Below are 144179 nucleotides of genomic sequence, written 5' to 3' on the forward strand. Positions count from 1 at the left end.
CTGCTAATCACCCTGTACTTCATTCAGACCTCACAGGATTACGGTGTGGATTTAATTGTGCACTTTAACCACTTCATAATTGCCAGTCTCATAGTGAGTATTAAAAAAAACTTTAGTTACTTGAAGAACATTTAGAAACAGCCTAGGTGGGGAGACATACATGTCAACAAATACATTACAGTATCATGTGAAAATAACAAATAGAGCAAGTGTAAGGTACAGCTATAGCAACGAATGAGAAATGCTTCCCTCTGTCTGAAGAAGCTAATAAAGACTTTTTGGAGGAAATGATGACTAAGTTAAAATTTGAAAGATGAATAAGTGGTTTTCAGGCTGATTAGGGGAGTGAAGGGCTCAAAATGTCATGGTGTACTTGGAGAATGCTGAGCAGTTTGCTATATTTTTGAACAATGACAGAAGCTATTGTAGTAGGAAGCAGTCAGTCAGAACAAGAAAGATCTTGAGTGTCAATTTAAGAATCTTGTTGCATTTCATCATTTGTGTGTTAGAGCTATTGGAGCCAGCAAGGACACAGACAAATTAAATTTGCATCTTAGAATGATTACTTTGATTGTCTTGGAGAAGATGAATTGAAGCTAGGACGAGTCTAGAGGATGGAAGACCTGCCAGAAGGCTTGTTAGATGAATTCAGGTAAAGGACAGTGACTTTCTGTACTTGGGCTATGGGAATTGGAAGGTGAGAATAAATTCAAGAAACTTTTAGGGGAATCCAATAATTAACTGTATGAAAAGGAGAATAAGTCTAGGATGCCTGTCAGACTTGGTGGTCTGTTTGGGTAGACCACCTGTTGGTACCCCTAGATAAATGGAAAAACATGTCTATACTGGGAAAATGATGAGTTTAGGTGGGTAGTGTTGATGACTGAAGTGCCTGTGGGTATCCAGGTGGAACTGTGTAGCAAGTAGGATATATGGGTCTAGAGTTCAGTATCGGAGTCTGATGAGGAGCTACATATGTGCAATAGTTGAAGTCACAAATATAAATAAGATCACCTAGAAAAGCATATAGTGTGAAAAGAGAACAAGGGACAGATCCCTGGGAAATTTCAACATTTAAGATTCTGTAAAAAAAACCACAATAGGGCATATATCGCTATAAAACCCCAGCTACTCAGGAGGCTGAGTCAGGAGGATTCCTTGAGGCCAGGAATTCAAGACAAGCCTGGGCAACATAGATAGACCCTGTTGTATAGAAAAGATCTTAAATGATGGTCATAAAAGAAAGTAGGAGGAAGATCAAGAGCAAGTAGTACCAAGGAAACCAAGAAAAGAGTTTCAAGAATGAGGTGTCATTGAGTATTATATACAGCAGCAATGTCAAGCAAGATGAGGGCTAAGAAGCATCCAATGGATATGGATAGTTTTAGTGCTGGGATGAAAACAGGTCACTATAGTCTGAAGAGTGAATAGGAAGTTTAAAATATGTAAGTATCTAATGCTGGCTACTTTTTTTGAAAAGTCATGACCAAGAAGAGAAAGAAAACAATAGGATAATGGTTAGAAGGAACAACAGCATCAAAGGGATTTTATTTGTTTTTGCTTTTTAGATGAGGCATGGGAGGGGCTTCAACATAATTATATACCAACAGGAAAAAACGTGGAAGACAGGGAGAGGCTGAAAATACAGGTGTATATTATTCAAGGTCCAATCATATAACACTTGATGACGCTTATATTCTTGAAACTCCCTCCTTAGTTTCCTTGATGCTACTTGGTCTTATTCCTTTTCCTACTTTCATGACCATTACTTAAGATCTTTTCTATACAGAAGTCACACCGGATATTTGACCATGGAAAACTGAATACAAATAATTGTTATAAAGCTGTTTATCAGGCAATTTAAATGGTGAGAAGAGAACATAAGATATATAAAAGTAGCAATTATAAGAAGCATCTATCATTCTTAGGACTGGGAGACCAACAGGGGCCGGTAGGAGACGGAATTTGCAAAGTCTAAGAGGAGAGGGAGAGACTTTTTGCTAAAGGCAATCAAAAAGTATTTTATGAAGATGGCATTTGAGCTGGGCTTAATTAAGTGGAAATGAAAGAATATTCCGGGTGTTGCACATGACCTGGGAAATAGAAGCTACTTTATAAATATTTGTTGAAAAATGAAGTGATGATCAGATAAGCAAAAAAATCTAGAGAAAAGTGTGGAAAATTTCGGGAACAGTAAGTTTGGCTGGAGCTTGGATGGTGGAGATCGGTTGAAAATGTGGTTGCACAGATGGAGTAGAGATGGAGCAGACGGTCTTAAATTCCAGGCCAATGTGTTGAAAATTTATCTTAGGAAGCCGCTGACATTTGAGTAGGGAAGTGACAAGACTGGAACGATGATTTCTGGATGGCCGATTTGCCTGTGATACGTAGAAAGAACTGTAAGCAGAGAGCAACTGAAGTTCTCAGCCAGAAGGCCAAAAAATGACGAGCTGGATTGAAGTGACAATAAGGATATGAGAAAGGGAACAAGCAGGAAACAAAATGTAAGCCGCCAAGAAGTGGCTGAAGTGATGACTGTGGTTGGGGGGCATGGGAGGAAGAAGGGAAACTGAAGCTCCTTCTGAGTCTAGGCAATTGGAAGAATGGCAGGAAGAGGAAAGAAAGAGGAAGAGAACGGGGCTTTGAAGGGCCATGAGAAGTTCTGTGGAAACGGATCGGACATCCTAGTGCAAAGAGATGTGGCAGTGCAGGTCTGCAGCTTAACGGAGCCTGGGCAGGAGGTGGCTGATGTGGGTTTCATCTGCATAGAGATTCCGGCTGACGCCTCTATTTGGAAGAATGCAATAGTATTTGCGTATTTGAACCTACAGCCAGTCCTTGGGCCGGAAGCTGAGGCTGAACTGCCTCTTGATTTACAGCTTCCACCCCCAGTTTCCATTCTCCCCTAAAGCACTGGATTCAGGTAATCGCGGACGCACCTGGCTCCTCCCGCACTGGCCGCTGCCCTTGGCGGGACAATGGGCGCCCTAGCAGCCCCGAGCGTTCCCAGGGCGCAGGCGCGGCGCGGCGTGGCGTCGCCTAGCAACGAGGCACAACAAGGGACTTGGGGTTCGTCTGCTGGGTTTGCGGAGCAGCTAGCTACTCGGCGGGATCTCCCGGCAGGTAAAGGTAACCCCGTGGGGTGGGGAGGCCCAAGGCAGAGGCCTGAGGAAAACCTGGGAAAGGAGAAGGTGCCACGTGGGCGCAGACTGCTTGGGTCAGTGAGGCAACACCTTGCTGGGCGTTGTTAGTTTCTGCCTCGCGCCCGCAGGGTTAGACGGGGCTTGGGGTGGGTTTCGTAAGCATCCCGCCACCTCCCATTCAACAAGTGACAAAACTGAGGCCCGAGAGGGGATCTGAGGTGAGATCAAGTCAGATTCCGTTACTTGACTGTGAGCAACTCAGAAGTGGCCTCGATTTCTTGAGCCCTCCTCCTCTTTAAATCTTCTCAAAGCAGAACTCATTAGAAAATATTTAAAATCATAGGCTGAACGTTCACGAAGAACAAATACAAAGGACCAATCAACTCGTGAAAAAAAAATGGCTCCTGTAGTCAAGAAGATGCATTTTTAGAACAGAGTTGTTTGCATATCCAATGCCCTGAAGTTTTCACCCAGTTAATTTACTGCTAGAGATTTATCCTAAAGAAATAGTTGGGGATATGGATGAAAATTTTATGTCCAAGGACGTTCTTTGCCCTGTCCATATTTCCAGAAAATTAGAAACAAATTTCAACAATCAGAGACTGGCTAGATAGCTAATGGATTTTAAAATATTTGAAATGGCATGTTATGCTAATCCACTGGAGATGATTAAAGCAATGAAGGGAAACTGAGACTTCATGAATTTATTTGTTAATATAAGAATTTAGTAGGAATATGAACCCAGGAAGGGAAGGTGAAAGTAGGGGATAGAAGTTGAGGCAGGATGTTAAAATCACTTTAGAAAAACACACAAAGCCAGGTGCGGTGGCTCACGCCTATAACCCCAGCACTTTGGGAGGCTGAGGCAGGTGGATCGCCTGAAGTCAGGAGTTCGAGACCAACCTGGTCAATGTGGGGAACCTGTCTCTACTGAAAATACAAAAATTAGCCGAGCGTGGTGGCAGGTACCTGTAATCCCAGCTACTCAGGAGGCTGAGGCAGGAGAATCTCTTAAACCTGGGAGGTGGAGGTTGCAATGAGCCAAGATCAGGCCACTCTCCAGCCTGGGCAACAGAGTGAGACTCTGTCGAAAAGAAAGGAAAGGGAAAGGGAAAAGGAAAAGAAAGAGAGGAGGGGAGGGGAGGGAAAAGAAATAGTATTGATCTCTCTGAGCTTATCTTTGGGTGATTTTTATTTTATTCATTGTGCCCTTGTTTTCCAAATTCTCCACAGTGAAATGTATTACCCTTGTAAGGATCATCTCCATAGCTCATTGCCACTGACCTATGTCAGCTGTTCAGTCTCTCCTCCATTAACTATCATACCCAATATGGTGATAAAACACATAGGCTTTTTTTTGGGGGGGGAGACAGAGTCTCGCTCTGTCACCCAGGCTGGAGTGCAATGGCGTGATCTCAGCTCATTGCAACCTCCCCCTCCCGGCCTCAAGCAATTCTCCTGCCTCAGCCTCCCCAGTAGCTGGGACTACAGGCGCATGCCACCGCCACTCCAGGCTAATTTTTGTATTTTTAGTAGAGACAGAGTTTTGCCATGTTTTCCAGGCTGGTCTTGAGCTCCTGACCTCAGGTGATCCACCCGCCTCAGCCTCCCAAAGTGCTGGGATTACAGGAGTGAGCCACCACGCCGGGCCATGATAAAACACATAGGCTTTAAACTTCATTCTTTAGCTTAGTAGGAGACACTCTATCATTGCAATACTGTCTGTGTAAGCTCTTCTAACCTCTGCACTATGCAATTGCTCAAAAACACTATCCTGAAGTAGGAAAAATTAGTTCGTAAGTGAAAATCAGATGATTTAAAACAACTTTATGCAGGTGTAATTAAATTGCTTCCTGAATATTATTCATAAGCAATTCTTTTATAAATCAAAGGCTGCTCTATCTTGGAATTGGTTATAGAGTGCTATAAACTCTCTTTTTTTTTTTTCTTTTCCTAGAGATTAATTGTAGGATAGATTCTCATTTGCCCAGAATAGTTTCTGCCTGTCTGCCTGAAATATTATAGGCACAAGGTCTAGGGCCTGTTCACTTTTCAAGCACCTAAGGAAGATGTTTGAGATTTGAAAAAAATGCTTATATTGGCTCTAAAATATGAAAAGAGAACTGAAAAATTAGTGTTAATTAAATGTTTTATTAATATAAATTTTTATTACATTTGAAAACAATTTTCTCATTTTACAAGAATTTCCAGGTGTATGTACTGATTGCTGAGTAATTTCAAATACAAATTTCAAAAGTTTTTATGATGCAAATGACATTTAATGGGCGATGCAGGCACATTTTAACATTTTAATATATTGGCTATTGTGTGAATAAGCTTGCCCAGGCCCTCAAAAGTCTTAAAAGTAGCGTAGTCTGAAGTTAGAGACCTAGAATAAATGCCTTTCAGAAGTATCTAGGAGTTTCTATGAAGACGCGGCTTTTTAATGTATGTGATAAATTCTGGTCAGTGTCTCTAATGCTAGGAGTTGCTTTTGATCCTTGACATGCAATTTGAGCTAACCCTGACACTGTAGATTCTCCCCAAGGATTTTCTACTTCCTAGGATTTCTACTGAGACTATGGTAATTTCCTTAAGGCTATGATATACCGTTTAAGATTGCTCCTACGATATACCGTTTAAGATGGCTCTGATGTCAAACATAATTCCACAAACTCTCATTGAAGAAAACTAGATAGATTTCCTGGGTTATTCTAATAGACATTAACATCTTGAAAAGTTTTTTTTTTTTTTTTGAGACAGTCTCACTCTGTTGCCCAGGCTGGAATGCAGTGGTGCGATCTTGGCTCACTGCAGCCTCCGCCTCCCGGGTTCAAGTGATTCTCGTGCCTCAGCCTCCTGAGTAGCTGGGACTACAAGGCACGTGCCACCACACCCGGCTAATTTTTGTATTTTTAGTAGAGACAGGATTTCACTGTGTTGGCCAGGATGGTCTTGAACTCCTGACCTCGTGATTCGCCCACCTCGGCCTCCCAAAGAGCTGGGATTATAGGCGTGAGCCACCTGCCCGGCCTGAAAAGTTCTTTGAACCCAGGCTGGTTACTCCTCTGTGGTATGTTAACTGTGTATAAATTCCATTCCTTTCACTTTTTCCACACAGACATGGACATATGAGGACAAGTGGAAAGGAAGTAACCTCAGTTTCCCCAGAATATATCTCTTCAGATTTTTTAATTGCTTTTTTACTGAGCTGTGGATTATGAAAGAAAACTTTTTGTTATCCGGGCAAAGGACACAAATGTTGATTCAAGACCTGGTAGATTTTGTATACCATTTATGAGATCATTACTCCTAGGAAAAATGGAGTTAATGAGGTTTATAAATATCAAATGCCAATTATGTACCAGACACTGTTGTAGGTGTTTAGGATAGATCAGTGCAAGAAAATAGACAAAAACCTCTGCCTTTGTGGCACAAACATTCTTGCAGGTCTCAAAAGTAACTTGGTGGGCTTAGTCTCTTAAGCCCATCATAAGCGAGCTATAAAAATGGTAAATGATTTCTTGTTATTTAAGTTATGCCACTAATATATTCACCTCCTTTCTAAACTGAAAGCCGGGACTAACACTCAATGATCTTATCAATAAGTTCCTTAAAATTGCAGAGTTTGAAATTGGGATGTAGGTGACATATTTGTACATATGTGATAATTTTTACATGTATTGCATTGTGTTTTAGGAGGTAAAAATTTAAAGGAGAAAATAAACCTCCTCTCAAGGGCACAGGTAATTGAGAAATGTATGTGCAAATGTCACTTTAACCATATGTTGCATCTTTTTCCAGGATGGGTAAAAAGATAAAGAAGGAAGTAGAGCCTCCTCCTAAGGATGTGGTAAGTTTCTGATTTGAATACTAGTAGCACTTTAACAACCAGTTATAAAAATAAATTGTTCACACAGTTTGGCATGTACCAGTATATACATGAATACGCGGTGGCAGAAGTCCAAAGTCTGACTAATGATAAGATTAGTCAGAGAAATCTAACATTATATAAACAAACATTTACAACATTGTCATTATATAATTAGCACAATTAGAGAGTAATTATTAGCTTTTCCAGTATGTAGATGGCATGTTTATAGCATAGTTAATGACTAAATAGTTTGGGTTGTTCTTTTAAATACTTACCATTTACATTTGCCAGCCTCTCATTTATGTTAATTAATCAAGTGAATTTTCAAAAATAACTGGAAGTTCTGCTATAGCTATTAGATATGTATATAAGGTTGTCTGGTGATGACCACTGCACGTGAGAAGTCCCTATCCTTTCCAGTTCTATCGAGAGACTAGTCTGGCATCATCATCTTTATTCCAAATGCTAAGTAATTCATTCCCCACTGAAAGTTCTTCTCTGTCTTTAATAACAGGATTTTATCTTCTCTCTTTAAACTTTATCAATTATTGAAAGGTTGTGTTAAAAGTGAAAAATGACCTTGGACAATTTTCAGTTTAGAAACTTATTTTGAAACAGACATTTGGTGTGATTTCCTTCAGATAAATCAGGAATAGAAAAGAAATAAGTGGAGTCCACAGACTCACAGCAATTTCAAATTTGAAGGAAACAGGGCTAATGGCAGAAATCTGCCCCCTTGGGAGCTTTGTGGTTAAGACGCTGGGGGCCTTGAGCCAGCTCTGCCTCTTACCAACTGTGTCATTGTGGCCAATTTGCCAAATTTGGCCAAGTTATTTCAGTTTTTCTTTAGCTCCTAAATGGGAATCATAATATCAGACTCATTCCCGTTGTTGTACGAATTAAAACAAAATAAGTTACATAAAGGTCTTAGTGCTTGGCACGTAGCACTTGGAAAATAAGATCTATTATCATGAGAATCCTCTGGACTCTGCTTCTGAGACACACACACACACACACTTGCACCCCTGTGCAATCCACTAGGTATGATACTTCAATACAGTTGGGAACAAAATCTACAGAAGTGCCTGTCTTCCCCGGTCCAGGAAGGCTTTGCAGGGGTAGACATTGTGATCTCATGATGTTTCATCATTCTGGCTGCTTCTCTTAGGACATATTCCTAAAATGTTGCAGATTCTCTTATTTTTTTTCATTGCATCCAAGGTTTGTATTACTCCCCTTTTTGCTACCAAATAGCATTAATGGCATCTGATTAGCAAAAACATATTCTGATAAAAATTAGAATTACGGGGCTAATAAACAATAGATGTATATGGCCAATACACTTTCTATAACTTCGTAATGTCTTGCTGATATTGTCCTCTGGACTCCAATCCTTGGGGACACAATGGAGAACTTGAGAAACACAGTCCTAGCATTAACAAAATAGAACTCCTGCTTCCTCAGCTCCCAACAGCCTTGGAGGTAGCCAGTGGCGGGTGTAACATTGACCAATGGTCCTTACTCTTCCCTGCCTTTCCCAGGGGACTTCTACTCTGACTATAAAACTGACAGAGTGTTGGGAGGCTGAGGCGGGCGGATCACGAGGTCAGGAGATTGAGACCATCCTGGCTAACACGGTGAAACCCCATCTCTACTAAAAATACAAAAAATTAGCCGGGGGTGGTGGCAGGCGCTGGTAGTCCCAGCTACTTGGGAGGCTGAAGCAGGAGAATGGTGTAAACCTGGGAGGCGGAGTTTGCAGTGAGCTGAGATCCCACCACTGCACTTCAGTCTGGGCAACAGAGCGAGACTGCATCTCAAAAAACAAACCAACAAACAAACAAAAACTGACAGAGTGGTATTAAAATAATATCTAAGCCCTTTTCTACAGTATTTGTTTTCATACTTCAAAGCACTATGCCACAATTTACAGTATCTTAACCTGGAACTTGTTCCAGAATATACCTCTAAAGTCAATAAAGGTTTGTTGTACACATTGTAAATGAAAACCACATTTAAAGAGAAATATAACTACTTAAGAAAATAAACTTTTCTCTGTCAGCTAATAGTAATTTGCTTCTTATATGTTTCCTAGAAATATTGTTTCCAAAGACCTTAATTTTTATCAGGCTTTCCTCTATAGTTTAAAATGAGTAATAAAGACAGTAAGAAAAGTGTTGGTATTAGGATTAGAACAAAAAGCTCCCTTTGCTTTTCTGAATATTCTCATTTGTCGTAACATTAATATATGCAGATATAGTACTGATTACATTTCCTTCTCATAAAAGAGACACTAGCTAAGAAGATGCCTACATATGGAAAAGACACGGCTTGATCTACCAATACAACTATATTCTTCCTTTCCAAATCATTTCCATATCTGGCCAAAAGGTTGTTTGTGATGCTTTAACAAAAGGAAAATTTACTGTGGAATATTGCATAAAAGAATTCCTAATAGAAATGACTCTACTAGGCATGATTTAGTATAAGGCAAGATATTCAGTGTCTAAGAGTACCGGCTCTGGGCTATCTTGCCTGAGTTTGGGTCCTTACTCCATTATCCACTTATGCCCATCTATGAACTTGGGTGAACTTTCTAACCTCTGTGCACCACAGTGAGGATGTGATACTGCTTAATTCATAGGAATACCCACTCACATCAGTGAAGGAAGGTTAGATCAATGTAAAATGCTTAGAACAGTGCCTGGCATTAGGTAAGAGCTTGGTAGATGTTATTATTATTAATGATATAGTTGAGGGTGCTGTTCATCATTCTACAGAACTGAACAAGTTTGTATGAACTGTCAAAGGAGACAGGGAAGTCAGGGATGAGGCATGGAAGACCAGCTGGCCACTGAAGTCCCCTGAGGCCTGGTGTGTGGCCATAATGATTTACGGTCAGATCTTTGAGTTTGCAAGCATGGAAATTGTAGTCTTTTAATATTTCAGAGGTGATTGAGCTTCAGTGGATAAAGCCACAAGCTCTAAATTCCCAAGAGACTATGACCTGGCCCTGGAATCGTAATGATTAAGTATCAAGTTAACTGAACATTTATGTTAATGGGTCAGGACTTTCTTTCCTTAGTTAAATGCACACAGGAAGCTAAGCAGGGTGAGTATAGAATCAGAGCAATGGAAAGTAGTGCAACATGCCCCCTCAGCTGCACACCCAAATCCAATTCCTGGGAAGAGGGTGAGGTCTCCTGAGTTTTCCTGGACCTCCTTCATCAATCTCAGAACTCAACCTTTCATTCTTTGTCATAGACTGACAACACTACTATGGACTTTAAAAAATAAATAAATAAATGGCCTGTGCTTGCCCTATTGGACAGCATAGAATCAGATCATTTTTATCATTGAAGATCTATTGGACAACACTATTCTAGACAGTATTATTCCTTAACAGAGACATAAAAATATTCTAGAAGCCTATGGCCACTCGAATTGACTGGGCTTAGAATTCAAAGCTTAGCCAAAATGCTTCCATTTACTTTCATTCTTTTTGTAAATAATTTTGTTTTATCATTTATTTTGCTATGTAAAGAAGTTATAAGGACTTCTTTTCCCATCTTTCTTCCTCCTGACAGTTAAACACTATGAATTAATAAAAAATATAAATTCATAAACAATATACATATATATAACAATATGGATAATTTTCAGCTTGCTCACCTTACTCCAAAAGTTTGCTACTTTGATCAGGTTATAAAGTAAACTAAAAGGTATTTTAGCTACTTTCATTTTAATCTTTAGACATTTTAGCAAATTTTTCCTGATGTCTAGATATTCTCTACTGAAAGTTCCTATTAGATGAATGCTGTCTACCTCCTCCTGTTTATCTATCTCTGTCTTTTCCTGTACAATTAGCACCTCATGATCTGGGACCACTAATGTAGTAAACATATTGAAATAGAAATTGTAAAAGCTTTTTATCTGTACTTATTGGCACCATAAAAAATCACTCAACTGTGATGATTTATTTTCGCTGAGGTCATCTTCATAATTTTGTATTTTTTTTAGACCTGTGCTAATACTCCAGCCACTAGGCACATGTGGTTATTAAAATTTGAATTTATAATGATTAAAATTATTAATTTTAAAGGCCAGGGGCAGTGGGTCACATCTGTAATCCCAGCAGTTTGGGAGGCTGAGGCGGGAGGATCTCTTGAAGCCAGGAGTTCAAGACCAGCCTGGGAAAAATAGCAAGACTTTGTCACTATTTTTTAAAAAAGAAGTTAAAAATTCAGATTCTCAGTCGCATCAGTTACATTTCAAGTGCTAAAGAACCGCTTGTGGCCTGTGACTACCATATTGGATAGCACAAAATCAGAACGTTTTCATTGCTGAAGTTCTGTTGGACAGCACTATTCTAGACAGTATTATTCCTTAACAGAGACATAAAAATATCTCTAGAAGCCTATGGCCACTCTAATTGACTGGGCTTAAAATTCAAAACTTAGCCAAAATGCTTCCATTTTCTTTCATTCTTTTTGTAAATAATTTTATCATTTATTTTGCACAGAGCATGAAATTATAATTTCTCAACGAGCTTGTTGTGGTGACTGACTTTCTCATGGGAAAGCAGATGGAATATGTAATGACAGCACAGTATTATTTATTTAGTCATGTGGCACTCTGTTATAGCTATCATTTATTCTCAGTGCCCTTTTTAATAAAAAATTACTATAATGGTGCAGGCTCTGTAGGAGAAACAAATGTTATGCCAAGTTTCTCTATTCTCTGCCAAACATTTGTATTTCTCCTGTGTCAGCCTATTGGATTGCAGCTCTTACAGTCTCAAGCTTCCCTTTAAGCTTCTCATACCCCATATTATCTTTTTTTCTTTTTTGAGATAGGGTCTTGCTCTGTCTCCCAGGCTGGAGTGCAGTGGCACAATCATGGCTCACTGCAGCCTCCACCTCCCAGCTCAACTGATCCTCCCTACTCAGCCTCTTGAGTAGCCGGGACTAAAGGCATACACCGCCATACCCGGCTAATTTTTGTATGTTTTGTGGAGACAGGGTCACATTATGTTGCCCAGGCCAGTCTGGAACTCCTGGGCTCAAGAGATCTTCCCACCTCGGCCTCCCAAAGTGCTGTGATTACAAGCATGACTCACTGCACCTGGTCTTTAAAATTAATTTTAATTATTATAGATTCACACTTAAATAACCACATGACTATTAAATGATATTTACTAAAGCTTATGTTTAAATGTATTTTCGTATACTCTACCTACTCCTCTGAGACTTGTTCTTCTGTGGTGATCATGACATACCCATCCTTAACCATAGTATCCTTATTCACACACTTATATAATCAGCTTTAAAAATATAGAAACATGTGAGGTCTCTGGGGTGAAAGTTCCAAGAGGGAAGGGAAATCTGTTTTGGATGTGGTTGGTGGAGAAGATGGCCAGCTGGGACATGAGGGGAAGTGCCCTAAGTGGTGAAGATGATCTAAGGCTGTGGTTCTTAGGAGTTTGCGGGGCAATCAAGGAACCTTATGAAGGTAGGTTGGGATCTGTGGAAACTCCTCCTTCTGAAATGTACTCCAAGTATTTTGCATATGATTTCACATAGAGAATGTACCTTCAAAGCCTACTGATAGCTCCATGGACCTCAGATTTAGAGCCCTCTCTCCTGACATCAGCAAACAGTACACAGTTAAGGCACTTTAAGACCACAAGCATAGAAAAAGTTTCCAGGGGCACTTTAATACATTCCTTTACAGACATTTTCCAAGTACTACCATCACCCCAGTATTGTTCATAGGTGATGGAGACAGAGAAACAGCATGGTCCTTTGCCTAAAGAAATGTATTTATTTGCTGGACAAATATAGAGTGCCTACCATATGCAAGCATTCTTCCACATCCTGGGCATAAAGATGGGGAGAAAGGAAAGTTCAGGCCCCAAGGCAGCTTATATTATAGTGGGAGAAACAGTCAATTAATAATAATATAATTCAGGTAGTGATACGATCAATGAAGAAAAATAAAGTATGATATGGTAAGGAGTGTGATGGGGCCCCTTTAAATAGAATCTTGGGCAGGCCTTCTTAGTGGGATCTCAACCAAAACACACTTAAATGAAATGAGGGGGTAATCTGTGCAAATATCTGGGAGGGGACCCCAGCCAGACCACAGTAACTAAAGCCTTATGCAGTGTGTTTGAGGAATGCCAGGAAGGTTGGTGTGACAGGAGATTAGTGAGCGAGGTGTAGGATGGGGTCACAAAGATGGTGAGATGGTGGTGACCACGTAGGACATTAGGCTATGTTAAGCAAGTTGGATTTTTCCCTAAGGTGCAAAAAGGAGAATTCGTTGGAAGGTGACAAAGAGAGTAGTAGTGACATCTGATTTATATTTAAAATAAAAAATAAGATCGTTCTAGCTACAATGTGGGAGAAACATGAAAATTGGAAGACCAGCTTGGAGGTTGTCACAGTAGTGCAGTTAAGATACAATGGCAGCTTGGACCCAGGAAGTCACCGTGAAGAAGATGAGATGTGGCCAGAGTGAGGATGAGCTCTGAAGGTCGAGCTGGCAGGATGTGCTGATGGGTAGGACGTGGAGTGTGAGAAGGGGACAAGTTGAGAGATCAAGCCTGAGCAATGGAGTGAATGGAAGTACAACATACTGAAATAGACATGTAAATCAAAGACATAATGCAGTGTGTTAAATTCAGAAAAATAACAGCTGTGGAAGAAGAGAAAGAAAAGCAAGCAAGCAAGCCTAGTAGCCCAAGGAATTTCAACCCCCAAACCACCATGAATAAAAACAATAAAAAGTGTATCCAGAGAGATGGAGGCCTGACAATTAAATACACCATAACTCTCTATAGTTTCAAGTATTATTGTATTATTTTCTTTAGAAATGAAATAAAACTCTCAAGAAGTCCTGGGTGACGTGACATGGCGCTCCCAGATGGTGGCTTTAGTGAGAACTATTTTGGTAAGTCACTGAGGGTGAAAGTCAGATTGGATATGTGCAGCAAGGAGCGAGAGTAAGAAAAGTAAGTATTTGTAAGGTTTTTGATTGTGAAAGACAAGGAAGGGTAATGTGTACAAAGGATGATTACTATCTAAGGACAGTTGGTTTTTATTTTAAAATAAAAGAGCTTCAAGAAATCAGAGTTCAAGGAGGATTAGGTGGCTGCAGTTTGCAGGGTAGAGTACCAAAAAGAAGAGACCAACATACAGCAATAGCTCCAGAAATCCAGTTAATGGTCCTCTGGATTCTCTGAAGTCTAATCTGTATGGGGTGGAACTCCACATGGCAAAGGACATGCATGAACAACTCTCAGGGTGCCGTTAAGTCAAACCCTCTCTAGAGCTCACACCGGTCTGGGAAGCATTGTAATTTGCTTGGAAGGCATGGAGGGTCTTATTGAATACCTGGGGCATTAATAAGAGTCCCCAGAAAAGTCATGCGTTAATAGTCGTGTGGCTAAACTATCCAGCCCTACAGAAAAGGTTTCTCTAGTCCTGCCCTACCTAATAAAGCTTAAAAACGGGCTTTAAATAGATTAACCTGATCCATAAGTAAGATAACTGCCTGCCAGAACAAAATTCAATATCCTTTAAGGAACACTCCTCCTCCCCCAGCCCCCAAAAGAATCCAGATGCTCAGCTACATAATTTTCACAATGCCCAGTATCCAATACAAAATTGTTAGATGTGCAAAAAAGGAAAATGTGACCTATAACCAGGAGAAAATCAGTTAATAAGCTAATAGAGGAGGTAAAATGGGATACTAAAAAAACCCAATCGACTGAAAAAAGGCAGGATAAAAGGAACAGGGAGCAAATGTGACAAAGTGAAAACAAATAGCAAGATGATCAATTAAAACCCAACCATATCAACAACCACATTGGATATAAATAACCTAATATTCCAACAAAAAGTGATTGTCCAACTGAGTAAAAAAGCAAGACTCAACTGTCACCTGTCTATAAGAATCCTCCTTTACATGTAAAGGTACACATAAAAGTAAAAACATGAAAAAAGATATATACCATGCAAACACTAATCATAAGAAATCTGCAGCACCTATGTTAATACCAAATGAAATACATTACAATTGCAGGACAAAGAATATTACCTGAGAAAAAGATGGACATTTTATAATGATACAAAGGTTTATTTTTTAATGGTCCTAAGTGTTATGCACCTAATAACACAAGTTTAAGATACATGATGGCAAAAAAGGCTATGCAATAGCATAAGAAACAATGAAATACTTAGACATTAGTTTAACAAAATAAAATCAATACCTATATGCTGAAAACTATAAAACATTTCTGAGACAAATTAACTAAGACCTAAATAACTGAAGAGATAAAAGCACTATGTTGGATGCAGATACATTGCTGGTAGGAATGCCAATGGTAGAACTACTCTGGAAAAATAAACTGTATTTTTTTCTTTTTTTGAGACAGGGTCTCACTCTTTTGCCCAGGCTGGAATGCAGTGGTATGACTGTAGCTCACTGCAGCCTTGAACTCCCTGGTCAAGCGATCCTCCCACCTCAGCTTCCCAAGTAGCTAGGACTACAGGTGCATGCCACCACACCTGGCTAATTTTTTCACTTGTTGTAGAGACAGGGTCTCACTATGTTGCCCAGGCTGGTCTTGAATTCTCGGCCTCAAGTGATTCTCCTGCCTCAGCCTCCCAAAGTGCTGGGATTACAGGCATGAGCTGCAGTGACCCAAAATTATATTTTCTTATAAAGTTAAACATGCACTTGTCAGACAAGCCAGAAATTTTATTTCTGGGCATTTGCTCAAGAGAAATGAAAACATTTGTCCATAACAAGACTTGTATAAAATGTGCATGGCAACTTTTATACATAATGGTTCCAACCTGAAACAACCCAGAGGTCTATCAACAGTTGAATGGATAAACAAATCGTGATATACAATGGGATACTACTCAGCAGTAAAAAGAAAGGTAAAAACAAATGAGATCCATGAAACATGGATCTCAAAAATATTCTGCCACATGAAAGAAGCCTACACAAAGGGTCCCTATGTAGTAATTTCATTACTACTAAATTATAGGACAGGCGAAACTGATCTGCAGTGGAAGAAAGGAGATCAGTGGTTGTCTGGGACCAGTCACAGGAGGGGAATCAACTGCAATGAGGCAGGAGAGAATGTTGTGGGGCATGGAAACTTTCACATATTGCTTGGAATGGTTGGTTATACAGATGTATATGTTTCTTAAAATTCTATACAGATGTATACAATCCTCAAAACTCATCAAACTTACACTGAAAATTACTGCATTGTATTACATCTAAATTGGCCCTCTGTAAGCTGGATTCAAAAGAAGTAAAGGAAGAATTTAGTTGACAGGGAGGAGTTGACTACTCATGAGACAAAAGAGATTATTAATAATATAAAGTAAGATGAGAATGTGTCCATTCTGTGAGAATAGGAGATTGAGTTATCTAATGTGCTAGTCTTAGCGTCTGGCACTTAATAGGGATTCAATAAATGTTTATTAAATAAATGAATTAATGAAGGTGAATGAGTTAAAAAGCCAAAGCACCTATTAGAGATTGGCCTTGGGTATTTTCTCTGATGTAATAGAACATGTGCAGATATAGGTAGATTTGAATCTGCAAGTTGGAAGTTGATGGAGTTTCCATCTGGTAACTTTATTTTTTCTGAAAATTTTGCTGGGTGAGGAGGAAAGAAAGGGGGAAGTAAGAGTGTTAAATGTTCAAGGATAGTAGAAATGTTTGAAATAATTTTGTTCTTTTGAGAAGGAAAAATCAAGTTTACAAAAGAAATGTAGAAACCTGGTTTGCAGTGAGGCCCTCTCAATTGCTGGTCATGAATTTATAATGATACTAATTTTCTTCTAGTTTAACATTCTTTGAGAATGGTTGGACACTTGGGTATAAATGCAAAGAAGAAAATACTAGTGTTCACTTGTGGTTTGGATTTGAGAAGATTCATCTGATGAAAAGACAGAGAGACAAGGAGGTTTACGCTTTAGCAGAAGTGTTATTCAGATAATAGAACATGCAATCTAAGCAACTTAAGAGGGGAATAAAGGAGAAAGCTGATAAAGGGAGAGAAAACAGAGGTAGTAAATGGACTGGGGATCCAAATGCAATTGAAGAATCTCTGAGTGGGAGTAGTTGAAAAAGTCAAGTTGTATCTTTCACCACTTGCTGTTTGGCTACCAAGAACCCCTCAGAGCCTGAACACTGTGGGTGCGGCAGGAAACCCATCTATGGGCAGATAGAGAAAAATTAATGGATTCTCAAGCATAATAGCAGAAGACAAAGCTGAATGATAGATGGATGCTACTGAGTCAGAATTAGTAAAAGAGACAGGGGAGAACTTTCAAAAGTAATGAGAACACTTCTCTTCTGTCTAGGATATAGTGGTAGCAGGCAGCAGCAGGCATTCCTCCAGCTACAATAACTATGAAAAGCAGATGGATTTAAAACTATGATTGAAGAGCTTTGGAAAGGCAAATTAAAAAGACTGATAATACCAAGTGTTGGTGAGGATGTAGAGCAAGTGGAACTCTCATTCATAACTGGTGGGAATGTAAATTGATAAAAACCACTTTGGAAAACTGTTCGATAGTACCTACAAAAGGGAAATATATGTCTACCCTATGACTCATCAATGCCATTCCTAGATAAATACCCAAGAGAAATGTATGTATCCACAAAAAGACATGTAAAAGAATATTCATTGTGACTTATGATTTCCTTAAACTGGAAAGAAAAGAACCCAAACTGGTATATTTATATACTGGAATACATTATATAGCCATAAGAAATATGACTTAGCTATATAAGCAAAAATGTGAAAGAACTGCAACAGGTATTGCACTGAGCTAAAGAAACCAAATATGAAAGAGTGAATGTTGTATGATTCCTTATATGAAGTTCAAAAATGGAAAATTAAGTGATTATTTTAAAAGTCAGAATAATGGTTATCTCTCATGGTGGCTTAGGAAAGGAGTGTGAGGAAACCTTCAAAGATACTGGAAATGTTCTATACCTTAGTTGGAGAGATCTGAATTAATATTCTGGAAGATCAAGTGGAAGAAATATCTAATAACACAAACAGAGTCAATTTTGCTTTTTAATCCAATCTAACAGCCTTAGTTGGATTTATTTACCCTAGTGATGTTTATTTTGATCATTGACTTATTTGATTTTATTCCTATCATTTTATTTGAAGTTGTGGTTTTTCTTTGCTATGTTTTCATCTTGTAATTTCTTTTGTATTTTCTGTCCCTTTTCTGAATTGAGCAATTTTCCTTTGTTTTCCTTTCTTTCTGGCAGTGTGGAACTTTGGTTACTTGTTGGTAGCCTATCTATTAAATACACATTTTAACCTGCATTTTTTTCTATTAATGTAAAAATAAATAATAGCTGGGCAACATTCCTCTTTTTTTAAAACCAAAAATTTTCTTTACCTGTTTTGTTGAAAAAAAAATCTGTTTTAATTCCAAGCCATTATTAGTTTTTTTTTCCTTATAAATCATCATCACTTCAGGAATCCTTTCTTAAGAATTGCATTGGCCGGGTGAGTTGGCTCATGCCTGTAATCCCAGCACTTTGGGAGGCTGAGGCAGGTGGATTCCCTGAGGTCAGGAGTTCAAGACCAGCCTGGACAAAATGGCAAAACCCCATCTCTACTAAAAATACAAAAATTAGCCAGGCATGGTGGTGGGCACCTGTAATCCCAGCTACTCAGGAGGCTGAGGCAGGGAGAATAGCTTGAACCCAGGAGGTGGAGGTTGCAGTGAGCCAAGATCGCGCCATTGCACTCCAGCCTGGGCGACAGTGAGACTCCATCTCAAAAAAAAAAAAATTGTATTATGATTCACATCATCTGCAGAATTTAATAAGCTAAACAGCAAAATACATTTTACTGTATTTTTTGATCCACCACAATTGTTTTTATATTTTGGTCCTACCAAGTTGTGGCTGGAGATTTTGCCTGAGCAATTTGTTTAAGAGTGTATGGTTGATATACTTTTTGAGTTTGTGAATGCCTGAACATCTGAATGATAACCTAGCCATACATAAAATTCCAGAGTCACAATCCTTTTCTCTTGGACCTTTGTTGATTATCTTCAATAAACAGTCAGGAGAAGGAAAGGTATAGGTCATTTGCTGAGGTCTTTCTTCTTATTATTCAATATTATTTCTGCTTCCTGTTGTATATTTTCTATTTGGTCAAGCTAATATTTTATCCACCATAAACAAATACTCCCATTTTAAACCATCTTGTGTTAATTTCCCCATTTGCATATCCTCCCTTCTTATTGCCATCCATCCCATTTTATCTATTCTTCAAATCATATCTGAAGTTCTACCACATCCATGGAGCTTTCTCTATTTACCCCAGTTTCAAATTAATTTCCCCACTCTCATCATAGTATTTATTGTTTCTGCCATATGTTTTGCACTTCATAAAATCCTAGAATTTTATATCTGGAAGAGATCATACTCCAGCTTCCTAACTTTTCAGATTAAAAAAAACCATGGTCAGTGAGCCACATGTGTCACTTGGGTGATGTGAGGTCCTCGGGCATTCTGGGGCTACCCTTTAATACCTAAAGAAGATGGTTCTCAAGCCCCAAACCCTAACTACATTCAGAAGTCCTCCCTTAAGATTTCTGTGGATTTCCAGGGCCTTCTGCTCTCATGATCAGTGTTGCAGCCAGCATCCCAGCCATTCCTCTTCGCTCAGCTAGAGGCCACCTTTTCTCATTGGATCATGTCTAGAATCACAAGTGCCACCAACCTGTTGTACACAACTGATTTTTTACTGAAGATTTGTCTTCTCTAAAAGGGTCTAAGAGCTTTAAGAACAAACAAGACTTTTGTAACTTTTATAGCTTCTAGTATAGTGGGAGCCATAGAAAAACAGCAGCTTTACTTTGGGTGCTAGACAATGCTGTTCTAAAATTCAGCAGCCATTTCTCCTCCAAAAGGGAAGTTTTATCCTGGCTGTGTCCTTTCAGGTCATTGTTTCTTGCTATCTTCTTTCTTCTTTACTCTTCCAAACTCACACAATCATGTTTCCTTGGAGTAATCAGAGTAATATATTTCTCCATTCTCTACCTAAAACGAAACAATCTTAAAAATATTCCATGACATAGTAAGATGTCTATATAGGAAAGCCAACACAAAGAACCAGCTAAAGCTTTGAAATACAGTTTTTTTCCTTTATCCTAAGCAGAACTCCATCCTTCATTAGTCTCTGGAAATGGAAGAAAAATAGTGTAATAATTTGTTTTCTCCTTGACCATAGAAATCCTCTATGTGCTATGAATAATAGTTCGTTTCAATTACGCATTTCGATTACACATGAATTCTCAGGAAACAGGTCTTCTTCGAGTCCTATACTTTTCTTTAGACTATATTATCATTTCCCCTGTTCCAGGTTTTATTCAATTTTACATTTTGTTATATGCTCTTTTCTACTGCTTTTTTTATTGTTTTACATATGTAATTCCTGCTTTTCTAGAGTCTAGTGGTTGGAAAGCAAGTATTGATTATTGAGATGGTCATGGAATAAAATATATACAGGTATTCAAGGATTTTGTATATTGAGTAAGCATTTATATCATTTGATAAACATCTGTCATGTGCCAGATGACGTGCTAAGTGCTTTACATACATGGCCTCTACTCCTTTCCTTGCTTCTTTGAGATAGGTACTATTATCCTCATCAAACAGAAAAAGAAATTGACATTCTAGGAGCATAATTCATTTGATTCCACATGGCTAAATTGAGAAACTAGACCTGTCAGATTCCAAAACATTTTGCTCTTCCCACCATACCCCAGGCATTCCAATGCTGACAATTGTTTCTCTAGCGGTTGATGTATTTTTAATGAAAAACTTTGCAGTGCACTTATTGGGCAGTGACCACATCCTTTTTGCAAGATTACATTTTCTCTAAGTTTTAAGACCCATTCATTTTTAATGTGATTTTTAAAGCTCATATGTGAAACTGATAGTTTTCTTTCTGCCTTTCAGTTTGACCCATTAATTATTGAAAGCAAAAAAGCAGCAACTGTGGTGTTAATGCTTAATTCTCCAGAAGAGGAAATTTTGGCTAAAGCATGTGAAGCCATTTATAAATTTGCTTTAAAAGGTTTGGATTTTTTTCAGTTTATCTTTCTGTTTCATTAATTTCTTAAAATATTTACTACCTCTTGGGCACTTTTCTTCCTAGTCTTTAACTTACTTGCTGTCGGATGAATTATTTCAGACAACCAGGATATTATTTAATGCATTAACTAAGAGCAATCTGTCTTCCTGAGTTCCTAGCTTAATCTTAAGGAGTAATTTAGTCACTGGGTAGAACAGTCATTCTGAAAGTTTCATTGTAGTTTTAGAAATTTTAAATGTCACAGAAGCTAAAAGAACTCCCAATAGTCAAGGCTGGAACAATTAGAACAACAAAGTAAAGCAGTATTGGCTTATCATCCAAGTGGAAAATAAGTATCCATGAGTCCATACTGATATAAATAAAATGGGTGAATAAATGGAAGAGACGAGACAAATCTCCTATGCAGAAGAATTCCTAATAGTTTATGTAGACACTCTTGGCTTCAAGGAGGTGAAATATAACTTCCGACTCTTTGAGTGGGAGAGGTACAGAGTGACTTATTTCCAAAGAGTACAATGTAGAAATGGGGAAAATAAGCTTACAATGGATAAACCTGACAAACACTACCGCAGCTAGGTGATCAAAATCAACACCACACGTCTGGGCGTGGTGGCTAATGCCTGTAATCTCAGCACTTCGGGAGGCCAAGGTGGGTGGATCACTTGAGCCCAGGAGTTTGAGACCAGCCTTGGCAATGTGGCAAAGCCCCATCTCTATATAAAAAATATATATATACAAAAACTAGCCATGTGTAGTGGTGCATGCTTTTAGTCCCAGCTACTCGGGAGGCTGAGGTGGGAGGATCACTTGAGCCCAGGAGTTCAAGACCAGCCTTGGCAACATGGCAAAACCCCACCCCTACAAAAAATAGAAACATTAGCCAGGTATGATGGCACATGTCTGCAGTCCCAGCTACTTGGGAGGCTGAGGTGGGAGGACTGCTTGACCCTGGGAGGCAGAGGTTGCAGTGAGCTGAGATTGTGCCACTGCACTCCAGCCTGGGCAGCAGAGAGAGACCCTGTCTCAAAAAACCAACCAACCAAAAAACAAACAAACAAAAAAACCCACCAACTGTGATAAGTCCTATCAATATTAGGTGTTCTTGATATGATGTGATGAAAATGACACTTTATTTCTGTGTCATTTTTCTTAAAAATCTATAACCCCAGTCTAATAATGATTTTTAAAATCAGACAAATCCCGCTTCAGGTACAAAATACCTAGCCAATGCTCCTCAAAACTGTCATGGCTATCTACAACAAGCAAGTTTGAGAAATTCACATAATGGAGGCATTATGAGTAATGACATAGGATCTTGGGACAGAAAGAAGATATTAGGTTAAAACTAAGGAAATCCGAATAACTAAGTACTTTCGTTAATAACAGTGTCTTCATATTAGTTCACTAACTGTAAAAAATGTACCATACTAATATCAAATGTTAATAATAGGGGAAACTGGGTCTGAGGTATGTGCAAAGTCTTTGTACTGTCTTTGTAACTTTTCTGTAAAACATTGTTGTAAAACATAAAACTTATTTAAAAATTATAAATATTACACATCAGGTTCTACTGAAAGGTTTATTCATAGAGGATTTAAAAACATACAAGATGCCTATATTTTAGTCTTCATATTATTACAAATGATAAGATTAGACTTTTATTATGTTGCACGACATTTTAATTGAGAATATTAATTTAATTGAGAGTTTAGTGTAACTAAACTGGTTTTTTTTAATAAACCATTTCAAACTAAGATCGGGACAATTTTGTTTTAAATAAATGATACTTGACATATTGTGTTGGAAACTGAATGAGAGAACAACAAATCATTCAATTAGCAAAGGGTACAATACTCACCTTGCTTTGTCACTCAGGTCATCATTGGGAATCCAGATGTAAACCAGAGTGTTTCTGGAAGTTACTATATCTTTTTGAGTGGATGGTGTAGAATCCTGGGTCAAATTTCAGGGAGATATTGGATTGTGCATCTATGGCAGCATGAATCCCATTCAGTCTTACAGAGTCATTATACATCATCTGGCTGTCACGTGTATCTAATTATGTGTTATCTCTTTTTGCATGACATGAAGAAATAGGCATGTATTTCATGTGAAATCAATACAGAAATAATTTTAAGTCTGATGTTTTATACTAGTAGTATTTTCTAAAATTAAAAAAAAAATGATAGGACTTTGGCTTCTGGCCATGACGGACCACTCTACTGCCTGTAACAAAGAATGAAACAGACCCAATATGTGAAAGTAGAGTAGACTTACTCTATTGGCGGAAACAATGAAGAAAATAAACCAGATATATGAAATAACAGTTGACAAGACCATCAACATCAGACAATAAAGGGCAGTGACCACTGAGAGATGGGAAACAAGGGAAGTAAACCCTATGATTGCCTCAGATTTTTGACTTTAGAGAGCTTTTTGGCCATAGCACTGGAAAAGGTAACCTGGTGGATTCTCTGAGTTAAGAAGACAAACCTGAAAGTCCAGAGAAATAAAGGTATTCAGAGTTTCCAGGACAGAGCAAAGGAGAGGAATGAGTTTCACAGAAGGAGAACTCAGGAGGTCTGTAAAGGGTCTCATTCTTGTATTTAGAAGAGTAGTGAACAGCATGTACATGTGAGGGTAATAGTTGGGACAAGAGGCACCCAAAGGATTGGGGTAACAGTGCCTGGTGCTCACATACGGCTAGGAGTAATGCCTGTTTCCATCAGCCAGGCAGAAACTTCAGAATTCATGGAGCATTGTGTAGAATACACAGAGGAGTCTTGCCTCAGTATGAGAAATAATTAGTCCTAGATTGTGCCCTGTTCTAGTACCACCTAGTAAATATTAAAAGCAAGATTTGAAAGGATCAAGTTGTTTCCAAGTAACTTAATTTGTCCCTGAAAAAAATCTTAAGAATACAGAAATATCCATTGCCCAAGAAGGTAAAATTCACAATATCTTGCATCCAATAAAAAAATTACCAGGCATGAAAAAAAGCAGAAAAAATGCATAATAAGATATATATCAATGAGTAAATCAAATTGACCTAGATGTTAGAATTAGCAGGAAAAGACATTAAAAGATTAATTACAACTGTATTCTATATGTTTAGAAAGTGAAAACATGGAAGCTATAAGACAGATCCAAATACAACTTCTAGAGATGAAAACTTCAATGTCTGAAATGAAAAACACATAGGCTTTGATTAATGCAGTTTGGACATTGCAGAAGAAAAGATTAATGAACTTAAATACATAGTAACACAACCTGTCCAAAATGAAGGACAGTGAAAAGAGATTTTAAAAAGATGAACAGAGATTCAATGAGGTATGAGAAAAATTCAAGTGTCCAATATATGTGTAATTGGAGTCTCTGAAAAAGGGAGACAGGGACAGAAAAAGCATTTGAAGAAATAATGGCCAAACTTTCCCTAAATCTGATGAAAACTCTAAGTCCATGGATCCAAAAAGTTTGTCAAAACTCAAGTGCAAAGAATATGAAATAAGCCATGCCATAGTACATTATAATCAAATTGCTTAAAATCAGTGATAAAGAGAAAATCTTAAAAGAAGCCAGAATCAGTAAAAACATGTTACATTCAAATAAAGATAAGGATGACAGTAGATAATAACAAATTATAAATAAGGATGATTTATCATCAGAAATTATGCAAGTGAGAAGTCTGTAGAGCAACAATCTTTAAAGAATAAAAGAAAAATAAAAACTTTCAACACAGAATTACATATCCAGAAAAAAGATCTTTCAAAAATGTAGGTGAAATAACGTTTTTTTCCCCAAATATAAAAAGCTAAAATAATTTATTTCCAGCAGATCTACACTACTACTTATAATAAAAAGAGGCCTTTTAGGCAGAAGGAAAATAACACTAGATGGAAATATGGATCTACAAAAAAGAATACAGAGTGCTAGAAATGGCAACATATATGTTTTGTTATTTGAATCACTTCAAAAGCAAATTTATTAAACAAAAATAATCATATATTGTGCAATTTGAAACATATGTATAAATAAAATATATGGCAACAACAGCCCCAACATAGAAAGGGAAAAAATGGAAGTATACTATTGTTAGGATCTCATATGTGAAGTGGCATAATACCACTTCAAAGTAGACTGTGTTAAGTTAAAGATGTATACTGCAACCCTAATGCAACCACTAAAATAACAAAATAAAGGATAATATTAAATAAGCCAATGAAAGAAATAAAATGGAATCAGTAATATTCACAGAATACATAGAAAAGAAGGCTGAATATGAAGAAAAAAGAAAACATGGAATAATGGGGCATATAAAAAACAACGAGATGGCGGATTTAAATCTAACCATATCAAAAATCAAATTAAATATAAATGTCCTAAATACCTTGATTATCAGGGAGAAATTGATATATTGGATAAAAAGCAAGAGTAAACCACATGCCACCTTCAAGAAGTGCATTTAGAATATAAAGACAAAAATAACGCAAAAGGATGACAACAGATATGTCATGCTAGCATGAATCAAAAGAAAGCCCAAGCATTAGTAACAGAAATATTAATATTATAAAAGTAAACAGAGAAAAGAGTAGTACCAGAGATAAAGAAGGTCATTTTATAATGATAAAGGGATCAGTTAATCAAAAGACTGTGAAAAAAAAATTTTTTTTTTTTTGAGACAGAGTCTTGCTCTGTCACCCAGGATGGAGTGCAGTGGCGCAATCTCGGCTCACTGCAAGCTCCGCCTTCCGGCTTCACGCCATTCTCCTGCCTCAGCCTCCCAAGTAGCTGGGACTACAGGCGCCCGCCACTACACCCAGCTAATTTTTTGTATTTTTAGTAGAGACAGGGTTTCACCGTGTTAGCCAGGATGGTCTCAATCTCCTGACCTCGTGATCCACCTGTCTCGGCCTCCCAAAGTGCTGGGATTACAGGCATGAGCCAGTGCGCCTGGCCGAAAAATCTTAAACAGTTGTGTACCAAATATGAGATCTTCAAAATACACGAAGCTAATAATGCAAGGAGAAATAGATATCCACAATTAAAGCTGGAGATTTAAATACTCCTCTCAATAAATAAAAGAACAAGTAGACAGAAAATATAAAAGGATATAAAGGATTTGACAATATCAATGAATTTAACCTAATTAATATTTATAGAACACTTTAAGAGCAGTAGAGTACACATTTTTTTTTCAAGTGGATACAGAACATTTATCCAAATAGATCATATTCTAGGCCATAAAATAAGCCTCAATAAATTTTAAGTGATTCCAGTAACACAAAATGTATTTTCATACCACCATGGAATTAAATTAGAAATCAATAATGCAGAAAACTCTGGGTAATTGTTAAGTAGTTAGAAAATAAATAACATACTTTTAAATGACTCATGAATCAAAGAAGAAATCAAAACAAAAATCAAAATTGAAAATTAAAACACAGCAAAAGTGCCACTCAAAGTATTTAGAGAGAAGTTTATTGCACTAAATGCCTATACTGGAAAACAAGGAAAGTCTCAAACCAGTAATCTCAGCTTCTATCTTAAGAAACTAGAAAAAGAAGAACAAGGCTGGGCACAGTGGCTCACACCTGTAATCTCAGAACTTTGAGAGGCTGAGGTGGGCAGATCATGAGGTCAGGAGATTGAGACCATACTAGCCAACATGGTGAAACCCTGTCTCTACCAAAATACAGAAAATTAGGTGTGGTGGCATGTGTCTGTAGTCCCAGCTGCTTGGGAAGCTGAGGCAGGGGAATCTCTTGAACCAGGGAGGTGGAGGTTGCAGTGAACTGAGATCATGCCACTGCACTCCAGCCTGGCAACAGAGTGAGACTCCGTCTCAAAACAAAAACAAAAAACAAACAAAAAACAAATTAAACCAAAAGTTAGTAATAATAAGGATATAATAGATATCTCAGTATAAATCAATGAAATAGAAAACAAAAAAAATTGATGAGCCATAAAAATGAAAAGCTGCTTTTTGAGATCAATAAAAATGATAAACCTCGAGATGGATTGATAGACAAAATAAGAGAGAAGACAAATTATCCATATCAGGAGTGGGAGAAGGGACATCACTAGAGATCCTACAGATATTAACAGGATAAGAGGAATATTATGAATAAATTAATACCAATAAATTCTACAACTTAGATTAAGTGGACAAGTTTATTTCAAGACATAAATTTCCAAGCTCACTAAAAAAAGACAGCTTGAATAGCTCTATATTACAAAAACTGAAATTTGTAGTTAAAAACTTTCTCACAAACAAAACTCCAGGTCCAGATGGTTTTACTGGTGAATTCTACCAAACCTTTAAGGAAGAAATAATACCAATTACACACAAATACTTTCAGAAAATTGAAAAGGATGGCATACTTCCCTATTCATTCTGTGAAGCCACCACTACTGTATAAAGGCCCAAACAGCAAAAGGCAAGAAAGAAAGAAATCTGCAAGTCAGTATGCCTTATTAACATAGATGTAAAAATTCTAAACAAAAGTTAGCAAATTAAATTCAACAATGTATAAAAAAAGCAAACATATCATGACTAAATGACTTATTCCCAGATTGCAAGGTTGGTTTAATAACTGAAAATTAATCAAGGTATTTTACCATGTGTGGTAGGTAGAAAAATAACCCCAAAATATCTACATCAGAATCCCTGGAAGCTATGAAAATAGTATGTTACATGACAAGGGATAAATAAGAATGCTGATAGAATTAAGGTTGCTAACCAACTGACTTTGAGATGAGGAGATTACCTTGGATTATCTAGGTTGGGCCAACACAATCACAAAGGCCCTTACTGGTGAAAAAAGAAGGCAAGAGAGTCAGAATTGGAGAAGACATGATGGTGGACACAGAGGTCAGAAGGGCGTGATTTCTGGCTTTGAAGATGAAAGGGGCTCACTAGCCAAGGAATGCTACCTGGAAAAGAAAAGGAAATGGATTCTGCCATTGGGTTTAGCTCCCAAGGAGCACAGATAGCCCTGCCAACATTTTGAATTTCACCTACTGAGATATATATCAGACTTCTGACTTCCAAACCATAAGATAATAAATTTGTGTTGTTAAACCACTAGATTTGTTATTACAGCAGCAATAAGAAAAAAAAATATTTTTTTAAAAGAAAAAAGAAAAACCATATGATCATCTTAATACATGCAAAACAACCTTTTTGGCAAAATCTGACATCCACTCCTGATAAAATATGTCTGCAAAGTAGGAATAGATATAAACTTTCTCTCCCTAATAAAAGATATCTACAAAAAAAACCTATGGCTTACAACACACTTAATGGTAAAAAACTGAATGCTTTTCCCCTAAGATCAGAAGCAAGAGAAGGATGTCTGCTATCATCACCTTTATTCAACATTGTATGGGAGATTCTAGCCAATGCAATCAGGCAAGAAAAAGAAATAGAAGGCATCCAGAAAATTTGTAGTTAAAAACTTTCTCACAGATTAGAAAAAGGGATAGAACTATCTCTATTTGATTTATAGAAGATGACATAATCTGGCTCTGTTCACTCACCCTAATTATTTTGAGATTAATTCATATTGTAGCATTTCTTTTTATTGCTACCATTATATGGATTTACCACAGTTTGCCTGGGTCATATGGTAGGTGTACATCAACATTTTAAGAAACTGCCAAACCATTTTCCAAAGTGATTTGTACTGTTTTATATTCTCACCAGCAATTTATGAGGGTTCCAGTTTCTCTCTACACTAGCTGGCACTTGATGCTGTCCATCTTTTTGATTACAGCAATCCTTGTGGGTGTGAAGTGGTATCTCATTGAGGTTTTAATTTGCATTTCCCTAATGACTAATGATGGGGAGAAAAATGTACTTTATTGTCATTGTATATCCTCTTTGGTGATGTATCTGTTCAAATCATTTGTTCCCATATATTTTAAAATTTGGTTGTTTTCTTATTCAGTTTTAGAAATTATATATTCTGGATATACATCCTTTACTTCTGTATCAGACATATATTTGCAGAATTTTTCTCACAATTTGTAGAATATCTTTTAAAAAAATTTTCTAGACTTTTTTTCTGTAAGCAATGTTATGTTTATAGAAAAATGAGGCCAGGCACAGTGTCTTGTGGAGCCTGTAATTCCAGCACTTTGGGAGGCTGAGGCAGGAGGATCACTTGAGCCCAGGAGTTTGAGACCAGCCTGGGAAACATAGTGAGACCCCATCTCTACAAAAAAATTCGAAAAAAAAAAAAAAATTAGCTAGGCATGTTGGTGGTTGCCTGTAGTCCCAGCTACTCAGAAGACTGAGGTGAGAGAATCGCTTGAGCCAAGGAGGTCGAGACTGCAGAGAGTCATGATCACACCACTGCACCCCAGCCTGAGTGACAGAGCAAGACCCTGTCTCAAGAAAAAAAAAAAGAAAAAAGAAAAGAAAAATGGGAAGTAGAGTTCCCATAAACACCCCTCCTCAATTTGTTTTCTCTATTATTACAGTTATCTTTTGCATTGTATTAGTCAGGATTCTCTAGAGAAAGAGAACCAATAGGACAAATGTAGATATATATGAAAAGATTTGTAATGGGAATTGACTCACATGATTGTGGAGGCTGAGAAGTCCCACGACAATACCATGTGCAAGCTGGAGAATAAGGAGAGCCAGGGGTGTAATTCAGTCTGCGTCCTAAGGCCAGAGAACCAAAGCTGCTGTAAAGTCCTAGAGTTCCAAGGCCTGAGAATAGGAGCTCTGATGTCCCAGGGCAAGAGAAGATGGATGTCCCAGCTCAAAAAGAGAGAGGATTTTTCCTTTTTACACCCTCTGTTACTCAAGCCCTCAACAGATTGGATATTGCCCACTCACATTGGTGAGCTCACATCTTTACTCAGTTTAGAGATTCAAATGCTAATCTCTTCCAGGAACACCCTTGCAGACACACCCAGAAACGTTTTAGTAGTTATTTGTGCATCCCTTAGCTCAGTCGCTTTGGCACATAAAATTAATGTGATGACATCTATAGACAATTCTAACAAATCCACAAAAAAGGGCTAGAACTAATTAATTATGCAAGGAAGTATTTGTTGAGTGTCTGTTACATGACCGGCACTGTCCTAGGCACCCAAGGGTATGAGAAAATAGGGCAGAAAGGGCATCTGTCCTTATGGAGAGTTATCGTGGAGTAGGCAAGCAAAACACAGAGGTTGTTAAGTGATATGACAAAAATACAGCAGGATAAAGAGGGGTAAGACAGACTTGGATGTGGTGACAGAATTAGATAGGGTGATTGCGGGGGACTGCTCCAAGGAGGTGCAGTGTGAGCTCAGAACTGAAGACAAGATGAAGCCAGCTTTGTGAACAGGGGAAGGGAGAGGAGGAAATGTCTGGGATGCGTGTCCTTGAAGTTTATTCTGAGGGAAATATGAACGGAAGCCAAGAGTAATGTGAAAGGCAAATGGCAAATAAGAAATTGGAATGGCACAAGGCAGAATGCTGATGAGATCGATAATATCCATGTGTGGTTTTGTTTTACGTGTGATGTCAGGTGAGGAAAATAAAACAACCCTCCTTGAACTTGGAGCTGTGGAACCTTTAACTAAGCTACTCACCCATGAAGACAAAATTGTAAGAAGAAATGCTACTATGATATTTGGAATCCTGGCTTCTAATAGTAAGTATCAACTTCTAAAAATAATCAAATAATCCCATGTTAATGCATTATCATTCTTTTAAATTTAACATTAAGGAATTTGTTTCAATTTTATTTAAACTGACTTTCATGTTCACAAAAACATTTTATCAGTATAATGCAGCAAATGTGTGATTTCACATTTTAAGGGATAATTTTAAAATAGGAAAATATGTGCAAGCACATCCATGCAAAAACTCCTCTCAGAATTGGTGCTGTAGTCCTACAAGCTGAGAGAGCAATCACTTTCTCTTAAAATTATTTTTCTTGAGTTAGTGTAATGTAATTTGCCTGCCTATATGTATCTTACATTTCATATATATTTCATAGTGAACAAAGCCTAAAGAGTTTTGATAAACTCTTTTTTTGAAACTGCAAACTATATTTTGCAAAAGATAAATTTAAATGTGCGTTTACCAAGGTAAGCGGATCACTTGAGGTCAGGAGTTCAAGACTAGCCTGGCCAACATGGTGAAACCCCGTCTCTACTAAAAACACAAAAAGTAGCCAGGAATAGTGGCGGGGGCTTGTAATCCCACCTACTTGGGAGGCTGAGGCAGGAGAATCGCTTGAACTCGGGAGGTGGAGGTTGCAGGGAGCTGAGATTGCGCCACTGCACTCCAGCCTGGGTGACAGAGTGAGACTGTCTCAAAAGAATAAATTTTAGAAAGTGCATTTACTCCTTAAATCAGACCTATTACTTGTTTGGAACCATATATGTCATATTATTATATTAATATATAATATATAATGAATATATTATGTAATATTAATCATGTGTACATGATTAACATTAATATGTGATTAATATCAACATACAATTAATATCAATATATTAATATATTAGTATAATATATTAATATGTAATTATATATTAAATAACATATTAGTATCATATAATATGATGGTATAATATTAGTTAGAAGATGCTATTATGTCCATTAGAATATCAGTTTGAACACCATGCCAATAAACGCAGTCTCTGACTTATGAACAGGATATATTTTCCTTGTCATTTTCTAATGGTAGTTTTTGAGTCAGCCACCAAAAACACTGTAACTCATAATACATTTTAAATGACACTCTTAGTGGAGACTAAATTCTAACATAAAACTTAGGCTGCTCTGAATAAACACATGCCTATCGTGGTACATGGCTAAAATCATTATACTTTCCCCATCTTATGATAATCTCAGCAAAACACAAGCACGGATTCTTTCCTAGTCTTCCTGCCCATCCGCCCCCCGCCATTTTCCCTGGACCCCGTGTGATGACAGTGAGGCCTCCTTATTCCTTGGCCAGCAGGGATTGTGGTATGAGTGTGTTCAGGGACAGTTATGAGTGGAAGGTGGGGAGAGACGTGGAAGGGCGGTTTTGTGTGGCGTCTGTGCCATTTCAGCCTCAGCTACAGAGACTGCACTTGCGGGCAGCTGCAGTGCTGGAAGCAGATGGGGCCCTGTGCGAGGGGTCAGTGGAAGGCAGTGACTTTGAGAGCTCTGATGGTAGTTGTGCTGTAAGGCAGGGGCCTGGGAGTGTTTCCGGAGATGGCAACAGGATGAGGACAGTCATGGCGGAGTGCATGTCCCACCAACTTAGACTATGGTAATACTAGTTAACACTTACATACACTGACAAGGGGCCAGGCACTGTGCTAAGTGCTATTGATACATTAAATCATTTAATCCTATCTAACAGCCCTGTGAGGTAGGTACTATTATTATTCCCTTTACATCTGAGGTAACAGAGGCATACAGAAGTTAAATAAGGCAGTACTCAATTGAATTATGGGCCTTCCTAAATTTATCACAAGGATTATCTGTGTAACAATTCTATGTTAGTATCATAATGAATGTTTAACCAAAAACAAAAAAAGGAAAATTGTAACCAAAAAAGGGAAGATTTTTTTATTTCTTATGTTTTATTCTACTTACGTACCACTGAATTTGAGAAACAAAAATATTTTGTGGCCAGGCATGGTGGCTCACGCCTATAATCCCAGTACTTTGGGAGGCTGAGGTGGGAGGATTGCTTGAGCTCAGGAGATTGAGGCTGCAGTGAGCCATGACCACACCACTGCACCCCAGCCTGGGTGACAGAGCGAAACCCTGTCTCAAAACAAAAACACACACACAAACCTTTGTAATATGTCTTATGCAACTCTTTATTTTAAAAGTAGGATATATATCTCAAAGCATTAGTTTATTTGCCCAAAATCATGCAGGTGGTTAGTAGTGGAACTGAGGTTAGAGCCCTGCACACAGGCATACCTGTCTAGCTTTAATTAGGCTGACAAAAATAGTATAAAAATGTACTTTAAAACAGTCAATATACTTATTTTTAAGCATTTTTGGCATTTCTAATAATCAAATTGAACGTAAGCAATCAAGATGTATTAATTAAAATAGGCTGGGTAATCTTACTTGCATTCTGTACAAGATTTATTAAAATCAGAATTTAAAAATACCCTCCCAGCAACATACACACAAAGATTACTATTACATAATAAATAAACACAGGGCACAGTGACTCAACTCTTCTGATATGTGTTCTAGGCACACTTTGCACTTTTATGATTGTTTCTAGTGTCTTAGAAGGAAGTACAGCTCATGATCGAGGAATATAGGCAGGCTAGAGAATGTGTGGGGTTGGCCCTACCTAGGCATGAAACCTGCCCCACCACTTGCTTTGTGGTTTTGAGCCTCAATTTCCTTATCCGTAAAATGAGATAATAATATTACCTGTCTCATAAGGGACTGTTCAGTAGATACTACCATTATCATTATTATTATTTCGAGACAGGGTCTCACTCTGTTGCCCAAGCTAGAGTACAGTGGCGTGATCTCAGCTCACTGCAACCTCTGCCTCCCAGGTTCAAGCGATTCTCCTGCCTCAGCCTCTCAAGTAGCTGGGATTACAGATACAAGCCACCATACCTGGCTAATTTTTGTTATTTTTAGTAGGGTAGGGGTTTCGCCATGTTGGCCAGGCTGGTCTCGAACTCCTGACCTCAAGTGATTCACCCGCCTCGGCCTTTCAAAGTGCTGGGATTACAGGCATGAGCCACCACACCCGGCCTATTATTATTATTAATAAACATCAATATTCTGTTTCTTCCTTTGTAGATGACGTTAAAAAATTGTTAAGGGAGTTAGATGTCATGAATTCTGTCATTGCCCAGCTTGCTCCAGAAGGTAACTTTGCATTCTATATCTGTTTTAAAAAATGGAACTGGTTTTTTACACTTGATTAAACTATATATTGAAAATCATTCATGAAATATTGTAAAGTGTTATTAAAATCTCTCAAACCACAGCTCAATTTTGAGTTTATAAAAGAGGTGAGCTTTAAGCAAGATACAATTTGTGGAGCTTTGGTTTCCAAAGCATATTTTAAAGTAGTGGCTGAATAATAAGCATTTGGCATACTTGTGTTATTTATTTTTGATACACAGAAGAAGTAGTTATCCATGAGTTTGCTAGTCTTTGTCTAGCAAACATGTCTGCAGAGTACACCAGTAAAGTGCAAATATTTGAACATGGGGGATTAGAGCCACTCATCAGACTACTGAGTAGCCCCGACCCGGATGTAAAGAAGAACTCTATGGAATGCATTTACAACTTGGTGCAGGTAAGATTAATTTCTAAAAAGCGTTCTGACGAAAGCTGATTTTAGAATTTATTTTCCCATTAAAAATAGAAAAAAGCTTTTAAAAACGCACCAGTTTTGCATCATCAGATCTTCTTGTTACTGGTATTTATCATTCAGAGAAAAAAATAATGGAAGCTTAATGTAGATAATCTTTCAATTTTCACATTTTGTAAGTCATTGTCTCCTGTGAAAAAGTATTTTGGAAATGTATTTGTTTTTAAAGAATAGAATGGCATGCAAATAAAATGTACTTCTTTTGAAACAGGAAATCTAATATGTGGAAACTGCGCAGTTACTATTGACTGAACCCTGCTGGTCTAAGCACATTGGATGTAATATATACCCTATTCAATGTACTGAGATTTTGGTTTAGGCTTATTTGTTGCTAAAAATCTAGTGATTTTTGATTTTTGAGTATGCAGGACAGAATTCATTGTCCACAATAGCAAGATGCTACCTCACTGTGCTGTTTTCCTTTGTCACGGAAAGAAACTGCCAACCTTCCCCTCCCCTGCAGTCCTGTCCTTTGCACCCCAACCCCCAGAATATACACACATACACACACACACACCCTCACAACCACAGCAGGTCAGCTTCCTGACACTTTGAACAGCCTTCTCTGCTGCTTAGATTCCTTAACAATTAGCATGCACATTTGATGAGCTTTAGATCACCTGAAATTGGAAAGACACAAATTTTAAATGGCCATTAATAGAGTAGGGAATGAGGAGATACCAAAACGAGAGTGAAGAAGAGGATTAATGCAGAGGCAATGTATTCAGGCAAAGAGGGACAAATAGGCTCATGTCAAAATGCAGCAAAAGCAAAATTCCTGGCCCAGTATGCCATTGCTACTCGACAGGACTGGTTTCACCCTCACCCCTCCCTCCCTAAAAAAGAGACCCTGAAAAAGAAGCTCAGCCCCTCTTTTCCCTTCTCCGGTCACTTTGGCTTTACCTCATTTGATTAAATATTCCTGTGTGTTTGTGTTTTAAATCCCAAGACTCCTTAGAGCAGTATTTCTCTATTGTCTTAATCAAGAAGAAATCAAAATGATTACCTCCACAATTCTTAACAGCAGTACTGGCTAAAAACTGTGTATTAGTTTCCTAGGGCTGTTGTAACAAAGTACTACAAACTAGGTGGCTTAAAACTACAGACAGTCACAGTTCTGGAGGCCAGAAGTCCAAAATCAAGGTGGCAGTAGGACCACGTCCCCACTGAGACCAGATAGGACCCTTCCTCTCCTCTTCCCAGCTTCATGTAGTGGCCATCCATTGGTGGCATCCCTTGGCTTGTGGCTGCATCCCAGCAAGCTCTCCCTCTGTCGTCTCTCTCTCCTAAGGACACTAATTGTACAAGGACACCACTAAGGGCCCACCTTACTCCAGGATGACCTCATCTTAACTAATGACATCTGCAATGACCCTGTCTTCAGTAAGGTCACATTATGAGGTACTGGGGTTAGGACTTCAGCATATATTTTGGGGGAACACAATTCAACCCATGACAAAAAGCAATCTACAATTGTGTCTAAAGGAGGCTGAATATTAGCAATCAATTGAAGGATGGACAGGGGAAAGCTAAGCTATAATTGGAGCCTTTTCCACCTTTAGTACTATTTTATATTTACCATGTTTTGATCAAAGGTATCATGTCTTAAAAGAGTTTGGGAGCTTTTCATGGCTTCTTGGCTTGTTTTCTTAAACTCCCCCAACCACCCACTTCTTCACTCACACAGAATCATAGACATACAGGCACAACAATTGTCTAGATTACAATGACCCCTTGATTGTGTAAATGTCTTAAATAAAGGTCATGTATCTGAATAAACCTGCTGTAAATTTGCATGCAGAGGGCCTGTCAACAGTACTGCATGCTAATAGGTATTTCATAAACAATCCATTTGAATGAGATAATAAGGAATCAATGCCATTTCATTGTATTAATTACTATTTGAAGCTGTATATCCAAGTGTGAGAAGAATTTCATTATGCATAGATTTTATTATACTGCTGTTTAATCAGAATTTGCTGCATAATAAACAATAGATAAAAGTCATAGATCATGTATATTTTCTGTTGTAGACAATGTCTACATATTAGTTAAAATAAATTTTGGTGTTGTCAATTGAAAGATTTCTTATTTTGTGAGTTATTTTGGAAGGGAATCTGGAATAAAAGATGGGAAAATTATAACTTATGTTCTTGTGTTAGAAAACAGAATTTCTCCATTCTTGAGAATGTATTTTGCTTAAAAAAATTATTGATCATCTGTATTTTGTGGCAGGATTTTCAGTGTCGAGCTAAACTTCAAGAACTAAATGCAATACCTCCTATCTTAGATCTCTTGAAGTCAGAATATCCGGTGATTCAGTTGTTGGCTCTCAAAACCTTAGGTGTTATTACAAATGATAAGGAGTCTCGAATAATGCTAAGAGACAATCAAGGATTGGACCATCTTATTAAGATCCTAGAAACTAAGGTATTTAGTTTCATTCATTCCACCCTCTATGAGGAAATGTATTTCTCCCAAATGTTTAAAAATGAAATTTTATTATACTTAACGTGTATTAAGTGTAATGGATTAATTTGCTTATTGCTAGATAAAGTTTATTGGCCTGCTTAAATCAGGCTAATTGTAGAGACTATTATAAACTAATTTTAAAAGTCTTCTAGTTTAGCAGACTTAAGGTTTTTAAATTCTTGTCTATGATCTTCCTCTTGATTTCCTGAAACACCTAGGGTGAGTCTTTTAACCTTCATTATGGTTTTCTCTGGGATAAAGCAGAAGCGTAATTTACCTTCTAGATACCTTTTAATAATATTGGAGCTAAATGTCCATAGTTGCTAATAAGCTCCTTAAGAATCAAACTTTAAGAATTTATCTGTGCCTTCTGGGATCTCCTGGTTAGAAAAACTCATCTAGCAGTTTATTGAAAACCATTTAATTGACTTGAGTGGTTCAGATCTCTTCTGAATGTGTCCTGTGTCTTTCGCCACTAATTCCTTAGTGAAACAGTAATAAACAGATTTCAGATCCAGTATCCCTACTTTAATATTTAGTAAATTCAATTAATTCTAATAACAGAAATCTACTTGAAGTACCTCTTAGAAATTCCAGAGATAGGAACATATTGAAGGAGAAAAACGGAGTAATAACTTTGTATTCTGTTTCAAACTATCCAATTGTTAAATTTTTTTCTAAAAAAACCAGAACTCAGTTTGATGATACAACACCGGGAAAATGAAGTACAATATAAAAGAGCAGTGATGGCACAAGCATGTTCCCAGCCATGTGGACCTACCCGCCTTTGATTTGTGGATCCCATATGTGATCCCCTATAATTACACTTGTGATGCAAAATCCTAGTAACACTATATAGTACACATTTTATCCTGTTTTTTAAAAGGGGAACTGAAACCAGAAATGTTACTTAATTTGCCTTATGTCACACAGGTAGAAAGTGACTAACCACAGGGTTTATCTGATATGCCATAGTATTCTCACCTATCTGATATTTTACCTGTCTTCTTTTAATTAGGAAAGGGGATGGAAGCACCTGCTAGGTGGCAGGCATTGTGATTTTATTAAATTTGTAATTCATTGAGGAATGTGATGGTATTTTTATCTATAAAATGAAAGTATTGATAATAATTCTATCATTACATATATAATCATATATACCTATTATAGTGTTAATCCTATTATACAAATAAGAAAAATGCCTCTCAAAGAGGTTGAATAACTTGCCTATGGTTAGAGCTAGGAAATATGTGAGAAGGGTTTTTTAAGAACTGGTATGTATATATGTATATATTCTAGTGGGAAAAATTCAAAGAACACAAAAATATAGAGAGTGAAACATCAAAATTCTTCTCCACATCCTCACCTAAGAGTAGGTAGAAGGCACAGGTGTCCGCTCCCATAATTTTTATTCAGCATTGTCCTGGAAGTTGGAACCGGGGCAATAAGCCCAAATAAATAAATAAATGACACAAAAGACTAACAAACTGGGGCCAGGCATGGTGGCTCACACCTGTAATCCCAGCACTTTGGGAGGCTTAGGTGGGTGGATCACAAGGTCAGGAGATCGAGACCGTCTTGCCCAACATGGTGAAACCCCGTCTCTACTAAAAATACAAAAATTAGCTGGGCATGGTGGCACGTGCCTGTAATCCCAGCTACTAGGGAGGCTGAGGCAGAAGAATCACTTGAACCCAGGAGTCGGAGGTTGCAGTGAGCTGAGATTGCACCACTGCACTCCAGCCTGGCAACAGGGCGAGACTCTGACACACACACACACACACACACACACACACACACACACACACAAAAGACTAACAAACTGGAAAGGAAGCCGTAAAACTGTATTTATTCAGATTGCATGACCATTTATACAGAAAATCTTAAGAAGACTACAGAAACTTACTAGAACTAATAAATAGATCTATCGAGGTCAAAGGATGAAAGTTCAATACATAAAAATTTATCATATTTCTATATGTGAGCAATGAACAAAACAGCAAAAGTACATTTGAACTTATAATACCTTCCTACAATATGAACTACATGGAGATAAATTTACCAAACTTTTTGCAAAATCTATACACTGAAAAATATAAAACACTTTTTAAAAGGAACTAAAGAGATAATATATGTATATGGACTGAACACATATTAATATGTCAGTTTCCACTTAATTACCTTTTGATTAGTTTTCAATTATCATATGATTATTGATTTGGTTATAGTTAAGCTTCCCATTTATATTTGTCTGATCTGTTTTATTCCATAGTTCCTCTCTTCCTGCCTTTTGTAGTGTTAATTTTCTTTTTTTTTTTGAGATGGAGCCTTGCTCTGTCACCCAGGCTGGAGAGCAGTGGCACGATCTCTGCTCACTGCAATTTCTGCCTCCTGGGTTCAAGTGATTTTCCTACTCAGCCTCCCAACTAGCTGGGACTACAGGCACGTGCCACCACATCCAGCTAATTTTTGTATTTTTGGTGGGGGGGAGGGGTTTCACCATGTTGGCCAGGCTGGTCTCGAACTCCTGACCTCAGGTGATCCTCCTGCCTTGGCTTCCCAAAGTGCTGGGACTACAGGCATGAGCCACTGCACCCGGCCCCCTGTAGTGTTTTTTTTTTTTTTTTAGTGTTACATTTTAATTCATCTCTTGGCTTTTTTGCTATATTTCTTTGTTCTATTTTTAGTGGTTGCTGTAGTGATTACAATACGCAACTTAACTTTAACTTATAATAGTCTAGAGTTAATATTGAACTACTTCAAGTAAAATACTCGAACCTTTTAACAATGTATCTCTACTTTTCCTATTCTTAATATTGTTACATATTTTATATCTGTGTCCATTACAAACCCAACAATACAATGTAATAATTTTTTGTTTTGAAGAGTCCTATATCATGTGTTAAGATATTAAGGATTATATATTCATATGTGTTTGTGTAGTACCTATCCATATATTCATCTATCAATATTTAGTATTTTATATTTACTCACATATGTATGATTTCTGATGCTTTTCATTTTTTCCTGTAGATCCATGTTGTCATCAGGGTCATTTCCCTTCAACCTGAAGAACCTCATTTAGCATATCTTATAGTGTAAATATAATGGCATAAATTCTGTCTTTTAAATTTATCTGGAAGTGGCTTCCTTTTGCCTTTAATTTTGAAAAGACATTTTTGCTTGATACAAAATTCTTGGCTGCTAGTTTTGTTTTTAGCATTTTTAAATTTCTTCTGAATGCCAGTATTTCTGATGAAAATTCAGCCATTAAGCTTAACTATTTTCCTGTACGTGATGTGTCACTTTTCTTTGGCTGCTTTCAACACTTTGCTCTTTATCTTTGGCTTTCTGCATTTCTCTTCTGCATGGAAGTGATATAATTATATATCCTGCTTGGGGTGCTTGACCTTCTTAGATCTGTAAATTAGTGTTTTCTGCCAATCATGGAATTTTTCAGTCATTATTTATGCAAATATTTTTTTCCATTCCTTCTCTCCCTCTGGAACCCAATTACATATATGTTGTCTTGCTTGATATTTTACAGGACTCTAAGGCTCTGCTCACTTTTCTTCAATTTTTTAGATTAAATAACGTCTTTTGATCTCTGTTTAATTTATGTGATTTCGGCATCTCTAATCTGCCGTTTAGTCCACCTAGTAAATTTTTCTTTCTAGTTTTTGTACTTTTCAAGTCTTAAATTTCCATGTTTGAAGTTTCATTTCTCTACTGAGCTTTCCTCTGTGAACATATTTATCATAGCTGCTTTAAAGTCTCTAATTACTTAATTCACCAACATCTGTCCCTAACAGAGTAGATTTCTGTTGACTGACTTTTTTCTGACTTTGAGTCACACTTTCCTGTTTCTTCTTTGCATGGTTAAGAATGAGCATTGTAGATAATACTTTCTAGTGATTCCAGATTCTGTTGTGTCCTTCTGAGGATTGCGGCTATTTTGCTGTACTAGGCAGTGAGCTACACACTTTGTCTCTCTAGTGGTGCCGCTGGTATCTCTGCTCAGTTCTTACAGTTTCTGGTTGCTGCTGTTTTTAGCCTGACTCCATGGAGTTCTCCCCAGAGCTTCTGCAGTTTGCTGGTCACCTGTGGCTCCTCTGTCAGTCTCAGGCTCTGATCTCTGACACCTCAGACCAGTAAGGCTTCAGCATTCTGCCAAATGAGCTGCACATGGATTGAGGAATGCACTGTATTTAAAAGCAGTAAATTAATCAATCTCACCTAGCACAGCTCCCTCTTCAAGGAGAAGATATGCTTTCTAGTCCTTGCCTGTTTATTTTCACCAGGGTCCCTGGGGTCTTCTCCACGCATGTATAGTTTAGTAGTCAGCCAGAGGTCTGGGCATAGTTTATACTCAGATTTTGGGTTATACCTTATATTAGAGTTCTCTAGAGAAATAGAACCAACAGGATGTATGTATATTGTACATGTGCATGTGTATATGGGTGTATTAGTCCATTTTTACACTGCTATAAAGAACTGCCCGAGACTGGGTCATTTATAAAGAAAAGAGGTTTAATTGACTCACAGAACCTAGTGGATGAGGAGGCCTCAGGAAACTTACAATCATAGCAGAAGGGGAAACAGGTTCATCTTACATGGCAGCAGATGACCATGTGAAGGAGGAACTGGCAAACACTTATAAAACCATCAGATCTCATAAGAACTCACTCACTGTCATGAGAACAGCACGGGGGAACTGCCCCCATGATCCAATCGCCTCCCATCAGGTCGCTCCCTTGACACGTGGGGATTATGTTACTGAATTTGCCTAGAGATCACAATTTGAGATATTTGGCTTAGGACACAGAGCCAAACCATACCAATGGGTGTGTGTTTGGGGGCGGGGGTGGGTAGTTGCTTTAAGGAATTGGCTCATGTGATTTTGGAGGCTTGGTAAGTCCAAAATCCACAGGTTAGACCAGTAGGCTGAAGACCCAGAGAAGTGTTGTAATTCGAGTCCAGGGGTGCTGTACTGGCAGGATTCCCTCTGTGGCCAGGCAGATCAGTCTTGTTCTATTAAGGCCTTCAACTCATTAGATGAGGTCCACCCATATCGTGGAGGGTAATCTGCTTTACTCAAAGCCTGTTTAAACATTAATCTCATATAAAAAGTACTTTCACAGGAACATCTAGAATAATATTTGGCCAAATATCTGGGTACTGTGGCCCAGATAAAAATTCATCACAAGTTTTCTCCTTGTCAATTTGGTACCCATATACCTCTTAAATCATAATCTTCAGACAATAATGAGATCATACTTTTACCTAATGTGATACAACTATCCTATATACAACCAAATATTTCCCAATGCTTACCCCAGAAGAGGATGCAAAATCCTTGGGTGATGTTTACCCTTCCTGGACCCACAAATCCTGGCTATGGGAGAAACGGCACCATATGGTAGACACTGATTCAGAGCATATACAGCATTCTGGAGAACCTTGCCAAAGCCCTGCAAGGTATTGCCACCTAGCTGGTGCTGTAACTGAGTCTTCAAAAGGCCATTCTATCAAGCCAGCTGCTTCAGGATGGTGGGAAACGTGGTAAAACCAGTGAATTCCATGAACATTGGCCACAATGTATTTGCTGTGAAAGTGAGTTCCTTCCCTTCATGATGGTGGATTATCCTTTCTGAGCATTTCTCACTTTTGGGATTTCCCGTTTACATTTCTAGCTATTTAGGTAAAACCGCAGTTTTCCATGGCTGTGGGGATTCAGTAGATTTCCTCAGGCAAGACGGCCACACACTCGCAATACTTCTGTTATAGTCACAAATTATTTTAAAGTATATATTTTCATCAGTTTCTGTCCTGCTTTTTCAAAAAATGTTTTCTCCAGATTTCAAAATTGTTTTTTGTAGAAGACTGTATGAGCAACTTCATTGACTACCATTTCTGGAAGTTTCCTCCCTAGCATTACTTTTTATCCATAAAACATTTTGGAGTAAGGGAAAGGAGAAAAGACAGGGCACATGGCCAAGAAGAGTGATGTTACTTTGATAAGCAGAACTCCTGTTCCCTGGGGCCTCTGTCACAACAAAAATCATGACATTGTGTTCTGACTGACTTTATTTCCTCTTGTAGTCAAATTTGGGAAGTGTACATTTTAGTACAACTTTCTAAAGTTGTATTTGCTTTTATTATTAGGAATTGAATGACCTTCATATAGAAGCACTTGCAGTGATAGCCAATTGCCTTGAAGACATGGATACTGTGGTGCAGATTCAGCAGACAGGGGGTCTTAAAAAGCTCCTGTCATTTGCAGAAAACTCTACAATTCCTGATATTCAGAAGAATGCAGCAAAAGCCATTACTAAAGCAGCTTATGATCGTATGTCTCATTTTATTTTATTTATTTTGAGATAGGATCTTGCTCTGTTTCTCAGGCTGGAGTGCTGTGGCGTGATCACAGCTCACTGCAGCCTCAACCTCCCCAGGTTACAAGTGATTCTCCCACCTCAGCCTTCCTAGTAGCTGGGACTACAGTCATGCACCACCATGCCTGGCTAATTTTTGTATTTTTTGTAGAGACAGGGTTTTGCTGTGTTGCCCAGGCTAGTCTAGAACTCCTGGGCTCAAGCGATCTGCCCACTTTGACTGAGTTACAGGCATGAGCCACTGCACCCTGCCATGTCTTATTTTATATAAACAAAACATATATAATTCCTCTTGTCTCAATTTTGATTAGTACTAACCAACACTAGAGCATTTGTCTGCTTTTTAAAAACCATTTGAGAATAGTGCTATATTTACTACTTAAGTCCAAACTCATCTCACTTCCAATGAGTTAGAGATTTGTCAGGGATATGAAGAACTCAATATGATTTCATTATCCTATTTTTCAAAATACAATTCATTTCTACATTAAGTTTTAAGCCTTTGTTTCACTTGAATTTGGAATTATATAGAAGGTATGCATTGTTTGTGAACCTGAGAGCATTGAAGAAATCCACATTCACAATGATATCTATAAAGTAATTTTCAAGTTTCAGCTGGAGTCTAGTAGCACCATGTTACATAGCTGTGAAAAATATGCTCATACTATATACATAATACAATTTGCATTTCAGTGACAAGTTATGTTGATATAAATCTGTAAAATATGAGAGATTAATTACAGCACAAGCACAGATGAAATTATAGTTTTAATTTATGTATATTTGGAGTCTTTTATCTAATAAAAGATGCGATCTTATTTTTCCCCTTCTGCACCACTACTTTTAGAAATGATGACAGCGTTGACTATTTTAAGTGATTTATATTCTAAACATATATACTCACATCTGTATATTGATATGTATACTATGGGAAACACTCCATTTTCAGCACACACTGGATTTCTTCAGGACAAAGCTTTAATGCAGTAAGCAAGATTTCACCATCCAGTATGTAGAGTGCATAGAGGGGCCTCATGAGTTACATTATAAATGCCTATTTGAGAGACTGGTTGTGAAATCAAGGCTTCTTCATATTGGCAAAGGTTGGTTTACCCAGTATTCTATCAAATGGAACTTAGACATTATTCTAGCTGGTCAGTTCTCTCTTCCTTCTATCCTAGTTCTTCTTAGCTAAGTGAGACCCGAAGAGAAGTAAAATGGGGAGACACGGACAATGCCAAACCTGAAATGTTTGCGTATCTCAGCATCTCTTTGGAGAGTATTTATATGTATCAAATGTGGCTGGGTCATTCTAAGACTGTTCTCACTCATTTTGAGGTGGTGAGTTTGATGATGCCTACCCATCATGTGCCACAGTACTGGAAAGTACGCTGCAGAGTTCCTGGTACTAGAGTTCTAGTACTAGTTCCACTACTGGCATTGTAACGACCTACTTAAGTGATTTTGAGTGAACTATAACTTCTCCAGAACAATGTATATATTCGTTTACTCATGATTTCTTACTGAGTTCTCACCCAGAACAGGAAAGTAAACAGGCACTTACAATGCAGTGTTCAAAGTGATTAATGATGGAAACACAGGATCACCCAGGAAGGCTCCCAGCACAGACCTGGATCAGAAAAATATTTCTGAAATCAGTGATTAACAAGCTAGGACCTAGAGTAAATAAGATAAATTGTCTGGTCAAAGAAGGTTCAGATGGGACGGAGGAGGAGAAGTGGTTCTGAGAAGGAACAGTATGTATAAAAGCCAGAGGAGGGATAACATGGTAAGTTCCAGAACTGAAAGTTTTCAGAATGGCCAATGACCAGAAAGCCACAGAACACTGAGCGCTCAGGCTATGGACGTGGTGAGGAGCCCAGTGCTCATGGACATTATAAGCCCAGTTAAGGATTTTGGACTTTATTTTAATGGCAACAAAGAGCCATTGAAGTTACTCAGAAGGGAGGGAACATCATGGATTTTCACTTGTTAAAGAAAGAGAACTCGTGTTGCAAAGAGGAGAAGAGATTGGAAATGTTTAGGACCAGACACAGAAGACCAAAAGGGGGTTGCTATAGTAATCTAGGTGAGATGTGAAGGTGCCCTGAAACAGAGATGCGGTGTTCAGGACTGGCTCAAGGCACTTTGCAAGGAGAACCACCAGCACATGTGTGAGTATTTTTGAATGACTATGTTGGTTGAAAGAGGAAGAAGGCGATACCAAGGATGACGCCAGGTTTCTGGCTTAGACAGCTAGAAGTAAAATGGTGCCACTCACAGAACTGAAGAACTCAAGAAGGGGAGCGGTTTTGCTTGAAGAAAAGGAATCAATCCTATTCTTGCCTTTTAAATTGTGGTGAAATACAAATACTATGAAATTTACCGTCTTCATCATTTTTAAGTGTACATTTCAGTGGCATTAAATGTATTCACATTTTTGTGGTGCTGTCCATCCACAGAAATCTTTTCATTTAGCAAAACTAAAAGTATACCAATTAAACAATCATTCCCACTCCTTCCTCACACAAACTCCTGGCAACCACTATTCTTTGTCTCTATGAATTTGATGACTCTAGATCCCTCATATATATGGAATCATACAGCATTTGTCCTTTTGCAAATGCATAGCACTTGGCACGATGTCCTTAAGTTTCATTCATGTTGTAGCATGTGTCACAATTTCCTCCCTTCTTAGGGCCAAAGAATATTCCATTGCCTGTATAGACCACATTTTGTTTATCCTTTCAACCATGGATGGACAGTTGGTTGCATCTGCCTTTTGGTTAATGTGAATAATGTTGCTAAGAATGTGGGTATACAGATATCTCTTTGAGTCCCTGATTTCAATTATTTTGGATATATACCTAGAAGTGGAGTTACTGAATCATATGGTAATTATATTTTTAGTTTTTTTTTTTTTTTTTTTTTTTTTTTTTTTTTTTTGAGACAGTCTCGCTCCGTCACCCAGGCTGGAGTGCAGTGGTGCGATCTCAGCTCACTGCAACCTCCACCTCCTGGCTTCCAGCGATTCTCCTGCCTCAGCCTCCTGAGTAGCTGGGACTACAGGCACGCACCACCACACCCAGCTAATTTTTGTATTTGTAGTAGAGACATGATTTCGCCATGTTAGCCAAGCTGGTCTTGAACTCCTGACCTCAGGCAATCTTCCCAACTCAGCCTCTCAAAGTGCTGGGATTACAGGTGTGAGCCACCATGCCCGTCCTCTATTTTTAATTTTTTTGAGAAACTGCCATATTGTTTTCTGTAGCAGCTGTACCATTTTACATTCCCATAACCAATGCACAAGAGTTCCAATTTCTCCACATCCTGGCCCACACTTGCTATTTTCTGTTTGTTGATAGTAGCCATCCTAATGGGCGTGAGGTGCTATCTCATTGTACTTTTTATTTGCATGCCCTAATGATTAGCAACTTCAAGCATCTTTATCGTGTACTTACTGGCCACTTGCATATCTTCTTTGGAGACATCTATTCAAGTCCTTCTCCCATTTTTTAATTGGGTTGTTTTCTTGATGCTAAGTTACAGAAGTTCTTTATATATTCTGGATATTAACCCCTTATCAGATATTATTTGAAAACAGTTTCTCCCATTCTGTGGGTTGCCTTTTTACTCTGTTGATTGTGTGCTTTGATGCAAAAAGTTTTAAATTGTGGTGCATTCCAATTTATCTATTTTGTTGGCTATGCTGTTTGCTGTTGGTGTCATATCCAATAACTCATTACCAAATATCAAAGCTTTTGCCCTATGTTTTCTTCTAGGAGTTTTGTAGCTGTAGCTCTTACATTTAGGTCTTGATCCATTTTGAGTTTATTTTTATATAGGGTATAAAATTATGGTCCCAGTTCGTTCTTTTTCATGTAGACATAAATTTTTCCTAGCATCATTTGTTGAAATTGGTTATTTGTAATAGAAAGGAATTCAAGCAGATAGTCTTTAAATCCTTTCTGGCACTTAATGTTTTCTGATTCTACTTCCTTTTGTTAGTTCTAAAATAACTACATTCCAGTTTCAAGTTGTGTCTCCTGTCTTTATGTTAGAATCTAATGACTAACTGTATTTACTTCATATATGTCATCTGTGATTGTATTATGTTCCCTTCAAACATCACTTTTTCAGACCGAAGAATTCAGATCTTGTTTAGTCTCTCTCCACGCATGTCCTCAGGCCATCCTGGGATCATTTTCTTACCTCTTCAGGACTTCCTCTTGTTTATTATACCCTCCTTGAAATGTGTTGATAAGTATTACGAAAGCTATTTTAAAAGTATGCACCATCATTTTATATTATCTATAGATAGGTTAATTTATCATTATTTTCCATTTCAGTCTTATGCAGCAAGTATTTTAGTCTCCTAACTACATTAGCATATTGGGCCAACCCTTTGAGGGAAGGACCTGCAGGGAGCCCCCAGATCATCTTTCTCAGTCAGTACCCAGAGCTCAAAGTTCCTCATTTTAATTTGTAACATTTTGGGGCTGGGCACAGTGGCTCACACCTGTAATCCTAGCACTTTGGGAGGTTGAGGTGGGAAGATCACTTGACACCAGGAGTTCAAGACCAGCCTGGTCAACAGAGCAAGACCTCCCATCTCTACATAAAATTTTTTTTAAATGAGCCATGTGTGATGTTGTGCACCTGTAGTCCCAGCTACTTGGGAGGCTGAGGAAGGAAGATCACTTGAGCCCAGGAGTTTGAGGCTGCAGTGAGATGTGATCATCCCAGTGCACTCCAGCCTGGGTAACTGAGCAAGACCCTTAATAATAATAATAATAATAATAAATCCTAACATCTTTGATTTATAGTTAAAAATGCAAACTTTGCTTTGGACTAGTATTGCATATTCTTTGAGGCCTGGTATAGGATCTATTTGTACAAGTGTTCTATTAAATCTTGGAAAGGCATACTCTGCTTACTATTTAAATAAACATTTATCATATGCAATTCATTTCTATATTAAGGATATTAAGATAAGGATAAACAATGGATGGAATGAATAAATATTTTCTGAATAGACAAAAAGATATATTTCCTGTAGAATGCAGAGTTTATCTTTTAGTTCAATTTTATAAATTATATTGTACAGTTTTATCCTTATTCTCTTTTTAGCTATATGATCTGTCACAGATGAAGAGTAGTATGTTAGAAGTTTCCCACTATATTATTTTTACTTTCTTGTAATTTTTTCTTTTTCTTTTTTCTTTTTTTTTGAGACAGAGTCTCGCTCTGTCGCCCAGGCTGGAGTGCAGTGGCGCGATCTTGGCTCACTCCAAGCTCCACCTCCCAGGTTCTCACCATTCTGCTGCCTCAGCCTCCCTAGTAGCTGGGTCTACAGGTGCCTGCCACCAGGCCCGGCTAATTTTTTGTATTTTTAGTAAAGATGGGGTTTCACCATGTTAGCCAGGATGGTCTTGATCTCCTGACCTCGTGATCCACCCGCCTCGGCCTCCCAGAGTGCTGGGATTACAGGCATGAGCCACCGCGGTCAGCCTTTCTCTTGTAATTTTATATTAAATGACTTCACTTTATGTTTTATATCCACTACTGATTTTTTTTAATCTCACTTTTATTGCTCTTTAGCTTTTGATTCTAATTTGATATTAAGATTACCATGTATTATCAAACATGGTCTTGGCAAAAAAAAAATTCTGGAGACTCCTGATGGTTTTAAAAGAGACAAATGAAGGAACTACTTTCAGAAGTATAATTAGGGTTAAGGGAATAAGCAAGAGATGATGAGGTCCCCAGAGATTAGCAATAGTGGGAAATCTTTACTACCACTAGGTCCAAAAGGCAAGGCAAATAAATATTGTTAGATTTATTTTTATAGCTACTATATTCACCCTTATTTCTGACATCATGTTTTATGCTTTCTGTTTATTTTTCTATGCTGTTCATTTCTTTGTATAGATTTTAAAAACTTTTATAAACAGTTATTTTAAAGATAAAGTTACTATAGTTATTTTAGATATTTAGCGATTTTGCTTCCACAATTCTTTCCCTTTCTGATGTTTCTAAGATCAATAAGAGGTTATAGATTCCCCTCTCTAAAATCTGTTTTTTTTTGTTTGTTTGTTTTTTTGAGACTGAGTCTCGCTCTGTTGCCCAGGCTGGAGTGCAGTGGAGTGATCTCGGGTCACTGCAACCTCCGGCTCCTGGGTCCAAGTGATTCTCTTGCCCCAGCCTCCCGAGTAGCTGGGATTATAGGTGCGTGCCATCATGCTCATCTAATTTTTGTATTTTTAGTAGAGACAGGGTTTCACCATGTTGAACAGGCTGGTCTTGAATCCCTGACCTCAAGTGATCCACCCGCCTTGGCCTCCCGAAGTCCTGGGATTATAGGCATGAGCCACCACACCTGGCCAAAGACTCTTTTTTAAGAATCACTGTCATTACATTCAATTTTAACCACATTTGTCATTTAGAGTTATATACATATCGAATCTGTTTCAGTGTGTGCTGTCAATTTCTCATAATAAAGCTTACCTGTCCTTATGATTTTATTTGATTCATTTCTCAAATTAACCAGAGTATATTTTTCAGTTAAAATTTTTTTAAGGTATATCCAATAGTGATATGCTTTGAGACCTTACCTTACCTGTGCATAGGTTTGTTGCCTTCAAACATATATGACAATTTAACTGGGTTTGGAATTGTTGCATCATAACATTTCTCCTTAAATATCTATGGAAGTGATGACAGGCACGGTGGCTCACGCCTGTACTCCCAGCGGTTTGGGAGGCCGAGGTGGGTGGATCACCTGACGTCAGGAGTTCAAGGCCAGCCTGGCCAACATGGTGAAACCCTATCTCTACTAAAAATACAAAAAAATTAGCCAGGTGTAGTGGTACATGCTTGTAATCCCAGCTACTCGGGAGGCTGAGGTAGGACAATCACTTGAACCTAGGAGGTGGAGGTTGCAGTGAGCCAAGATCGCACCATCGCACTCCAGCCTGGGCAACAACAGTGAAAGTCCATCTCAAAAAAACAAAAACGAAAAGCTTATCTATGAAGATTGCTTTTGTATTGTTCAAGCCTGATTTGCATTATTTTGCATATATGATTTTTTTGCTTAAGGTAGAATTTTTTATCCTGAGTTTGAAAATTTTGCCGAAATATGTCTAAGTCCCCCTCTCCACTGTCTCTACTACACAGGCAAGCCTTTTGATCTCCAGAGTCATGATTTTTTCCCCTAATTCAGGAAGCTAGTTTTTTCCACTATACTTTGGATTCTTGTTTTTGTTTCACTTAATCTTTTTTCCTCATGAATACTTATTTTTAGACCATCTCTGTTCTCCTTTCTATGCAGTGTTTCATAATTTTGGTTTTTAATGCTCATCATGGAATGCAGAGGACTCTACCTGGGCCTAGTTTTAATGAATAGATGAAGCCTACAGGGTGCCCTTTGCCTGTTTTCCCATCAATTGAAAGGGCAGTGGACTCCTTTAGCCCAATTGTGGATGAGGAGGAGACTTTCCCATAATGCAGTATTGCAACGCCAGAGTTCTCTTCTCCTGATCCCACTGGTTTATATAAGAGGAAGGTGATATAAATTCAGAGCTTTCTAAGAGGCCCTTCATTGTCTGTGGCCTGGGTGACTTGTGGAAATTTGTTTCTTCCTCTCTTCCCCTTGCCCCAGGGTCCTCTTTTTCTCCTTTTCTTATCAACCTCTTTGACAGATCAGTCCATTTTAAATAGCCACATCTCCTCAGCTCATCTCCATCATTTCACCTGCTGCACCTGACTTCTGTTTCTACCATTCTGCCAAAATAGTCCTTGTAGAATTTGACATTGACCTCTCAACTCCGAAATCCTGCAGAGGCATTTTCAGTCCTTTTTAACGTGACCTCTGGGTGGGAATCCACACTGTTGATTGCCCTCTCCTCCTGTAAACTCTTTTATTCCATCGTTTCCAAAACACCCCTCTCTCCTGATTGTTCTTCAAATTACCAGACCAGCCTTCACCTTTACCACTTTCCTCAGCTTATTTCAACACTAAACTTGCCTTCTGTTTTATGTCTTATTCTCTTGAAAATCTCCCTGAGCACTCTTACTTATGACTAATGTTTCAGCTGCCTCCTTATTTGCTTATGAATCCCAAATCTGTTTCTAATTCTGACCTGTCTTCTGAATTCCTGCCTGTATTTCTGACAGCTTCCAAGCACATCCAACTATACTGCCCACACTCCACTTTGGGGAGTGTTAAGTTTCTTTGACAATCTGAACAAAGAGTAACCTTCTGAAAATGCACAAATACACTACATTCTGCATATAATTGCAGGGAGTTCACGGACTGCCTGAAGCCCACCTGTCTTCTGAATAACTCTTGAGCTAGAATAAGCAGGATCAAATCCAGATAGCCCCACTTGGCATCAGAGATTCTTCTATTTTACACAAGCACATGGCCATTGGTTATCAATTTGTTCTTCCTCAGAAACTCTCCCTTGTGGTCTGGATTGTATAACTTTGTTCGACCATAATTTTATACTCATTTGCTCTGGTTTGGGCCTTTTGTCTGGATTCTGGTTTGGGAAATGCTGTTTTGATCTATTGGTATCCATGTTCTTCAAATGGCTAGATTTAGAGGAAATCTCAAATTCTCTAATTCTGTTAATTTTCAAGGTGTCAATAAAATAACTGGTTTCTCTTTCTGTCCTTAAGAAATTAAAAAACCTGCTTCCTCGTGCTTTAACCTAGTATAGCCCACTCTGCTCTACATCTGCTACCAGTTTTCTCACACCAGACCTTCACCTGTTCCCACTATGGTAGATTAAAGCAACAACCTGTGCATGAACTAAAGTAACCCGGCCCTCAATGGAATACCAAGCAAGCACAGCACAAAAGTTAACTTCCATTGCTGAGCAGAACCTCCATTTCCCAGATCTACCTTAACATCATTCAACCAACTGCCCATCTGTATTAAAGTCGGGCTCCTTCACCATGGTCTTGCAGGTTTCCTCTATTACTGTGTAAGCTTCCATTTTATAATTCAACTTATTCAACTGGTAATCTTCCTCCATCCCTTCTGACATAGCCTCCTTCCTTCTTAAATTGTTTTCATCTTTGGCAACTCTACAAAAACTGAAAAAGTATGCCAGGTAGGTCTTCAAATTCAGTGAATGCAGAGGTGGTTTAATTTTCTTATAGTCTAGGAGATATCTGGTCTGAAAGCTTGATTCTTGGAACCTCTAGAAAGATAGATGATTCCACGAAGATTCAAACTTTCTCTCTGTTCACATATCCCAATAAATTATTATGAATGAATGCTCTTCTCATTGGAAGTGCAGAGCTTTGAGAAAATCTCTCCATTCCAGAAGCAGGATTTCCCCTAAGGACTCTGATCTGCCTTAGCCATGACATTTTTGGGCAGTACTGCCCACTTCTGACCAGAACACAATATTAGGGCAGAACCAACATCTTTGAGGCCAGTGCTAGAAGATAGGTTAAATCTTTGTCATTGCCTAATTATTCTCCTCTATTTTGGTTGATTTATTTACCTCTTAACTCTTATTATCTGGCCAGATCTACCATATCCACTTCTTCCTCCTGCCTGGATTCTAGATTCTGCCTTCTTTTCAGGTCCTACCTGTATTTCTTGTTGTATTAGTCTGTTCTCAAACTGCTATGAAGAAATACTTGAGACTGGGTAATTTATAAAGGAAAAATGTTTAATTGACTCACAGTTCTGCCGGGCTGGGGAAGGCCTCAGGAAACTTAACAATCATGGCAGTAAGCACCTCTTCGCAGGGTGGCAGGAGAGAGAATGAATACCCAGCAAAGGGGAGAAGCCCCTGATAAAACCATAAGATCTCGTGAGAACTAACTCACTATCAGGAGAACAGGATCAGGGAAACTGGCCCTGTGATTCAACTATCACCACCTGTTCCCTCCCACAACATGTGGGAATTATGAGAACTGCAATTCAAGATGAGATTTGTTTGGGGACACAGCCAAACCCTATCATTTGTCTACTTTGTATATCAACTCTTGCCTGCCTTGACCTCTATCTGCCAGACACAGCCAGCTTCATCAGACATGTCTTATTTTATATTAGTTACAGTGGCAAACTCTTAAAAACTTAACAATGAATAAGAAAGCTATATCCTAATATTCCTGTATTGAAAGCATATAATCATGAAGAAGTTTAAAAAATTTCCCACAGTTAGAAAACTCCATTTATAAGTAGATTTTGACAAATATTGCTCCTTATACTGTTATTATACAATGTAACTATCAATAGCAATTTATACACTTATTTTTAGTTTCCATCATCATAAGAATATTTTTTTAGACAAGGTCATGCATTGTCATTGTATGTCAGAAACACAGTCGAAACGTCCAAACTCATAAACACACTTTCTTTAAGTGTTTGTTGAGTAAACTTTTAACATGCATCTCAACTGTGGAAAGCCCAAATCAATATGCCTTTGACCTGGTACCAGTAGGAGGAAGGTGTTAATTACCATGTTGCCATGAGGTTTATGAACTGGCATTAACATCTCAGCAGGAGCAAAAGTGGCACAATAGCAACTTCTGAGAATGGATGAAGGAAAGCATCATTACATACAGATTTGTTTCCAGTAAGAAAACGTCACGCTTTTTATTTTAGGGGTACTGAACAAATGTTATTTTTAAAGGACATTATGCTATTAGTAGCATAACTATCTTGCCATCTTTATGATCTGTGTAATTAAATCACAAAAATACTCCTTGGTGTAGCAATTCAAGGAAAGTATTTGGTTAATATGTTAATTCATCTTTTAAATCTATTATAGCCACGCTGCAGTCAGCACTTTTAAGGTTTAGTGAACACAGCTGCATTTTGAGAACAGTCCCAGCAAGGTTGAGAAACTAATTGCCCTCAGTATCTATTTAAATTATTTTAAAAAATCTTTTCAAGAATTGTAAATCTACTGTTTTCTGAATGCAACATCTACATACTCCAAAGTTCGTTTTTTCAAATTAATCATTTTGGCCAGTTTTCCTGATAGAATCCGTGCTAAGAGGGTTCTGTTTAGAAAATTTGGTTTAGAGCCATCAGGGAAATCTTAATGAGAAATCTAAGCATTTTAGGTCAGAGACTCTGGAAAAGTTTTGGATATTACTTATTCTGTGAAAAATAATAAGAACCATGTATATTTAAAACATTTTCGGAGCCACATACTTTAGAGTTAAGTATTAATTGAAGCTTTTTTATGAAAAAAAGTTATGGCCTGCCTGAATTCTAATGGTAAATGAAAGGAACAAGAGATTAAAATGATAGGATTACAGGACATGGTTCATAATTGGTTTAAAACGAATGAGCAGGAGCGTTAATAACTTAGCCTGTGCCAGTTGTGGCCAGATTATTTAATATATATCTGTGTATCAGGTGAACAAAGGCCAAAAGTATTTGCAAATATGGTGCCATCTAAACGTGATACTGCTTCTGCGAAAAAGGACGATTTTTTTTGAGTCATCGTTGAAGGAAGGGAGAAATCATAACTTTACAATGGAAACCTAGCTGATGTTAATTTCTGAAAATATTTCTGAAAAAAACAAGTTAATTAACATATGTATAAGTAATGAATGAGTTCCACATGTAAATATTGTAACCTAAATTATTATCAGCATTTTTTTGCAAAAATTCTTATTCTAATAGAATATTCTTCTCTTATATATCTTAAGAGTGCATATCACACATTCTTCCATTTTAATCACAAAAATAGAATTTATAAAGGCTAATTTTATAAACTTTACAAAGGGTATTAATAAATAAACAAATCTATGACAGTTTTTTTGAAGGAACCAAATTATTTAGTAAGGAATTATTTGTAGGTTGTTTCTTTTTATACCAGTCCCTGGTACATCTTTATTTCATCAAAACAGTTTAATTTAATATATTTTTTCTAGAACATACTTTAATAAAGAGGAACTTCTTTAGAATTAGCTAGAACATAAAAAATAGAATAGAACACAAAACAAAAAATTATTTTAATGTTCTCATTTAGCTTAATGCAGTATTTACGTTAGTATAGTAATGAGACTGTCATTTATAAAAAAATCAAATGAAGCCAAGAGAAAACAATGTTTAGGGAACAAAAGAACATTAAAAATACTTTGGTTTCAAACTTAGTGTTTTAAATGGGATGAATAGAATGGTATGTACTTAGACATAACTTTATTTAATTAAATAATTATTTTAATTTTTGCTACTTAAGTATGTATTGTCATTTGAGAAAAAAATGATTATATTTTGATATAAGACTATAAATTTCTTAAGACTCGGGATCATACTTTACAACTCATTTTTACTTTCTCCTCTCCTCTGCTCTTCTCCTGAAGGTCGTAAGCATCTAGCTCACCAGTTTGCACATCTTAGGCATTCTTCCAATATTGGGTTTTATATTTAAAAGAACCATCAAATAAACTGGATTTTGTCCTTAGTGAACAAATAGCCTGTGAACACTGAATACCAGGTCAGGTGCATGACAGGTGTTAAATCAATGCTTGCTAAATCCAAAAACTTGCCTTTTTCCTATTACAGACTTTCCTTGGCCGTAATATTGATCTCATACAAGGGAATAGGAAAAAACATCCATGATTCATTTTGCATAATTACTGTATTCTAAAGTTAAATAGTTGTAGATTTTGTCTAGTTTAGACTCTGGTACTAAAACTACCAAATTGTTTGATTTCCTATTAGACTTTGTATGGGAAAGTAGTAATACTTCGCAGTTTTTGCATTAAAATTCTGAATTTTTTTCCCTTTGGTGTATGAAAGCTGAAAATAGAAAACTTTTTCATGAACAAGAGGTTGAAAAGTGCCTTGTAGCCCTTTTGGGTTCTGAAAATGATGGAACTAAAATTGCTGCTTCCCAAGCTATTTCAGCAATGTGTGAGAATTCAGGCAGCAAAGATTTTTTCAATAATCAGGGTAAGTCAACTGGAAACAACTCTTGAGCATTTTTAGGTTACCGTATTTTAGTGCACATGGGCATTTTAAAAGTCACATTTTTACCTTTCTCTTTCTGTAGGGATTCCACAGTTAATTCAGTTGCTAAAAAGTGACAATGAAGAGGTATGGGAAGCGGCAGCTCTAGCCCTGGCACACCTAACGACTTGCAACCCTGCTAATGCAAAGTAAGTTCAGAGATCCTCACCCAGCACTGACTTGTGGGACAATTCACAGTCCAAGATGTTCTCCTGTTAGTATATTGACTTTCACGATCATCTATGAATTTCTTCAGATGGTCTATCTTGGGGTTATTCTTCAGAATCCCTTATGAAACGGAATCATCAGATGGGTCTGTTTTCCAAAAATATTACAAAATCTTAACTGTTTCTGAGTTTGTTGGGAAAATGTGCAGGCCATTTGATTTCAGGGACCAAGAGGACTCTTGTAGAAGCTTCTGCAAATAAGACTGAATAATGCTGGAAATGTTAAAGACAAGATCGGATGAGCATTTGATAAATCTGGAAAAATGCTTAAAGATCCATCTTAAAAGGGTATAAACATTAGATAATATAGAAACATTTAAAAGGTCAGTGGCTCACACCTGTAATCTCAGCACTTTGGGAGGCTAAGGTGGGTGGATCATTTGAGGTCAGGAGTTCGAGACTAGCCTCGCCAACATGGTGAAGCCCCATCTATACTAAAAATACAAAAAAATAGCTGGGCGTGGTGGCATGTGCCTGTAATCCCAGCTAGTCAGGAGGCTGAGGCAGCTGAATCGCTTGAACCCCGGAGGTGGAGGCTGCAGTGAGCCGAGATCGTGCCATTGCACTCCAGCCTGGGTGCGACAGAGCGAGGCTCCGCTTCAAACAAACAAACAAACAAACAAACCAAAGCATATTATGGGCAAATACTGTGAAGAAAAGTTAAGGAATAGGAATGCCTTCTATATCCCAAGCACTCTGGTGTGTAATTTATACTCATTTTAAAAATTATCAAAATAATCTGCCAGCAGTTGAGGAAACTGAGACTTTTCAAGCTTACTTAATTTTCCCAGGTACACATTTTTATCGAAATAGCTGAGCTGGAAATCGATGCAGGTCTGTCAGACTCCAAAGTCTGTGTTCTTTCCTCTATAGGAGATAAGACTGCCTTATAAGACAGTAAGAATTTATTGAAGGCAGCTTCCATAAATAAAATAATTATTTGCCCTGCCTCCATCTCATTTGGTATGTTAGTTAGCTTTCATTTATTATTGCTTAGTGATATCATGGCTAAAATTACCCTTTTTCTAACTTGAAATAAATCTCCCTCTGCCTCCATCACATACTTAATAGTTCTTAGCCTTTCTTTCCCTTTCTATTCTCCCACACAAATTATAAGATCCTAATGCAATGACTACAAATCTAACTGCCTGATAAAAACATAAGAGGAATGCATTAAGTGTCAAAACAAAACTGTGTTCCTTTAATAGCTACAATCTTTGACACAGTAATTTCCTAAATTAAGGGTCATCATTATCTCTATGAAAGCATGCAAATTTCTGGAATATTGAGTCCTTCTAAGTAGCAATTTGAAAATAGCATATTCAGTGGCTTTTCCAGTATGGTCGCACAGTGCAAAAAAAAATCTTATCAGAGACACTAAACCATTTCTCTCTCCAGTCCATTTAGATGTGTATATGATCTAGAATACTTTTAACAGGCCTCCAGAGTGTATAGGTGTCTTGATTTGATGTGAATTTGCCTGGCTTATATTTTTTGCTTTATTTTACATAAAATCATAGAAAATTAGGATGGTAAGTAGTTCTAAAAGGGACTTCCTTCAGATTATCTTTCTCAGTTTAATTATCTATTTTACAGATTTTTGTCATCTGACTCATAGTTCCATTTTGTTACCATAGAAAGGTCAGTCAGGACTAAATGATGCCTGACTTCTCTACTACAGTCAACTTTAGTTACATAATATAATTTTATTCTTGTAAATTTTCAATTGCAGTTATTTCTTTAACCTATTATATACTGTCCATTCTGTTTTTTTTTTAATTTTGTATTTTGTAAGGGAAATGGAACTTGAATGAAAGTGGCTTTCTGAATATTCCTTGAGGTCTATATAATTTTTACTTGGGATTTTCTGAGCTAAAAAATATTGAAGATGAATGCTTTTGAGGAGGATATGGAATCAAATTTGACAGATTTATGCCAAATGCTGAAGACTGAGGTTGCAAAAGATTCTGGAGTCAATCAAAAGGAATGAACACGAATAAACCACATAGTCCTTCTAGAAGCCTCCTTGAGTTTAATTAGTAAAGCCAAATATAACAGAAGTGACTAGAAATGTGATTGGTTATTGTTAATAAAATAATTTTCTACTCAGATCGTCTTTTAAAAATTGTTAGCTTAAACTCAGCATTGGTGAGTATTTCTGGCATCACTTTTAGTAGCGGTCCATTCAATCATTTCCCCAGGAAGCATCGTGGCTTTGCTGCTGGGGTGGTTGGAATCAAGGTTTTCTAATTATTTTTCTGTCATACGTAAGTAGCATAGGAGACAAAAGCCCAGAGTTAACTTCCTGCAGGTGCATTTGATAGATGTTTGAATATCTGATCATTGCTATCCTAATTTTTAAAAATGCACATAAGCGTTGCAAATACTAATTTTGTGTAGTTAAAATGTAACCCTTCTCCTACACGCATATCTTAATGTGCCTAAAGTGAATTTTTAAACTCTAATTATTAAACTCAGGGCATCTTCTGGAATTGGAGGCTCATTTCATGCATTGAGTAATCGCTGGTGTTGTCATGGTAACATATAATGTTGGTGCAATTTCCTTTATGTAATAGGTTTTTGCTTGGAAAATTGTGGGTAGATCAAAATTTTCTAAATTAAATAATCAACCCAGGGAAGGAGAAATGTACTTGTGGTAACGCTTTTTGTAAAACTAACAAATGCTTTTTTTAATTAAAATCTTTTTATAATCTAAAAATAGAATTTTATAATCTTTATGTAAATTAATTTATAGTCTAATGTATCTGATTTCAGATTTTCACACATCTTGCTTTCTCAGAACAAAAAAATACACTCAAATGTAATAAAATAGTATGATGATGAGCAATTTTAGTAGCAATCATAAATAAATAATCAGACCATTCATAGCCCTATGTAGAAGATTTTCAACTTTATTGAAGTAATCTGATCATCACCTTAATTGATGCCAAAAGATCTTACCCATTTGGTATTCTTTATGAATGAGGTTTCTTAGATACTCAAGTTTAGTGGATTTTTAAAAATTTACTTTTTTAATCCAAAAAAACTTTTAAAAATTTGCGATAAATTTGAATTAAAATCTTCTAAAATCCTTCCTTCTCAACCTTCTGTTTTTTTTTTCAGACAGGGTGTCACTTTATTGCCCAGGCTGAAGTGCAATGGTACAATCGTAGCTCACTGCAGCCTAAACCTCCTGAGCTCAAGCGATCCTCCTGCCTCAGCCTTTCAGGTAGCTGAGATTACAGCCATGCACCATCCCACCCAGTTAATTTTTCTTTTTTTTTTTTTTTTTTTGGAGATGGGGTCTTACCATGTTTCCCAGGCTGGTCTCTCAAACTCCTGAGCTCAAGCAATCCTCCTACCTTGGCCTCCCAAAGTGCTGGGATTATAGGTTTGAGCCTCTGCATCGAGCTCCCTCTTAGCCTTTTGAACTGATTACGCTGTTATTAAACTTTGGTGGGGAAAGTTATGGTTGCCATTTTGACTAAGTGACTGCCATGTGACCCTCGGAGGTGTTCTCAGTGCCCCTTGGGGAAGGGGGGCTACTTGTCCCACTCACTGGGTATAAATTCGGGGGGGGCAGCTCCTTTGACCTTCGATGCATTTTGTTGATTCCTTATCAAGCTTCTGAGAGCTGTCAGTTTTTCATTTTCACTGCTATCAGTGGATCTGATTGGCAGAGCTCTAACTTCCTCCCTGTCAGAGTTCCTTTCAAATCCTTCCTTTCTGTCCATGAAAAGCCTGGATTCCAGGTAACCCAGCTTTATCAAATTGTACACAAAAGCCATACAGGAGGGCCTGATGCCTCTTTGGTATGTACATAATTTTTGCTTCTCAGAGGCCATTCCCCACCCCCACAGATAATTCTCATGTATGTTGTGGTTATGTGAAATTTCCAGGTATTTGAGTTATGGATACGTGGATATGGATGGTAGTTAAAAATTATTAACAAACATGAATCCTTTTACTTACAAATGGGCTAATGTTGTAGAGTAAAATAGACATAAAATATATCCTGGAAGTAAATTCCGCTTCCGGGAGTATTTTGCCTTAGGTCATTGTAGTGACACCCTCTTGCCTGGAAAACCTCTTCCCATGCAGGCTGTGGTTCTCTCCCTCACCCCGTTTACATCTCTGTTACCATGTCACCTTGGCGAAGCTACTTAGCATTACCACACGGCTTAAGATTGCACTCCACACATGCATATTCTCAACGCTCCTTCCCTGCTGCCCTTTTCACATACCCTTATCATTTTCTAACATAGCATGTAACTCACCTGGTACACTTATCATCATTTATTTTCTGCACCCCCACCCCCCTGCACTGCACGCCCACCCCGCCACACACCAACCACTAGCATCCATGAAGGGAGCAGCCTTCACCTATTTAATTCGCTGATGCATCCCAAGCATCTAGAACACTGTCCATCCCATAGTAGGCATTCGAAGGAAAATAGGCTTACATCAAAAATACAACCAAAAAATGGCCGGGCAAAGGTGGTTCACATCTGTAATCCCAGCACTTTGGGAGGCCAAGGCGGGTGGATTACTTGAGGTCAGGGGTTCGAGACCAGCCTGGCCAACATGGCGAAACCCCATCTCTACTAAAAATACAAAAATTAGCCAGGCATGGTGGTGCATATCTGTAATCCCAGCTACATGGGAGGCTGAGGCATGAGAATCGCTTGAACCCTGTAGGCAGAGGTTGCAGTGAGCCAAGATCACGCCACTTCACTCCAGCTTGGGCAACAGAGTGAGACTCCATCTCAAAAAAAAAAAAAAAAAAAAAAAACCCAAAACAAAACAAAACAAAACAAAAAACCCAAAAGTAAAAGAAAAGTGACGAAAACAAAGTCTATTTGACAAACAAAGTCTGTTGTCAAACAATCAATAATGGCCATTACTTAAAACAGAAAGCAATCATCAGTGTTGTTTTCTTTGTTTTTATATAACTTGGAAAACAGAAGCAACAGTGGAGGCTTCCCTATAAGAGCCTCCTATTGATACTTCTAATTATTATCTACAGAATAAAGATGACTTAAAGTGGGTACAAATATGAAAAGGCAATGAATAAGAATAAAAATAACTATTTTTATAAAGGCATAGTAAAAGGGGACAAGAACAGCCAGATTCACTTATTAGCAGTGAAAGAAGGAGAAAGCAAAGTAAAACAATTTTTAAGTGAATAAATAAAAGGTGTGAAGGCTAAAACAATGCCTGTAGAAAGGAACAAATAAAAATGGAAACCAAGAAGCAATAATGAATTTTATAGAAAAATGTAGTTGTTTGGACACATATCTTTTCTTGGTATACTGCTAATCTCTTTTACAGTTAACAATTTGTAATGCCTTTTGAAAATGAGAAAACCGTTTATTTTTGACATGGGAAATATTGTTTTCAGCTAAATTTCATGTTACATTTATCCTGTATGCTTCTATCCAATTAATCATATCAAAGTTCCATATTATTTATGCAAGTACTGAGAGACTTATTCTCTGAGGAGCAGACCCTACATATTAAAAGAATGTTTTTAACTATTAATTTATAACATCACTGCCATCTGTTGGATCTGATCAGAATTAGAGTTTAAGTTGTTCCAAGAAGAAAAAGGGTTCAGTGTTTTTCACTTCCCTTTGGCAATGCTAACTAAATTTGGCCACTGGTAAACTATGAAAAGATTAGAATAAATGTTCAGAACTAATAAAGATTAGTATAAATGTTGGCTAGATAGTTTTCAAAAGATGCAATTATCTTAGGAAATAAAATGCAATGAACAAAATAAAAATATACACAGTAATAACTACAATTATTTTAATAACTATAGAGAAGTGAGAACTGAAGTTTTGTTACAGTAAATGCATGATCATGAGTCCCTTGTTTACACATAGATCACACTAACTCTGATTCTTCATAATTATTCCATGTCATCCCCATGAAGAACTGAGTGATTTACCTAAATCTTAGAAACCCTTTTATTACCATTTCTTTGCTTTTTATTTTTTATTTTTTGTACCCCTTCTGACTTTACATGACAGCAGTGACCCAAGAAAGTTCTAAATGTTAGCACATATAGTGGTGACTAAAAAAATTAATTGATTGATTACTGGCCCATTGCCAGCTTCTACAATACCAGAGACAAAAAGCTCTTCCCCAGAAACTGTCTTGCTGTTGTGTTCCCTATGGTCAGGACCGCACAAGGGAATGATGAAATTGTAAGCAGTACACTCCAAAGGGACTCCACAAACAGATAGAATGCCCCCAAATTATATGGATGTACATTTGAGTGCTTTGGGAAGCTTAGAATGTCCTCGTTATATATGGATAACTTGTCATTTTGTATTATCAGTATTAAACATTCTTTTCGCTAACATAGAAATAAAGCATTGACTAATTTTAATACTTATTAGAATTATTCATGGAATATCATGCCTGAGAATGCCATGCAATTTGTAGAGAAAACTTTAGAACGTATGCCACATACAGAACTTCACACAGTGTTTCAAGAAAAGTCAATACTTCATCTAGTGCTTCAACAAGAATCAGTGCTGCATTTACTCACAGTGACCAAAGTCCTTATCAATCATTTCAGTATTGTCAGGGAGGGGCATGATCTTAATGATTTCCTGGAATGTTAAGTTTCTCCAGCAGAAATAGAAAGCACTTTTCAAACCTTTTGAAAAATTTCTCTCCCATTCAGTAAAGTTGGTGGGAAGATAATGTATTGTGTATTTATTGTTACCATTTCTTTTATTCTATTGATTTTAGGCTAATGGTTTCTCCTTAGAATTGCCTATATTTCATGGTGGAATGAAGGCTGAGTGCAGTGAATGATGATGGTCATTTTGAAGGGGGGAGAAATCTCTTAAAGTTAGCAAAATACAAACCACAAGTTCCACTTTTCCTTCTCCATCCCTGTACAGGAAGAGATGAAATGGCTAGACATGTGTCCCATCACCCTTTGAAAAATAAATGTTAACACCCTATTCTTAGAACACACTTCTTGGCCAGTTACACAGACCCACTTACATAAGTAATCCTGTCATTCAGAATACTTTTTACTAAAGAAGCATTGACCATAGAGATAATCCACAGTGATTTAAAAAATTAAAACGTAGTCCCCTGAAAAATGCAAGTTCGTGTTGTAGACTTGATGTATAGGTTGCATTTAATATTGCTAAGGTTGTACAGCTATTGTCTTTGTTGCATAGGGTTTTTCATTTTCGGAGAGTTCCATTTTCTAACAATGCAAGAAACTGCGTCTTCATACTGACCCCTAGTGGTCGTTTAGGAGGACGTTGGGGGAGGGGCAAAAAAGGTAATGGAAGGATTGTTCTGTAGTTTAATGAAACGTACGTTAATTTAATTTGGAACACTCTCCAGTGTACCTAAGATAATATTTCCAAAACATTTTTAAAATCATTTCAACATGGTGCTTTTAGAGATAATATTCTACTGCTAAACGTGTGTTTAACAGATGCTTGTATTTGACTTTGTCCCCTATTAAGGTGTAGTCATTTACAAATGTTTTGACGCATTCATTGTACGGGTAGCTGGACATCTTCTGTGCTATATAACCAGATAGGATAAATGTAATTCTCTTGAACAACATAACCTAAGAAATCTCATTGCTATTATGGTTTCTCTAGAGTTGATTTTTTGCTCTTGACTTTGTATAATAGATTTTGTTTTACATTCTTATTTATATCACTTTGTTGTAAAATTCTAGATCCTTTGAATTAGAATACTCACAAGATGGGTATCTTGCAAGATAACTTAGCTAATTTCATACGTTTTTAGGAGGTTTTGTTTTGTATTAAGGATGAGCTCTGGAAGAATGTATTTAACATATTAATTAATACCTTAAAAGTCCTCTGAAATTAATAGATAAAATAAATGGGAAAAGTCCTCATGGTAAACCTGAGAATTATTCTTGCATTATTTCTGTCCAAGTTTACTGAGTGGATGCTTTTCTTTCTGCCCCGTAGAGCCTAGATTCCTCCCTGTCTGATGGAATCTTATTCTAAACCTTGGTTATACTGGATTGGAAAAATCATACTGAATTTGGAAAACATAGAATGAAAAGCTGAATTTTGCAATAGAACAAGTGGATTCCCTATCCCCATTTCATGTCAGTGGATGCCCACCTGACCTTGACCAACAGTTTGAATTTGATTAGCTACTGATTTTGTGAGGCCAAGTGAATCCCATAAAATGTTCAATTAGAAAATTGTCCATGCTACTTTTATTACCTACAGTGCAGAGACTGATATTTGCATAACCGCGTTTTAAAGTTGCTAGTACTCTCTTTCAGGTTTAATTTCCAACATTACTGATTTTCAGAGGAAATCTTTATATTGTGTGATTCCTCCCCCCCTTCCAATTTGAAGCATACTTAAACCTATATAAGGTTATTTTTACCAACCCTTGACTTTTTATGTTAATCGTTTCTCTTGATTTTTCTTCACACTGGAAATGGTCCTTACCGCTCATTGATTACACTTGAGTGGAAAGGCTTGAGTAGGATTTCTGAGGAAACTGCCCCAGCTCTAGCTCTGCAGGTGTAGGAGATTTTGCTGTTTAGCTAAAAATTGTCTGAAAATGAAATTTTCATGCACACACACAAGTTTTACAATATGATCTTACGTTTCCATGATCTAAAACTCTCTACCCTTGTGGCTCACTGAATGTTAAGAGGATGATGATGTTGTTGAAAGCTGGCAGTTATCAGCCAGGTATTAAGCTAAGTCCTTGAGTGGAATATATCATTAAATCCCAGAGCAGTGCTATGGGGGAAGGAATATTATTGTCATGCCCATTTTGCAGATGAGGAAACCAAGGCCCGGTGCTTACTCACAGTCACAGAGGTGGTCTGTTCTGTAGGTCCCCAGGGAGCTGGTAGGAGCTGAACCTCTTACTCTCCACCCCGGCAACTTTTCTCTCATTCTTTCCTCATCAGTGCCGCCAGGACCCTTAACTTCTCCACATTTTCCGCACCAGAAATTTCCCTTGTGCTGAAATTCATGACCTCTTTGAATTCCTCCAGCACTCCTTGTACTCACTCCAGTAGGCACCTTGAAATCATCTTTCATCCCTTCCTTTCCCTTTCTCTTTGCTTCTGACCCTCCCTCCACCTTTTTCCCTGGGTTCCTTTCCCTAGTCTCCCTTCTCCCCCTCTCTGCTTCCTCTGCCTCCTCCTCTCTGCTTCCTCTGCCTCCTCCTCCTTCTCATTTTCCATTCCCTAAGGAATGATGTCCTAAAGCAAGTAAATTCTTTTGGTTTTTGTTTTCCTGAAAATACTATACTTTTTAAAGCTTAAGAGGTTGAAAAATGTAAAAACTAATAAATCAAAGGTCAGAAAACCATGTGTTTGTTTTTCCGGTCTCTGTTGATTAACTTACTTTTGAGCAAGTTTTAGTCTCTCTGCATCCTGTCTTTTTTGACTATGAAACAAACAAGTAAAAATGAATCTATATAATCTACTGTATTTTGTGCATGTAAGAGATTACCCCCTAACCAGTATCACAGGGAGTCTGGAATCCAGCTTCCTCCACTGGGGGCCAGATGTGATCCGTCTGTACAGCTGTTATCATTTCACCCCAAAATACAGGGAACTTACCACCTTGACTGTAGGTTTTTTTTTTTTTTTCTTTTTTGTTTTGTTTTAGGGTTTTTTTTGGTAATGATTCTACCATTATCTGGGTATCCTTTACCTGCTGGGCACTGTGCTAGGCTCTTGGGGTACCACAGGAAAGGAACACATCAGGCCTACATTTCAGTCAGGGAGGCCAGCAGTACACAAGTAATTTTAAAATGGTAATTGCAGAATTGTTACAGTATAGGTAAACTTAAAACAGCACAATGTGGAGAGAGGGCCATGACCCCGGGGTTAGGAAGGGGGCCTAGAGAATGATACAGGGCTTGTTAAGGAAGGGCTCTCTGAAAAAGTGACATCTGAGCTGCTGAGAATAAACCAGTCCTGGCAAGCGCAGGGATTTTTTTTTGTTTGCTGTGGCACTAGAGCATTCAGCATCCTTATTATTTAGTTAAGAAAATCAACAACATGGTATCTCTAATTACTTTGGGATTGTATCCCTTGTCATTGACAGATATGTAAATACGCTGATTTCCAGGCTAAACAGAAACATTTGGTAGCTGCAAAAGTCATTTATTATGAATATCCTAACTCCTTGACCATCATTTCTATTTTATTAGGAGACAAGTCAGCCATGCAAAAGAGAGTTGTTTTTTGCTGATGGCAGGTAGTTAATTATGAGTAGGGCATTCTAGCATTTGAAACAAGGTAGCATGTATGGAAGTGAAGTATTGTGATTGAACAGATAGGTCAATAAAGGCTCTGTGTCACTTGGGAGGAAATTACATTTGATTTCCCCAGACTTTGATTGACTGCCTCAAAATCGGTAGCAAAAACATGCATGCTCTTTGTGGAAGTGCTGGGGTAGCACTCACTATTCTCTTTGCAGTCATGCTGTTCTCTTTGAGAAAGCATAATGTCACCGCGGCTGCAACATCAAAGCGAATTCTGAAAGTCTCAAAATGAAACCTGCTAAGGTGCATCAATATGATGTAATCAATTCGGTTTCACATATTTCCTAGCATTTTTTGGGGGGCATTTTTCTTATTTTGCTATAGATGCAAACACATTTTTTTCCCCTGTGGCTAGGCTTTACTTTAATTATGTTAATTTTAAAACCTTCATTTTAAGCATATGCCTACAATTAATTGGTTGTCTCCCTTAATTGTGAAAAACTTCTTAAATAATATTTCTTTAAAAGAAGAACATTCTCTTGGCTAGTTTTGTCAACCTGGAGTTCCGCCAGAGTTTAGGGGCACATATACTAGCGTCCTGTAGCTGTGGGGCTGTGGCGGGATGATCCTTGTTCTGGACTCAGAAATTGACCAATTTAGCAAACACACTCCACTTCTTGGATCATTACCTTTGTTGAGAAACTGGCTGGAACAAGAGTCAGGAATTCTGTTTACAGCATTCCAAATCTGGCTGTGATAACCAGGAGACCTGTTTATCATAACGGCCAGTGTTCCACCTGTTCAGACTTCCTGCAGCCGGCAAGGCTTAAAAATGCCAGCTCTGAGTTGCTGCTGCGTACACACCGCCCCTGACCACTTGCAGAGTGTCTGCCGCCAATATGTCTTCCTTGGTGTGACAAAACTCACGGAGACATATGAAAAGTCATGCTGGTGGGAATGGTTGTAATCACTGTTAACAAACAAGGTTCTTATTGCCAATATCACCATCTGTTCCATCGGGTTCCACATATTACCCTGTATGTGGGCTCTGTTAAGCAGATTTCTGTTCTGCCCAAGGTCACCCTTGATTCATGTTACTAGACTTTGCAGATGGGTTGAATGTGAACCTCAAATTGCAGCAAGGATTCAACTCTGAAAGGTACCAAATGGTGTCATCTGGTGCACACTAAAATAAACAGAGTCAACAATGTCTGCAAAGACAAAATAGAGACATCCCTTGATAAAAGAGATGAATATATTCCCAAGAAGTTGTCTAAAGTGTAAAATTTTATTTCTTGAATACCATCTAAAAATTACCTCACTGTATAATTGGAGAAGCATGAGGGCAGGGAGGAAATGAACCAATTTCAAGAGCAGCTGTAAGTGATAAAACTGGAAATCACAGTGTTGCTGGATCCTATCCCTTCTTGCAAACTTAAAGCTGAGCTAAGCACTTTCCCCCTCCCTTCTTCTTGATACCTGCAGCGAATTTCTGCTCACTCACCTTGAGTTGATTCGAGTCAATTAAAATACATTGATCTTCTCAGCATCGGAAATATAAATAAGACTCAAATATTACCTCTAAGAGGTAAGTACCAGGTACAGACATAGCACAGCAGAGGGAGTGATTAACAAGGAGGGCCGTGATGGTCACAGATGACTTTGCAGAGGAAGGGACAGGTAAGCAGAGAGTGAAGAATGAGCTAGTGTTCTCCAGCCACAAGTGCCAGAGGGATAGGGAAGGGTGTTTGGGACAAAGGGACCACAAGTGCAAAGACACAGACGTGAAATCGCACAATATTTTTAGTGAGCCATAGACGCTATTTGTGTTTGAATTTTTCCTCAGTGATGTTCTTAGCATCCTTTCTGTAAGTGCTCTTTTATTGTGGGGCTTGGGCATTTGAATGAAAAATCTGCTGAATTCCATTCATGAGTGCTGCAAAATAACATTTTTAAATTGTTACTTTTTCTGATGTAAACATTTATGCCAGAACATCATATTTTTAAACAAAAAGAAATGTGTATATTTAGCACACAAATGCTCTGAGCTCATGTTAAAAAGAAATCTCCTTTGGGGATCCAGAAGTGCCTCCTTGAGGAAAAGACATTTGTGCTGAGCTGTGAAAGAGGGCTGGGCATTGTCCTGGGGGAAGAGGATGTCAGGAAATGGGAAGAGCGCAGGGGAGCCCTGATGTGGGAAAGAGCCTGGCATATTGAAGGCTGCAAGAGAAGCCTAGAGCACGGAGCAACAGGAAGAGGCGGCGAGGGGCGGGGGGTGCATGGGGCTGGCGTGAGAAGTGGGGACCGCTTGTGTAAGGCCTTGGAGGCCATGTCAGAAATTTGGGGGTAGGCCAGGCATGGCGGCTCACTCCTGTAATTCCAGCACTTTGGGAGGCCGAGGTGGCAGGATTGCTTGAGGCCAGGAGTTTGGGACTAGCCTGGGCAACGTAGCAAGACTCCATCTCTAGAAACATAATTTAAAAATATAACAAAAAAGAAAAAGAAAAAATTGGGAACTTTATCCTAAGCAATGGGAAACCGTGAAAGTTTTAAGTAGGGGAGCAATATGATTATAATTTTAAAACATCACTTTAGCTGTAAGACGGAGGAAGGACTGGAGGGGGTGAGGAGAGACCTCTTAGGAGATTATTTATATCAACCCACAAGAGAGGATGCTGAATTGGATTCTGTGGGAGGATGGAGAGAAGGGAGAGATTTGAGAAATATGGAGGAGGAAAATAGTCAGGACTTGCTAATAGATTGATGTCACATGACATGTCAAGCTTCACCTCTGTTTACATATATCAAATGATATAAACAGATGTTTTCATACATTCCCATATTTGTTTTTTAGTTTGTTTTTTTCCCAATTTACATTTTAAACTCTTACTTGATTAAACTCCAACTGGATGGAGACTAATGATAGTAAATATCAGAAAATATTTTCAAATTATTGTGATGACATATGGCCCTATAATTCTGGATTTTAAAACAAAGCAGTTTGACTTCCATCCCATTCATTTGGATAATGCTATACTATTTGGGAAACCAAAATGTGCTTTAAAAATATGACAGGCTTCAGCTTGTGTACAGGGAAAAATACAACAGAATGTCTGAGGTTTGAAATAAACAGAATTACTTCAATTCTTTTTTGTTTTTTAAACAAACAATTTTGTTTCAAAAGAATTTTGTTCAATTCTTTTTTGTTTTTTAAAGTACAAGTTCTGGACTCTACTTCTGTATATAAAATTAGTTTTTTTAAGGTAAGAATAATAGTTTAATTTACCACCATAATAAGTTAATCTCAATTATTCTTTTTAGACTTAGTGCTGCATATAGCAAATTATGGGCAAATATGTACATATAATGCAGGTTGTGCCAGCTGTGCCTGCACGATTCTTCTTTCTGTGCTGGCATTTATGTTCAATTTAGTAAAAGCTATATTCCACTGTGTACTAGAATCTTTGGTTTTTTAAACAGCTAGTTTTTTATGCATTTCGCTTTACTGTCTCCATCAAGAGCAAAGAAAAGAGCAGAAGGTAGAGATATAAATGAACCAAGTCAAAATATGCCTTTGTAGAGGAGAAAGAAAGAAACAAAATCGAAGCAGAAAGGCTGACTGTTCGGATATACCTGATGTAAACTCCTGTATCTCCATGATCCAATTTTTCTTCGTTTCTTAGTTTTCAAGATGAACGAAAAAGATGATGTATGACCCTGCGAACTCCTTTAGTTTTCCAAAAACTCCCTGGTACACACAAAAGACAAAGTATTTGAGAATTTATTGTTTGCATTTACTTAAAATACTTCTGTTTCTATCCTGGATGCCATTGAAGTACCCTGCGATTGTATGCTCTTTCTTAACTCTACAGGATGTTTTAAAAAGTGAACATTCTCGAGGGAAAACCACCAAGTGACAAAGGAATCATGCATTTTGGCCAAGCATGTTTATAATGATTAACAAATACAAGGTATTTGGTTTAAGGGGCTGATTGCATTAAATACCTGAAAAATAAGTCAAAGGAAAAAACTGATTTTTAAGGAGGTTAAGTATATATTATTAATTAGAAAATATGTATAATTTAACATTTTTGCTGGCAGTTGTAAAAGGTATTCAGTATTTCCATTGCAAAAATATGAGATGTTTCTGATAAACTAATATATTAGAACCTCCAACTTCTCCCTCTTTCATAAAACCTAATGAATGCCATGCCAATTAATAATAGGAGAGAAGATGAAAAGTGAAATTATGTTAAGAATGCTTATTTTATCCCCTAGGAAAGGAAATTAAATGCTGACCCTCAGGCTATTATAGTGAGTGATACAGGGCCTTTGGATATTTTTGTAGAGGTCAATTTTGGTTACATGTCATCTAACCAAATTTTAATTTTCAGGGACGTCATCCTAGAGAAAGAATGGGAGATACCAAAGAAGGGTTAAATGTACAAGGACTGGAGAATGAGTAGAAACGAAGCAAGGCCCTGCCTTTGTGGGATGTGGTGTGTTTGATGGACTGGTTTATATAAGCCAGGGTGGGAGGTGGTCCTGCGCGGGTGACACCAACTGAGCCCTTCATTCTCCAGAGCTGCTGTCCCTCTTCATTACGTTCCTGCCCAGTCACTGTGGTTCAGTTTCTTTCAGAGCTGGTGCCCCAGTCACAGCCTGCTTACGCCTATGACTACCAGTCTCTTTATGGAGATTTCATTTACCTCCTCTCTGATGGATAATTGTCATAACTTCTTTTCTTGGGGTTGTGAGTCCTCCTTCACAATAAGCAAATTGAAGTGACAGTACCAAATTAAATTTAATTCATCACAGTACAGGATGATGGGCTGAATCATATAGCTTCAGTTGTTTTTTTTAAAATTTTGGTTATTATTATATAGTCCTAAATGAAAAAATGTGTCAAAAACTTAGATGTTCATATTATTGACATCTCAAGTATTTTTCTTGTCTTGACTTCTATTACTATGATGATTTAAATGGATTCTGAAAACAGAATTTTGGGTCTCCCTTTAAAATCAGAATGCTCTCTTTATCTTATTGCTTGGAACATCTCCTATTTATAGCAATTCCAAGCATTGAAGAACATAACTAAGTATCTTCCACTCATTAAAATGCTCTAATTTTTATTTTTACTACCTGTGAGCTTTAAACTGATTTAAAAATAAGGACAGCTGGTGTCTGGAGCCCTTCCACCCTGGCTTCATCTTGGAAGCTAAGCAGGGTAGGGACTGGCTAGAACTTGGATGGGAGACTGCCTGGGAAAACCGGGTGCTCAAAAACAAGGACTATTCTGTGTTCCTAAAAGAAGATTTAGGCTATCTAATTGTGAAAAAATGTTAGTATATTAATGGTAACTGTAGTCTTTTTATACTAGAGACAGGAAATTTAATAACTGAATATGCCTACATTACTAAAATTATCTATTTATATACATATCATGACTTTGATCTTTAATGTTTAATTTGTAAAAGCAGTATTCACATGCAGAATGATTTGCTGATTTCAAACCTGTTCATCTTTGCCTACAATTAACAACCTAATTTGAAGAAGAGGAAGACAGGCTAATGAATTTTAACTTAAATCAGGAGTTCCCATGCTCACTCATTCCTACTATTTAAGGCTTTTGTTTTCTTAATAGCTAGGAATATTTTATCTTCAAGAAAACTTTCTAAGAATTTTATGGTTCATGTATGAAATCACACAAGAGTTTCTTTAAATAGAATTTCCTGGTCTTATAAGTAAATAAAAATAATAATAATGGTTGTACCTTTTTTTTAAGAAGTAGTAGTCGTCTATTTCTGAGGTTTCTAAAAAGTAGTAATGATATATTTTTCTATAACCAAAAGCTGTATAAGTAGAAAAAGAATTATTTAAATTCATTCATAGCTCAAAATTTCCCAGACTCCATTTAAATCACTAGCACTCAATTCTGGGTTCATTGCATGGCAAATTAATTTATTTCTAAAATCGTATTTCTGTACTCATTTGTTTTAGCAGCTTAGTTGCATGCTCCAAAGATAATTTTTTGAATTCAGATGAATCACATTCATTTCTCCTTCATTTACTCAGCGCTGCTGCTGAAGCTGATGGTATTGATCCATTAATAAACGTCCTGTCTAGTAAACGAGATGGAGCCATTGCCAACGCTGCTACAGTATTAACGAACATGGCCATGCAGGAGCCCCTGCGCCTGAACATACAGAATCACGACATCATGCATGCCATCATCAGCCCACTGCGTTCTGCAAACACAGTCGTGCAGAGCAAAGCTGCTCTCGCTGTCACCGCAACTGCGTGTGACGTTGAAGCCCGGACTGAGGTGAGAATTTTAATAACATGTGTTCTCTCATTTTTCTGGTTAGTACCTACTGGTGGATTCATTGGAAACATTTTTAAGTGATTGAACCTACCTGTCATTTAAGTCCTTCAAAACCGGTAAAACAGTGGAAAACGAATTGGCATTGTCTTGTCTTGTTTGTTTTATTAGCAAAGAAGGTGAGCATGCCCTATAAACCCAGCAATTCTGTTTCTAAGTATATACCTAAGAGAATCTGTTGCCTCTGTGTACCAGGAAGCATTGTTTATAATATCTAAACAAATAATATCTAAAACAAACAAATTGTCCAATTGTTAAGAAAATAGATAATGCATCGTGCTGTAGCCATAAAATAGAATCTCATGTCAGTGAAAATGAATGAGCTACAGCCCCACATGTCAACAGCGATGAGTTCACAAGCATTATGCCAAGCAAAAACACGTTGTAGAAAAATACATACTTATGATTCCATTTATGTAACGTTCAAAAGTATGCAAAGCTAAGCACTATGCTGTTTTGGCATGCATACATATAAGTTAAAACTATAAAGAAAATTGAGGGAATGCTGAATCCGAAATTCAAGAAAGCGGTTGCTTCTGTAGGGAGAAAGGGGGGTATGTAATTGGGTGGAACACCTAGGGGTTCGGTGTCATTGAAATGGTCATCTCTTAAGTTGGATAGTAGACAAACAGGTGTGCTTTTTACTAGGACTCTTTAAATTATACATGTGGGTTATTATATGTACTCTTGTGTTTCTCTTATATTTCTTATTTTTAAAACATACAATTGCATTTATCTGAAAATCTATTATATAAAAATGTCCTTGATAATTTATGGTGATCCTATTAAATCTTCAGAAAAACTTTATTTAGGCCAGGTGCAGTGGCTCACACTTGTTATCCCTGCACTTTGGGAGGCGGAGGCAGGCGGATTGCTTGAGGCCAGGAGTTCGAGGCCAGCCTGGGCAACATAGGGAGATCCGCATCTCTACAAAAAGACTCTGCCTCCTAAAAGAATAAAAATACAACTGCACTTAAATCAACAAACATACTTTTATTTTTCTCAGTTTTCTCACATTTTCATGTCACCATGGCACTCATTTGAACAGCCTGGGACTTTGTTCTTCTCTGTCCCATAAAAATAACAAAACCAACGTTTATTTGGCACCTACTATGTGCCAGTGCTAAGCACTTTACATGCATTTAAGCCTCATTTGAGATAGGTATGTTTGTAATCCACATATTACAGATGAGGAAAATGAGGCTTAAAGAAATATGCTCAAAGCAGACGTGGTAAGTGGCGAGTCAGGGATATGAGAACACATCTGAGTCCAGAGCCCAAGTTTCACATGCTTGGGCCCATGCTGTCTGCCCAAACAACAGCCTAATCTTTTTCTTCTGTCTCCTTGATCTCTATTCTGTCTCCCTTGTTTGTTCCCATTGACTCACTTCATTTGTGCTCACCCACTCAGGTAGTGGTAGGCACCAGATATGTATTTACCAAGTACTGCGTGCCAGGTGCTCTGCTGGGTATCAGGAGCACAGTGACAAACAAGGGTCCTGTTTATACCTCCATGCAGCCTGCAGGGAAGCCCACCTAGTTCCTGGAATATGCAGGAGACCCTTTACTTTTTTCCCTCCCCTCCTATTCCCCTTACTGGCTCCAGGCTTGTCTTTCTAACCTGTGGCCCTGGTCACATCATTGCACATCCTCAATGGGAACGTTAAGCTGCTCAGCACCATCTGCAGGGGCCCCCGTGACCTGCACCTGCCTACCTAAAGGTGTAAGCTCCAACTCTGTCCAGGTGGAACTCTACACTCCAGAAATGCCACACTGCTTGTAATTATGTCAGAATGCTCTGCTCTCACAGCTATACCTGCTTGATTTCTCTGCTTTCTCCCTTTTCCCCCACCTGATAAATTCCTATTAGTTCTTCAAAATCCAGCTCTACCCTCCTGTCCCCCAGAAGGCCTTTACTTTAGTTTTCAAACTAGGGTACATCTTTCTCTATGCTCCCATTGCACCCCTTGTCTTCCTTTTTTGAATTTTTTGGTTCTGTGTAAAAAACTACAAGATCCTTGAGACTTTAGGGAAGGGAACTTAGATTTTTCATCCCTGTGTCCATGTCATTAATATATACCTGGCACATAATATATGCTGAATGAACATTTGTTAAGTGAATGAGTGAACAAATAAATGGAGGAATTAATGAATAAATTAAATCTTTGCCTAAAGGACATGTGGTGTTAGATTACTATCTCATATTATACCTTATGCTTGCTAAGCATAAGGATGTTTCAGGTGAACTTTCTAAGCCGTCCAGGTAATGTGTGATAACAAGTAAGCCCCACCAGGGCCCCTGTGTTTGTGATGAGAGTGACTGAAAGTGGAAGAGATTCCACAGGGATCCCGTCTTAGGATACTACACATTCAAGCTGGTAGAATAAGAACATTCTTTTTATCCTCCAGGCGCATAGATAATGCAGCATTACATTTCAGACATGAGACAAGAACTCTGCCCAATCTTTTTTTTTCTGATTGGAATAATTTTATACATGAGTGATGCCTTTTAATAATGTAATTAATGAAGTTCTATCCAATTCTTTTCTTTTTCTTCTCCTCTTCAGTCCTTTGAGAAATGAAGAGAAGACACTGTGTATAGATAGCAAAGATGGGTCTTTCTCTGGAGAATTGCTTGAGTGTTGCTTTGGCTGCAGTGCTGACTTGGTGGCCATGCACAGTGACATGGGGGGTCCTTGCTGGCATCGGTTCATCCAGCCTCAATCTTAGGGACTGTGTTAACTTCCTATTGCCACTGTAACAAATGACCACCACTTAGTGGCTTAAAGCCATGCAAATCGAATATTGTATGGTTGGGGAGGTTAGAAGTCTGAAGCTGTGTCTTATGTCCTTGCCCTTTCAGCTTCCAGGGGCTTCCCACATTGCTTGGCTTGTGACCCTCCTTGGATCTTCGAAGTGCATCACTGCAACCTCTGCTTCCATCACGAGTCTTTTTTCTGCTTCCAGCACCTTCTGTCCCCCTCTTATAAAGATCCTTGTGATTACACTGAACCCTCCTGGCTAATCCAGGATAACCTCCCCATCTCAAGACCCTTAATCATCTCTGCAGAGTCCCTTCCAGGGATGAGGATATCTTTGGGGGCCCCTTATTCTGTCTATCACAGAGCCAAATGAACAGTCAGTGTTCAGGAGCAGAGTGAATAAGCATCGGGCATCCCACAGGTGGGCAGTGAGAAGACAGACTCCTGCTGCAGTCCCCGTCCCACGTAAAATCAGGATGACCTCCCTGGGATACTTTCCCGGGGCCCGAACACCGGGCTCCTCTGTGTAAGGGTTTGCAATAGATTTTTCACCCCTGAATTTAATAAACCTAAAGATAGACACATTCTGAAGCATTTTTACATAGTTAAAACCTTTTAGCAATCAAATAATGAGATTTTTTTAAAAGCACAAATAGTTACATTCTACACTCTTAATGTGTAACATTTTGGTTTCTGCTTTTAGTTAAGAAATTCTGGTGGATTGGAGCCCCTGGTAGAGCTGCTACGCTCCAAGAATGATGAAGTGAGGAAGCACGCCAGTTGGGCAGTGATGGTCTGTGCTGGTGACGAGCTGACGGCCAATGAACTATGCAGGCTCGGGTGAGTGGATGCCATCTCAAGTTTCTGGCTCAGATGAAGAGCAGAAGATGGAGAGGCACACTCTTTAGGCCCAAGGAATTTCAAGCCAAGTCTCCGCTGCTCTCTCAGTCCGCAGAAGCGCTGCATGTCCCCAGGGCGGGCCTTGGCTTGGAAGGAACCACCTGGAGGCAAGGGGGTCCCGATTCACCGCTCCCTCACTGCCCTTGAAAAAATCACCTTCAGTATTTTCTTCTAACCCCTTTATCTTGATAAATGCTTCTCTTTTACTTTCTTCTGCTACTGCCAAACAAACTCTATTTGTCTCCCAACTTTCAAGGCTAAAATTAAATGGGCGAGCTGTGTCTATCACCTCTATTTCTTTCCCACCCATCTAAAACTTTCACCAGAATTCCGCATTTCACCACCCTCACCAATCAGTTCTGTTGACCAAAAGCAGATGAGTTTGTTGCCTTTAACACATCAGCTAATAGCGTTTTAAGTTTCATTTCTTTTCTCTTTCTTTCTTTCTTTTTCTTTTTTTCTTTCTTTTTTTTTTTTTGGCAGAGTCTCGCTCTGTTGCCCAGGCTAAAGTGCAGTGGTGCAATCTCAGCTCACTGCAACCTCTGCCCCCTGGGTTTGCAATTCTCCTGTCTCAGCCTTCCGAGTAGCTGGGATTACTTTTTTGTATTTTTAATAGAAACAAGGTTTTGCCGTGTTGGCCAGGCTGGTCTCGAACTCCTGACCTCAAGTGATCTGCCCGCCTCAGCCTCCCAAAGTGCTAGAATTACAGGCATAAGCCATCACATCTAGCCCCAGGTTTTAAGTTTCTATAGACAGGTTTCATTTATTAATTTCTAAACATTTGGCTTCTTTGCATATATCGTCTAGTTAGATGAAAAAGTTGAGGTCCAATACTAATTTTGCTTTTAGATGAACAAAGAACTTTTCCCCCCAAAAGCATCCTTTTCCCCTGTTTGAACATGAGTTACTACTTGGCATATGTATCCTTAAGAAGGGCAGATTTGTCTTCATAATTCTGTCAGTATTACTTTATCTAAGAGGGTGGGGGGGCTTTAAGCTCCATCTCCATTCTTCCTTCAGGATCTGAAGTCGGTATATAAATGGAGACTCAGTATTGGATGGCTTGTATAAAGCAAATAATGCTTTTTGCTTTTATTGACAGGGCTTTAGATATCCTTGAAGAAGTAAACGTATCAGGAACTCGGAAAAATAAATTCAGTGAGGCAGCTTATAATAAGTTGCTCAATAACAATCTTTCCCTGAAATACAGCCAGACTGGCTATTTGTCATCAAGTAACATAATTAACGATGGATTCTATGATTATGGTCGGGTAAGTGACAGCATTTATTTGTAGTTTAGTATGTACAATAATAATTTTTCTTTAATCCTGATGCCATTACATTGCCATTTCATCATCACCTAATGTAATTTATATTTTTACAGGCAGAAACTTGAAAATCAGCACTTCATTCTTAACTTTAGTTATAAGATTTTGCATTTTTTGTTCAGTTTTAACTAGAATCTGCTTACTTGTAATTAAATCAGCTTGCTAGAGGCAGTCTTAAGTTTCAGATAAGATACAAAAGAAGAGCTGGGTGGGCCTGGTGATGCATATCTGTAGTCCCAGTTATTCAGGAGGCTGAAGCAGGAGGATTGCTTGAAACCAAGAGCCCAGGAGTTTGAGGCTAGAGTGCACTATGGTTGTGCCTGTGAATAGACATTGCACTCCACCCCAGGCAGCATAGCAAGACCCTGTCAAAAAAAAAAGGTATAAAAGAAGGAGCAGGTGACACAGCTCATGCCTGTAATCCCAGAACTTTGGGAGTCTGAGGTAGGAGAATCACTTGAGGCAGGAGTTCAAGATCAGCCTGGGGAACATAGTGAGACCCTGTCTCTATAAAAGAACTTTAAAAAATTAGCTGGGTATGGTGGCATGCATCTGTAGTCTGATCTACTCAGGAGGCTGAGTTAGGAGGATGGCTTGAGCCCAGAGTTCGAGGATGTAGTGAGCTATAATCACACCACTGCCGTCCAACCTGTCTTTAAAAAAAAAAAGTAGCATTTAAAATTTGGGGGCTCTATTATCTCTATTACATGAATGTTGAGAGAAGTGAAAAGCTAGAAATTAAAATATTAAGGACACTTTTTACATGACTGATTTAGTCAGTATTTTCTACTTCTTCTGGAAACCAAAAGCAATGAGGAGAATGGGGAAAATGTTAAAAACCCACAAATCCCATTTTAAGCAAAACAAGGAAGCAGATATGATCTGCAGACTTCAAACAATTTTAAGGGTTGCCAAAAGCTGCCAAGATCAGGCAGAAGCTGTGCAGGAAGAAAAAGGAAAAGGAAAAAAAAAAATCACAGACAGGAGCAAGAGGGCTAAAGATGGCAGAGCTCAGAAAGCAAGCACCACTAACACTGTATCCTTCCTGAGGTCATGGGAAAACTCAGAAGTGCAAAACTTGTAGGTGTGGTTTGCTAGGCAGGTGCAAGAACTCAGGACACGGGGAGTGAGGCTGACACCAGAAGCCTTCTTGGACCAATTTGGTTCCAAGAAGCAGAGGAGACAGCGCCATAAGTCACATCACTGAGCCCCGGTTGCAGGAAGCACTCCATCGTGGTAGTGGAGAACTAGAGAAAATTTGAATAATTCAAAACAGCTTGCCTAAAACTTGACTCTTACTCTCCCTTCTGCCTCCCTGACCTCCTGCCACCACTGCCGTACCCCATAACACACACAAACCACTGAGAAATTGCTCCCAGGAAGCCCATCTCCTTCAATTATGATAATTTAAAGAGAATGTTGCAGCATCAGGACAAAGCTGCTTTAAGAAAACCAAGAGGGGGCCGGGCGTGGTGGCTCACGCCTGTAATCCCACCACTTTGGGAGGCCGAGGTGGGCGGATCACGAGGTCAGGAGATCGAGACCATCCTGGCTAACACGGTGGAACCCCATCTCTACTAAATATACAAAAAATTAGCCGGGCGTGGTGGCGGGCGCCTGTAGTCCCAGCTACTCCGGAGGCTGAGGCAGGAGAATGGCGTGAACCCGGGAGGCAGAGCTTGTGGTGAGCTGAGATCACGCCACTGCACTCCAGCCTGGGCGACAGAGCTAGACTCGTCTCAAAAAAAAAAAAAAAAAAAAACACCAAACCAAGGGGGGAAAACAAACAAGAAAACTGACAGGAAAAGCCGAAAAACGATCGCAGAACACTTACCAGGAAAACCTTGCCATAGATCAGATAAAATTGTGACAAAACGTGTTTGGTCATGAAGTTTTAAAACATTTAACGAGACAATTTCTTTTTTAAAGGGGGATGCTCTGATTCATTCAGTAAATATTGTTATAAGTTTCGGATATTGGAGGCTGTGAATACGTCAGTGAACAAAGGAGACCAAGGTCTCCGCTCCCATGGTACCAGTGCTGGAGGACAGAGAATAAACACCAAACATGATACTGAAATAAATGATATCCCAGGGTAAAAATGAGAGGCACTGGCTTGGTGCGGTGGCTCACGCCTGTAATCCCAGCACTTTGGGAGGCCGAGGCGGGTGGATCACCTGAGGTTAGGAGTTGGAGACCAGCTGACCAACATGGCAAAACCCTGTCTCTACTAAAAATACAAGAATTAGCTGGGCATGGTGGCACGCACCTGTAATCCCAACTACTCGAGAGGCTGAGGCAGGAGAATCACTTGAACCCGGGAGGCAGAGGTTGTAGTGAGCCGAGATGGCACCATTGCACTCCAGCCTGGGCAACAGAGCTAGACTCCATCTCAAAAAAGGGGGAGAAAAAAAAAGAAATGAGAGGTGCCATGGAGGGAGAAGAGAGCCGGGCAGAGGGAGGGTGAGGGGCTCTGAAATGCTGGGGAGCCCTGAGGTGGGCGGTTGCAATTTTAGAAGTTGCGGTCAGGTGGGTATCACTGAGAGGGTGATCATTTCCAAGCCAAAACTTGCAGCAGGTGAGGACCTTAGTCCCGGGCAAATCTGGGGCTGGGGGAAGTCCCGGGCAAATCTGGGGTTGTTTTCTAGGCAGAAGAATCAACCAGTGCAAGAGCCGTGAGGTGAATATATGTTTGGCATGTGCTAGGCACAGCAGGAAGGCCGGTGCAGCTAGAGCTGGGCTAGCAAAGTGCGAAGAAAGCAGACCCTAGACCAGAGAGCTAACGAAGGCCAGGTTAAAGGCCTTTACTCTGAATGGAACAGGAACCGTGGCAGTGTCCTGGGCAGAAGATGAGAGGATTGGTCTTATTTTAAAAGGCTCACTTTTGCCTTCTTCCCAAAGGACCATGAAATGTATCTTGGATGAGAAAGGGATTCAACTATAACTTAATTGGAAAAAGACCTCAAAAGTGATCTAGTCTAGCCCTCTTCCTCCAGGCTTGTGAAACTGCCTGCACAGGGCTTTGTCTAGCCTACTTTTAGATACACTCACAACACTTTTAGTCATCTGTTCCAGTATTCAGTTACTTTTGCAGGCAGTCAGCTCTCCCTTAGGTATATAGATGGATTTGCCAATCCAAATACTTCCAGGGGCCAAGATGATAATGATGGGATGAAACAGCCGAGTGTAAAGCAATCGAGATGATAAGGAACTGGATCTGTCCTGTCCAAAGGCAAGAACATCCACAAGCTTCAGGTTCCTATTTCTAATTTTATATATGTATATTGTACATGTGTGTGTTTGTGTGTGTGAAATAAGACACCGCAAACAGCTGAGAATATATTCTATCTGTATTCATTTTCGAAAATATGACCCCTGCAGATACTACTTTTTGGTCCTTAAATTATCTTACAGATAAATCCCGGCACCAAACTGTTGCCTTTGAAGGAGCTCTGCTTACAAGAACCAAGTGACCTACGGGCTGTACTCTTAATCAACAGTAAATCTTACGTGTGAGTCTCTGCAGGGAGAGGGGATGAAGGGAAGCACATACTGCTTGTTGTTGTTGTTTCTCCACCAACGTGTGAATATGCAAAGATTCCCAGACTCTTTTCTCCTGTATCTAGCACCTCCATGAAAATAAACACTGGCTCATAAACTCATAGCCTGACATGGAATAACCATGAAATAGCCACCACTGCAAATCAATGCACTCTCTGCTCTCTTTCTTTGACTCTATACTGCCAATTTCAAGTGTATTCTGAAGTCAAGGCCTCTTACCATGGAGTCATTGAAGAAAGTGTAAATAGCAGCAAACCGAGATGAATCATGTTTACAATTCTCCAGGACTATGTGCTGGAGTACAGTTACCACCCAACATTTTTCTTTGAAATAAGAAGTAAATGATAGAGCTAAAAATTAAAGCTTCCACGGTCTTCTTTAAAATGACCATGGCCGGGCACGGTGGCTGACGCCTGTAATCCCAACACTTTGGGAGCCGAGGCGGGCAGATCACGAGGTCAGGAGATCGAGGCCAACATGGTGAAACCCTGTCTCTACTAAAAAATACAAAAATTAGTTGGGTGTGGTGGCGCACGCCTGTAATCCCAGCTACTCAGGAGGCTGAGGCAGGAGAATCACTTGAACCCGGGAGGCGGATGTTGCAGTGAGCTGAGATTGCACTGCCACTGCACTCTAGCCTGGCAACAGAGCGAGACTCCGTCTCAAAAAAAAAAAAAAAGAGAGAGAGCAAGAGATCGTGTATATCTATATATCCATATAGTAGTTATGTGATACATTTTATACAAATAATTTCTGTTCTAGCTTATGAAAGGCTTTATAATAGTCTTTTTGCAGTGGCTCATGCCTATAATCCCAACCCTTTGTGAGGTTGATGCAGGTGGATCCTTTGAGCTCAGGAGTTTGAGAGCAGCTTGGGCAACACGGTGAAACCCCATCTATATAAAAAATGCAAAAATTAGCCGGGTATGGTAGCACATGCCTGTAGTCCCAGCTACTTGGGGGACTGAGGTGGGAGGATCGCTTGAGCCCCGGAGGTCAAGGCTGCAGTGAGCCATCATCGCACCACTGCACTCCAGCCTGGGCGATAGAGTGAGATCCTGTCTCAAAAAACAAACAAAGAAAAAATGACTTCTCCTTTATACTTTAAAAACAGTATGTCACTGTTAAAAGTCAGCTTCAGTTATGACTTTCAGAAAAAAATCTGTTTCGTGGAATAAAACAATCTGTTGACAAATAATTTTAATCTATATAGAATTTTAAATGTGTAAAATTTTAGTTCTCCACCTTCATCTATGGAAGATAAATCAGATGTTGGTTATGGACGAAGTATTTCTTCTTCATCTTCCTTAAGAAGATCAAGTAAAGAAAAGAACAAGTAAGAAAATGATGTTTTATCTGTATGCAAATAACTTCCCCCTTTAATTTGAGTGTGAAAAAATGTTTTAGATTTTAGATTTGGGCAACTTGATTTTTATTCTTCTTATGGTAATACAATTGCATAATTGCCTTTTACATTGCTATGGGAAAGATCTCTGGAATAGGAGCCAGGAAATCTGGTTTCACCTTCTATTTCGCCCTGTGGACCTGCAGTGATTTGGGCCACATGACTTAGTGTCTGTGTGGGTTTCGTTTCCTTAGCTGTGGATGAAATAACACCGGGTCCCTGGCTTCATCATGGGGAAAGGAATCAAGTTATATAATGAAGTAAAAATTGTATAATGAAGTAAAAATGCCTTGTAAGCTCTAAATGCAAATGTAATGTATTGTTGTTTTCCATATGATTGAAATTGGTTGTGGTTTTTTTTCAAATGACAAGAAAAAATAGTTATCATTTTAGTGCTGGATTTGGATCTCCCATAGAAGACAAGTCAGAGCCAGCTTCTGGACGAAATACTGTTCTCAGCAAAAGCGCCACCAAAGAAAAAGGATGGAGGTAAGAAAGTGCCCTGAGTTCCTCATTACCCAGCCAGGCTGGTGGAAGGGAGGGGTGGCTCTTCAGTAGGAACCTTTCTTCTGACATCAGGGTGTTGAACCAGGCAAGACTCATGAGATGAAATTTAAAAGAAACTTGATTTTTGTCTCTTACCATCTCTTTAAAACTTACCCGGAGAGAATTGTCTTCTGGCTCTGGCCAAAAACTCCGGTCACTTGGATCACTTGTAGGAACAACAGGGTCCTACAGTCGCTTTAATTAAAACTTGGCAACAGGGACAGCAGTCTCTAATCAGTCCTTTGAAAGCCCAACCCTGGGTAACCAACTTGGTGTGAGGGTCTCTGCCTCCCGCTGCTGACTTTTGCAGGTGGGGAACCCCACACCCAGATGTGTGGTCCCACGCTCTCTCCTCCCGCCCCACTTTTGCTTCCACGGCCCTCCCCACCTCCCTCACCGTCTCTGACCCTCCATGGGAGAAGGAACGAGGAGGAGGAGAGGCAAATAGGGCAATGCTCTTACTTGGTTGGGACAATTATAATGTCGTTTTGAGGTCTGTGTTTTGTTTTGTTTTGTTTTCTGAGGCAGAGTCTCGCTCTGTCGCCCAGGCTGGAGTGGAGTGGCACCATCTCCCATCTTGGCTCACTGCAACCTCTGCCTCCCTGGTTCAAGCAATTCTCCTGCTTCAACCTCCTAAGTAGCTAGGATTACAGGTGTGCACCACCATGCTCGGCTAATTTTTGTATTTTTACTAGAGATGGGGTTTCACCGTGTTGGCCAGGCTGGTCTCAAACTCCTGACCTCGTGATCTGCCTGCCTTGGCCTCCCAAAGTGCTGGGATTACAGGCATGAGCCACCCTGCTTGGCCCCACATGTTTACATATTTTTAAAACATACTTCTTCTGTGAGAACTTTCCTGGATTCTTTGAAAAACTGTATTGAGTTATGGTAGACTTAAGCCTGTAAGGGCCACAGTGGCATTGGAGGCTGTGGGGAACAGATACCAGACCCCTGCTTTCCAAGGAGGCTGGGCCCCAAGTCTCCCAAGGCATACGCAGTGGTTTGCCCTCCTCCTCAGACTGCTTTATTTTCTGCTCTGGCTTTCTTCTCTGTTATTAGAGTCTCTGTTGCTCAATATTCTCATCACTGCTTCTCATCTGTTCCTGTGTTTCCAGTCCCATAGCTTCTGCTTGCTCTCTCCTCCCCTTCCCTGTCCTTCCCTTCCCTCCCTCCCCTTCTCTTCCCTTCTCTCCAGCTTCCCTCTCCTTCCCTTCCCTCCGCTTCTTTGTCCTTCCCTTCCCTCCTCTCTCACTTCCCATCCCTGTTCTTCTCTTCCCTTCCCTTCCCTTCCCTCCCCTCTCTTTCCCCTTCCCTTCCCTTCTCTCTCCCCTTCCTTCCCATTCCCTGACCTACCCTCTTATCTCTCCTTCCCTTTCCCTCCCCTTTCCTTCCCTTCCTTCCCCTCTCTTTCCCTTCCCTCTCCTCTCCTTCCCTTTCCCTCCCACCCCTTCCCTTCCCTCCCCTCTCCTTCCTTTCCCTCCTCCCTCCTTCCTTTCCCTCCCCTCTCCTTCCCTTCCCATCTCTCCTGTCTCCCTTCCCTTCCCTGTTCTTCTCTTCTCTTCCCTTCCCTTCTCTCCCCTCTCTTTCCCTTCCCTTCCCTTCTCTCTCCCTTCCTTCCCATTCCCTGACCTACCATCTTCTCTCTCCTTCCCTTTCCTCTCCTCTCCTTCCTTTCCCTCCCCCTTCCTTCCTTTCCCTCCCCCCTCCTTCCTTTCCCTCCCCTTTCCTTCCCTTTCCCTCCCCCTCCCCACTCCTTCTCTTCCCTCCCCTCTCTTTCCCTTCCCTCTCCTCTCCTTTCCTCTCTCTCCCTGCTCCTTCCCTTGCCTCTCCTCTCCTTCCCTTTCCCTCCCACTCCTTCCCTTCCCCTCCCACTCCTTCCCTTCCCTCCCCTCTTCTTCCCTTCCCTCCCCCTTCCTTCCTTTCCCTCCCCTCTCCTACCCTTCCCTCCCCCTTCCTTCCTTTCCCTCCCCTCTCCTACCCTTCCTTTCCCTTCCCTTCCCTGTTCTTCCCTTCCCTCTTCTCTCCTTCCCTTTTCTCCTCTCTCCTTCCCTTTCCTTTCCATTCCATTCCTTGTCCTTCTCTTTTCTTTGTTTTGCTCTGCCCTACCCTTTGGCCTCTCTGAGCCTCTCCCCACTGGACTAAAAGCTCCTCAAGAACAAGGAATGTTCTAATTTGAATAATTTATTTTCATCTCCTGTATTTAGCGTAGTGCCTGGCTGGCACTCATAGGCATTCACATTTATTCAAAAGAACAGAAATCCAAACTTTGGCAGGAAAAGGTTATTTCTGACAAGTTCCACACTTATAAATGATGCATCTGGAGCAAATGGGTTACCTTCTCTTTGTCTCTGTTTCCTCATCTGTAAAACTGAAATAAAAATAGAACCATTTTCATAGTGCTATTGTAAGCCTCAAGTAAGTTACTACGTGTGAAATGCTTAGCGCGGTGCCTGGCACATGGTAAACACTCAACCAATGTCAGTTTCTGTTGCTATTATTATTGTTGTACTAAAAAGTTTCGAGGAGCCAAAACCCATTCCAACCATACAAGGATATAAAGGAATTCAGTGCAGGGATGCAGAGGGTCCTCAATGGGACAGGTGACAACTGCAGGGCCTGCCCATCTCTCTTCCCCTCTCTCTTTCTCCCTCCACCTGCATGGTAACTTACTTGCACTTGCTTCCTTGCTTGCTTTTTTTTTACGGCCTCTCCTCTAACTGTAGCTTGCATGTGACCTTGGTTTGCTAAGGGACCAAATCTGGCCCCAATTCCAAAACAGCCTTCCAGTTCAAAAGCCTGGCAGCAATCAAATACAATCTCTCTCTGTCTCTTCGTGCATTTTCAGGAAATGCAATCTTATTTTCACAGGCCATCCAGAATGTCAGCTGCCTCTGAGACAAGTGTTCCCCTTTAGTCCACCCAGCTATGGCCCTGGGAAAGACTCAGCCTTCTGCTCCCTTGCTAGGGACAGGCCACTTGACTGATGAGCAGCCACAGGACCTTATTGTACATATAGTCCCTCAATCAAAGTGCACCTTTCCCTCTGGTCCTCACCCAGACGAATGAACACATCAGCTTTCATCTTTGGTTCTTCTGCTCTTCTCGGCTTTTTACAATTGTCTTATTTTTCTTACAGCTCAATCTGGTTCTTAATCCTAAATTTTTTGGGCAATCCTTCTGGGTGGGAACTCATTTTGTGTACTCAAATGAGTACACAAGCTGCTGATCAAGCTGCTGATCTTCACACAGCTATAGTTTGCTTTATTGTGATATTTGACACTGATATTTTCCATAACTGTGAAACACTCACATCTTGATCTCATTAGATCCATGTCGCTTTGTTCTATAGATAAATCCCTTCTTTTTTGGCCCTTGGTGCTATCTTCTCATCCTTTGCAATACCGTAAATATCAATGTTCTCCAGGAGTAGTACTCCTGTTCCTACTCTCCATACTTTTAGCTCCCACTCCAAAGCTGAGACCCTTCTCTTGAGTCCAGACCTGTGTGTCCAGTTGCCTGGTGGAGTATTCTGCCCTGTCACTCTGAAGGCACCTTAAGTTCAATATGTTCCAACCCGAACTCATTGTTCACCGCAGCTCCCAAGCTCCCTCCCCCTCTCTTCCCTGTGCTTGTTCATGTTAACCATATTCCCATACAATCACCCATGCCTAGGAACCATCTTGAAGTCCTTCTCATTTATCCCCAATATGGAATGACCAAGACAGTCCTATCCACTCTATGTCTTAACTCTCCTACATCTATTTCTTCCCTTCATTTTCACTTTTACTTCCCTAGTTCAGGCCTTTATGTTATATGTCAATCACATCAACCTCCTTATCGTACTGTAAATCCTCCCACTTTCGCATAGCCCTCCATAAACCCGTCCTCCATGCATGTGCCCCCAGAGGTGCTAGCCCCCACCTTTTTTTTTTTTTTTTTTGAGACAGAGTCTCACTCTATCACCAGGCTGGAGTGCAATGGTGTGATCCTGGCTCATTGCAACTTCCGCCTCCCAGGTTCACGCAATTCTCGGGCCTCAGCCTCCCGAGTAGCTGGGATTACAGATGCGTGCCATCATGCCCAGCTAATTTTTATTTTTATTTTTATTAGAGACGGGGTTTTGCCATGCTGGCCAGAGTGGTCTCAAACTCCTGGCCTCATGTGATCCGCCCGCCTCGGCCTCCCAAAATGCTGGGATTACAGGCGTGAACCACCATGGCCAGCCACTACACACCTTTTTAAATGAAAGTCAGATCATATGACTCTGCCTAAAACAAAGTTCCCTCTCATCTTATAGCTGAAGCCCATACTCCAAGCATGGCCCACCCTGGAATAGCCTTGCTTGTTTTGTGGCAAGTTCCTATTCATTCTTTATTTTCTTTACAGCTTTGTTTTTGTGAAGCCTTCTCTGATCACACCAGGATAAACATTTATTTTGTGCCTATTTTTTTGTGAATTTGGGTTTTTAATTATTTAGCTATAGTTTTTTCTCACTTTATCGAGCCTTAATTGACAAATGAATTATTATGTACATTTAAACATGATGTTTTGATATCTGTGTATATTGTGAAATGTTTACCATGATTAAGTTAATTAACACTTCTGTCACCTCAGAGTTCTCTTTCATTTTTTGTAGTTTCGTGGTGAGAACATTGAAGATCTACTCTCTTAGCAAATTTCATGTGTACAATACAGTGTTATTAAATATAATATAATGTCTCCATGCTGTACATTAGATCTCCAGAACACAGCCCTTAGTCATCCCATGAAACTGAAACTCCTTTGTGAATGCATTCTATCTCTTCCATAGCCTGCACTGATTTGTGTTGATTTATTTGTCTTTCTTACTGAACAATGAGCTGTTTGAGATCTGGGACCACGCTTTTTTTTTTATCTTTATATCCATAGAGCCTAGAATAGTATCAGGCTCATCACAGGCAGTAAAAAATTATTTATTTATTAATAATATTAAAAATTACTTTAATTATTGAATGCTGTTTGTTGAAAGGAACAGATGTTTGACTCCTTTACAGTATGTCCAGGGAGAACAAATATAAACAAATGAGAATAATTATTCCTTCTTTGTACTGTCTTCACTCTCCCTCTTCCTCTGCATATTCTGAGAGCTCACTCCCCACTTCAAGATAAACCCTGAAGCACTCCTAGGATTTAAGAGGATTGTTGGCATGAGGGAGAACACAGAGACTTTGGATTCAGACACAACTGGGCCTTGGTCTTCTGAATTGTAAATGAAAATGATGATCCCTGCCTCAAAGAGCTGCTGTAAGAGGAGAGATGGTGTCAGGAAAGTGCCTGACCATCACCTAGCACACTTAGGGGCTCAATGTGTGTCCCTTCTCTCTTCCCTTCTTAGCCTTTGGTCCATTGAGGGGTAGATTAGCTATAGCCCTGTTGTCCTGTTGCCTATCTTTTGGTCAACCCTTCTTGTCTTATGACTATTAAAACTTTGGACTCCTGGAAATAGAATAAAATATTTTAACTGCATTCGTCTGATAAGCCATTGGGAATATTTTATGTTAAAAAGAGTGTGACAATAGCAAAGACATGGGATCAACCTAAATGCCCATCAATGATCGACTGGATAAATAAAATATGGTACATATACACCACGGAATATTATGCAGCCACAAAAAAGAGTGAGATCATGTTCTTTGCAGAGACATGGATGGAGCTGGAAGTCATTATCCTTAGCAAACTGATGTAGGAACAGAAAACCAAATACTGTATGTTCTCACTTATAAGTGGGAGCTAAATGATGAGAGCACATGGACCCATAGAGGGGAACAACAACACACACTGGGGCCTACTGGAGGGTGGAGGGTGGAAGAGGGAGAGGATTACGAAAAATAATGAATGGGTACTAGGCTCAATACCTGAGTGATGAGATAATCTGTACAAAAAAAAAAAAAAAAAACCCATGACACAAATTGCCTATGTAACAAACCTGCACATATACCCCTGAACTTAAAATAAAAGTTAAAAAAAAATTTAAAAGGAGATCATAAAGAAAAAAATAAATTAAAAAAGTGAGAGATACTGACAAAGAATAATGAGACATCGAGAACCATGGAGTGCTACATTTTTGAAAGGGAGAGGAGAGAAGAGATGGGAAAGAAGTAAGATCAATTACATGTGAAGTGTTCTAATATGGAGAAGAGAAAGGGAAAGTATGGATTTCTTTTTCCTGATGAATATCATTACCATGCAGCACGTAAATTTGAATCTCTGTCTCCTGGGTGACCAGGCACCATATTACTTTTGGTTTCGAAGGCTTTAGTTGTACTCCCCTTAATGGCAAAACACTCATAGGAGACGTGATTAATTCGTTCCCTGGTTATCCACTCTCCTCCTTCCTTAGTCTTCACCAAAACCAACATATCTAACATTTCTTCTAAAGCTTTTCCTTATAGAGGACATTTGAATGTAAACATTTAAAAATAGCATTCACTAGATCTGTTTGTGAAATGTGTGGTAAGTTCTGTCTACACTGTTCTTTTGTATTCAGACCAGTTTTCATGAATGTTCACTTGACTGAACATGAGTTTATTACACACATTTAAAAGTTAGTTGTTTTTCTGTCTCTTTTTTCATATCCTCTTTCCACGCTGATCATGTCTAGAGCCTTTTAGATATTTATAGCAAATGCTTTAATACTTCTGTCACTCAGACAATCTTGATCTACAGGATAATGATTTCCTAAAACATTTTTGTTTTTAAAATAATTTCCCACTACCCTCTTTTTACCCATAACTTAAACTGTTGTTGCTTCCTCCCCCAAATCTTGACTACTAAAGTCGTTCAGAAACAGATATTGTCTCTTAGTCACATGTAAACACCTTCTTACCTTCTTTTCTACAATTCATTCATTCAACAAATACTTATTGAGCGCCTTCTATGTGCCTGGAATTGTTCCAGTGCTGGAGATACAGCAGTAAACAAAAACCTTTGCCTTCATAGAACTTACATCCTAGTGAGAAGACAGACAACAAAGAAATATACACACTCACACACACTCACACAATCAGACACTACCCAGAACAAATCCTATCTCTACTTTGAACAATGCCTTGTTCTCATCCTTTTGGAATAAATTGGGTGGAATAGGACACCTAATTTGAATACATTTCTTTCAACATGGAACTCCTGGAGACTTTCACATCTTTATCACTCATGTGGAATTTATTGAATGCTGCCTGGTATTGTGATTATTTTCCACATAACAAAATCTTCTTGCTTAAATTGAAACCCCAAGAGGGCTGGGTTCATGACCTGTATTTCTCCCACCAGCCTTGTCCTAAAATTATGTATTTCAATAGTCGATGGTATCAAAAAGGAGCAAGGGATTAAACTTTGAAAATGTCAATAAGCGATTTAGAGCCAGCCAAATATTCTATATGTTTACCTGCTCTCCTTTTCATCCACTATGAATGTAGAAAAATAACCTTAGAGCTTTGGATCCCACAGTAAATCCCTGTTTCCTGAGGTAGTTTTGCTAAAGTTTCTGCAGGAGAGGTAAAAGTTCTGCTGTCTTTAACCAAAAACTGATGCTCTGAGAATTAATTTTACCGGAGTTAATTTTATAATTTCCAAGTGTTTATTTCCATATGCATGAAATGAAATTTATTTAAGTACTGAAGCCCTTATTAATATAACCTGGCAGACTTCATGGGAAAGAAGTCCAAAAGAAATGCTTCTATTTATAGCAATAACAAACTACAGTTCAGGAGTTACCGGAAATTCTCTCTTTTTAATCATTCATAAGATTGCATTTCCTGGAGGTGTACCAGATATTTTCTCCTTCATGCCAAATGACTCCTTGTTCTTACATCAGGCAGCACGCTCTGTGAGACACACTCCTGCCTCTGTTTTGTAGGTAACTCTGAATAGTCACTCTATTCAGTGACTAAGTATTGGACTGACTGTTGGAACTGAGCTCTCCAATCTTACAACACCACCTTGCAATTTTAGAAAACAGGTGAACCTATCTGTGCTTCCTGCACTTCTAATTGACCTTCCTAGTATTGGTTTCTAATTTACTAAAATCTTAACTATGTATGTGACAATGTCCAATTTATTATTATTTTTTTTACAAATAAGAGAAAGGGGTTAAGATGATCTCTCTGGGAAATACTAACTTTTGCTTAGATATTTTATTAGAATGCATGGTGGATGCATTCAATGATCCATGATTAACCTCTCTCCTTTACTTAGCTGCAGCAAATATAATATTTAGTTAGAAAGTATGAAACTTTTTGTACTTGTTAAAACTAATATAGAGCTTTGTAATTCTCAAATAGCAGTTGACAGGATTATTTTTCTATTCTTTTCTTCAAAATAAAAAGAAAATTCATCTGGACCTCAGTCAATTCTTCCCTCCCACCTTGTGCTTCAAGTAATACTTAAAGTTAAATAATTCCCAAACCCCCTAATTTACTGCTAGTGTAACAGATGCTCAATATGCATGAGTATATAACAAGTGATTGACTGGGCATGGTGGCTCACACCTGTAATCCCAACACTTTGGGAGGCCGAGATGGGCGGATCACTTGAGGTCAGGAGTTTGAGACCAGTCTGACCAACATGCTAAAACCCTGTCTCTATTAAAAATACAAAAATTAGCTGGGTATGGTGGGGAATGCTGGTAATCCCAGCTACCTGGGAGGCTGAAGCAGGAGAATCAGCTTGAGGCTTGGAGACAGAGGTTGCAGTGAGCCAAGATCGCACTACTGCATTCCAGCCTGGGTAACAGAGCGAGACTTCGTCTCAAAAAACAAAACAAAACAAAACAAAACAGGTAATTCACCTGCCTGGTCTGGCCTAGCCCCATTTTCTTGATTTCTTGACCCTCTGACACATTTGTTGTTTTAAGTTCCTTGTTCTCAAGAAGGTAACAAAATAAAAGCTGCAATCAAAGCTACTGTTTAATCTTAATATTGTCAGATCCTATTATAATGAACAAGGTGTGTAAGAAAATCTGCCCTCAGAAAGCAGGCTAATGTCACGGAGAGCAGTGTGGTAGATATTTAGATAAGGCAACAATTCTTTTTAATAATAAACAGAAGCATTTATTTGCATATCACTGGTTAATTGACAAAATTCTACTGGTAAAATGGAAATGAACTAGCAGCAGTGTTGACTGCAAGTCAGGTATTAGAAACAGCATTGTGATCCTTGGAACTCCACCTACTCAAAGTCCCACCTGGCCTGTTCTGGAGACTTCTCTCATCATGCAAAAGAGCTAAAGTCCTTGGGCAGGGAAGCAGGTCTGTGGTCACGGCTGGGGTTGTAGAACAGCCTCCCAGCCCACGCTGGAGTAACCAAACTGTCTGGAGTCCTGGAAACTTAGGTTCTCATTTTGTTCATTTTTAGACCTTCTGCCCAAAGTCATGTTTGGCCATAGATGGTGCCTCTTGATCTGTCTCTGTGTGACTGTGGCTCAGCTGAGAGCCTGTGTGCTTCAAAACCAAAAAGGCGTCTATAATGGTATCATTTATTAGACTTGCACCTTAGTAATTTTTTTTTTTTTTTTTTGAGACGGAGTCTCACACTGTCATCCAGGCTGGAGTGCTGCAGCTCAATCTCTGCTCACTGCAAGCTCTGCCTCCCAGGTTCAAGCCATTCTCCTGCCTCAGCCTCCCGAGTAGCTGGGACTACAGGTGCCTGCCACCACACCTGGCTAATTTTTTGTATTTTTAGTAGAGACAGGGTTTCACCACATTAGCCAGGATGGTCTCGATCTTCTGACCTCGTGATCCACCCGCCTTGGCCTCCCAAAGTGGTAGGATTACAGGCGTGAGCCACCATGCCTGGCCGCACCTTGGTAATTTTTAAGGAAAAACAGCTAAAGCCAAAAACTGGAAGAGGATAGGCTGCATCCTGGCACAGCTGTGAAGTGAGGAGGCTGTGACTCCCCTGACCCCTGCATCTTCCCTTTTAGATTTCCGCGAGTTCCTTGCAAAGCTGCTCTAGTGAGTGGCTGTGGACATCCTCCCCACTGCCTCCCAGACGGCTGTCCAGCCTCACTGCTGGTTCTCCCAATGTGGGCTCTCAGCTAGCAGTGGAAAGTAGAGAAAGTAAGCCTTGCCAAGGCACAAATGACAGATAAGCCATTATTTACCAGCTCAGAAGTATTTTAACGAAACGATGATCGTCTCCTTTGCTACTGAAAATGTTCAAGTTTGTGTCAAGCTGTTTAGGGGTGTTTGGTGCAGAGTAAAAAGTGGGGTGCAGGTCATCAGGTCACGCCAGCATCCCCTAGGGTGAGATGCAGAAAGTGAGTAAAGACAGACATTCCATCTATGGTGTTGGAATACAATTTGTGTAAAAGTAAAATCATAACTCTCATGTAAATATAAAGTGAATACACAGCAAGATTTATTTTAAAATTGATGTCTGTATACAATTCTATGAATTTTAACAAAAGTGGAGATTTGTATAACCATCATCACAATCAGGATACAAAACAGTTCCATCACCCCAGATAATCCTAACCCCTGGTATTTTCTATTTGTTCTCTGTTACTGTTGTTTTTCTGTTTTTCTTTGTTTTGTTTTTTTTAGAGACAGGGTCTCACTTTGTAGTCCAGGCTGGAGTGCAGTGGTGTGATCTTGGTTCACTGCAACCTCCACTCACTGCAACTTCAACCTCCTGGACTCAAGTGATCCTCCCACCTCAGCCTCCCGAGTAGCTGGGACTACAGGTATGCACCACCACACCCAGCTAATTTTTGTAAGGTTTTGCCATGTTGCCCAGGCTGGTCTGGAGCTCCTGAGCTCAAGCAATTCGCCTGCCTCTGCCTCCCAAAGTGCTGGGATGACATGCGCAAGCCATCACCATGCAGCCATGCCTGTTAGTCTTTTTGAGAATGCCACATGAATAGGATCATACAGTGTGTAACGTTTGAGACTGGCCTTTCCACTCAGTGTAATGCCTTTGAGATTCTTCTGAATTGTTTTGTGTATCAGCAGTTTATTTTGGAGTATTATTTCACTGTGTGGATATACCACAGTATATGTCCACTCACCTGTTAAAGGACATTTGAGTTGTTTCCAGTTTTTGTTGATTATGAACAGAGCTGTTATAAACATTCATGTGTGTGTGTGAATGTAAGTTTTTGTTTTGTTTTGTTTTGTTTTTTGTTTTGTTTTTTTGAGGCAGAGTCTCGCTCTGTTGCCCAGGCTGGAGTGCAGTAGCATGATCTTGGCTCACTGCAATCTCCGCCTCCCAGTTCAGGCAATTCTCCTGCTTTAGCTTCCCGAGTCGCTGGGATTACAGGCATGTGCCACCACACCCAGCTAATTTTGTATTTTTAGTAGAGATGGATGATGGTTTCTACTAAATGATGGCCAGGCTGGTCTCGAACTCCTGACCTCAAGTGATCCACTCGCCTTGGACTCCCAAAGTGCTGGGATTACAGGTGTGAACCACCATACACAGCCAGTTTTAATTTCTCTAGGGTAAATACCTGGGAGTGGGATTTCTGGGTCATATGGTAACTGTATGTTTAACTTTATAAGATACTAGCAAACTTTTCCAGAACAGCAATAGCATTTTGCTTTCTCACTGGCAATGTATGAGAGCTCCAGGTGCTCCACATCCTTGCTGGCACTTGGGATTGTTAGTATTTATTTATCCATTCTAATATGTAAATAGTGATATCTCATCATGATCTTAATTTGCATTTCCCTAATAGCTAATGCTGTTAACATTTTTTCATGTGCTTATTTGCCATCTTTATATCCTCTTTGGTGAAGTATCTGTTCAAGTATTTTCTCCATTTTTTAAATTGGGCTTTTGTTTTTGCTTTTTCTCAACTTTAATTTTAGGTTCAGAGGGTACAGGTGCAGGTTTGCTACGTGGGTAAATTGTGTGTTGCTGAGATTTAGTATATGAATGATCCTGTCACCCAGGTAGTGAGCCCAATACCAACAGGTAGGTTTTCAACCCTTCCCCACCTCTCAACCTCCCCCACCTGGTAGCCCCCAGTGCCCTAGTGTCTGTTATTCTCATCTTTATGTCCATGTGTATGCAATGTTTAGCTTCCACTTATAACTGAGAACATGTGGTATTTGGTTTTCTGTTCCTGCATTAATTCACTTAGGATAATGACCTCCAGCTGCATCCACGCTGCTGGAAAGGACATGATTTTATTCTTTTTTATGGCTGTATCGTATTCTATGGTGTATACATACGACATTTTAAAAAATCAAGTCCACTGTTGATGGACATCTAGGTAGATTCCGTGTATTTGCTATTGTGAATAGTGCTGCAATGAATATAGGAGTACATGTGTCTTTTTGGTACAATGATTTATTTTCCTTTGGGTGTACACCCAGTAATGGGATGGCTGGGTCAAATGGTAGTTCTGTTTTAAGTTCTTTGAAATCTCCAAACTTGTTTCCACAGTGGCTGAACTAATTTACAATCCCACCAACAGTGAATGAACGTTCCTTTTTCTCCACAACCTTGCCAACATCTGTTAATTTTTATTTTTTAGTTTTTTAGTAATAGCCATTCTAACTGGTGTGAGACGGTATTCTCATTATGGTTTTGATTTGTATTTCTGAAATGATTAGTGATGTTGCAGATTTTTTCATATATTTGTTGGCTGCATGTATGTCTTCTTTTAAGAAGTGTCTGTTCATGTCCTTTGCCCATTTTTAATGGGGTCATTCATTTTTTGCTTGTTGAATTGTTTAAGTTCTGTATATATTCTGGATATTTGTAGACCTTTGTTGGATACATAGTTTGTGAATACTTTTCCCCGTTCTGTAGGTTGCCTGTTTACTCTGTTGATAGTTTCTTTTGCTGTGCAGAAGCTGTTTGTTTTTTTACTGTTCAGTCGTGAGCATTCTTTGTCTTATATATGAGTCTTCTGTTGACCATGTGGCTTGCAAATATTTTCTTCCACTCTGTACCTTGTCCTTTTATTCCCTTAGCAGTATCTTTCTCAGAGCAAAAGTTTTTAATTTTGATGAAGTCAAATTTGTCAAAATTTTCTTTTATAGATTGTGCTTTTGGTGTCATGTCTAAAAACTCCCTGCTTCTTGGTGAATGCCTTGAAAAAATATGTATATTTACATTTATATCTATAGAGTGTTTACATACATAATAGGCTAACCCTAGATCAAGAAGATTTCCTCCTTTGTTTTCTTCAAAATATTCAATGCTTTTAGGTTTTCTATTTAGGGCTAGCATTAATTTTGAGTTAATTTTTACATACAATGTGAGGCTTATGTTGAAATTTACTTTGCATATGAATGCCTAATTTTTCCAGGTACATTTGATGAAAAGCAACATTTTTCTCTCTTGAATTATCTTTGTACCTTCGTCAAAAATCACTTGATGACTTCCTGCAGATCAAGTTGGCACAGACTAGTTTTTCTTTGCTCCTCCCTGCTAAATAGAACTATTAACCCTGGAAATAATGCAAGAGGCAAACAAAGGAGAACTCCAAAGGAGGCAAGAAGAAGGTGAACTGGCTGGGGACCCTATGACTTGGGGGAAAACACAGCAGCAGGGCATCTTATGTTCCCTCATCTAACAGAAGGCCCCCCAGCCTAGCAACAGAAAGCAACCAGTAGTCATTTGACAACACTAGGCAAACTCAATGCCAATGACAAGGGGGTTGACTGGAGCCCCACTAACACTAGGAATCTAGGGTAAGCAAATGCCTCTTCTGACAGCCAGAGACAAGTTCCCTTTTCCCCCTTCTACCCCTAGACCTGCCAAGAGATATCAAGGCAGCTGGGCAGGAGTAGCAAGAGGGACCTAGACACAGCAAGTATACCTGAGGGGCTGAGACTTGCTTCTCCCACCCAGAGATACTGCAGTGGCCAGAAGGGACCTGCTCAGACCAGGATGTGGCCAGCCTGGGAATCTGCTTTGTCCCAATAAGCCTGAGTCTCCCTCTCCCACTGAGAAACACTGGGCAGGTGGGTGGAACCTGCAAGAGGGACCTAAGCACAATAAGTACCTTGGTACAGGGCACTCCTTTGTCCCCATGGCATTGAGGCTACCTTCTCTCACCAAGAGACATGGAGTGGGGGATGATAGTAGGGAGACATCTTGCCAGAAGGGTCCTATCCATCTTACACAGGCTGGGGGAAACCAGCCACAACAAGCCCCTGCCTAGGGAAGCCTCTGGGTCCTTGCAGCCCTGAAATACCTATCCTTCACAGAGAGTCCCAGAACGGGGAAACCCCTCGTATTCCTTCAGATAACACCAGGAGGGACCAGTGGGAGTCCCAGCAGCCTAGTTAAACCAAGCAGAAAAACACGTACACTCACTGAAAGTCTCTGAAAATTAACGTGTCATTGGAATCACTGCCTACAAAAGTAGTCCAGGACCTCTCTGCAGAACTCCAGGGAGACTGCTTGCTAAAATAAATAAATAGAGCCAGAGTTTCCCAATATAATAGACAACATATCCAGATTATGACCCACAAAAGACCTATCATATCAGGAACCAAGAAAATCACAATACCAATGAGAAATGACAATCAATTAATGCCAACATGAAGATAAATCAGTTGTTGGAATTATCTGACCTGGATTTTAAAGCAGTCATCATGAATGTGCTTCAACAATCCATTAAAAATTTTCTTGAAATAACTGAAAAAATAGAAAATTTCAACAACAAAAATAGCAGTTATAAAAAAGGAACCAAATAGAAATTATAGAACTGAAAAATATAATAACAAATAAAAAGTCTCACTGGAAGGATACAATAATAAAATGGAGATGATAGATGATAGAATCAGTGAACTTGAGGACACAGCAGTAGAATTCACTCAATCTATATAACCAAGAGAAAAATTAACTGGAAAAAAAAATGAACAAAGCCTCAAGGACTTACGGGACAATAATAAAAGATCCAACATTCATATCATTGCAGTTCCAGAAGGAGAGGAGAGAGGGTAGGACTGAAAGAGTATTCAAACAGGTAATGATTGAAAACTCCCCACATTTGCTGAAAGATATAAACCTTTTGATTAAAGAAGAGGAGAAGATTCCAAATAGGATAAACCCAAAGAAAACAACACTAAGTTTATTATAATTAAACTTCTGAAATCGAGTAGCCAAAGAAAAACTATGCATTTCTTGTAGGAAAACATCGACTCAAGTGACAGTGGCTTTCTTATTTGAAACTATAGAAGCCAGGTGGAAGTGGCATGTTTTTCAAGTGCTGAAAGAAAAGAACTGTCAACCACAAGTATCTGGTGAAACCATTCTTCAGCAATGAAGAAGACAAATAAAGCCCTTCTCAGGTAAAGGAAAACTAAACAACTTACAGTTAGCAGGCCTATCCTAACAGATTGGCTAAAGAATGTTCTTCAAACAGAAAGGAAATGGTGAAAGAATCTGGAAGGATCAGGAAGAAAGAGGAATGCCAGATAGATAGATAGATAGATAGATAGATAGATAGATAGATACCTCCATGCAGTAGACTATCCATTTCCTCATGAGTATTATAAGTCACATTTGATGATTGAAACAAAAGGTATAACATCTTATACTCAAGGCAATGATATTTTAAAGTAAAGGAAGTAAAGACACCTGAAAGGAGGTGAGGCTTCCATACTTTACTTGAAGCAGTAAAATGTGGATACCAGTACACTGTGATAAGCCATATTTGTATATTGTAATATCTACTGTAACCACTAAAAAACCTATACAAAAAGCTATGCTCAAAAAGCCATAAATAAGTCAAGATGGAATCCTAAAAACAATGTTCAAGTAACACACAAGAAGGCAAGAAAAGAAGAGCAGAGGAATAAAAACCAATTGAAAGACAGATTGGCAGAGTGGATAAGAAGTTATGATCCGACTGTATGCTGTTTAAATAAACTAACTTCAAATTCATTTGACATAGGTAGGTTGAAAGTAAAAGGATGGACAAAAACACCATGTAAACATTAACTTTTTATGGAGCAGGAGTGGGTTTTAAAATATCTTATAAATTAGACTACAGAGCAAAGAAAATTACTAGAAATAAAGAGGGACATTACATTAGTGATCAAATGAATTAACTTATGAGGAAGACATAATGATCTAATGTGTGTGAACCAAACAACAAAGCCTCAAAATAAATGAAGCAAAAAAAACCTGATAGCACTGAAAGGAGAATTTGACAACTTCACAATTATAATTGGGACTTCAACACTGCCCCCAACCCCCAGCAACTGGTAGAACTTCTAGGTGGAAAATTTGCAGGGATACAGAAGATTTCAGCAACAGCAGCAACCAACAAGATCTCATTGACATATGTAGAACACTCCAACAATAACAGCAGAATACATGTTTCATTAAAAGTGCATGTGAAAATTCACGAATACCCTGAGCCATAAAAAAAACCTCAGGAAATTTAAAATACTTGAAATTATACATAATATGTACAATAATCATGATAAATCAGATTAGAAATTAATAACAGAAATACAATAAGAAAATCTCTAAACAAGTGAAAATTGAATGATGCACTTCTCAATAATCCATGGGACATAAAAGGACATCTCAAAAAAAATTAAGAACGTAGGACTGAAAGAAATTTAAAATAAAGCATATCAAAATTTGTGGGGCACACTTCAGGGAGTGTTGAGAGGAAAATCTATTGTACTAAATGCTTACATTAGAAACAAAAAGAGGTCTCAAATCAATAATCTGAGCTTCTACCTCAAGAAACTAGAAAAAGGAGAGCAAAACACTCCCAACACAAACAGAAAGAAGGAAATAATAAAGGTAAGAAATCAATGAAATTTAAAACAGAAACAATAGAGAAAATCAATGAAATAAAAATCTGTTTCTTTAAAAAGTTCAATAACTTGGGTAAACCTCTGCAAAGATGACAATTAATCAAAGACAGAGGACACAAATTGCCAAAACCAGGAATGAAAGAAGGAATTATTACTATAACCCCTCAACACACAATAAAGGATAATAGAGAAATGCTACAAGCAACTTAGTTCAGCAACTTAGATGCAATGAATGGACCAATTATTTATCAAAAACTACAAACTACCTGATCTCACCAAAGATGAAATAGACAACAGCCCTGTAACTATTAAATAAATTTAATTCATTAAAATTTTTTTCCAAAAAGAAATCTCTTGATCCAGATAGTTTCATTGGCAAATTTCACCAAACATTTAAAGAATTAACATCAATTGTACACAATTTTTTTCAGAAAATAGGAAAATAGAGGATACTTCTCAACTCATGATGATCTAATGCCAATCTATTTGCATTAGGTTACTCTAATGCCAATACCAGACAAGGAAATTACAAGAAAATTACAGATCAATATTCCTCATGAACATAGATCCCTAAATCCTGTATGAAATACTAGCAAATCAAATTCAGCAGTATATACAAAGAATAATTTATCTGAGCAACTTGAGGGCTTTATCCTAGGAATGCAAGCCTGTGTCATGCTTGTCAATCAATGTAATCCATCATATTAGCAGTATAAAGAAGAAAAACCAACTTATATTAACTGACACAGAAAAAGCATTTGGCAAAATTCAACATCTACTTATGATGTTGATATGATAAAAATAAAAATAAAACTGTTGAAAAAAAGAATAAAAGGTAATTGCCTCAACTTGATAAAAGCCATCTACAAAATAATCTACAGATCACATCATACTTAATGGTAAAAGACTGCAAAGATCATGAACAAGACAAAATATCATCTGTTTTTGCCACCCCTGTTCAACATTGTATTGGAATTCCTAGACATTGCAATAAGGCAATTTTTAAAAGTTAAACAGATTGGAAAGTGTGGGAGAAAAAAAACCTGTCTCTATTTGCAGACAACATGATTGTCTAAATAGAAAATGCTTAAGAAATCCACTTTAAAAAAAACTCTTGGAACTAATAGATGAGTTCAGTAATATATCAGGATATAAGGTCAATACAGTCAACATACAAAAATCAATCATGTTTCTATATGCTAGCAATGAACAATTGAAAACCAAACATTTTGTAAATATTTTAAATAGCTTTAAGAAATGAAATATGAAATAAAAATGAAAGTGAAAGAAAACATGTCCAAGACTTGTATATTGAAACTATAAAAACACTTACAAAAGAAATCAAAGAATCACTAAGTGAAGAGACATACCATGCTCAAATATTGGAAAATGCGAAATAGTAAAAATGTCGATTTTTCCCCAGTTGCTTTACAGATTTGATGCAATTCCATCAAAATTCTAGCAGGATTTTTTGTAGATATAAACAAGCAGATTCTAAAACTTTTATTGAAAGGTAAATAAACTATGATAGCTAAAATAATTTTGAAGAAGGACTATAAAGTTGAAATAATCACTACCTGATGTTAAGACTTACTATAAAGCTACATTAACCAAGATCATGTGGTATTGGTGAAGGGATTGACACATCAATGAACAGAATACAGCCTAGAAGTAGATGACAAAAGTAAGGCCAAGGAAGTTTTTAACTGAAATGTTTGTGAAGTAATAACATGCTGTTACAAGAAGTAATATAGAGCAATTCCATGTACCCTAATTATACAATTTTGAAAACTATAGAACAATATCATAACTAGGATATTGACATTGATACAATCCAATCATTTTATTCAAGTTTATTTTTCTTCTACATGTGTATTTAGTTTTATACAATTTTATCACGTGTAGGTTTATGCCTCTACTAGCACAGTTAAGATAATGAATAGTTTCATCACCACGTGGACCCTCAAGTCGAATTGCCCCAGTACCATTTGTTAAAAAGACCATCCTTCTTCCATTGAATTGCTTTTGCACCTTTGTCAAAAATCAGTTGAGCATATTTTTTTGGTTTCTATTTCTTGCTCCTCAGTTCTGTTACATCCATCCATATGTCTATCCCTCTACTAGTATCACTCTGTCAGAATTACTGTAGCTATATAGTAAGCCTTCCTATCAAATACAGTGATTCTTCCCACTTTATTTTTCTTTGTCAAGATTGATGTAGCTATCCTAAAATCCGTGCCTTTTCGTATAAATTCTAGAATAAGATTTTCTATTATATGTCCAGAAAAAACCGCTGGGATATTGATAGGAATTGCATTAAAACCAGAGATCATTTTGGGGGAGAACTGACATCTTTAATAGTTACATCTTCAAATCCATGAACACAGTACGTCTCATCATTTATCTAAGTCTTCTTTGATTGCTTTCCTTAGCATTTTTAATATTCAGCACATAGATCATGTAGGAATTCAACATGTTTTGCAAAGTTTATCTGTAAGTATTTTATTTGGAACAATTGTAAATGCTTCAAACAGTTTTTTGGCTTTAATTTTGATTTGCACATGTTCCTTGTTACTTACTATATGAAACACAATTGGTTTCTGTGTGTTGATCTTATATCCTGACCCTTCGATGAACTCATTTATAGTAGTTTTTTTTGGAGAATTCCTTGGGAGTTTCTACATAGACAGTCATGTCATCTGCTTTGTGTTTAGTTTTCAAGAGTTTGATTTTGATGTATCTGAGAGTAGATTTCTTTGGGTTTACCTTGTTGGCATTCACTGAAATTCCTGACTGTGTAGATTTATGTTTTCAATCAAATTGAGGGAGCCATCTCAGCCTTTCCTTCTTTATTCAATGTGTTTTTTCTATACTGTACCCTTTCTCTTCTCTGTCTGGGACTTTGATGACATCAATCTTAGACCTTTTTAATTGTACCACAGGTCCCTGAGTGTCTGTCAACTGTTTTTTTCAATCTTTTGTTTTCTATCCAGGCACGGTGGCTCAAACCTGTAATCGCAGCATTTTGGGAGGCCAAGGCAGGAGTTTCGCTTGAGCTCAGGAGTTGGAGACAAGCTTTGGCAACATAGTGAGACCTTGTCTTTACAAAAAAATAAAAAACAAAATTAGCTAAGCATGGTGGCACACACCTGTGCTCCCAGCTACTCAGGAGGCTGAGGTGGGAGGATCACTTGAGCACTGGAAGTTTGAGGCTACAGTGAGAAGTGGTGGCAGCCAGTGCACCCCAGCCTGGGCAACAAGTGAAACCCTGTCTCAAAAACAAACAAAGAACAACAACAACAATAATTTTGTTCTGGGTGTTGTTCAGATTGGATGATTTTTATTGTTCTATCTTCAACATTGGCTAGTTCCTCTTTTATCTTCATTATGCTATTAAACCCATTTAGGTAGTTATGTTCTTTTAAACTTTTAATTACGTATTTCTCAGTTCCAAAATTATATTTTTATGTCTTCTATTTATTTCTAAGATTTTTATACTTCATTTCAAGAGTATTTGATCTTACTTCTTGAAGCACTTTTAAAGTCTTTGTGTAATCAACATCTGGGTCATCTAGGCAATGGTGTCTATTGATTGTCTTATCCTATATGAGTTGAGATTTTCTTGGTTCTTCACATAATAAGTAATTTTAGATTATAATAAGTTATAAGTCCTATGAGTCTTATTTATGGGTTTTATTTACATTCTAAGAATATTCCTTTTGGGTGTGTTTTAGCAGACAATTGACTAAGTTGAGTTCAGGCTTCCAATTCCAACCAGGCTTCTGTGGATTGTCATTCCCATGTCAGTTGAATTTTCAAAGTCTTGGCAGTGCTATTTGGATTGGTTCTGCATGTATGCCAACCAGTATCCACTTTGGGACTTGGATAGCAGTCTATCCAGTAGTTCAGTTTTCAAAGTCTATGTATGTGCTGTTGAGGGTCAAGCCATGTATGCACAACTCAGGATAAGCCTAGGAATTTATAAATAATTTTGTGGGGTTGCTTTTCTGAGCTCCTTCTTTTCTATAATCTTCCTTGCTTTTTCTGATTCTTTGGGGGCTTCCCTTTAGGTCCTCCAGCCAGAAAACTTTATTTACCTTGATCTACTGCACTCTTGCCATGACTGCACCCATATCTACAGCCAAATAGCAGAAGGTCTGAGGTAGTATAAAGCAATTTTAGGCTCTTATAGGATCCTAGTGCCACCAGTGCCACCACTGTCACAGGATTCCTTATGGGCTTAGAATGCACAAGAATGAAGAAAAATTAGAAAGAACAAAAATTAAAACGGGGGCTTTCCTTTATTCTTTTTCTTTCTCTCAAGAGGGCATCTTCTTGAGCTTTCTCTGTCTGTGCTGATGTTCACTTCCAGTTACTGGGCTAAGTTTATTTCAGCATGGGGAATTATGGAATTCAATAGAAGGATAAACTCATCATCAGTAGAGTATTAATTCAAATTTTGTTCGTCTCTGCTCTTCCTGCTGCTATTTACTTTTCAGAGTCCTCAAACAGCTGTTGCATGCATCCTGTCCAGCTTTTGTGACTGTATTCAATGGGACAGACAGGGTGAAGTATGCTTACTCCACATTACCTGGAATAAGAACCCATGCTATTGTTTTTGTTTGACTCATTAATTAGGGAGGGAACCAGTAAGATGTTCATACTGGTTCAAAGAACCATTGAGGTGGAAGGTATTTCTATCCAATTTAACTAAGGAATATTCGAAAAAGATTGCTGAATTACATGCCAAATTGATTAACATCCTATAGGACAATAAACTGTAACCTTTGAGAGTATCTTTTCCATTGGACAGGAATTATTTGCATCTCTACATGTTAAAATATACATGCTAACTAGTAATTCTCTAAGGCCAGAACTTTTAATTAAAATTTCATCTTTATTAAGTACTAAACTAAGTACATTTCTCTAGATAAACCTTGGATGAGTCTTTGTTCTTGTACGTCATGGAGATTACATGCCATTCTCATTTTGTAGGTTTTTTTTGCTTTATTTCCTTGTTCTGAATAATTTTTCTTAAAAATAGCAATCCAAATTATTTCTGCAGAAGGTCTTAACTGAAGTAACAGATGATGTAGCTGGCTTAGGCTCTCTGAGAAGGCAACCTAATTGTTTCCAATTCAATAAATATGTATTACATACCTACTACTATGTGCCAGACACCTTGCTAGGCAATTGTGCAGAAGACCAATATATGATTTTCATAATATATATCAATCACACAATGTGCTCTTGAAAATTAGTTTGTCCTGCCTAATATAGACTCCGTAAAATTCTCCAATTGCCATTGAAAATGAAAATTTGAAAACTTTACATATGTATAAAATACAGTCATTCCTCAGTATCCATGAGGAATTGGTTTCATGAAGCCCTATAGATACCAAAATCCATGCATACTCTAGACCCACAGTCAGCTATATATGAAAAGTCAGCTCTCTGTATCTGTGGGTTTTACATAGCACAAATACTGTATTTTCAGTCACATTTTGTTGTGGAATGCGGAACCCATGGATAAGAAGGGCCAACTGTATTTACTGAAAAAAAATCCACATATAAGTGGATCCACACAGTTCAATCTCATGTTGCTCAAGGGTTCACTGTACCTTTTTTCTGTGATGCTCTTTTCAGAAATGCAAGAGCAATTGTTTGTTTGTTTAGCAGAAGATGTGATTTTGATTGCCCTTGTTTACTTTCAAAGGAAAAGCAAAGGAAAAAAAGAAGAGGAAAAAGTGAAAGAGGAGGAAGAGGTTATGGTGGTACCAAAATTTGTTGGTGAAGGAAGCTCTGAGAAAGAATGGTGTCCTCCCTCTGACCCTGATTTCTCTATGTATGTGTATGAGGTGACCAAATCAATACTGCCAATAACCAATATTAAGGAACAGATTGAGGATCTGGCAAAGTAAGTTGTCTATGTATATATGTTTTTAATTTCTGAAAAAATTTTAGTGTCATATACATTTTAGCCATGTTTTAGACAAATACACCATAAATAAAATTGAAGTTTACAGCACTCTGACTCTGACACAGAAACACAATGAATTGGAAAAGTCCTCAACTTCTACTTAGGTCATACGTTCACTAAGAATCAGAGATAGCAGCTGGAAATTGCTTCAAGAAAAATGCCTGTCATTTTCTTCAGCTAGACCATGAAAAGCATCTTTCAATGTGATCCTGTAGAAGTTATGAATGAATCAAAAGTTTGAAAATTAAATCATCCCTTAGGTGGATGGGGTGTTCATAAGTTAAAGGAATCCTACTGTGAATTATTTGTAAACTGATAAATTTTCTAATACAAATGTCCAATGTCTCTTTTTCTGATCTGTTTCTGATATTTCGTGTTTCATGTTACTCTAAGTGGGGTGTGAGCATTCTAAACAATGGCTGCTTAGGCAGGCTCAGGGCTCTGTATAAGCCAGTGAAGTTGTCTTCTTCATTAGAGTGTTTAATTACACCAGGTAAAGGCTGGAATTGGACTTGGTAGCTGTAAGGGGTTAGGAATCACCAGAAGTGAGGACAGGCTTCGTGACTGACACCACTCAGTAGGTAAGCTGCTGGCTTGTGCAACAGCTGCGGTCTTCATGGGAGGTTGCATCTCCTCCAAATAGCAGTGAGTTGCTATCATGAAACCTGGATGTGACAACTGCAAGTAACACAGCTGCCAGATCATTGACTTTTTGTCAGCCAGAACTGGAAGAGAACATTTTTGGCTACTGAAGTGTTCCTGATGTCCTTGAGAAGTGATGGCTCAAGCGGAACTCTGTCCTGGCTTATGTGAACATTTGTCAAATCTCTTCATGCTTTGTTCCTATCAGTAACACTTTTCATCATTCTCAAACAATTGTCTTTTTTTAACTTGAGGCCACACCAAGATACAAAGAGAGGCAGAGATATGTCCCCATGGCTCTGGTTCCCTGGCATTCACTAAAGTACCCCTGGCTTGGTGGAACTACAGTCAGTTCAACAGCTTTCTCTCCAACTCTTTCTCTCTCTTTTTTCTTTTTTTAAATCATTGTTCTTCTTTGCTTGGTTTTTCATGCAGCAAGAGGAATTTCTTTAAAATTCGCAATTTGGGCCAGGCACGCTAGCTCATGCTTGTAATCCCAGTGCTTTGGGAGGCCGAGATGGGAAGATGTATTGAAGCCAGGAGTTTGAGACCAGCCTGGGCAACATAGTGAGACTCTCATCTCTCTTTATAAATACAAATTAAAAAATAAAATTGCAATTCTGCCTTTACTCCAAGAATGTAGTGGTCTTCAGAGACAAAGGGTATTGCAGGTGTGTTTACTGACTTCTTCAGTGAGAGCCTAATATTAGGAGAAATCCACAAGCAAAGTATACCACATTTATCCTGCCTTGCCCACAGATCTGTGACTTTATTTTTCTTTTTGCCTCTTCCTCTTCTTCCTTGCCCCTGACTTCAGTGTTAAGTCATACCATGTCTTTCTCTAAATTAAAATAAATCTTTAAAGAAAAAATAAAAATATAAAACTTGAAAATGTTCGTAAATCTAATGGGAAAATGTTCTGTGTGTTTGTCTTGTCTCTGAGTTTAAATTCCTTGAAAGAAGAACAGTATGTTACTTCAACTCCTTCCTTGGATTTCAGATTAAAATATTTAAAAATACTTTTCAAGAGTAAGATAAAATTTTAAAACTGCATTGATATTTAGAGTTATATTGATTTTATCTTGTTATAAGTATTGGGAAAAATTAGCACTCATTTTCTCCTTCAAATTGAATGAAATTGCTAGAATTTCAGTTTATATATGATGGTTTGCATACAGTAAGCATGCTATGCTACAGTAAGCGTAACTGTTTATGGTTAGTACTTTCTCAAAAATAAAGCACAACAAAAATCACAGCAAATGTCATTTTTACATGTATATTTACATGTAATTACACTCAAAGCATCCTAAGTGAGTTATTAAAATTGACTGATTTGATCTCAATGTAATTGACACAGGTATGTGGCAGAAAAAATGGGTGGTAAGATTCCAAAAGAGAAACTACCTGATTTCAGCTGGGAACTTCACATAAGTGAACTGAAATTTCAACTTAAATCCAATGTTATACCGATTGGACATGTCAAAAAAGGAATCTTCTACCATCGAGCTTTGCTTTTCAAGGTATGTAAGGTATTTTGCCTCATTTGCCATTAAGTAAAAATGCTTTGTCTTTATCATACTGGAGTAGGCCAGTTGCTAACATTTAACTGGATATTATTAATTCTACCATTTAGATTTATTTATATCTACATATAAGTGTATTTATACATATATACAAGCATACACATATATATATGAATATATACATGCATTGTACATGACACATACCTGCCTATATAGTCACCAGACTACTAGAAGCATATTTATTCAATAGTGACCATACACCTACTATGGCGAGGGCCTCTGCTAGGGCCTGAGAGTACAGAGATACTAAAAAGACAGTCCCTACACTCAAGGGGTACCTAAACCAGACTTGCAGCTTCCAAAGTGAAGTCAGGGAAAATTCCAGAGAAAGAGCTGATATATAACCCAAGTATGAGAGGCTGCACAGGGTTTATCAAGTAAAGAAGGAAAACAAGCGTATACTAAACAGAGAAAACATCTTATGCAAAATAATACAGGTATGAGAATCAGTGGTCTATTTGAGGAAGGTAGAATAGTTTGTGTGCATGAGGAAAAGAGGAGGGGCGAATGCTAGATCATAACGCATCGTGTAAGTTTGGGCATTATTTTATTACCCTAAAATATAACAGTAGCTACTGAAAGTTTTCAAGAGGGTAACATCATTTTGAACCACTATTCAGGCAACAGAATGGGGAATGAATTACAGCAGGGGCAAGACTAGAGACAGGAAAACCAGTTAGAAGGTGACTGAGCAAGAAGTGTGGTTGGTCCATGCTAAATCCTAGGCGTGGTGCGAGAGAGTACATGAGAAGAACAAAACGATTTCTGGGCTTTGAGTGGGGCAGCTGGTAATGATGGCATTATTCCCTGAAATGGGGACATCAGAGAAGGATCAGGTTGAAGAGAGGGGGTGATCTTTTGCTCCATCATATCCAGTGTCTGGCATATAACAGAAGCTGGGAAAAAGTGAACTATAGACTAAATGCATAAATTTCCTACCCATTCCCAAATACTTATAAACATCATTGCATTCACATGCATCTTACCTCCAGTTCCAAGCTAATTCTATTATCTAAGTGCCAGCCTTTCCTATTCCCTTGGATTGCTTGCTCTATCAATTCTTCCTTCTCTCCTGTCTTAACTCTGTTCTCTCTCTTAGCTATTTTCCCCTTTAAAATCTAAACATGCTTAAGTCTGCAGTATATAAAGAGAAAATATAAAGCTTTTATCATAATAGCTACAATTACTACCTTAAATCCTATTACCATGACTAACATCATTTTGAACTGTATGCCAGGGACTTGATAACTATAATTCTGAAGAGTTTCAAAAATGCCAAATATAGAAATGACTACCCTTGCTTTAAAGGTGAGCAAACTGATACCTGGAGAAATAATTTTACCCAAGGTCAACCGTAGGTGGAGCTGAAATTTGAGCCCACGCCTACCTGAATAAAAGACCTACCACACTGCTTCTACCCATAGATAATTCCCATTCCTGGTCAAAATTCTGAGTCATCTTAGCTCCTTGTCATTCTTTGGCACACCTCTCATTTTTGTCCTAACTCACGGCCATCTGGCTTTCGCTCCCACTCTCTCAATAAGGACCTTAGTGATCTCCCTATTGTCTGCCTTTCCTAACAGGTCAAAGAATTGGAGAACACCTCCAGGTCTCTCTTAAATATTGGGGTTCCTCAAGGTTCTGACCCAGACACTCTTCTGTTCTCCCTTTATGTACTTTGCAGGGTGAGGTTTTCCTTCATATGGCCTTAAATAGTACCTAAATACCTAAAATCTACAGATTATTTCCTTCATCCTTCAAACCTCCCCTGATTCCAGATCTATGTATGTGATTAATATCCAGCTAGCTCTATATGAGTGTCTCACAGGCACTGTACTTGTCAAGTTTAGCTGCTATAACAAAATACCATAGACTGGAAGATTAAACAGCATTTATTTATTTCTCATAGTTCTGGAGGCTGAGAAGTCCAAGATCAGAGTGCCAGCAGATTCAGTGTCTAGTGAGGCCTCCCTTCCTGGTTTGCAGACAGCCACCTTCTTGCTGTATCCTCAAATGGCAGAGAAAAGGCTCCCATTGTATCCTCACATGGTGGAGAGCAAGCATGCTCTCCTGTCTCTTATTATAGGGACACTAATCCCATCGTGGGGTCTACCCTCATGACCTCATCTAAACCTAATCTCCTTCCAAAGACCCCCACCTCCAAATGCCATCACATTAGGGATTAGGGCTTCAACATATGAATTTGGGGGAGTACACAAACATTCAGTTCATAGCAGGCATCTTAAGCTCATTATGCCAAACAGAATTACCCTCACATCTCAACTGAGTCATGCAATTAATTACCCAGAAATCTCCCACCACTGAAATTCTGAACACCAATACTCACTGGTAAAATATCTTATCCTTCCCCTCCTCCTAAATCCTTCAGCCCTTCTATATATACTCTTTATCTCCCTTATTTTCTTCCAGTTTTTTGGCCTGTTTGGCTTTACTTTCTTCCCTAGGCAGGATAGACAAATATACCACAGCCCTAATAATTCACTCACTCACTAACTTCCCCCATTCCCTCTCCTCCCATCCTTCCACCCTCTGCCTTGTCAACCAGGCCTTGTTCTGATTGCCTGTCTTTTCACTCATACACACCACCTACAGGCCACTCCTCTATAGGCCACCCTTTCCCAGCTCCTAGTGGCAGGCTTTTTCCTATTTCCTTCAGCTACTGGGCCCCACATCTGCCCTTTGCCAAGCCCTTCCATCTGCACTGCTCCCCTCTAAGCAGATGACCTTGTGTCCCACTTCACAAAGAAAACAGGGAGTTTCAGATGGGAATTCCTTCACCTCAGTCAGCAGCAGTTATTACCCTGACATTAAAAACTCAGACTCCAGAGACAGATGCCCTCGCTCTCACTTTCCGTCACCACATACCATGACCTTAGGAAAATTATGCGACCTCAGTTTTACCCTCTATAAAACGGGGAAAACAATAGCATCTATTCCACAGGGTTGGTTGTATTGATGATTTACAAGGCTTTGACACGGAGTGTTACTTTTGGAAACATCTTATAATTATATATTTATTTTTGTCTCTCTACCCCACTGAATTATGAGTGCCATACATTCAGATACTATTTGTGTTATAGTTGATTCTTTACCAGTAGGTCTATGTAGAATGTAAGGCTCTAAAAATGATAACCATGTCTTAATCATCATGGTCCACCCAAGACACAGTGACCTGGTGCAGTCATTATATTGTCAGTAATCAATAAATTAATATATACATATACAGGGTACTAAAACAACACAATTCCTGCCTTCTGGTGCTATGTAGTATTAACTGAGTATGTAGCCTTGCTGGTGTTCGCCGCTTTAAGCACTGGACAGATAATTGACTTCATCTTCCTAATACCTTATGAAGAAAGTACTGTTGCTTCCCTCATTTCTCAGATGAAGCCATGGAAGCCCAGAGATGCCAAGTCCCTTGCTGGGGTGCGCGGCTAGTCGGTCTCAGATCTGGGCTACAATCCAGACCCAGGCAGGCTGAGCCAGCTCTCCTGTTCACTATAAAGTGGCTGAGTAGTCTCCAGATTAGAGATACTTTGTTTTAATAACCTCAAAATCAGGAATCATCAGAGGGCAAATTCAAGAGACAGTTTCCAAGGAACCAACGTAGTCTCTGGTGAGGTGGCAGCAAGGAGCCCTAGGACCAGGCACCCACAGTTCTGCCTCTCCTGCCCCATGGCACGCAGAATAGTTTAGCTGGAAAGAGCCCCCGCCCCAGGGTGATGACTCCATTCAGTCCCACTGCATTTCACAGCCAGGGAGAGCCCAGAAGTTTGGAAAGATGGATAGATGCACTAGTGCAAAGAGTGCACAGAATAGCTTTTTTCCAATCACCCTCGCCATCTGATACAATAGTGTTACTACCTGAAAAAGGTGACTTCCCAGCAGGACCTACACAGAGATTTTGCATCTACAGAATCTTGAGTGAATTTATCACATTTGATTGGCCCCTATACCAATAGTCCACATCTTTCAGCCTCCTATCTAAACATTTCTTTGCAAGACTTGTGTATTTCACCTTCAATCAAGGTGTGCAATTACAAATAGGATATTCCCCACCCCTCTCCTGCATCACCCTTGGTTGATCTCTTGTTTTCTCCTGCAGGCTCTGGCTGATAGAATTGGCATTGGTTGCTCCCTAGTTCGCGGAGAGTACGGTAGAGCGTGGAATGAAGTCATGCTGCAGAATGACTCTCGGAAGGGAGTGATTGGGGGCCTCCCCGCTCCTGAGATGTACGTGATTGACCTCATGTTCCATCCAGGTGGACTGATGAAGTTGAGAAGTCGAGAGGCTGATCTTTACAGATTCCTTTAAGCCATCAGACGAACACAAGAGAGGCTCAAACAAGAAATTCACTGTGTACACTCTCTAAGACATTCTCCAAATTGATTTTATCTCTTTAAATAAAAACTTTAAATAAAAGTATTAGAAATGTTTTCTCTGCATAGAAATTAGGAAACTTGGAGTGAACTTTGCTGTGCTTCTGATTTCAGGCTTTTGGCAAGAGTTCTGTCTTATTAGGTCATTTTCTGCTCACTGACCCTCACATAAAGCTGATTGTTGTTGAAATTCATCCAGCCCACTGTGTCCTGAGGAGCGTCTCTGTCATTTAGGAATCACATGTAGCGCTCAGCTGCTGCATCCAGGACAACACTGTGGCCTCATGACTGTCATCTTTCATGCCCAGAATGCTTCAGGCACGCTCAGTTAAGCAAACTAAGTGAATTTTTAGTATTTGCAGTCACGTTGTCTCAGTTTCATTTAAGATTTTGATAGTTTAGATAGAATAAACACAGATCTGAGTGTTACAAATTCCTTTCTAAAAATTTTTGTTTCTATTTTTAAAAATTCATCATTAAAAACACTTTAATATAGTGAATTAAAAATATTTCTAAAGTATATTTCCATAAAATGGTTTTGGTTTCATCTTGTCTGTGTTAGCTTGGAAACATACCTTCAGCTAAAAACAATTCTGATTTGCTCTTCCACATTTTAATGCTGGGCCATTAATATATTATTTTCAATTTATAGAACTAAAAAATTTTTATTTTTTGGAAAACTTTGAAGCATAAAGGTAGAGCAAATCTTTGCTGAGGAATTGTGTTTTAGTATTGAGCACAAAATGGGGAGTAAATTCACATTTCAAATGATAAGACAAAAACTACTAATGTGGTGAATCTCATGAAGTACATATTGCCTGTCACGCTTAAAGTCCAGTGTTGACCTGTATAGTCATTTTCCTAGAAGACGTTTTAAAGTGAATTTGATTTTAGAAATTAAAGCTAAGATTATTTTGTATTAATTTGTAATTTCAAATAATATAATTCTTTATTTCAGAATAAATTTATTTCAAATGGCGTGGTAATTATATTTATCATAGAATTTTATGAAATTAGAGCGTGGATTATGGGATACAAACCTATTTGTAGGTTTTTCCTCTGCATTTTAAAGTCTGTTTTGATCCAGAAAGTATTTAAAGTGGATTACAAAGATCCATGGGATATAAGAAGGAAAAAAAAAAAATAAATGAAATACAGGCATAAGTGTAGAAAAGTCCAACAAAGCAGGAATAAGATTTGGATCCAAAGATTAGAATTCACAAAAATGCAGTGCATGTGTTAGAGATGAATGGAAATTTGACTCTATACTCACTGGCAGCCAGTGTGAGGGGAAATGTTATTTATCCATTATGGGATTTACACTAGGATCTGCTAGATAAAAGCACAGACCAGTTTCTCAGGTGGAACAAATATCAGGGGAATTTCTCTTTGGTAGATTCATAGAGATGGCAAAATGTAACCTAGAAAATAACATCGTCAAAAACCAACCTCCTGGTAAGTTCTGAAAAGAAGTTTCACAGGCCAAGGCCCCAACATCAAAGTGGAATTAGGCAAATGTTCTATGCAGAGCTACTAGGATAGGGCCCGGGTATACACCACTTTTTAAAATCTGGTGCATGCCAAAGATTTTTTTTTTTTAATCTTTGAGACAATTCTGTACAATGTCTCTTTCAACTAGTTTCTAGATAATTACTGAACAGAGATAGTTTAAATTTAATTCTCATACAGGTTTTCAAAGTTCATTTCTTCTGATTTACTTGGTTTAAATGTAGAGCCATAAAATTTAATAATCAGCCAATTATACAAAGACAATACATTTGCAATGGCAACAAAAGTTATAAAATACATAGAAATAAATTTAACAAGAACTATGCAAGAAAAACTACACAATTTTAATGAGACTTGAATAAATGGAGATGTCCTTTCCAGGAACAGCATGCTCTTTGATGGGAAATTCAGTAGTAAAAAGATTTCAGTCCCCCATATTAAAATCTAAAATTAGTATAATTTCTATTAGAATCCCAACACATTTCTTTTTTTTTTTTGAAATTGACAAACAGCAAAATGTATTTAGAAGAATAAATGTGTATAAAAACTAAGAATATTTTGAAATAGAAAAATACAGAGGAATTGTCTCACTTATCAGAACATGTATTAAAAAGCAGTAAAAAGCAAATTAGGATGGTACAGGCATAAAAATTAAAAAAAATTAAGACTCCAGACACAAATCCATACATATAGGTAGGATTTAGCATTGTTAAAAGTAGCTTTTTTGCCCAGTGGAAAAATGATAGCCTATTCAGTAACTGGTTTGGGAAAAATTATAATCTTGAGAAGGGAGATTCTATTTATGCCAGAAAAACTAGAAGTCATAAAAGAACATATATGACAAGTTTGGCTACATAAAACTCTTAAATTCCTGTCAGCAAAATACACCGTAAGCAAAATTATTGACAAGGAGAAAAAAACACAGCATATTTAACAAGCAAAATGTTAACATTCTCAATAAGCAAAGATCTTCTAAAAATCAATAAGAAAAAGACAATACACTTGGAAAATAAACAGAGATGGCAACACTTTTCTATAGGGGTAATAATCCTCAGATCTCAGTGGCTTAGGTCTTTTATCACATTACATATCAAACATAGGTCAATAGTGGGAGCTCGGTTCCACACAGTCATTCAAGAACCCAGGCTGACAGAAGTTCCTCCATTTTGTAGCTGCAGCATCTGGAATACAAGATCTCCTCAGTTGCTACAGCGAGAGGGAAAAGTGCTAAGGATATCCTTCAGGAATTATATGCTTTGGCCTGGAATAATGTGCAATTTGGTCAGAACTAGACCCAAACCATATGGGGTAATAGCTGAAACTACAGAGATTTTAGTCAGAATCCTGGGTGTCCCTTAAAACCCTGGCAACTGTTGTGGTTGTGACATTTCAAGACAATTTATATAAAGTAACTTGTAGTTGTTCTGTCAGATCCAAAATCCAGAGTTTTACTTCTGGAGATCAAAACAGTTCATTAAAATTAATAACTAACTTTTTAAAATAGCTGTTAATTAAATGGAAAATGGACAGTTAAATAAAATCCATTTCACAAGCTTTGATCTTTAAGCAAGCATCATAAATGAGAATTGAAGTTTGCACTGTGCTTTTTGTAAGTACACATCAAATGTGTTTAATACTTTTAATAAGTACACATCAAATGTATTATTTCCTTGCCAAAGAAGCAGAACTTCATCCATGAAAAATACTTTTCCAGAAGCTCAAAATAACATGTAAAATCGAATGGATTATTATTTTTTGAGGCAGGGTCACTCTGTCACACAGGCTGGAATGCAGTGGCACAGTCATAACTCACTGCAGCCTCGACCTCCCAGGGCTCAGGTAATCCTCCCATCTCATAAGTAATTATGGTTTTTGTCATTACTTTTAATGGCAAGTAACTTGTTTCTCAGCAAGATATCTCTTACAGTATTCCCCTGCCAGAGCTGGCAATCTGGAGATGAGGAATGGGGTTTCAAGAGATGGTGCATTTTTCCTTAGAACTATCTAGAGAGAGGCTGTATTTACATGCTCTTTTTTTGTTTGTTTGTTTGTTTTTTGAGACAGAGTCTCACTCTGTTGCCCAGGCTGGAGTGCAGTGGTGCCATCTCGGTTCACTGCAACCTCCACCTCCCGGGTTCAAGCTATTCTCCTGCCTCAGCCTCTCGAGTAGCTGGGATTACAGGCGCCTGCCACCACACCCAGCTAATTTTTATATTTTTAGTAGAGATGGGGTTTTGCCATGTTGGCCAGGCTGGTCTCAAACTCCTGACCTCAGGTGATCCACCCACCCCGGCCTCCCAAAGCGCTGGGATTACAGGCATGAGCCACCACACCCTGCCACTGTTTGTTTTTAAACTCAACTGAATACTGGGGTAGGATGAACTTACTAAACACTATATGGAAAAATATCACTGTTCTTGGTATATTCTAGGAACAATACGATAGTGTCAAGTCACTTATTTAGGGATTAATATTTAAAAGTCCTATTCTTTATTTAAAATTATCTGAGTAGTATTATATAGATCACTAGCAAAAGCTTTGCTTAGGTTTATCATTTTAAAGCCATGAATATAATTAGTTTAATAATAAAAGTGGACTTCATTTCCAAGGACAATCATCAAAGTGTCAGGTGGGACTATATTAATATAGTGAATTCAAATTAAGTTCTTGTGGAACTCACACAGTACAAAAGACCTGTAGGATCTACCAATAAATAAACCACAAATCACAATTTAAAAAATAAAAAGCATTGTTGGAAAAGGTAAAGAAATTTTCTTGTGGTGATTTTACTTATAAATTCAATAAGCCTTTATTATTGAGAATTAAAATAATAGCAGGGATAAAAAATTCAATGTCTTTATTATTGAGAAGCAATATAATAGCACCTTTTTAGAATCAGAGCTGAGATCAAGTTCTGTCTCTCAATTTTTCTAGCCGTGTGACCTTGAGAGAATTACTTAACCTCTATCTCCCTCAGTTAGTCTTCTGGAAAGTAAGGAAAAATAATAGCAAATATTTATATATTGTTTACGATGTGCCAGAGGCTGTTCTTTGTAGTTTCAACTCTTGGAGTAATCCTGTGATGCATAGGTAGGACTACCCACAGTTAACAAGTGAGAAAACCCAGGCACAGAGAGGTTAAGTAATTTGCCCAAGATTGTCCAGCTAGTAAGCGGCAAAGCTTTCAATTTAAACACAGTTTGGCTTCAGAGGCCATGCTTCCAACCTATATGTCTCATAAAGCTGTTGTGAGGGTGAAATAAGACCATGCATATAAATGACAGGTGGGGGATGGCATATGCATTTGTATATGTGAGTGCATGTGTGTGTGTGTGTGTGTGTGTGTGTAGCTCTCTATTCTATGCACACATGATGTTCTGTTTGCCTTTAGCATGTTTTAAGGGAATTCCTCATTCTTCAAGCATTTGTCTCTCTCTTGAGATCCCTCTATAGGGCCAGAGAGTAAATATTTTAGGTTTTGCAGGCTATTCCATCTCTGCTGCAGCCACTCAACTCTGCTATTGCAGCACAAAAGCAGCATAGATAATACCTAACCAATGAAACTGTATCTACTAAAACAGGTGGGGGGCCAGATTGGCTCACGGACAATAGTTGGTCAACAACCCTTGCTTTAGATGATGAGCACTTTGAGGATAAGGACATGGAAAGGCTTCAGTTTACTTAGTGTAATCCCTGGGCACCGTAGCTAAGTATTCAGGGGAGACTCCCACCCTGGCATTTGCCTTTCCTGGTTTCTCTGGGCTCTAAGATGGATCTGCTTGATGTTATTCCAATGGATGCCAACACAGATGCCTTATTTTTCAATAGGATGAGGACAGATTTGACCAATCTACATAAGAAAATAAACCTCCTATCTTCTATACTTTTGTTAAGAACTGTGAAGGGTCTGAGATTTTATCCTACTTGCAAGCTAACTGCCAATTTTATTGTTGCTGGAATAAGACATGAGATATCTGGATCAGAGACAAAGGATTTTATTACTCACAGCAAAGCAAGCAGCATGAGCCAGGCTATTTGTGTCAAATCTCCTTGCTCCCAAGTCTCATGGGGAAAACATGGATAGACCCAGATGGATGCCTATCAGTGCAGTGGTTTGTGTTACAGAAGAACTCTGAGCTTAGAGAACCCAAATCCTTTATAGTGAGCAGCAAGGGCCAGGCGCAGTGGCTCACACCTATAATCCTAGCACTTTGGGAGGCTGAGACGGGCGGATCATCTGAGGTTGAAAGTTCGAGATCAGCCTGACCAACATGAAGAAACCCCATCTCTACTAAAAATACAAAATTAGCTGGCCATGGTGGTGCATGCCTGTAACCCCAGCTACTCAGGAGGCTGAGGCAGGAGAATTGCTTGAACCTGGGAGGTGGAGGTTGCAGTGAGCGGAGATGGCGCCATTGCACTCCAGCCTGGGCAACAAGAGCGAAACTCTGTATCAAAAAAAAAAAAAAAAAAAAAAAATGAGTATAATGAGCAGCAAGAGAGACACTATATTATTTGCCAAGGCTATTCACCAACACCCTTGAAAAGATAGTCTGGAACAAAAGTCAATCAGGAAGATGTGCAGAACGAGGGAGACCCATGGAGCATTATCTCCCAATAGCTTCATCAATTCTTAACAGTCTTTATGGAATCTCTCATCTGTAAAATAGAGACGATTCATACACGGATATGTGAACTTACCCTAGCCAGTATCCCTATAATATGTATAAATATATTCACATGTTTTATACAGATATATAAAAGCTTATTATATATGTATATTATTTATAATTACATTAAAAAGGTCACAATAGATGGGCCTCATAAGTCATTAAGGCCAATTTTCTTTTCTGGCAACCCCAAAGGAATATTTGTAAAAAAGTATGGTGGTTATCTGCTATATCATACTACATTGCCCTACTAATCTTTTGTCTACAGGTTCAAGTCCAAATTCAGATCAAGCCTCACTTTCTTCCCTAAGCTTCCCCTGATGCCTTATGCTCTACTGGTGACCTTCTCTCATAGCATCTTTGGCACTCATTTTGCATTTTTTCATATGCTTACTGCCTGGGGTTGCTGTTTTCTTAATGCACATGTACGTGATATCATGGTTAGAAGCACGCAGATCCTTGGAGTCAGAGAGGCTCGGGTTGGAGTGTCCTACTTAAACCATTCTTAGCTGTGGGATCTTTAGCAAATGTCTTGGTTTCTACATCTCTAAAATGGGGATGTAATAATAGCAGCCACTTCATAAGGTTGCTCTCAGAAGTAAATAAGTCCATGTACAGTACTGAACATAACGTCAAAAATAAAATCAGATCCAGTTAGAATGTTAAGAGTTTATCCTGCACACAAAAGAATAGTTCACAAACTGGGAGACCTCAATGTCTCAATTTTACAGCAGTAACAGTGCAGTTCATAGAGCACAAAGGAGGAAGGATTTTGGTCTTTTTCATAATTGGCTGTCATATAGTCTTTATTAAGGCAAACCAAACTGTTTAAGCTGATTTATTGATAGGTTATTGGTTTAATTTCACTGAATCAGTCTGATAAAGACAAAAAACTTACATTTGTGTTATGTTTACCTTTATGGTGAAAGGTTTGGGAAAATCAGGATGACTTAAGTTTTGTTTACACAGTTACGGGCAGCTGGGCTTTGGGTGTACCTAAACTGTGGCCTCCATTTTTATTTTGCTTTAACAATTGTAAGCATTTGACAACTATTAGCTATTATGCTTTGATCTCTCCCGAAGAGATGGAAAGGAATTCTATGTTGGGCATACACCTTACTCTCAAGAGCTCCTTGCAAAGGGATAACTTGAATAATATTTGTTGACTATCTGAATGCCTTAAACTAACTGATCTTAAAGACTAAAATGGAATTGGAATTCATTTTTATTTTCTTTTGGATATTTTTGAAAGTAGTTGGGTGGTAAAGAAAATCACTCCCATTTCTGATTAGGTACTGATTTCCTTTGGCCTTTCAGTGTAACAAATATGATGACCACACGGTTACTTTTTTTTTTTTTTTTTTTTTTTTTGAGACAGGATCTCACCCTGTTGCCCAGACTGGAATGCACTGGCGCTGTCTTGGCCCACTGCTACCTCCAACTCCCAGGCTCAAGCGATTCTCCTGTCTCAGCCTCCCGAGTAGCTGGAATTACAGGCGTACACCACCACCACCCAGCTAATTTTTGTATTCTTAGTAGAGACGGGGTTGCACCATATTGCCAGGCTGGTCTTGAACTCCTGGCCGCAAGTGATCCATCCGCCTCAGCCTCCCAAAGTGCTGGGATTACAGGTGTGAGTCACAGTGCCCAGCATCACACCTTTACTTTTGAATTTGTAGAATAGAATGTCAAAATGCAGAAATTCTGTCTTTGGAGCTAATGTCTGAAATCACTCCCCATCACCAACACCTTTGCTACCTGTGTGTGAGTGTTTCATTAAGAGAGGATACAGCATTACTTCCTATGGTTATATGACTCAGTATTGCTGCTTGGCGGACAGAGCTTGCCTGTGACTTTGAATACCTCCCCTTGCATACTGGCATACTTATTACCTTTTCTTGTTTCGTTTTTGAGACAGAATCTCACTCTGTCACCCAGCATGGAGTGCAGTGGCACAATCCTGGCTCACTGCAACCTCTGCCTCCCGGGCTCAAGTGATTCTCCCGCCTCAGCCTTCCAAGTAGCTGGGACTACAGGCATCCACCACCATGCTGGGCTAATTTTTGCATATTTAGTAGAGACGGGGTTTCGCCATGTTGGCCAGGCTGGTCTCGAACTCCTGACCTCAGGTGATCCACCCGCCTCAGCCTCCCAAAGTGCTGGGATTACAGGTGTGAGCCACCGCACCTCGCCTTATCACCTTTTAAAGTATGGTTGTTTGTGTAGTTAAGATAACTTGGGCTCTTGTTAACCTGCTAACAATGTATAAGGCTCAATATAGGGTAAGATCTTTCTTCCCACCAGAACTTGGAAAGGAGCAGGCTCCCATTTTGACAAGTCCCCAGTGAGCAGCATCTGCTTTAGGTATATTTCAGTCACAAACGTCTGGGTCTGACCTCAGAGCGATGAGCTAAGAGTCATTAATTTCCTTTTCCAGCTCAAAGGTATCAGCCCCCAAATGCTGCAGACAGTCAGGCTCTGATTATCTTGAGAAAGTCCCAGTTTGTTTTACACAAGAACAGCTGGCATACAAATGGAATCAAGCACTTTTAAGTAGTCGTTAATCATACTGATGAGAACAGCTGAAGCAAACAGCGGCCTCTGTAAGTACTCAGATATCTGACATACAAATCGAGTGATAGTCCAATTAGTTTATTTATAGGTTCCTTTCTTTGAAAATATGAGTTTGTGTCTAGCTGTCCTTTTGATTCTACAGTCTTTACTTTTAGAAAAACTTTGAAAAGCCCAGATGAATGCATTTATATCTGTATTATCAAGTCATTTATCTGCTAACTCATTGATAGTCATTATCTGCATACACAATTTTCTAGCTCTGTGATTTCATTTATTTAGCTTTCCAGAAAATTGTTTTATTAAAAGTCTCATTTTATTAATACAAATAAGAGAGAGCGATAAATACGCTAGTTACATAGACTCTTACAGGATAGAAAGCTTAGCTTATTTTTCTTGTATGCAATTATTTGCTCCTTTGAGGATTAGAATGAAAAGAAAAATTAACTGTTGAATGAGGAGACTTTCTTTATGCAGTTATTATTTTCCTTAGCTAAATAAGATAATAATAGAATAAATAATAAAAAGGGAGCAATGAATTGCCAGCAACAGACTTCAGAGTCCCACTCAGAAGTAACAATATGAAACCTATCCTAGCTGGCTTTAAAGAGCATCACAAAACTTAACAACAGTAAAACTCTCACCATGCCTGAGAGCCATGATTACTAGCTATGTAAACATTACTGCTGAGTTAAAAACATTTACAGGATAATTAAAATGCCCCTTTTCAAACATGTTCCTTACAAAATAAATGTCCTGAGACTCAAGCTGTTGTGTCTGATGCTGCTAAACCATTACATTCAGAGAATGTACTCACTAATATGAAATCCCCAGAAAGGAAATCAAGAAACGAGAAAAGTCTTGGTAAATCTCTTAATATCAACCATCTGATTTCTTTTAGGCTTAGCTTTAGTCTCACCATCAAGTTTTTGGCATAGTTGTAAACTGCTAAGTTTCCACTCTTCAAAGGCCCCAAAATGCAGGCGGGGTGAGAGCAGGGGAATGGCTTCCTCCCAGGAATCACAGTCCACAGCTTTAAAGTAAATCATTGCAGGAGAGAAGCCAGTTCTTGCCCTCAGCCTGTCACTGGTTGAGTTTCAGAGCCCTCAGAGTCAGAAACATGGGAGAGAATGCATAGAGAGTAGGTCCACCACAGGCATGTTCTGTTAGTTTTCATGTGCAGTTGACGTCTCTCAAAGACACCATGCAGAAGGGATACAAAAGCCTGTAGAGCTCAGATAAGAGCTAGGAACTGCCAGAGAGAAGGTCAGAATGGATCTTAGCAGGTGTTCTGACAGAGAGGAAACGTTTCCTCTAACCTTTTAGATTCTGTAATTGGGGGCCTGTGAATTAAACTAACAGAAAACAGATTAGCAAAAGACAGACTTAATCACGTACTTATGGGAGTTCGCAGAAAAGTGTCACTCAAAGAGATGGTTAGAAATCGTGGCTTCTATACTGTCTTAACTGGGGAAGAGGAGGGAGAAAAGGGCACTTAGGGAAAACAAGTGACTTTTTGGAAAGATATATAGGCCCTTAGGAGATATGATCGTTCGGTCACAATGGCTGTTTAGGTGTGGTGCTGACTTCCAGCCTCTGGTGATGAGTCAGTCTTCTCTGTTTGCTTCCAGGAAGAGAATGTAAGATAATTGAATTCTTTTGAGTTATCTTGGGAGGCTCTACTTTTAGACAGATTTCAGGAACTCAAATGCCTCTGCTCAAAATAATTTATATGCCACAATAGCATATTCTGGGCCCTTTCAGCTCCAAATTATTCCCCCAGGTCAAGTGTACTTGGAAATCTCTGCTCAGATTAAGTTCTCAATATCTACACTTAACCTTAAATATGGGATTGTTCTTTAAAACAAAATTGGAGCCATTGTTAATGGGTGTACATATATATATACACATATATATGTGTATATATATATATACATATATATGTGTGTGTATATATATATATATATGACAATTAGCCAGGTGCAGTGGCTTATGCCTATAATCCCAGCACTTTGGGAGCAGAGGTGGGAGGATATCTTGAGTCCAGGAATTTGAGACCAGTATGGGCAAAACAGTGAGACACCTTCTCTACAAATGATTTTTTTAAAAATATTAGCCAGGTGTGATGGTGCATGCCTGTAAGTCCCAGCTACTCGGAGCCTGAGGCAGGGGAATTGCTTGAGCCCAGAAGTCAGGGCTGCAGTGAGCCATGAGCATGCCACAGCACTCAGCCTGAGTACCAGAATAAGGCCCTATCTCATAAAAAAGACAATTAAAAATACATGAAATAAATTGTCTAGAAAATTTGAGACCCGGTCAGGCGCAGTGGCTCACGCCTGTAATCCCAGCACTTTGGGAGGCCGAGGCAGGCGGATCATCTGAGGTCAGGAGTTCAAGACCAGCCTGACCAACATGGTGGAACCCAACTCTACTAAAAAGACAAAAAATTAGCTGGGCGTGGTGGCGCATGCCTGTAGTCCCAGCTACTTGGGAGGCTGAGACAGGAGAATCACTTGAACCCGGGAGGCGGAGATTGCAGTGAGCTGAGATCATGCCACTGTACTCCAGCCTGGGCAACAAGGGCAAAGCTCCATCTCAAAAAAAAAGAAAGAAAGAAAAGAAAATTTGAGACCCATGTTGTACTAAATGACTTGGCTGCAAGATGCCATCAGCTTGAAGGTTTTGTCACTCCAGTTTTGCTGTTTGTGAAACAATGAAATGAAAAGTTTTGGGGACACACTTGAGTTGGTTGTCCCACCTTCTTGCCTTTATGTTCTTATGCCACTGGAATAAGCACTAAAATCCTTGGGCCTTGAAGATATTAAATGATGGTGGGCACCAGTACCCGGTGGTACGCTATAGCTATTCTTGGGACTTGGCAATAGCTATTAGACTATAGCTATTCCTTGGTTTTCACAAGGAATAATAACTGAATCGTCTCTTTCCAAGCTACAGAATCACTCACTCCCTAGACTCGTACATAATTACAGATGTAAATTGTTAGTACATTATAATTAGCATGACATCCAGAAAGATACTTAAAATAAACTTTAAAAAAAACTGCTACATATAGATGTGAGCAAAATCAGAAAAGACCCTCCACAAGCACCATGGTTGGGGGCAGGCTGTGCAGTGGTTTTCAGCTGACACGCCAGCCGAGAACAACCCAGTTCAGATCCTAGCTCTGCTACTAAATGAGTGGCCTCGGACAAGTCACTCCCTGGCCCTCAGTTTCTTTGCCTGGAAAACGGCAATGACGATGGCTCCCTCCTCATATGGTTGTTTGAGAAGTAAGTGGATGAATGAACATAAAGCAGTGGAAATGGTTCCTGACACAGAGGTTGCCCCCAGTGAGCATCATCCATTCTCAGCCCATCCATGCCATTCCCCACTTGGACAGAGCAGGGACGGAACTTGGCACCAACCCCACTAATGTATTTCTTCCATATATACCTGCTGACCACGAGGCCTTGCAAACTATGTGAGAAAACTAAGATAAGCAGCATTCCACCATACAACTTACCCAAGAGAGGTAACCTCAATCACCTGCATGCACGCAGGACCAGGAGAATAACTATCCTGACTCTGCCTTATTACACTACTAAAATCCCCACCTCAGGAGGGGCTGATGTGCCATTTTTTGATCAGGCAATGTATGTACTAACATGATTTCTCCCTGCACCTGCACCCCCTTGCTCTATCTTGCACATGTAATGATGCTCACATACCTCATGATCTTCATATCACCCTCCTGAAAACACTGCAAAGACCTACCCTCCAGGAGCCAGCTGGAGACTTTTTGCTCCTACACTGTCTGCCTTGTGCTTGAGCATAAGCCCCAATAAAGCTTGTATGGGAAACTTTCTCAGCCTCCTGTCAATTTCTACTGCATGAGAGCCTAAGAATCTGTGATCGGTAATACTGGGACCCAGATTTTCAGACATAAAAATAAAGGAGTACAAATATATAATTTGATAGAAGAAATAAGAGCTAGTGTTTGATATATCAGTAGGGTATGATTTACAATAATCTGTTGTGCATTTCAAAGTAGCTATGAGAGAATAATTCAAAGGTTTCAGCATAAAGAAAAGACAAATATTTAAGGTGATGGATATCCCAAGTACACTGATTTGATCTTTACAAATTATATGACTATATTAAATTACCACATGCACCCTGAATGTATACACAGCTTATAGTTATTAATTAGAAAATAAAATTAATTTTTAAAAGCTAAAAATTATTTGGTAACTTGTGGAAAAAAATAGAAACAATTCATAGCCTCCCTCCTTTTAGCTAGGGCTCCGCTGGAAGTAAAGAGAACAGTCGATCAAACCGCTTTTGAGAGGGAGCAAGGAGCCCTCTTAGGGGCCTGCTGGGAAGCAAGCAGGAAATAAACGAAAATCTTGAGTTCCTTCAAGGGAAAATTCCAGGTCCCTAAGCGACCCCTGAGAAGTAAATGAGCAACTTGATAAACAAGAAGATAATAGTAACTTAAAAGAACAACCAAGGAAGTGAGAGTCACAAAATGTTGGGTTCCCTATAGAAACTAAAGATCTTAACATATGTCCCTGAGCTGTTTTTCAGAAACCCAGATCCTACTAAATGAAAAATACCCTTCACTAGGCCTGGCGCAGTGGCTCACGCTTGTAATCCCAGCACTTTGGGAGGCCGAGGTGGGCAGATCACCTGAGGCTAGGAGTTTGAGACCAGCCTGGCCAACATGGTGAAACCCCATCTCTACTAAAAATACAAAAATTAGCCACGTGTGGTGGCGCATGCCTCCAATCCCAGCAACTTCGGAGGCTGAGTCATGAGAATCACTTGAACCTGGGAGGCAGAGGTTGCATTGAGCCGAGATGGCGCCACTGAACTCCAGCCTGGGTGAACTCCAGCCTGGGTGACAGAGCGAGACTCTGTCTCAAAAAACAAAAAACAAACAAACAAACAAACAAAACTCTCCACTGGCATGTAGACCTTAGATAAGGGGGGAATTAAGGACTGCATTCTGACTGTAGTTCTTTGTTCTAAATTTCTTCCTGAGGGGCCGGGAGGAGGTCACTTCCACAAGCCAGAGCTAACACTCTTTTCTGTTGATCCCAAATGTTTAGACAAAACATCACCTCTTTAACCAGCTGCAAATCAGAAAAATCTTTGAATCCACCTATGGCCTGTGTCCCCTCTGCTCAGGTGTCCTGCCTTTTAGGTCAAACCAATGTATAGCCTCCATGTATGAATTTATGACTTTGCCTGTAACCTCTGCCTTTCTGCCTTTGAAAACCCTTACCTGTAGACCATCTGAGAGTTTGGGTCTTAAGTATGAGCTGCCAACTCTCCTTGCTTGGTGCCCTGCAATAAATGCCTCACTTTCTCTTGCTGCAAATCCCGATGTCAGTGTTTGACTTTGCTGCGCTGGGTAGGTGAACCCAAGTTTGGTTTGGTGACATTTTCCTGAGCAAATTGAAAATTCTCCTCTCTTGTTCTTGCTGTGCTTTGTAAGAGTGAGCCAAGATGAGGACAGGTATGTCCTCTGATGGGGTTCAGAAAGTGCTACTCCAAAACATGGCACCTTAGAATATTGAATATTTTAAGCCAAAGGAATTTGAGAAAGTGGCAGAAGCAGACAGGTCTCTCTCGCCTTCCCTTGAAGCAGGTCATGAGACCTTCATGTGCTCTCCCTCTGTTAGAGACATTTGAACCACAGTGACTCCTCTTGAATAGGGGCTGGGTAATATGAGGCTGAGACCTACTGGGCTGCATTCCCAGGAGTTTAGGTATTCTTAGTCACAGGAGGAGACAGGAGGTCAACACAAGATACAGGTCACAAAGTCCCTGCTGATAAAAGAGGATGTGGTTAAGAAGCTGGCCAAACCCAACATAAACAAGATGGCGACAAAATAAACCCCTGGTCACTTTCACTGCTCATTATAAACTACTTATAATACATTAGCATGCTAAAAGACACTCCCACCAGTGCCTTGAGAGTTTACAAATGCCATGGCAACGTCCAGAAGTTACTCTATATGGTCCAAAAAGAAGAGGAATTCTCAGTTACAGGAACTCCCCACCTCTTTCCCAGAAAACTCATGAATAATCCACCCCTTGTTTAACATCAAATGGGGAAATAATCATAAAAATAACCAACTAGCAGCCCTCAGGGCTGGTCTTCTAAGGAGTAGCCATTTGTTTTCTTTACTTTCTTAATTAAGTCGCTTTCACTTTACTGTGCGGACTTGCCCCGAATTCTTTCTTGCGTGAGATCCAAGAAACCTCTTTTGGGGTCTGGATCAGGATCCCTTTCTGGTAACATCTCTATCCAGAGGAAAGGAGAATCCTTATTTCTGAAGACAGAGGGATGCTGAGAAGAATTTGAATGAACAGGTCTTGCCAAGTTTCCTCCAGTTGGCTACTTTTGTTCATACACCTTTGCCCTATCCCATTTTTCCACGACTTTCCACTCTTCACCAAATCAAGCATAAAAACACTCAGGTTTAACCATTTCTTCGAGTCTTCATTTTCTCATGAAGCTTCCCGTGTCTTATAAAACTCAGATTAAGTAAATTAATATGACTTCCTCTTGTTAATCTATCTTTTGACAGCCTAATGTTCAGGGCCTCATCCAATGAACATAAAATGGTTAGAAGAGAAAGATTTTTTTCCCCTCCCATACACCTCCCATTTTTGCATGTAAAAACAAGAGTAGGAAAATCTGCCCAAATGGTTTCTGACAGCCCTAGGAGTATGATAAAAGGTTTCTTTTTTCTTAAAAGAAAAATCACATTTAATCACTCAGTGGCAGGAGTGGGACTTTCTGTTGTGAAACATCCAAAGACTCCCGCTTCCCTTTCTCCCAGAGAGAAAGAGCAGAGCTCAAGACTAGAGCCCTGGAAATTCAAGGGTGAGGGAGGGGCTCAGAAGAGCCATTGTTTCCTGATCTTGAGGGCTCCAGGCAACAGCTGGGCTTTCTAGGAATTCCAGTATTGCTAAGTGGGGAGGGTGTGTAGAAGGAGGGCTGCTCTTCAAGTTTGAACTTAAGATTCAAAATGTGCTGAGTCACAAGGTTCCCCCACTGGCAAACCCTGTGATGGGCAAAGCTGATTTTCCAACTCACCTTCCAGCCTTTTCTCCCAGTCCCCTGCATCCTCCTGCCACACACCTCCTCAGGCTTATCAGAGCCTGCTCTCTGGGGTCCCTCAATTCCAAAACCTTCATTCTAGAAGGATGAACCCCACCACATGACTGTAAAAGACCTTCTAGGAGAATCTGCATCATGAAAGCATAAAAAACTTGAAGCCAAATGACTGACTCTTTCATTGTGGAATTCACATATGGGTGAACAAATAGAAAATGTATATTTTGTTTAATAGATACTTGCTTATTATGGACAATATGGAAGATACAGCAAGAAAGGAAAATATTTTTCTATCAACCACAGAGTATGTGTTTTGATCTATTTGTTTCCAGTCTATTCATCAGAACCTTTTTTTTTTTTTTAAACTTAATGGCCTACTGAATATGCAGATTGTGTTCCCGTCTGGAGTATAGAACACAGGCATTTATTGAGGAAAGGCATGATGGGAGAGGGGCTGGGGACACCCCTGTGCTCAGAAGTCACACTATCCTCAGCAGCTACCATTCCCAGGTCCCTAGTGTTGTCATTTGTTCAAAGGAAAGCTGAGCAGTAAGAAGCAAACTGGGGAGTTGCGTTTTGGACCTTCTTCTTTCTCCTGTGCTTTGAGTCACTGGTGCTTTCTCAAAGGCCTGAGCTTTGTGGAATAGCAGCCACAAACCATGAAAAGTTGGGTGATAGGATATTGATGAGAAATCACCTGACACCAAATAGTTTCATAAATCAAGGTTCTGGAAGCTGGTCCCACAGTCAAGAGCAGCTGTAAGGAATGCACTGCAGCCCTGCCAGGTGAACATGGGGAGCAGAGGCAGCTCTTCTGACACCTTGCGGAGAATGGAAGTTTCCTTTGTGGGGAGCAGACACCCCCAGATGCACCACGCTCTGGCCAGTACAACTCTGCAGAAGGCAGGTGGCTGCCCGTACAGAGTTGGGCAGCTCAGGATGAGGTTCCAGCTAAAATGGGGCTCACTCCTGCTGACAACCAGCTAGCTCCATGCCTGGTACCTCTCGACCTTCTTCAGAATGGAGAGCTTTAACAATAATTGACACTTTAGGACTATCGCAGTAATACAGCCTCATTGTAGAGTCAAATGTAGACAAGTATTTAAAGAAGCAACTAACGATCACTCACAGTCCCATGACCAGAGGTAACTAACTACTGTTAACATTTTGTCCCCTTATAGGCTTAAAAAAAAACAAAAAGGAAAGAGATGTACCCATAGTTCTGTTACAGGAAGGGGGTCCAGATCCAGACCCCAAGAGAGGGTTCTTGGATCTCAAGCAAGAAAGAATTCAGGGTGAGTCCATAGAGTAACGTGAAAGCAAGTTTATTAGGAAAGTAACGGAACAAAAGAATGGCTACTCCATAGACAGAGCAGCCCCAAGGGCTGCTGGTTGCCCACTTGTATGGTTGTTTATTGATTATATGCTAAACGAGGGGTGGATTATTTATACCTCCCCTTTTTAGACCATGTAGGGTAACTTCCTGACATTGCCATGGCAATTGTAAACCGTCACGGCGCTGGTGGGAGTGTAGCAGTGAGGACTGCTAGAGGTCACTCTCGTAACCATCTTGGTTTTGGTGGGTTTTAGCCGGTTTCTTTACTGCAACCTGTTTTATCAGTAAGGTCTTTATGGCCTGTATCTTGTGCCAACCTCCTGTCTCACCCTGTGACTTAGAATGCCTTAACCATCTCGGAATGCAGCTCAGTAGGTCTGAGCCTCATTTTACCCAGCTCCTATTCAAGAAGGAGTTGCTCTGGTTCACAGGCCTCTGACAGTTCTGGATGCTAAGAAGGGGTGCATTTTCATCCTCAAAGCTCCCCTCCCTACCTCCTCCATCCCATGGGTCAATTGAGCTCTCCTTGTTGAAAAGGCAGAGAGCTCAAATTTCAGGCAACCACCTTCTTGCCAAAAGATGGCTCCAAAAGCTTCTAGCTCCCCTGACAACTGAGCTGCAAAATCCCCCCTGCCCAGTCTCATTCAGATACAACAAAAAGTGTCATCCCAGCCATGAAATATCAACACGGACAGGAACAATATTTTCCCATCAAAAAACCACATTTTAAAAACTCATCTGAAAGCCAGGGAAATCTGGTCTTAAGGATACATATTTTAGGCACTCCAAGCAGAACTGTTTACCAAAGAAAATGGCAAGCCCAGTGTCATTTCCAAATGTCACCAGAGTAAACCTTTACTAACCTCTCTCCAGTAAAAGAGAAAAAGAGGAAGGAACAAAGGCTCTATTCTCTCATTTTTAAGGGAGTCACATTTAGATATAATACATTGAGTCTGTATGATCTAATAAACTTCTAATACAGCCATTTTGCAGGTAATCTGAAGCTTTTTAAAATAAATTTCTTTACAACAGAATTTTAAATACATGAAGAAAAGAATTGCTCAAAATTAATATTCCTTGAGATATCCTCGTTTTTCAGCCAGCACCTAACAGACCAATCGAGAGCACAGAATTTTTTTTTTTTTTTTTTTTTTTTTTTTTTTTTTTTTTTGCTATGGCAATATATCTCATTTCACGTATGGTTCCTTATCAATTACTGCCTAGATGGAATTTACCCTTTGTGTTCATAGCCACACAAGCATGTCTAAATGAAAAACACACCTTCTGCAGGCCCTCTAACAAAATCAATTCCTCAGCAGGAGAGTTGAAGGCTTGTCGATGATTGCGCATTGAAATACGCATTTGCATGCTAATTACCCAGAAAGCTCCTCCAGTTCACGGGGTGTTATGGAAACGCTAGGTCAGAATTCTAGGAGGGGAGAGAGCAGGAATAGAAAATGTAGAGGAACAGGAAATGAGGGTGGTTTAGATGGAAGCAATTGGGATGCAATCTACTTTTAAAGTCATTTTTTAAAATCCACTTTAGTTGAATTAGTCATGTCAGATTAACCGGAGAACTCGCTCTTGGAGTTGCTCTGACTGGATTTCCGTGTCAAAAGCAAACAACTTATTTTATACTGTGTCATTTACAGCTTAGGGGGAGGCCTTTTCACTCAGGTTCTGAAGTCTCTGTGCCTGAGTACAATAAAATACTGTAGGGAAAAAAAACAGCTTTCTTTCCCATGGCTGGATTCATGGTGGAGGCCCCTATAACAAAGAACAGATTAACAAGAGAAAAGTGTACAACTTTATTTAATGTTAGTTTTAAGTAGCATGGGAGCCTTCATAAGGAAATGAAAACCTGAAGACACAGCAAAGCCTGTTATTTTTATGCTAAATCTGATGAAAAACTCAGTAGATAGTTGTGAAGTATGATTGGAAAAAGGGGGAATGATCTAACTATCATAAACTGTGGCGAAAGTTGTGATCAAGAAAATGGGCTCGCTGTCCAATGTGCACAGAAGTCAGTAACTATGGCACCAGCTTTGAAGAAAAGAAAGGCTTTTTTACAAAATCAGCCAGATTGGCTCAAATCTGTCTCTGAGATGTGGGATCTGGGGGCAAGTTTTAAGGGATCAGAGAGAATGGGAAAGGATTTAGGAATGTTGGCTTGGCAGGGTCTGATTGGAGGGCTTCAAGTTTGACCATTTATGAAAAGGTATTGTATTAGTCAGGGCTCTCTAGAGGGACAGAGCTAACAGGATACATGTATATATGAAGGGGCATTTATTAAGGAGTATTGACTCACATGGTTATAAGGTGAAGTCCCACAATAGGCCATCTGCAAGCTGAGGAGCAAGGAAGCCAGCCTGAGTTCCAAAACCTCAAAAGTAGGGATGCCAACAGTGCAGCCTTCAGTCTGTGGCCAAAGGCCCGAGGGCTGCTGGCAAACTACTGGTGTGAGTCGAGAGTCCAAAAGCTGAAGAACTTGGAGTCTGATCTTCGAGGGCAGGAAGCACTGAGCACAGGAGAAAGCTGAAGGCTGGAAGACTCAGCAACTCAAGTCCTTCCACGCTCCTCTGCCTGCTTTTATCCTAGCCACGCTGGCAGCTGATTAGACGGTGCCCTCTAAGATTGAGAGTGGGTCTGCCTTTCCCAGTTCACTGACTCAAATGTTAATCTTTGGCAACACCCTCACAGACATACTCAGGAACAATACTTTGCATCCTTCAATCCAATCAAGTTGACACTCTATGTTAACCATCACAGGGATGTCGAGGCGGATTTTTGCCCCAGATCTTCTGAAAGAGTTACAGCATTCAGGTTCGGGTCATGCCCTGGTCTTTTTGGTTCTAAGGGAAGGAATCATTGGTTCCAGGTGTTGTTAGAGGTCAAAGCTTTGTCTATTGTGCATGCCTGCAATTTTTGGCCCTGTTTTACCTAAAAAGTACATGGCTTGCCGTTTTTGGCCCTGCTTTACCTACAAAGTAACTTGACATTTTGTTATTAACAGACTAGGCACAGTTTGGGCTGGTCCTGTGGTTACAAAGTTAGCAAGACCTGTTTGTTCAGAGTGTTCTCTGTGTCCCTGTGTCTTCAGAGATAAAGACAGGTATAGAGTGGGAACTTCTCAGATGAAGGTCTTATTACCTGTTCCAGGGTAGAAGGGCGAGAAGGAGGTGAAAGAGACCTTCCTGCTTCTGCTGTTTCCTCAAATGTCAGCATATCGTATATGGAGCAGTGTGTTCTGAACTCCATCCACACAAACACCCAAACTCATGGACTGCTCCAAAAACTACTTGGTCACAGCTCCGAAAGTTCTGTTTAATGGCTAAAAATATACTGTTTTCAAATAGTTATAATAGAAAAGAATTCTTTTCTGATGAAATCAAAAGAAGCTACATCTATTCCAAAAAATCAATCCGTGAATACAATTTGAAAATGTCTTTCTTCCACTAAAAGCAACAAGATAAAACTAAGGTTTTACTCATGCATATAAATGAAAAGTAAAAAGCCCTTTGGTTTTCTTAATTTTCTCCATTCTCTAGATATGACAATGAGTGGCCAACAGTTTTTTCCTTTTTCCCTTTTAAAGAAAATGCTGTTTCTTTTGTTTTGTCATTTTTTTTTCTGTATTGCTTCTGAAAAGTTCCAAAACCCTGAGAATATGCCAAACAAAAGTGGAAATTTTGCTCCCAGTTTCCTAGACTTTGAAAGGTGGTGTTTAAGGCTCTGATTCCTTTGTCTATGTTTGCCAACCTTTCTTCTATTGTGAATGTTCTCTGACACACCTGTCCCAGTGATTCTGTGCACCTCAGGACTGCGTTTCTGTATTAACCAGAAACTCTTGGACAACAGGTCCAATGCATCTGTGAGGCATATCCAAACCAGCCCCACCCCAGCCCATAGTGCAAAATTCCTGAGGCCACAGAGCAAGTAATAACAGACACCTGATTTGCTCTCCTCTAAGTTCAAAACCTTTTTAAAAACCGTTTGAACTCTCAAATCTTTAATTAAAAATAGAAATAAAACTTATGTTAATCTTTAAATGAAAAATAGAAGAAAACTTGTTCTCCTGTTTGAACTGCTCTAGACGGTATCACTGAGCTTCTGGAACAGAATCCTAAGTGTGCATGCAGTTGGAGCAGAAACAGGGCAGGTATGGAAGCTTGCAGCATAGACAATGTGATCTGTAGTGTTTCCTGAGCATGTGTTGAACACAAGTGAACAGTACGCGGGGTTATGAAGACATCTTTCTTATGCAAAGTGCCAGAACAGTGAGCAAGGGAAGAAAATTCTAGCACTTATCTTTACATGTTAAACATTATGTGATGGAGGCTGTTTTTATAAAGGTTAGCCTAGTCTAGGTGGTTGACTCTGATGTAGTTTCATCCTGTATCATGTAATCTCAGATTTCTGAACAAGCTCTCCTGCAAATATGGGTGAGAGACCAATCTGAGGATTGTGTCTCATCAACCAGTGGAACTTACCCTCTCACTACACCCCCTCCCCTCTTTCATCATTTATTTGCAAAACAACTCTGAAGAACTTATCATCTGATAATCACACTAAGAATTCACTTAAAAGGGATTATAGTATCCTAGAAAATAGATTCTTCTCTCTGCTTCAAATAGTCTACTTACAGCTTATTCAGAGTTCACTTATATGAATGACCCATTTACTTTTTATTTTTTATTTTTCCAGAAAGAACTTTTATTATCTTCCCTATTGCATAGATACCATCACTAAAGGTAGAAATAACAAGTCATAATATTCTTACAGCAACCAAAGGATTCCTAGAGCAAATGAGGGTTTCAAATCTACAGTTAATGAAACAAAGGCTTGTGCTACAATTAGGTTCAATAATACTATAATAGAGTTTTAGGGCTTGACGGATTCCTAGAGTCCATTTTGTTCAACCTTACTTTACAGCGAGGGAAAAACTGAGGCCCAGTGGAGCAAAGTGATTTGCCCCAGGTCTTTTTTATAAACTCCCGGCAATGCTGATTCAGAATACAGGTCTCAGCACTCCCAAGGAAGTTATTTTCCTACTGAAACCACCGTTGCAAAAATTATGACAGTGAGGAAAATTTGACATAGGAAAATCATGACAGTAAAATAAATCTGACCTAACCAACTCTACCTTGCTTCTAATCTCTGAGCTACCCTTGTTTGTTCCTGGGCATAGGCAGAACTAACCTTGGGAGGAATTTAGTTTTTAGTTTAACTTTGCAACAAAGATGATAACAGCCCCTCCCCAAACAAACCCCCTCCTTACTTGGTAACCAGACCACCTTTGTAAAACCAACAAATTAGCCACAAGATTAGAAGTTATGGCCCAGGAGTCATGCAGCCTGTGTTAAGCCATTCTTGCATTGCTATAAAGAAATACTGAAGGCTGGGTAATTTATAAAGAAAAGAGGTGTAATTGGCTCACGGTTCTACAGGCTGTAGCAGCACAGCTCCAGCATCTGCTTCTGGTGAGGGCTCAGGAAACTTAGAATCATGGCGGAAGGTAAAAGGGGAAACTTAGAATATGGCAGGAGCAGGGGAGACGGGGGGGTAGCACCACAAACCTTTAAACAACCAGATTTTGAGTGAACTCAGAGCGAGAACTCACTTATCACCAAAGGGATCCCATTCATGAGTGATCCACCCCCATGATCCAATCACCTCCCATCAGGCCCCACCTCCAACATTGGGAATCACATTTCAACATGAGATTCAGAGGGGACAAATATCCAAACCACATCACAGCTGGAAGTCACAAGATTACAAATCTCTCCAATTATTTCTATGGATACCATTACTATTGTAATGGTAAGACTGGTGTTTGAGGTATTCTTCAGAACCTGAATTCCAATGGATCAGCGGGTGCCAACTAGCCCAGTAAACTGGCTCATCTGGTCTTGGGGTCCAAACCCAGGGGAACTGACTCAGTGCAAGGGGACAGCTTCAGCTCCTTATGATTTCATCCCCAAACCAACCCATCAGTGTTCCCCATTCCCTGGCACCCTGCCCATCAAAGTGTCTTCAAAAGACCCTGGCTTCCAAAGTTTTGGGGAGGCTGATTTCAGTAATAATAAGAGACTCTGGTCTCTTGTTCAGCTGGCTCTATGTGTATTAAATTCTTTCTCTATTGCAATTCCTCTGTCTTGATCAATTGGCTCTATCTTGGCAGTGGGCAAGATGAACCTGGCAAGCAGTTCAATTACTCCTGAGGGAGGAGTGAAGAGGACCAACCTGCTTCTCAACAGCAGAGAAAGTGTCTTCTTGTTCTGTGGCTTACACCAGAGCTTGTGCCCTCCCCACCCCACACCTCTCCTCCACTCTCCTCCAGCAGCCAGCACAGTCCTGGATCCCAAGAGTGTGTCTAACACCTCCTGGGTCGCTGTGACTGCAGGGGTTAAATGCAAGGGCCAGGATCTCATCTTAGCCCTGCAGGATCTTAGCCATGAGACCAAGCCAGGTGCCTCTCTGGGCCTTGTTTTCTCACCTATGAACTGAAAGGTTGGGTCAGGGAGGGAGGACAGGTGCTGCTGGATCCCACCCATACCTAAGATAATTGAGGCTCAGGGAGGGTGTCACCTGCTCTGTTTTTACATAACCACAGCGTGGCAAAGCACAACAGAAATCTAGAGGCAGCCCTGACTCCAAATCACTATTTCCTCTGCACCATGCTGCTGCTGCTACAGTGATTGATAAGGTCTTCTGCAGTTAGAGACAGAAGGCATAGAAGGAAAGCTAGGAGAAAGGGAGGAGGAGGAGAGGAAGAAAAGAAAGTTCACATCTATGACTTTGCATGTGCACAGACCTTTGTACATCCCCTTACTAAGATAATTCATGATAAACCATTGTAGGAGAGAAACATATCTTTTTCCTCTACCATACTAAGTATGTGGCTGAGGTCCCTGTAACAAAACACAGATTTGCAAGAGAAAACATATAAATCTATTTAAGTTTTACATGACAAGGGAGTCTTCAAAAGGAAATGCAGACCCCATCAGAAACAGCTAAAGCTGTGTGTTTTTATGGCAGATTTGATGAAGTGTGGACACTTGTGGAAAAATGGGATCGGGCAAAAAGAGAATGATCTAGTAGTAATAAACTGGGGGAAACCTAGCCAGCCTGTTCAGATTCTTCCCTGTGATGCTGTGTCTTCCGAGATAAGGATGTCCCTTTCCTCCGGGTATAGGAAGGGCAGCTGTCACATGAGGATCTTATGCCCTGCTTCAGGCAAGAAGGGGAGGGAAAGGCCAGGGGGACCTTCCTGCTTCTGCTGTTTTCTCAAGTTCCTTCAGCTTAAAATATTCAGTATGCCAGCCAGGTGTGGTGGCTCACGCTTGTAATCCCAGCACTTTGGGAGGCCAAGGCGGGTGGATCACCTGAGGTCAGGAGTTCAAGACCAGCCTGGGCAACGTGGTGAAACCCCGTCTCTACTAAAAATACAAAAATTACCTGGGCACGGTGGCACGTGCCTGTAATCCCAGCTACTCGGGAGGCTGAGGCAGGAAGACTCGCTTGAGCCCAGGAGGCGGAGGTTACAGTGAGCCAAGATTGCGCCATTGCACTCCAGCCTGCGCAACAGAGCAAGACTCTATCTCAGAAAAAAAAAAAAAGAAAGAAAGAAAGAAAAGAAAGAAAAAACAAATATTCAGTATGCCAAGGTGCCGCTTTTTGGGGTAGGATGTCCTGAACACCGTCATTCTTATCATTTCATCACTGGCACAATTGAAGAGAAAATAACTGTTATTTCATTTCTTTTAGAGACAGAGTCTCACTGTGTCGCTCAGGCTGGAGAGCAGTGGTGCCATCATAGCTCACTGCAACTTCCAATTCCTGGGCTCAAGTGATCCTCTCACTCTCACCTCCCACCTCAGTCTCTGGAATAACTGGGATTACAGGCACGTGCCATCATGCCTGGCTAAATTTTTTCTTTTCTTTTTTTTTGAGATGGAGCCTCACTCTGTCACCCAGGCTGGAGTGCAGTGGCACGATCTCAGCTCACTGCAACCTCTGCCTCCCGGGTTCATGTAATTCCCCTGCCTGAGCCTCCCAAGTGGCTGGGATTACAGGCACCCGCCACAACACCCAGCTAGTTTTTTTGTGTGTGTGTATTTTTATTAGAGATAGGTTTTCACCATGTTGGTCAGACTGGTCTCAAACTCCTGACCTCAAGTGACCTGCCACCTTGGCCTCCCAAAGTGCTGAGTTTACAGGCGTGAGCCGCCGTGCCTGGTCGATGCCTGGCTAATTAAAAAAAATTTTTGTGGAGATGGGGTCTTCCTATGTTGCCCAGGCTGTTTTTGAACTCCTGGCCCCACATAATCCCCACCCCTCGGCCTCTCAAAGCACTGGGATTACAGGTGTGAGTCACCGTGCCTGGCTAAAAAAGAAAATAACTTGTATCATAGTTAGACTTATGGTACTGTGTCCACATTACATATTTTGCCAAGAAGTTGAAATAATCTAGAGATCAAGGCAGATTATTGGCCTTGAGTTGTAACTACAGTGACCGCCTCTTTTGTCAGAAGCAGAGTAGGGTGTGTTCCATTCTCAGGACCAGCTCCTTGCCCTTTGTGACTTTTTATAATAATTCTCCCACAGTCAGGGCAAATCAGAAACTGGCCAAGAAGAGGGGACTCTCTCAACACAGGGAGCAAGCAGTTTCTCTCTGACTGGAGTGTGTAAAACACGCTCCACGTAACACAGAGCAGCTCTTAAATCACTTAGATTTTCCTCTTTATGATGCCATTGCAAATTAGCTATTTTTTGCATTTGTAATTAGAACAGATGGAGAGGCCGTAGTTGGGGAGATAAATTTGCAGCAGTAACCAGGGCTGCGGCGGCCAGCGGCTGCTCCGTACTCCCTGCTGTGAGTCATCCAAGCGCCTCCCAGGAAGCAAAGGCTGCAGGACCCCCTCCTGTCCTACTTCTTTCTCATTTGGGGAGACTCCTCCTTCCCACCTACTGCGGAAAAACATCAAAAGTAGAACCTACAATTCTCGCAAATCCCCTCAGCTCCCATCTTTATCTGGCACGAATCACACGATCTCTGTCCATCAGAAATAAACACTGGGCATCGGTTTAAGAGTCACTAAAATGAAGCATTTTCCTACAAGACCCAATCGTAAGTCAAGAAACGCTTCGGGGAGAGCTAAGGCTTATAGCTAATCCATCAACACCTCCTTTTGCCTGGAAAACAAATTCCGAGGAAACAATTGGCAAGTGTGTCCAAGCACAATGTCTGCCGCATAGTAGGTGTTTAATAAATACTCATGAGAGGATACTCGGCTGGGAGGATAAAATATATAGAAGTCGAAAGGTCATTTTGTTGGATGAAAGGTCGTTTTCTTGGATGAAGCTATTTCTGGAGAAGCTAATCAGTCCAGGGATCCTGCCATCCTCAGCCGAGCCCCGGGGCCAGGCGAGACAGGTGGGCTGTCCCTGGAAGGTTCTGCTGTCGCTACCCCGATCTGGGCTGGACGATGGGGTACCCCTTTTCTTTCCCAGAGTGTCTGATCTGCTCTGAGAGCATGTCCAGCTGCAACCAAGAAATTGCAAGGCTTCAGCACATGAAAGGTGAACTTTCCAAAAGCCTTGGCTTCTTTCTCAACCGCCCAGGAAGAGGTTTATGTTTGGGATATTGGATAGCAGTTCGGGCCCGGTTAACACAGCTCTCCCACCACAAATCACCCCATTGCATTCTCAGATGACACTGGCCATATAAGCGCCGCTGGGTTTGCAAGACAGTCTTTTGCTGAAATGTAAAACGAGGCTGGGGAACTGGATATAAGACATTGGCATGAGGATCTGGAACTGATCTGAGACCTACTTGGAATCCTGCTTTTGTTCTGCCTGCGTGAAAACATAATTTTGATTATATGGCATATGGATAATACCACACGGGCCCTAACTACCATTCCTGTCCAACTTCAACCAGTCTGCAAAAAGTTGCTGACAGCCAACAGCTGAAGGAAGATCTTTCCACTGGTTGCAGAGAGCAGGTGTTTGTATGGTGAGGTCTTAGATGGGGTAGGACAAGTTATGCTGTCTTTGTAAACTAAAACCTTGCATTTGTCACCATGTAGAGAAAACAACATTAAACGAAATGAGTTTCTAAGAAAGAACAAACCATTCTCTGGAATTGGGTGGAACTTTTTTTGGGGGGGTAGGATCTTGCTCTGTCACACAGGCTGGAGTGCAGTGGTGCAATCTTGCTCACTGCAACCTCTGCCTCCCAGGTTCAAGCAATTCTCCTACCTCAGCCTCCCGAGTAGCTGGGATTACAGGTGCACACCACCACATCTAGCTAATTTTTTGTTTTTATTTTTGTTTGTTTGTTTTTTAGTAGAGACGGGGTTTCACCATGTTGCGTAGGCTGGTCTTGAACTCCTGACCTCAAGTGATCCACCTGCCTCAGCCTCCCAAAGTGCTGGGATTGCAAGTGTGAGCCACCATGCCCAGTCTGGTTGAAATTTCTTGAGTATTCACCACCATATCCAGCAAAGGAAAGGAAAAATTTTGGCTTGCTGCTTATCAGTTGCTATTTCTTTCTGGATAATCTCTTTCAGATAAATAACTGATGTGGCAGACTTCCTTCTTCCCTGCATGGCCTCCTACCCAATTTCTCCCCAAGATGGCATCTGGTGACTAGGGGTCTGTAGACTACCAGGCCCCACGAAGATACCAGTGAGAGAGAACTGCTGGCATCTGGCCTTCCTTCAAGGAGGAAGGAAATACGATGTTGGTATCATAGTCCCAGCCATTTGCCTCTGTCCATGAATTCTGTGTGCTCTCCGGTTTCTCTGTTCTAACCCCAGGCTTCTGTCAGTCTGGTGACCCCCTCTCTAGGGGACACAGTAAGTTCTAGATTCCCTACAAACTCTACAAAGGATGTGAGAGCCAGGAGCAGTAACTGCCACAGGCCACTGGCCCAGACACTTCTCCCTGCCAAAGTTCTACGACAGCTCTCTGGCATGTGGAACTTGGCATGGAATGAAATGCAGGCATCACGTGGTGTCCTGGGAGGCTCAGAGCTGTTCTGCCGCAGGGAGACACAGAATGAGAAATGATTGGCCAGGAATTACCACCAGGCAGCTGATGACCCCTGAGTGGGCTTTCGCTCACCTTCCCTGAACCCCACCCCCTCATACCCAGCTCTCTCTAACCCAAAGTTCAAGAGGAAATGGCCACACCCTCTCCTGTTATCAAACAGGCAGGTGCAAACTTGGAGCACTGAGAAACACCAATTGCTCTCTGCAATTTAATGCACATTTAGCATAAAGCAGTGAAGGGCTTAGCTTTGGCTCATGGGGCAGGAAACAAAATTTATGTAGCTAGATCATTTGCCTTTGGTGTATGCTTTATACTATTAATAAACTAGAATGGGCTCTGAGCTCTGTGCTCTCCAGTGATGTCTAGAAATATGTGGCCGAGGGTCACTGAGACCCTCTTCAGGTCCTGGTGCAGCCTTAAGATTTCCTATGATGATTTTACAGGCACTTTTAAATTGCCACAATTTAAGGTTACTATTTCAGTGTCTGGAAGGCACGATGTCTGGAATTCATAATCTTCCCAGGAAGCTGGGACAATATATAAAACAAAATTCACAGACGTTCCCTCTTAGGTGGTGGCATTTCAGGTGATTTTGTTTTTATCTTTGTGCCTTTCTATATTAAGTTTTCTGTATCAAATATTATTACACTGACATGTAGCAGAAAATGAAAACATTTTTTCTCTTGTTAATGTTTTCTTTATCTTTTCTTATTATTATTATTATTATTTTGAGATAGAGTCTTGCTCTGTCGCCCAGGCTAGTGTGCAGTGGTGTGATCTTGGCTCACTGCAACCTCCGTCTCCCGGGTTCATGCGATTCTTCTGCCTCAGCCTGCCGAGTAGCTGGGATTACAGGCGCCCGCCACCATGCCCGGCTAAATTTTGTATTTTTAGTAGAGACGGGGTTTCACCGTGTTAGCCAGGCTGGTCTGGAACTCCTGACCTCGTGATCCACCCACCTAGACCTCCCAAAGTGCCGGGATTATAGGCGTGAGTCACTGTGCCTGGCCGACAATGTTTTCATAAAGATGTTGTTTATGTTTACATGGAGTGGGTTTATTATTATTGTTTCAAATGAATGAGTAAATATTTAAATTACTTTGCTTTAATTTATAGTGCCGTAAATAGCAACACACAAAAACTGCAGAAATGATATTCTTTAGAATCTTCAATATTTAGAGAATAAAGGGGTCTGAGACCAAAAAATTTAAGAACAGTGATATAGAGGATTCAATAGGATTTGGAGACAGAGGATCTACATTCAAGTTCTAGTTCTGTCACTTAACTGACATTAATTTCTGTTAAGTAACTTAAGTGCAGTCTCTGAAGTCAGACTGTCTGGGTCCCTAATTTTAGCCTCGCTGTTTGCTGGCAGTGTGGCTTTGGGTGAACCATTTCGCTTCTGTCAATAGGGATGACAATAGCACCAGGTTGCTGCGTGCCTTAAATGACATTAGATTTCTAAATGCTGACACCTATCACTAGAACACAGTAAAAGCCCAGTAAATGTTAGCAATTATTATTAGTCTGAAACATTTTTAAGTGGGAAAAAGGTCCTTCCTTTTTTATTATCTCATGGTTCAAAATAACTAATAATAAAGTGTGATTCTTTTTTCTTTTCTTTAGAGTTGAGGTCTTGCTCTGTTGCCCAGGCTTTAGTGCAGTGGCACAACCACGGCTCACTGCAGCCTCGACCTCCCAGGCTCAAGCAATCTCCCTGCCTCAGCTTTCCTAGTACCTGGGAGTACAGGTGCGTGCCACCTCGCCTGGCTAGTTTTTTCGAAGTTTTTTTTTGTAGAGATGGGGGTCTCACTATATCGTCCAGGCTGGTCTCAAACTCCTGGGCTCAAACAATCCTCCCACCTCGGCCTCCCAAACTGTTGGAATTACAGGCGTGAGCCACTACGCCTGACCGGTAGTGTGATTCTAAAGGGCTGGAAGTGATGACCAAATTCACTTTCTCCACCCTCCCCTCCTGCTTCCACGGGGAGGTATTGACATCAACACGTATCGTTTTTTTCTAGAAGGACGTGAGCAAGGCGAATTGTGAATCGAAGGCAACAGGAAAAGTATGAAGTGGGCAAGTTGGCACAGGTGTGTGGGGAGACACTGGGGAGACCCAGATAGCCTCAGGCACACAGATGCCTAAGACCTCCTGGACCAGAGAGACTCCCAGCATCCCCCAGTTAAGCCCAAACCGGGCTCCTTCCCTGTCCACCTATGTACCATAGGGTCCAAAAAGACACCTGTGTTCCACTGTCTCTGGAGCTGCCCAGTCCTGCAAAACGCAGCCTCCCCTTTCCCCGCCCTCCTCTTTTCCTCTTCTCCACGCCTCTGCTCTCTTCCTTTTCTCTCTTCCTGCCGCCCTCTCCAGTTTCCTTTTGCCCCTTCCGCCTTCTCAATTGCCTACCTTCTCCCCGACCGGCCTTCTCACTCCCATCTGGGGCTGGCAGTGCTCTTCTCTGTCCAACCAGTAATAACACATGAAGGCCTTCCAGGAACCTTAGTGAACCCTGGAGTCAAGAGCCTCCAGGACCAGGCCTAGCGACCTGCCCGCCTCGTTGCTTAAAGGTGGACTATTCTGAGGCGTTGGGCGCCCCCTAGTGGTCCCTTCATGCCACCAATTCCCACAGGATCCCTAACGATAACCTTTTTTACAGAGCGGAAGGTGTCTTTAGTTAGGCTAAGTGGAGACTGAAACAAGGACCTGGCCTAATAATGCACCAA

General features: G+C 39.4%; 1 protein-coding gene across 11 annotated transcripts; it reads left to right on the forward strand.

Annotated features, from left to right (window-relative positions):
* Positions 1-2980: 2980 nt before the first annotated feature.
* Positions 2981-113219, forward strand: ARMC3 (armadillo repeat containing 3). 11 transcript variants are annotated; one of them, XM_063817570.1, is made up of 20 exons: positions 3042-3123; positions 6948-6996; positions 13892-13971; positions 21049-21166; positions 30712-30837; positions 33978-34046; positions 34307-34482; positions 36793-36987; positions 43195-43378; positions 56209-56361; positions 56462-56567; positions 72987-73236; positions 76759-76895; positions 78058-78226; positions 81698-81795; positions 83082-83180; positions 83622-83738; positions 106287-106487; positions 108550-108712; positions 112902-113219. In XM_063817570.1, the coding sequence occupies exons 3-20, from the start codon at positions 13945-13947 to the stop codon at positions 113109-113111; spliced, it is 2598 nt and encodes an 865-aa protein (XP_063673640.1). In that variant the 5' UTR covers positions 3042-3123; positions 6948-6996; positions 13892-13944; the 3' UTR covers positions 113112-113219.
* Positions 113220-144179: the final 30960 nt, after the last annotated feature.

This window comes from Pan troglodytes, chromosome 8, assembly GCF_028858775.2.
Source record: "Pan troglodytes isolate AG18354 chromosome 8, NHGRI_mPanTro3-v2.0_pri, whole genome shotgun sequence".
Lineage (NCBI taxonomy): Eukaryota > Metazoa > Chordata > Mammalia > Primates > Hominidae > Pan > Pan troglodytes.

Bases quoted from the DNA above. Each gene is read 5' to 3' on its own strand.
- ARMC3 (XM_016962367.3), top strand. From the start codon at position 6,949: ATGGGTAAAAAGATAAAGAAGGAAGTAGAGCCTCCTCCTAAGGATGTG. The intron at 21,167-30,711 runs GTTTGGATTTTT...GTGTGATGTCAG, and splicing joins TTATAAATTTGCTTTAAAAG to GTGAGGAAAATAAAACAACC. The intron at 30,838-33,977 runs GTAAGTATCAAC...CTTCCTTTGTAG, and splicing joins TGGAATCCTGGCTTCTAATA to ATGACGTTAAAAAATTGTTA.